Source organism: Kogia breviceps, chromosome 11 (genome assembly GCF_026419965.1).
Source record: "Kogia breviceps isolate mKogBre1 chromosome 11, mKogBre1 haplotype 1, whole genome shotgun sequence".
Taxonomy (NCBI): domain Eukaryota; kingdom Metazoa; phylum Chordata; class Mammalia; order Artiodactyla; family Physeteridae; genus Kogia; species Kogia breviceps.
The window spans coordinates 88,502,828-88,647,006 of NC_081320.1; the positions used below are offsets into that span (position 1 = coordinate 88,502,828).

The window sequence follows — 144,179 nt, forward strand, 5'->3', positions numbered from 1 at the left end:
GCCCCGTGCCAGGGCCCAGACCAGAGAGAGAACTCCAAACCCGGTTTGGTGAGAGGAAGAGCTTCTCCCAGGCTGTCGAGGTGTCCAGGAGTACAGGACGGGGGCGGTGCAGGGTGAGTGGTGCCCCAGCCTTGGGGGCTCCTTTTGCTGGAGGTCTCACAGATGTTGTACTGTGTGTCGGCACCTCTCAGTCCTACGTGGCCCTGTGAGCTCCAAGGTCGTGGGCAGCACAGGGTCCTGGAGTCAGCGGTCACCCACCCTGTGGCCCCACTCCCCCCCGTAGGCCCCATGTCAAGAAACTAGAGTCATGAGGGGCTGCAAAGGCCAGGTCAAGGGCAAAGGCCACTAGTGCCGAGGGAGGTGCAGGGCCGAGACAACCCCTGCACCGGGTCCCCCGGGGAGCACAGGCTTCGGAAGAGGAGACAGAAGCCTGGCCCCGGGGGGGCAAACCACTGGCCACTTTGCCAGCCCCGCCCCTCACTTGGTGCTGGGCAAGTCCCTTAGCTGCGCCAAACCTCAGTTTCCCTTGTGTAAAATGGGGAGATGATACTACCCCGCCTGCCTCCTCAGGCTAGTGTAAGAACCAACTAGTTGTGAAAGGATTTCATAAACTATAAAATGCTGTGAGTTAGGGCTGTCTTAGTCGCAAGTGTGAGAAAACCAGACATAAACCAGATGAGGCAAAAGGGGAGTTTACTGGTTCAGAGTATCAACAGCAGGGCAGGGAAAGGTGGTGCTCTCCTCTTCTCTCATCCCTGCTTCTCTCTGCAAATCAGCTTCTTTCTCTGGCAGTCTGGCTTCCCCCACGAGCCTGGAGCATCTCCCAGCTTCACCTGCCACGAGGTGCTTCCCTCATCTATCTGCGCCAATAGGAAGAATGCCAAGGACGGCTCTCATCAGTCCCATCTGGGTCACGTGTCCACCCGTGGATGCAGGGTACTAGGTTTAGCACCCTCTTCTAGAACCGTATATTTGGAGATCTGGGAGCCTTGGTTCCCCAAAAGAAAAGAGAAAGGGGGAATTCCTCAGAAAGGGGGACAATAGTGCAAAGGTATCTACTATGAAGGTCATGTTTTATCAGTGGTATTATTATTATCATTGGCAGCAGCCACATAACCTGGCCACATTTTTCTAATTCCCCTTGTCCTTGGGCAAAAGAGTGGCTAAAGGCACAGGCTCTGGAATTCAGACTGCCTGGATTCCAGTTTTGGTTCTACCACTTTCTACCTGTGCAACATTAGGCAAGTTGCTAGTACCTTCATTCATAAGTTTGTGAAGATTAAATGAGTTGATACATGCAGAATGTGAAGAAAAGTGGATGGTATCTCCCAGGTGTTCAATAAACTCTACTCGTTACTATTGTCAGAAAAAAAAAAAAAAAAAGTGGCTTGCCCAGGAACCCCAGTTTGTGAGATAAGCTGGAACAAAACCATCACTGCTCACTTACTTCCCAGCTTTCTCCCAAAGAGTGCTTACAACTTCAGGAACTGCAGTTCACTAAGGACTTCCTGAGCTGTGTGGTATCCCTGAGAATTTTACAAGATGATAGACAAAGTCTCTCTCCTTCAGAAATTCACAGCCAAGTAAGGGGGCAGACCTATAAAGAGAGGGCTTTCTTGCAAGTTGGACTGTGCTCTTCAGAAGTGGATGCAAGGTTCTGTGGGAAACCACAGAGGGTGCTGGGTCCTGAGGAAGCTGCCAGGAGGAAACCACACCTGAGCTGAGACCCAGAGGATGGGCAAGAGTTTGTGAAGAAACGCAGTGAGCAGGGCACTGGGCTGGTTAGTCCTCGAGCTGTGGCGTCTCCACTCCAGGCCCACGTAGACCCTCTGCTTTGTGCCACTGGGGCTGGAGCCCTGCAAATTCCACGTCTCCCTTGTCAGTGGTCCCTGGTGCGTTCTACCAGTAGGTGGCACCAGAAGCAGACGGGCAGGCAGAAGGAGAGAAGGCACTTGCTCCTTCTGGTTTGGTCACTGTCCTGCCAGCTTCTCCCCTGCACGAGCCCACCGGCCGGAAAGCAGCAGGGGAAGCCTCCAGGTCTCGTCAGCCTCAGCGGCTGAGCAATTGACAAAGAGCAGGGGCCGAGAGGCTGTGCAGAGAGCATCCAGGTACGGCAGTGCGGAGGGAGCATCAGGAAGACGCCCAGGGGACAACAGCAAGGACAAGGTGAGGGTGGCCCTCTTACATAGCACTCGATCCCAGCAAGGGACAGCTGGGGGCAGGACCCAGCGCTGGAGCAGGTCAGAAGCAAACCCCAGGCCCTGGGAAGTGGGGGCCAGAGGCAGGGCCTGGGTCAGGGAAGCTATGGTGCCAAGGAAGCCACGCTGCCTTCCCAGCACTGGTGGTTTGTTCAGACATCCCCGAGGCCAGAGCCAGGGCCAGGACTCCGAGTGCCGCAGGTTAGGGGAGGGGACGGCTCTAAGGACAGGGGGCCATGACTGCCCGCAGACAACAAGGGAGCTGGCTATCCGCTGAGTGCCCTGTTGCCGGCATGGACAGAGCCCTGAGCCCCTCCCCCACATTAAGGGGAAAGGTCTTTAAGAGCTCCTCTCTGAGATGCACTTCAGAGAGGGGCGTGAGTGCTGTGTCCCGAATGCAGGAAACGTGCACGCGTGTATCTGTGATGAACAGTGGGGGGTACTTTTAGAACAGGCCTGGCAGATTTCTATGAGGTTGGTCATTCCCTTAAACAGCTGGTCTGTGGCATTGAAAACGTCTGTCTTCAACACTCTTATTCACTCCCGTGGCTTCCATTTCTACCTTTATTTCTAAATATGCATCTCCAACCTTGACTTGGCTTTTGAGCTCCAGATACACAAACCCCTTATCTTCACAGGAACCGCCCACAGCATTTCAAACTGAACAAAGTAAAACACCTCCTTTTCCTTCAAACCTGCCCCTCCTCCCCTCTTCCCTGTTTCCATAAACCATCACACGCTCACCGAGTCACCCAGGGGCAAAACCCGAGTCCTGGCTGACGTCCCCTCCTCCTCACCCACAAGGAAGGAGACCAGGCCAGTCCTCCTTGCCGTATGTCCCAGGTCCCCTCCACAGATGCTCTCACCCTCAATTCCTTACAGCACAAGGAGCCAGATTCATCTTCCAAAGCACCACTCTCCTTCCCAAAGCTGCAGTTTAACTCAAGCCCGGATGCCTCACTCAGGGGCCCCCATCATCTGAGCCAAACTGCCCTCACAGCCTCTCCCTCTCTTGACCCCATACGTACTCAGTATCGCCCCACCACACTCCCAGAGCAGGCTAGCCAGGGGCACGTTCCCATGCTGGAGCGGGAAGCCGGGTGACGCAGACTTTAGAACTGACTGGTTGCCCATAGAGACAGGGTGGAATCTCTCCCTGTCTGAGGCTCCCACTCAAGAGCCCCCCCGCTCTGGGCTGCGATGATTAACAGTCGTGAGCTGCGCCAGGATCAATGAATCGCAGACAGAGGTGGGATCCTGGAGCAGGGTCAGCGCACAAAGGCAGTAACTCAGGTTCCCCCAGCCTCACACAGTGTGTCCCTCACACAGTCCCCAGGCGCGTGGGAGGGCCCGGGACATGCGTGCGCCCAGTGAGAGGTGAGGATGAGGCCGGTGCTCTTCTCCGACGAGTGGCTATCTTCCTTTTTTCTCTTCTCATCACTAGACTTTTTTTTGTCTTATAGCACTGAACTATATAGAGTCAGATTCTGTGGCACTGACTAGGTGATATATTGATCTTATTATCTCTTATATGAAATCAAGCCTATACGTGCCATTTACTCTTAGATTCAGGAATTTTTATTTCTTTCTATATTTTTGAAGGTTTTCTTTAGTTTCTAACTTTGGCGGGTATATAAAAATTGTTTTAACTTTTGCTCTTTATATTGTGTTTTTGAAAGAGCAATGTATTTGCTCTTTGTAAGTCTTGAAATGGCATTTAAATAAAACTATAAAATTCTGCTTTTTAAATATTAATAATGTACATTTTTACCTTCATAAATTATAAAAGCTTTTCATTTTTATTTTTTTTTAAATTTATTTTTATTTTATTTATTTTATTTTTGGCTGCATTGGGTCTTCATTGTTGCACACGGGCTTTCTCTAGTTGCGGCGAGCGGGGGCTACTCTTCCGTTGCGGTGCGCGGGCTTCTCATTGCGGCGGCCTCTTTTGTTGCGGAGCACGGGCTCTAGGCGCATGGGCTTCCGTAGTTGTGGCACACGGGCTTGGTTGCTCCGCGTCATGTGGGATCTTCCCGGATCAGGGCTCGAACCCGTGTCCCCTGCATTGGCAGGCGGATTGCCAACCACTGCGCCACCAGGGAAGCCCCAAAGCTTTTCATTTTTAAATGAAAATAGTGTGTGTATACAAATCCAAACTTTACTTTCAAAAGAATACTTCATTTTTATGTGATTTTCAAGGAATTGTGTGCCTCTTCCATTCTTTATTTAATTCTTAATGTTGTTCCTAAATATTTTATCTTCGTTCCCAAGGATTCCATTTCCATGTTAAAATTAGGGATCCAGAGGGTCTTCCCTGGTGGCACAGTGGTTGAGAATCCTCCTGCCAATGCAGGGGACACGGGTTCGAGCCTTGGTCTGGGAAGATCCCACGTGCTGTGGAGCAACTGGGCCCATGAGCCACAATTACTGAGCCTGCGCGTCTGGAGCCTGTGCTCCGCAACAAGAGAGGCCGCGATAGTGAGAGCCCCGCGTACCGCGATGAAGAGTGGCCCCCATTTGCCACAACTGGAGAAAGCCCTCGCACAGAAACGAAGACCCAACACAGCCCCAAATAATAAATAAATTAATTAATTAAAATTAGGGCTCAGAGTGATCCGCTTAAGAAACCCAGTTATATTCTTTCGTTCTTCACCCAGAAAAGGCATCCAAATAAAGGTCCTTTAAATCAGTTAGCAACCAGACCAATATTCAGTGTGATCCCATTTGTTTTACGCACACGTTCACACACACACACATATGTTTGTGTATGTTTGGAAAATTTCAGAAAAGGTTAACTGCTGTTGCCTGTAAGAGTGAGATTGGGAAGTGAGTACACGCTTCTGTGGCTGCGGCACATGTGTTTCTGCCGGCAAGTATGGTCAGGGAGGTATTTGTTTCTTCTGTGGTTGCAAAAACAGAAACCTCCTTGGCTGGTCTAACTTTGTAGTTGCAAAGAGATAGAGTACAGGGCATCCAATTTTTGTAATGTGAATTGCAGTGGAGGTGGTATGTCCCTAAGTCAGCAGCTGGGGCAATGATTTCCTTGGCAGGCCAGTTCTGTGGCTTTGTTATAGGGGAGCCAGTCCTGGAAGCTCAGCATCCAGTTTGGCCCTCCCGCCCTTCCAATAATTTTGTAATCACCTAACTCCTTGTATTAAATCTCTTTCAACTTCAGTTGTCTGGAGTCATTTTCATTATCTGCAACCATACCCTGAACTGACACAGTGGGTAGAGAGGAGAGTTACAAATCTTAGAGGAGCTCTTCATAGGGTATTACCAATGTTCTCCTTTGTATAATTTACCTCCCAAGAATGAACAAGACACCCTGACCCAGATCCTGTCTTTGCACTGCAATACTGGTCCCTTCCTTGTCCTAGTTTCTCTGCCTCTTCAACAAGATATCTGTGTTCATGTATTAGTCAGGACTATTTGGTTGCAAGTGACAGAAACTGTTAATTCAATCTACTATAGGCAAAAATATACATATATTGTGTTAGACACAACCAAACAGCAAGAAGGGTTGGGATGGATCCATCTTTTCCTCTCTCTCCCTCAACTCTCCTTCTTTCACTCTCTGTTTTTCTGTCTCTCTGTCATGCAAACCTCTCTGTTAGCTTTTTCTCTCTTAGGCGAGCTATCCCATACAAAAGTGTCATTCCGGGCTTCCCTGGTGGCGCAGTGGTTGACAGTTCGCCTGCCGATGCAGGGGACGCGGGTTCGTGCCCCGGTCCGGGAGGATCCCACGTGCCGCAGAGCAGCTGGGCCCGTGAGCCATGGCCGCTGAGTCTGCGCGTCCGGAGCCTGTGCTCCGCAACGGGAGAGGCCACAACAGTGAGAGGCCCGCATACCGCAAAAAAAAAAAAAGTCAATTCGACTGCTGAGAGCTCTTAGCTTATATCATCATAATTTGTAAGAGAAAGGAGAGGGACTTTCCTCCCCCAACGTCAGTTTGAAAAAACCCTGGGGAATAATTCTGACTGAATTAGTCTGGTTCATGTGCTTGTCCTTTGGATAAATCACTATGTCATGAGAGTGGCTTAGCTTGGTTCAAGCAGGGTCTGTTACTGGAAAAGATGAAAGGATGCTTTAAAAGAAGTAAATGACCACTAAAATGTGAACCCTAGGCTGCTTGACACACATGCAATCCTATCTTTTATATATGCAATTCTAATAATGGTCATGCTGAGAAACTGTGAGTCTCAAATATAAAAAAGACCATATTCATTAGATTGTTTGCAGAACAGCTGCTATAATTTCTCTCCATGTGCCCATGCCCTCATATAGATCTAGTGACATACTGTTAAATTGGTTCTCTGAAAAGAGAAGAAAAAAAAAAAAAGCCCTGGTTTTTAGCAGTTGCCAATTTCTATGGTGTAAATATTTGCACCGTGGCCAATTTCAAGCTACAAGCAGTTTAACTACTAGCTTGCAAAATTTGTGCAAATTTAACAATCAGCTCTCAAGGTCTCATCATTCTGTCCCCTCCCACAGTAGCCCAGGGTTTGGTCTCATGTCACCTCAGGTGACAATAGCAAACTTGAAGCAAGCAGAGACTTAAAAAGTGCTTGCATGTTCTAGCTTACCCTCTCTTATTCCACTTGGAACCCTGACATCAATAATGTGCATGAGGTAGGTGAATTAGCTGAGTGGTGAGAGACACAAAACCAGTTGTCCTGTTCTTCAACCCAACAGCCAGAAATGTGAGGGGGTTATTGACCGAAGGCCTCCAAAACTGGAGGAAGGCCACAGAAGCTTGCATGGGCCCAGCCAAGACCCATGGAACTATCCACTGGACCCAGCCCAAATCGCTGACCTGCAGAATCATTGATTAATAAATGTTGACTATATTAAGCCACTGTATGCTAAGGTAATTTGTTACACAGCAAAAGCTAACTGATACACTTATCCTATTCCCAAAGGGAAACAACCAAGGATTATATCCAGTTATTACAGTCTGCTGTCCAGGATCTCTTAATTATCTCTGTCCTTCTCTGTAAGTTTAAGATATGATTGAGCAACCCACATATTAAGTGCAGAATTCAATTATCTCCCAAACACCTGGTAAACAATGCTGGAGAAAAACAAGATAACAAAGTCCCTTTCAGAAAACAGAAAAAGAAAGGCAAAATATCTAGTATAATGACATTTGTCATTATTTTTTTGATGCCCAGCATTTGAACTTTTTTTTTTTTACATATAAGGAGCCCCTCACCTTATGAAGCAGAATCTGTATAGATCCCATTATAGAAGCTAAAAAATATTCCTCAGACTCCCTTCCAGCTTGGGTGTGGGCACATGGCCTTGGTTCTGCCACTCAGATGCATTTACCTTTTGAATCAGAGAATTGTGATGTGAAGAGGCAGAAAACTCATTTGGTTTGTGAGTGGTGACAGTTCTAGGGACAGTGGCCAGCGGCAGCATCATTGTGTGGGCAAGGCAATCCTCAGGGTTTCACCACATAATTTGTATGTTATGATCTAGACTGTTGTCCCTGCCTTCATATCCTTCCAGCCTAACACACATAATACTCCTATCACCAGTTCTACAGAGTGTCATGGGCAGTGGAGAGGCTCTGGAGTCCAACTGCCTGAGTTTAAACCCTGGCTTTATTACCAATTGGCTGTGTGACCTTGAGAAAGTTCCTTAACTTCTCTATGCTATGTTCCCATCCAAAATGTGGGGTTAACCATAGTATCAGTGTCAGAGGGACTATTATTGTTATAAAGGTTGTGGTAAGGATTACAATGAGTTTCATACATGCAAAGACTTTCACATGATAGTTGGCAAAATGTAAGCACTTAATAAATGTTAGTATTGCTTTATTACTTAATATCATAGTAATAGATTCCTTTTTATGCATAAATCAGTCAGTGTCTGTTGCTTACAACTAAGAATGCTGCCAGATACAATTAGTCACCAATCCAGAGTTTATACCGTATCTTACTAAACAGGAGTTATAAGGTACAGCTACTTATTAAGTTTCAAATGAGCCCCTAGGTTGCTAAAGTCTCCATAGACAGGGAGGATTCACTTTGTCCAGGTCCTCCACGGCCATTGTTGGGGTCTGCTCTACGTTAACAGCTTACTCAGTAATCAGCTGGGAGTAGCTATGAGAAGCACAGGCTCTGTGGACCTGCAGAAAATGGATTTTAGAGGAAGAAAGGACTTTTCAATACATTGTACTGGTACAATTCACTAGACACAATGAGAAAAAAAGCTAGTTCCCTTATTAATGTCATTAAAAAAATCTAAATGGATTAAATAGATCATGCAAAAAAGTTATAAAAGACTGTAAAGAAAATATGGAAGAATTAAAAGACAGAAATATACTCATATGGAAAAAGAAAGTCTGAATTCTAGAAGAAAGAAGACATAGCTATGAGAGTCGAAAGTGATTCTCTCTGGGATAGAAGCAAGAGGAGTGGGAAGGAATGGAACCATGATCTGTAATATTTTGCCTTTTAAAACAATTAAATACAAATAAAGTTAAGGAAAGAGAGTAAGAGAACATTATGTACTACTTGTTTGACAAATCTGAAAGTTAGGAAAAAATAGATAACTTGTATGCTAAACCATTAAATAAATTAAATCAGAAGTTAAAAAGTTTAGAAGAAAAACAACAGCAAAAAAAAAAAAAAAAGAAAAGAAAGAGGTCTTCCCTGGTGGCGCAGTGGTTGAGAGTCCGCCTGCCGATTCAGGGGAAGCGGGTTCGTGCCCCGGTCCGGGAAGATCCCACATGCCACGGAGCGGCTGGGCCCGTGAGCGGTGGCCGCTGGGCCTGAGCATCCGGAGCCTGTGCTCCACAACCGGGGAGGCCGCAGCGGTGAGAGGCCCGCGTACCGGAAAAAAAAGGAAACAATCTGTCAAACTTCAAAGAACAGATCATTCTAATATTATGCAAATTATCAGAGAAAAGAAGAAAGTGGAAACATTGCCCAAATCATTTGATGAGGTTATAATAGTCTTACCACCACCAGACAAGAACAGGTCAAGAAAGAAAAATTAAATGTTGAGAATCCCTGACTGTCCAGTGGTTAGGGCTCCACGCTTCCACTACAGGGGTGGTGGGTTCAATCCTTGGTCAGGGAACTAAGATTCTGCCTGCCACACAGCATGGCCAAAAAAAAAGAAAGAAAGAAAGAAAAATGAAAAGGTAACCCATTTATGAATATAGATGCAGAATTTCTGAACATAATATTAGAAAATTGAATCCAACAATTTTTTTTAGTTTCTCATGATAAAATTGGTTTATCTCACCAACACAATGATGTCTAAATTTCAGAAAACCTATTAATATAACTTACTTACATATTAAAACATTAAGGGAGAAAAAGTATTATCTCAACAGCTGCAGGAAACATATTTGCTAGAGTTTTATATTATAAACTGGGCTTTCTCACAATGCCCTCCTTGAGTGTGATAATGTGCTAGAATAGCTCACAGAATGCAGGGAAACACTTATGCTTACCAGTTTATAATAAAGAACATAATAAAGGATACAGATGAACAGCCAGATGAAGAGGTACATAAGGCAAGGTCTGGAAGGGTCCCCAGTGCAGGAGTTTCTGTCTCTGTGGATCTGGGGTGCCCCACCCTGTACCAACCCAGGAGCTACCTGAAGCCCATACCTTAGGGATTTTTATGGAGGCTTCATGACATAGGCATGATGGGTAATTCACTCAATCTCTAGCTCCTATTCCCTCCCTGGAGAACAGGGTCTGGGGCTGAGAGTTACAAGCTTCTAATCATGCTTAGTTTTTCTGATGACCAGCTCCCACCCAGGAGCCCACCCAGAGTCACTGCATTAGAACAAAAATGCTCCTATCACCCAGTAAATTCCAAGGGACTTAGGAGCTCTGCTAACTCTTATCATGCCCTCATTACTCAGGAAATTGCAAGGATTTTAGGAGCTCTGTGTCGGGAATAGGGTCAGAGAACAAATATTAGTATAGAACATGCTCCTCGCACCTTTATCACTCTGGGAATTACAAGGGGTTTAGAAAGTTTGTGGAACTGGGGTCAAAGACCAAATACTAGCAGAAGCTGGGGACAGAGACCAGTGTATGTATTTCTTAGTATTTCACATATACCATTCTTCTTTTGCCCTTTCAGTGGTTTTATGGAGTTGATAATTCTCTATATTAACTTTCTACCGTTAATAAAATTGCTGTGTGGTTTCTGTCACCTGATTGGATGCTGACAGAACACCTAGGACTTGCAATTGGCATCTGAAATGAGGGACAATCTTGTGGAACTGAGCCCTTAACCTGTGGGGTCTGTGCTAACTCCAGGCAGTTAGTGTCCGAATTAAACTGTAGGACACCCAGTTGGTGTCTACTGAAAATTGGAGAATCGCTTGGTGTGGAAAATCCCTCACATTTGGTGTCAGAAGTAGTGTGAGTAGTAGCAAAGGAAACAGGAGTTTTCTTTAGCATAAATAATGGAAATAAATAAAAACTTCTTTTTCTGTCAAACTAGGAAACGGACAACCCACAACTCAAAAATGCTACCAAAAGCTGCTAAATTTACTTCATAATCTTTATGAAGTTAATATGTTGTGAAAGCCCCTTGGAGTAGAGAAGGGAAATGAAATGCAAAACAGCGCAGAAGGAACAGATCCCAGAAACCCCAGCATGAAAACTTGCTTTTGGTAAAAGGCTCAACTTGAAGTAATAAATCAGTACCCCTTGCATACAATATAAGAGCTGTGATAGTTAGGAGGACAGGATAGAGACCTCTTTGGGGGGAAGTGAAACTACCTAGTAACAACCAATATGAGAAAAACATTAGCAAAACTTTGTCCCCTGAAGCAAACCCCAACAAATAGGTCAACTAGAGAAATTCAAAGGCAGCCAGCTTTAATTCAAAGGGGGGAAAATAAAAACAGGCAGGAAATTGCTGCAAACCTTACCAGCTACAAAGAATCACCAATCAAGTTGCCATGAAATAGGTGAAAATTTTGACCAAACATTTGGCCATTACTTTCAAAGACTTAATAAAGAAATAGCCTCAATAAGGAAGAATGAATTAAAAAAAATATGTAGTCCCAGAGAAGAAATGGTGAGAAGACAAGAGAAAACTTGACCTTACACATTCGCAGAACTCAGAAAAGAGGTACAAGAAAAAAAAGAAGCATCACAGAAATCAAAACAAAAGTAGAGGAGTACGGGGGAGGGGGTACAAATACAGTGGAAAATACAGTAAAATCTTTTGAGGATAGAAATGAAATAAGCATAGAAAAGAAACCGTTTTTAAATAAATCCTAAAGACACTGATACGCAGAGAAGACAGACAGTGGAGATGCAACAGCACAGAACTGGAGTCCCCAAAGAAGGAAAACAATACCATGGAACTGGACAAGTCATGCAAGAATGTTCCTGAAATAAAAGGCAACTTGACAGACTGTGCACCGGGGGAAGTGAACACAAAGTGGTCAGTATGTGCCGAAACATATTAGATGTTAAAAATAAAGACACAATCACCCTTCCTCTTTCTCTTCCTCTTTCTTTTCCCTTTCCCTTCTAGTCAATTCGGTCCCAAAGACATTTGGTGGCACCAAGAAAAACAGGCATGCATGGAGGGAGGGGAGGAAAGCAGTGATGTTGGAGCCTCAGCAGAGTAAGGAGGACATCTGGGTAAAAGAGTGCAGTGGACTGAACGTGTCCCCCAAAATTGACATGTTGAAATCCCAACCCCCAATGTGATGGTATTAGGAGGTGGGGCCTTTGGGAGGTGATTAGATCATAAGGGTGAAGCCTTCATGAATGGGATTAGTGCCCTTGTAAACAAAAGGGGCCCCGGAGAGCTCCCTCACTCTCCTTCCACATGTGAGGACACAGCAAGAAGTCAGCAGTCTGCAAGCTGGAAGAGGGTCCTCACCAGAACCAACCCTGCTGGTACCCTGATCTCAGATGTCCAGTCTCCGGAACTGTTAGAGATACATGTCTGTTGTTTATATGCTACTTAGTCTAAGGCACTTTGTTATAGCAGCCTGAACTAAGACAAAGAGTGACCCGTCCTGTGAGGTTGGAGCCTAAGTGGGGTGCCACGTGGGGAACAGCTGGCTTGCAAAGGATGTCACAGCGTGAGTGGAGTGAGGTAAGCGTCCGTGCTGGAGCCTAAGTGGGTGAGGAGGGCTTCCGCGTGGTGGGACAGCTCAGCGCAGGGTGTTGAGCCCAAGCAGCATGATAATGGCACAGGATGGGAGGCGGGCCATCATGACACGTTGTGGCCTGACCAGGGCCTGGGGCCGTGCATATTCAGCAAAGCTCAGAGAGCTTTGGCAGGTTATCAGGGCCAATGTGTAGGTGATAAGAAAGGCAGACAAGGAGCCATGGGTAGGGGAGATGTAAATGTAGAACACCTCCCACCTCTGGACTCAGGAACCAGGGTGCCCAGTGCAGTATAGCACTGAGTGCCCAGCACGACCAGGAGACCCCAGGCTGCTCAGACCATGCAGTTGGCCCCAGGGCTGTCCCTGGGTACCAACACAACTGTGGAGACACAAAGGTGCCAGAGCTGGTCAGGGACACTGCATTGCAGATCAATTTCCTTCCCTCCCCAGTGTCCCGCCCCCAAGCTCTTGCCTGCCACCCTCTCAGCCATTTCTTCTCCCCAACTCAGGACTTCAATAGCAGCTGCCTCTAGGTGATCAGAAGCAGATGCTCTGAGCCTCCTGCAAGAGTTAATGATTACAGCAGCCCAAGGGTGTTCGAACCAAAGGACAAGCAGGTGACTCTGAAGACCTTGGTTCTTGCCCTAGGCTCTGCGTCTGGCACCTTCCCGACTCAGACTTGTGTAAATGCAGGACACATGTTCCCAGGACAACTCAGCCAAGTTCCAGGAAGGAGAGGTTTTCATGCAAGCTCCTAGGATTCACTCTCTAAAGCCGTTCTTGCTGAAGAGGATTCTGCACTTAAAATGTAAACTCCAAGCAATCGCGGATGGAAAGACAGAATTCTTTTTAAGCTTTTTTTTTTTTTTTTTTTGTGCGGTACGCGGGCCTCTCACTGTTGTGGCCTCTCCCGTGGCGGAGCACAGGCTCTGGACGCGCAGGCTCAGCGGCCATGGCTCACGGGCCCAGCCGCTCCGCGGCATGTGGGCTCTTCCCGGACCGGGACACGAACCCACGTCCCCTGCATCGGCAGGCGGACTCTCAACCACTGTGCCACCAGGGAAGCCCAAAAGACAGAATTCTTTGAAATGAGAAGATCAGCAAAGATATCAAGAGTTTCTCCTTGTGGGTCAGACAACATGGGATGACGGTCACAGGTAAGAAAGCTTCAGAATTAATGATGAGGAACATATGGACAGGACTGTTTTCATTAGTCACCCCTGGATAAGGTTTTCAGCAATTTCAGAGACTGGATGACTGTGGAACAGAGTTGTAATATATTTTCTCTGCCATGGTAGAAATGTTCTCTCTCTGCACTAATACAGCAGCACTAGCTACATGTGGCTATTGAGCACTTGAAATGTGACTAGTGCAACTGAGGATCTGCATTTTTAATTTTACTTAATTTGAATTGAAATATTTCAATAGGTCCATGTAGCTAGTGGCTAGCACAGCAGACAGCACAGCTCTACAGAATTTGTGATCTTTGTATAATTGACTGCCGGTATACTGTGTGTTATTTTGGTTGTTTTCGATTGTCTCAGATAATCCAAAAAATATTACTTGTATAAATAAAGTCTTAGTTAAAGAATCCTTCTTAATTCATGTAAGTCAAGTCTGCAGGGCTCTGGAGTCGCACGTAGGCATGGTAAGTGGACTCCGTTGCTAACTGCGGTCCAGGCGGTGGTGTCCAGAGTGGAGGAAGCATATGAGAAAGTGCTCCCCAACAGGCATTACCGGAGCACAGTGCTGACCAGTTGCTATCTCGTGTAACGAAGAAGCTTTGTGAATTGGTAAAGCGCCACGGAGACTTCTCAGTGGAGTAGAATTCCCCAGGGATCCCATTCCCACCTACACCTTCTCCACAAAGCCTATCAGACAGAGGCCAAAAGAAGAGGCGGCGTGGTTCTCTTCCCACCAGCACCCATGGGGTCTCATGCAGGGGAAGTAATAGAGAGAGGGTAGCAAAGATTGGGAAAGAAGAAAATAGACGGGAAATGAGGGGTAGAATGCTGTCAGCAGGAAAGGGAAACTATCTAGTGTCTGAGGTAAGAAGCCAGCAATGTGGGGGGACTTCCCTGGTGGTGCAGTGGTTAAGAATCTGCCTGCCAATGCAGGGGACACGGGTTCGACCCTGGTTGACCTGAACCTGTCCTCCCCAGCCGTCTCCCACCTGTCAGGCCTAAGTGTCCTGCGTCTACAGTGGGGGTCGCTTCAGGGTCCCCATGAAGCCATCGCTGGGTTGTCATGAGTCGTGCAAGGAGGCAGACCCTGCTCTCGGCAGTGGGTTCGGGGCATGAAAAGCAGCGTAAAACACAAATCCTGAGTGACTAGAGGAACATTGTAGGTACAACCCCAAAGTCCCCACATGCCGTCCACTTGTGGATGCAAATTCAATAAGTCAGATTCCTACTCTCCTTCCCACTTGCCTACTCTGGGCTCCGGAGCCCTGAAAACCTCTTAAGCATTTTGAGGAGCTCTCAGGCAGTGCCTCATGTGTGTTCACAGATCAGTCGGGCAGCTACAGTCAGCGTGGACCACCTTCCCCCTGTTCTCCCTCCTGCCGGCCCCTCCAAGTCCCCTCCCAGGATCCTGCAGGGAGGGCACTCTCCTCTGCCTCAGCGCCAGTGGCCCTTATGCAAATACCATGGTTCCCAAGAATGCTCTCTTCTCCCCTGTGTCCAAAGCTGCTGCCTGAGGTGCCAGAGGTGCTGGGCTCCAGGCAGAAATGTCCCAGATTTTGTGAAATATTTTACCTCCCCAGCCCTGGAGCAACCCCGCTCATTTCACCCAAATGATCATATCTCAGCAACCTCATATCATATCATATCGTATCTCAGCCAGATAAGGTCATTAAAAAAAATCAAACTAATTTTTAACAATCATGAGATCCTCCTCGACCTCCCACCTCCCTCCCTCTTTCTGAGGTGGAAGCCCATTTGGTAGCACCTCCCTTCAGGTATTTTGAGGCCCTCGAGAATGCTTTGCTGTCTGTTGTTTACCCTTCCTGTCACTCACTAGCTTCCCTCACCTGGAGAACTGAGGTTCAAGCACAACCCCAGTGTGCCCAGACTCTGCAAACGCCAGCCTCTGACAAGGCCACCAGCGGGTCTGGATTCTCTCAAAGAACCATGTATAAATATGCCCTGAAAAGTACAAAGTGCTGTGCTCAGAGCTCAGAGTGTTCTTATAGAGAAACCGAAAAGTCTAAACGCCCGGTAGAGGGACTTCCCTGGCGGTCCAGTGGTTAAGACTCCACACTTCCACTGCAGGGGGCACAGGTTCGATCCCTGGTCGGGGAACTAAGATCTCGCAGCTCGACCCCCCAAAATTTAAAAATAATAAATAAATAAATAAATAAATAAATAAAAATAAATAAAAGCTCAGTAGACACAGCTCTCTTCTCTTGAGTCCGGGAACAGCGGTGCTGAAAGCATCCCCAGAGGTGACCCAAAGCAATGCCACTGTTCTACTTGTGAGGACAGCCCCGGCCCCACTGGGCGGGTCATCACAGGAACTCAGGATGGGCTTCATGGGCCAGGCAGGGAGTGCCAAATTTTGGAAACCAGACCACATCAGCCACTGTGAGTTCTTAGCCTCACCTGCTGTTTCAGACTGTCCATCCAAGTGTTTACACCCCCTCCAGCTGCCAGCGAGAAGACAGTTATCACGGAAGTCCTGCCCCTCCCAAAGTCCTATAGAATCTGAGCTGGTGGCCAGGCCCCTGTGCCTGAGGGTGAATGGGTGAGGCCAGCCTGTAAGACCTCAGGGTTCTCATGCCCTGCTGGGGAGTCTGGATCTCCCATGGTCCTTCAGGCCTTGAGGCACCCAGAGGGGGAAACTTCTGCCTGAGTCAAGACTGGCTTCTGGGCGTCACTGCCTGGGCTCCATTCTAAACTCCCAACATGACTGGCTGGTTAAGTTGGCCCTCTCCTGTCTCTCCTGAAGGGGCTAGTCTGTCAGCAGGTGGAGCTCTGGGTCCAGGGCAGCAGGTGATGGAGATGACCCTCCATCCCTTAGGGAGTTAGGAGGAGGGGCCGAGGGGCCCTCATGGGGAGGAGAAGGGGTAGGAACCTTCAGAGGCTGCCCAGTGCCTCTGGGGTCGCCAGCAGTCTCGGTGACCCAGGCAGTGCTGATCTCTGCTGGAGGTGGAGAGGCAGCCCTTGATACCTCAGCTGCCTCTCTTACAGAGATAAGGGGAGACTGGAGGGGGTCTGGGACTTGAAGGGGATCTGGGCACTCTTCTGAGCCAACTTCAGTCCCTCCCTGTGGCCCCGTGGTCCACATCCCAGAATCTTCAGCCCCTAGAGCAGTCCTATAAGGCCCCAAATTGTGCTTAGCACATAGCACATACGCAGGAAATATTCACCCAATGAATGGATGACTCTAAAAGTAAAACTCTGCTTACCTGTAGCTGCTGGTTTCATGGCAAAACAGGTTGCAGCTTCTACCTCCTCTGTGTATTGAGATGATGCCCCTGTCTCAGTCCCTGGTCCCTGGCCCTTAGCAAGAACTCTGGGACTGTCACAGTGCCCTCTCTGCAAGTCTCACTTGGCACGGACAGAATCAGGACTTGGGAAGGCCCCAAGATTCTCTAGTTTGGGCAGAATTTTGACAAGTCTGGACAGAATCCCGCCCTCACTGCTGTCAGACAGGTTTAGATGGCTCCATTTCACGGGGCCTGCACTCCTAAAAAGTAGCATAAGCGTCTCACTTTTCCAGCTCTCCCACACCTCAACCTCACTTTCCTGGGACAGGTGCCAGCTGCGGTGAGGACAAAAGCAGAGTCAGACAGCGGCCTCCTTGACTGCTTCTCTTCAGAGGGTCTGGAGGATAAAAAGCTTTTTCCCCAGACATGCAAGCGTGAGTAGACACCTCCCACAAGTTCATTCATTCATTCACTCCACACATATCTCTCACATGCCTTCTCCGTGTCAAGCACTTTCCTAGGAGCTGGGGTCCAGCACTGAACACGACAAAGTCCCCGCCCTCATGGAGCTCACATCCTGGTATGGGAAGACAGATCATAAATAAACAAATAATTCTTGAGACAGTGCTACATGCCAAGAAGAAACATCCATCAGAGTAAGAGGATACAAAATGGCTGCAAAGAATGTGAGTGACTAGAGAAAGCCTGTGCGCAGCAACGAAGACCCAACGCAGCCAAAATAAATAAATAAATAAAATTTATTTTAAAAAGCACACACACACACACAAAGACCCTGAAGCAAGAGTGTCTGATGTGTCTTAAGAACAGCCCAGCATCCAGTGTGGCTTAAGTAAGGGGAAGAGGAGTAGATCTGAGAGATAGCTGCGAGCCAGATCACGAATGTCATGGTAAAGATTCTGGATTTATTCCAAGTGACACGGGCAGCTACTCAAGGGTTCTGAGCAGAGGAGAGACATGATCTGACTTGAGTTATTAAAGGGACACACTTGCTGCTGGGTGCAGAAGAGACTAGAGCTGGGCAAGGGTGGGGGTAGGGAGACAAGGCTTTGCAATAATCCACCTGGGGGATGATGGTAGCCTAGACCACAGTGGTTGGCAGTTATGATGGAAGTAGTAAGAAATGGGTGGAATCTGAGTATATTTCAAAGGCAGAGCCAACAGGATTTTCAGGTAGATTGCATGTGTGGTATTAGAGAAAGATAAAAGTCAAAGATGACTCCAGGGATGACTCAGACTGTTGATCTGAGCAAAGAGGAAGAATGGAGCTACCACGAGTAAACGCTTTCCACCCTGGGATCTTGTGTTTCTCTGAAAAGGAAACGAACATCAGGACATGCCAGGGACCTGGACTCAGCAATCTTAGCCCACTGACGATGGCGACCCTGCGAAGGTGCTCATGGGCATGTAGGTGCACAAGGGGCACAGTGAAGTCAGGACACTGATGGTGGGCACGTGGGTGCAGACGCAGGTCAGCACACGGCACACGTGGAGGGTGACACTGCAGGTGTGCATCATGAGATGCATGTGCCATCCGGTACTCTCAGACAGACGCTCGTGAAAGCAGCACTGAAAGAGCAGTTACTCATCTTGTTTTGACCAATGTATGCCCTAGACTCTTGACTTGAATAGTTAACAAGATTCTCCCAGCTCTGATATCATCTATAGCAAAATCTTGAGGTTTTATGTGGGACTCTGTGCAGACACCAAAAGGATTAGTTGAGAACGAGGCGCACATACCCTGGCATGAGAACCACAATCGCTTTACTCTAAATTCTCAAAGACAACGAATTATAAATGCTGGGGAGAAGGTTCTGATCTTGGCTCCAGTTTCTTCTCACTTGGAAACTGGTAAAAGTCTGTAACTAGGGTGGCCAAGAGAATAGTTTCTTCCCCTCGGGTTTCCTCCGTGTCCGACTTTGTGGGGTCCATGCCAAGATTGTCCCACGGGCTGTAGTTTGCTCTAGGAGGTTTACCTCTTCCTTCAACCCATTTGTTACTATTCATGGCCAAGGATTATCAGTTTTTACTTATGTCTGTATTTCAAAGGAGGGTTTGCTTCTCTCTAACATGCTTTATAAAATGCTGAATGCTGGCTCCACTTGTTAACCCGAGAAGACGGTGCCACAGGGCAGTTCTGTTTTCCCTGCCACGCTGTCTTCTCTCTGGGACCAGCCCTCTCTGTGAGCGTCAGCGATGGGAGGGCTATCTTAACGCCCCTTGGACACATGCAGCATACAGGGGACCATGAACACAGAGGGTGAGGGAATAGGAAAAACTCTTTGATTCCTCTGTTACTCTCCATACTTCACTTCTTGTCACCAATTATGTCGTGGTGGGGGAGGGCAGGTTCCCACACCAAGCAATTCTCCAGTTCTCTGTGGACATTAACTGGGTGTCCTGTAATTCAATTCAATGCTGACGCTATCTACCCAGGGCTGGAGCAGACCCCAGTCCCGGAAGACCTGCCCACCCTCCCCCACTGCAGAGCCAATTACAGGTCCGGGTTGTCCCCTGTGCTTCTGACCTCCTGGCTATAAATCAGAGGTTCCCAGGTTCCCACAATGACCTCCTTGGTCTTGATAATTTGCTAGAGAGGCTCACAGAAGTCAGGAAAATTGTTTACTTACTAGATTACCAGTTTATTATAAAGGAATACCACTCAGAACAGCCAGATGGCAGAGACGCATAGGACAAGGCACGAGGAAAGGGGCACAGAGTTTCCATGCCCTCTCCACGTGTGCCATCCTCCCATCACCCCCACATGTTCACCAACCTGGAAGCTCTCCAAACTCCAGTTGTTTAGGGTTTTTGGAGGTTTCATTTGTAGACATGATTGTTTAAATCATTGGACTTGGTGATGGAACTCAATCTCCAGCCCCTCCTTGCTCTGCTGGGGGTCAAGGGGTGGGGTGAAAGTTCCAATCTTTTAACTACCTAATTGGTTCCCCTGGCAATCGGTCCCCATCTTTAGAGGTTTTCCAAAAGTCACCTTCTTAATGTAAACCGAGGTGTGGTTGAAAGAGACTTGTTATGAATAGCAAAAGACACCTTTGTTTCTCGTTTCACATAGAAGATTCCAAGGGTTTTAGGAGCTCTGTGCCAGGAATGGGGCCTATAACCAAATACACATTTCTTATTATAAATCACAATTTCTGGGCTTCCCTGGTGGCGCAGTGGTTGGGAGTCCGCCTGCCGATGCAGGGGGCGCGGGTTCGTGCCTCGGTCCGGGGGGATCCCACGTGCCGCGGAGCGGCTGGGCCCGTGGGCCATGGCCGCTGGGCCTGCGCGTCCGGAGCCTGCGCTCCGTGATGGGAGAGGCCACGGCAGTGAGAGGCCAGCGTACCACAAAAAAAAAAAAAAAAAAATCACAATTTCTCAGTGAGCCTGCTGCACTACTAGGAAGTTTCCAATAATATTATATATATATATATATATATATTTTTTTTTTTTTTTCTCATGGGAATGCATCTCTAGTTTAATGACAAAATGAGAAAATACAATCTACTTTCAAAATCTCCATCCCTGGCATTCTATAAAGCAGAAGATACTAGTAGATTTTCCTAGACATTATGGACTGATGGTGATTTATTTTTTAATTTATGAGCATAGTTTGACTCCTTGACTCACCTCACAGCCTCAGAAAGCACCCCAATGGTATGCAAGTCAGATTCTGGGAATTATGGAAGTGCGGTGTGTCTGAGGTAGTATAAAGTCTCTTGTTCCAGTTTTGCCCTTGCCTTGGTCAGAGACATTGGACAAAGTCATAGATCTCCTGGTTTCTAGGACCTACCTTCCTTATTTCAAGCCAAGGAAGCTGTTACTCTCCACTATGCCCAAATGGCCAGGATTTTCCCTCTGAGAAACCATAAAAAGCTGGGAAAACCCACCCTATCCAGGCATGTTTATATTCAGGGAAACCCCTCTGGCTCTCCCTCTAATATTCATTTGGCCTCTCCTTCCCAAGGGGCAATGGAATATATACGATCACAGCAGCTCTGGCTTTATGCACAAACATTTAGAGAACACAAGCAAATAAACCCACAGCCACCACAGCTTACCCAAGTTGGAGCACCTTTTCCCCAAACCCAAAACATACCACAATCCAGATCCTATTGTTTAATTGCCTGTCATGGAAGAGCAATGACAGTTAAGGTTTAGCTAACAGCGGGGTTCTTTATTTTGTACAGGCTTTAGGGCAAGGGAGTGGAATTCAAGCCGTGTGTTCCTTAGAATACCACCAGAATCACAGAAGGAAACTGTAGAAACCACTTTGAGACTGGAAATAAGAGCTTTGGAGAAATGATATACTTGAGACTGGATGTTTCACTTTGAGAGCAAGGGATTATTCCATGATAAGGAAACTCACCAGACTAAGAACATCTACCAAAAATTTCTCCTCATAATTTTGAAAATGGAAAATTGTTATAAACCAAGCCTCTACAAATATACAATCCCTTAAATAATTGGGCTCTGTCCTGGAAGAGGAAGGAGGCCTATGGCAGCTATGCATGGGCTGGTCAGGACTCTTGCTTCACTTTAGCAGTGAGATAGGATGCTAACAGACCAAGCTGCTATGATGGGGCAAGCCAGGAAGCAAAGTGGATGTCACCATAGTTTGCCACCTGCAGGTGGCACAGCTTAGTTGACACAAGCTGAAGCCCAGGGGAGTGGAACAGATCTTTGACCGGGTGTCACAGACCTCGGCAAAGAACATTTAAGAGAATCTCTACTGAGTGACCAGAATCTAGGTCATCCAGCAAGAAATCAACTTAGTGCTGACTGAGCTCTTTCCCTCTCCCACCTTGGTTTCTTCAGGCTACAGAAAAGTGGCTTCAAACTATACCCAGTACTCAAACTAACACTTTGAAGGGAAGACACATTGGTCCCAGGTGAGTGAGAACGCTATCAGAGATTTCACTGGCAGTTGCTCAAAGCAAAAAGAAAGCATGCCAGGTCTGCCCAGGGTGACCTTGAGTAGCAAGAAAACAAAAGGGGCCTTTCCATTAGGCAAACGTACTACAAGGGGGGAGGGGATGGGGTGGGAGGAGAAGGAATACATCACACAAAAGACAGCAAACCCACTATGAGAGAAACCATAATCAAAGCACAAAAAGCACTCCTCACAAAAACTTGTACACAAATGTTCACAGCAGTGTATTCATAAAAGCCACAAGGTAGAAACAACCCAAATGTCTATCAATTGAATGGATAAACAAAATGTGGCATATGTGTGCAATGGAATACTATTTGGCCATAAAAAGGAATGAAGTATTGATACATGAAGTATTGATACCCCATAGATGAACCTTGAAACATTATGCTAAGTGAAAGAAGACAGTCACCAAAAACCCACATCTGATATGATTCCATTTATATAAAATGTCCAGCATAGGCAAATTATCTACACAGAAAAAAAGTGAGTTAGTTGTTACTTAGGACTAGGAGGTATCAGAGACAGTAGAGTGATAGCCTAAGGTATGTTTTCTTTTTAAAGTGATGAAAATATTCTAAAATTGACTCTGCTGATGGTTGCACATATCTGTGGATACACTAAAACACACTGAATTGTACACATTAAACAGGCAAACTGCATGGCCTGTAAATCTGTTTTAAAAATAAAAGCCAGCAAAGTTGTCTAAAAAGAGACTCATTTAAACAAAAAATAAGAAGCAGAAAAAATTCACAATGAAGGCATGGAAAAAGAATTTTAAAAGAAAGAAAGAAAGAAAAGAAACAGCCACATTTTCTGTAAATGTTTATGCTATAATATACTTTAATAACATGACTTCATAAAAATTAGTTCCAGGGACTTCTCTGGCAGTCTGGTAGCTAAGATTCCTGGCTTCTGCTGCAGGGGGTGCGGGTTCAATCCCTGGTCAGGGAACTAAGATCCCACAAGCTGCGCAGGGCAGCCAAAAAAAATTCTTTTTAATAGTATCTTTACATTAGCTTTACAATAGTAGTTGCACAAAATGTTTCAAATAAGAATAATCATTGTCCCTGAAGTAGAGAATCTATCAAAGGTCAGAAAAAAAATATTCAGAGCTAGTACAGGAATCATGAATTATAACTTATTTTGGATTTGTAACAAGAAATGAATATATAAATGCACAAACAGAAAAATTTCCCTGAAATGATAAAAAAAAAACCACTTAATTTCCAAATATCAAGGTTATATTTTAATACCAGACAAATCTGTTAGAGACTGACAGTGAGACATATTGTGGTTAAGACACTGAAATTCAAAAGTAGAGAAAAAATTCTTAAAGTAGGTTAAAATCAAATCAGCCTCGGGTTTTCCATAAGACTTTTCTCTAAAAGCAATGTTCACAAAGTCCTGAGGGGAAAAGCAGCAAGACCCAAGAATAGTTGTTGCTTGAGTTTAATTAAAACAGAAAGGCATTTTCAAGCATGAAATAACTTAGGGAATATGAAGCTATCATGAAAGATTGCAAATGGACACAAATACTTCGAAGCTTCTGTCATTAAAAGATAAAGTCTGGGGCTTCCCTGGTGGCGCAGTGGTTGAGAATCCACCTGCCGATGCAGGGGACGCGGGTTCGTGCCCCGGTCGGGGAAAATCCCACATGCCGTGGAGCGGCTGGGCCCGTGAGCCATGTCCATTGAGCCTGTGTGTCTGGAGCCTGTGCTCCGCAACGGGAGAGGCCACAACAGTGAGAGGCCCGCACAGCAAAAAAAAAAAAAAAAAAAAAAAAAGGTAAAGTCTGTGTCTTCCTCTGTCAAATCCATGCTGGCCTTATGATTTGCTTTGGCCAGTGACTTGTAATGGATGGGACACTGTATGAGGTCCGAACCTAGGCCTCAGGGGGACATTGCATCTTCCAGTCTCCCTCTCTGCCACCACATGAACAGGCCTGAGCAAGCTTCATGGAGGGGCTACAAAGGGCCTTGGATGACCACCTGACCGGAGCCAAGGCTCCCTACCAAGCCACCAGCTGACTGCAGTTGCATAGGTGAACCAAGGAGAGACCAGCTGAAACTCCCAGTTGAATGCAGCCCAGATGACTAACCCACAGAATTGGGATCTAGGAAACGACTGTTGGGGGTGGTTTGCAACCCAAGTAGTGGCTGATACATGATGAAATGCATATAACAAGATCAAAATGAAGACAGAAATGAAGAAGCAATGAACAATAAATACATTTAACTGGAGAGGGTGTGGAGAAAAGGGAACCCACCTATACTGTTGCTGGGAATGTAAACTGGGGCAGCCACTATGGAGAAGAGTATGGAGGTTCCTCAAAAAACTAAAAACAGAGTTACCATATGATCCAGCGATCCCACTCCTGGGCATATATCTGGAGAAAACTCTAATTTGAAAAGATATATGCACCACAATATTCATAGCAGCACTATTTACAATAGCCAGGACATGGAAGCAACCTAAATGTCCATCAACATAAATGGATATGGATAAAGAAGATGTGGTACATATATATAATGGAATATCACTCAACATAAAAATGAATAAAATAATGCCATTTGCAGCAATATGGATAGACCTAGAGATTATCATACTAAGTGAAGTAAGTCAGACAAAGACAAATATCATATATCACTTAGATGTGGAATCTAAAAAAAGATACAAATGAACTTATTTACAAAACAGAAATAGACTCACAGACATAGAAAACAAACTTACGGTTACCAAAGGGGAAACAAAGATGGGGGGGAGGGATAACTTAGGAGTTTGGGATTAGCAGATATGTGCTACTATATATAAAATAGATAAACAACAAGATCCTACTGTATAGCACAGGGAACTATATTCAGTATCTTGAAATATACTAAAATGGAAAAGAATCTGAAAAGAATGTACATATATATGTATAACTGTATAACTGTATATATATAATGTATACTGTATATATAGCTGTATATATATATAACTGTATATGTATGTATAACTGTATATGTATAACTGAATCTGCTGTACACCAGAAATACAATACTGTAAATTAACTATACTTCAATAAAAAAATAAATAAAAATACATTTAAATACTGAAATTAAGACAAATCAATATGGAAATGATGGATTAAAATAGAATGTAAATGTTGTAAACCCTGACAAAGTGAAAAATAATATGAGCAAAAAATTAGGAAGTACAGGAAGGAGGTAAAAGGAAGTGAAAGTGTGCAGATCTATCTATCTACCTTTCATAGCAGGGAACTCAGTACTGACCAATATTGAAGCATGTAGTTTGAAAAAAGTTACTCTGTCCTATTAGTGATTTTTATAATTGTGTTTAACCTTTTAGAAACCCTTTACAAGTCAATTTTTCTTGCAATGAAGAAACATGCATCTGAGTATTTCCTTCATTTACTTCTTTTGTTAAATTCAAGTAAGACTAAATTCAACGCTGTACTTTAAAAACAGCCTGTGCAAATTGAGCCTATTCCTGTTACACTCTATGTAGCTCTCTATCCATCCTTCTATCTTTATTTATCTATTTAATAATGGTGTTCACCAACTGTGGATATTTGTGGTAATTTTGTGATATTAAAATTGGGATGATATGAGCTTTTATTTCTTGAAGCTTTTATAAAAGGTTTAAATTATTTTCACAAAAATGACAAAGTTATAAAAGGAGTTTACAAGAAGTTTCTTGAGCAGTCCCAGTGGAAAGGGGGCATTTGCATAAGGAATACTGAAATGGCATTATGCTGTAAGATGTGATGTCTAAGCTGGGGGTTCTCAATGGCTACACAGTATAACCACTGAGGAACTTTTTAAAAACATCAGTGTCCAGACTTCCATCCACACCCATTAAATAAAAATCTCTGGGATGGGGCCTGGAAATTGATATCTTTAAAATGTTGCCCGGGTGATCCTGATATGCAACTCTGGTTGAGAACAACTTGTCTCAACAGGCTGTATAGACACATTCCTAAGATGCAATGCGTGTTGCTGGAAGGTCTAGGGCACTCATTCCATCCTATGCCTCCTCCGTCCCATGGGAATATCCACTGGACCTGTTTGTTACTCAAGAAGGAGAGAATGAACATTCTGGGTAGGCTACTTGGTCACAGTCTAGGTTCCCTTGTAGTCATAAGATGCCTGACAGCAGGAACTGAGGCAACATACTTTCTCGCTGTCTTTTTCACATCCAGAAGGAGAGAGACTGGATCCAGCTCCCCGCTCCCAGATGCTCTGAGTTGGCATCTTCATGTCTCACTGGCTCAAAATGGATAACCCACCCATTCCAGAAACAGTTCCTATTAAGTGAGATGGAATTATTGTGATTGGCTCACCAATGCTTCTTAAACTTTATCGTGTAGAGAAACTGCCTGGGAATCTTGTTAAAATGCAGATTTTGATTCATTAAGTCTGGAGTGGGGCTGAGATTCTGCATTTCTAATGAGCTCCCAGGTGATTAAAGTGGCTGTCAGGCGTCAATGTCAATGACATTTACAATGTCCACCTTAAATATCAAGCACACCTGATATTTATAGTAGCTGAGGCGCATGCTCTTTCCTTGCAGGTAAATCTACAAGAGAAGCCAATTGTAATCAGAAGGTGCTTAATGAGCAAGGCCAGATTGCAAAGCATACGTGAAGGCACAGAGGCAAGAAACTGCTCCACGGGGAATCAGGAGCTGGAGATAGGCAGTCAGATCACTAAAGGGCTGGGCTTTGATCTGTGTTCTGCAGAGCACAAAACCTCTAAGAGACTTACCATGGAAAAAAGTCTTATACAGTCAAATTTGTCTGGAAAATGTTGCATACCATGTCCCTCACTTGGATATTTGCAAAGCATATATATATATTTTTTAATGATAGAGGTTTATTTTTTTTTAATTATTTATTTATTTTTGCTGTGTTGGGTCTTTGTTTCTGTACGAGGGCTTTCTCTAGTTGTGACAAGCGGTGGCCGCTCTTCATTGCGGTGTGCGGGCCTCTCTTGTTGCGGAGCACGAGCTCCAGACGCGCAGGCTCAGTAATTGTGGCTCACGGGCCGCATGTGGGATCTTCCCAGACCAGGGCTCGAACCCTTGTCTCCTGCATTAGCAGTTAGATTCTCAACCACTGCACCACCAGGGAAGCCCGCAAAGCATATTTTGATTTTAAGGGTGCTAAGCAGTCTGGTAGTAAAGAAGCCTTTTGTTAAACAGCGACAATACCTCATTGACAGGACGGGTTATCTATAATTTGTGGAGCCCAGTACAAAATGAAAACGAGGGCCCTCTCTTTTCCAAAAACTAAGACTTTCTAGATGGCAACAACAAAGCATTAAACCAATTGCGGAACGCTTCTTTCTAAAGCTTGAGGCTTTGTGGGACTGCACAAGTCACATGCTAGTGAAGTGCCCTGCTTATGAGTATATTAAATGGGACAAGGAAAAAGCTATAGTGCTTGCATACTACAAGCACTAAATAAATAATAACTGTGGTATATGCATGGCTTTTAGTTAGAACTCTTGATTGTGAGAGAAACTCTCTTTATCTAGCTGAAGCAAAAAAGCAGATTTTATTATCTGAATCGAGGCATTTGTTTCGGAACCCAAGAGGTCACCAACAAGGTCCAGGAACAAAGGGGGAGAGAAATGTCAGAACTCTCCTCTTCTCTCTCAACTCCACTCGTCACCATGGGTTTCCTATCCACACGGTGGGACCAATCAGCCCAGAGATCCCAGGTTTAAGAGACTTCTTAGGGAGAGATCAGGGTCTCTTAGTCCCAGTTCCAAATTCTCAGGGAGGGCCTCTGATGGGTTCACCTCTTTTTACCCAGACTAAGCAACTGTACATAGACTCTTTTGCTGTTATCAGCTCAATGACGGGAAAGGAGAAAGCAGGCAAAATATTTACATCCCAGTGTCTCCCATGCTTACTTGATTATAGGACATTTTTTACAGGGACATCTATTAGCATTGAACAGAACACACTTGGGAAATGCAGTGTGGGTAAGAGAAACCAAGAAGCTGAAGGCGAAGATGAGTGTCAGGAATCAGATTTTCATGTTAGATGGCAGTGACCAGAACTCACTGGAGGTAGTGAGACTGAACACAGGAAGGGTATTAAGAGCCTGCTACAGAAATCCAGACCTGGGAAGAAGCCGCGAGCGAGAATCACTGGCGTATGAGAACCACCTGAGTTTCCTTTGTGTTTACCCGCGAGCGAGAATCACTGGCGTATGAGAACCACCTGAGTTTCCTTTGTGTTTACCGGGCCAAGCAAGAGGGGGAGGTGGGCCGGCAATCTGCTGAGCCGGCTCCACCTGCCCATGCAGCAACGACTAGGAGAATGCCAGTCCACTTAAGGGGTTCACTCTTCCACCCAAGTTGTGTCTCCACCGTCTTGCTTCGGGGAGAGGGTAAGGGTGAAACCTAAAGGCCTGGATTACTGTCCAGCTCTTGTGGGGACCAGCACCACGAAAGCGAAGTGAGAGGAGTACACCGCGGTCGGGGGCGCTGACACCCGCACAAGCAGCTGGGGGAGAACAATGACCTGCGGGGCAGGAAGACTAGGCCCCACGCGGGAAGACAGACTCAAGCTGACTTCGGAAACACCACGCCTGCGCCGCCAGAGCCCGGCGCGCGCTCCCGAACCCGGCGCGCGCTCCCGCCTGGCGCCCCAACCGAGCCCAGAACCAGTAGCTAGCCCGAAAGGTGAGGGCGGGGCAGCACACGCTGGAGGGAAGGCCAAAACGCGCGAGCGCAGAGAGCGTGCGCACGCGCAGAGCTCCCGCCGGCCGGCGCCCGGAGCGCGGGAGAAGCGTCGGAAGCCACTGAGAGGAGCGGCACCTCGGTGAGCGCTCCCCCCGCCTCCCTTATCTCCCGGAGTGCTTTGCGCGCGCCCGGCGGCCGGGGGGGAGGGGAGGGGAGGCGGCGGTGGCAGCCATGTTGTTGTGAGTCTCTGTGTCTCACCCTCGGTACTTCGGTGGTTCGGAGGAGGAGGGGGAGGAGAAGGAGAAGGAGGAGGTGGGGTGGGGGGGAGGGAGGTAGGTGGAGAAAGAAGATATTGCCACCACCGAAGGCGGAGGAGGGGAGGACGGCCGAGAGCGACGCCGCCGTGTGCCCAACGGTCGGTGTCCCCGGCTGAGGCAGCGCGGCCGCAGCAGCCCCGTAAGTCAGTCGCGCTTGCACCCTCTCCCCGTGCTCTGGCGCCGCGGGGCTGGCTCCCCGGGCTTTGTGTGGCGGCCTCGGCGAGGGCCGCCTGCCGGAGGGAGTGTGGACGGGGCCTGCGGGCTGCCCGGGACGGCTGCGGCCTTGGGCCCGCTCGCACAATGCAGGGGGAGGGGTGCCGGAAGGGGGTGTGGGCCTGGCGGGGGGTGCTTTCGGCTTTCCCGCTTCCTTTCCTCCCCACGCGTCAGCCTCGCGGCGCTGGGTGGCCCACCCGGCTCTTGCTTGGTTTCGGCGCGCTCGGGGTTAGAGACCAAGCTGTCCGCCCGCTCGCCCGCTCGCCCAGCCCTTGGGCCGGGAATGGGGGGAAAGGCCGGGTGGATCCCGAGAAGCGTGCGAGTTGGAAGTGGGCGAAGAGGAAGGCGTGGGCTTATGAAAACAAGTGTGGGAATTCTCGAGGGCCCGAGTGTGTGCAGGATAAGCTTCCGGTAGACAGGTGTGGGTTTGAAAGAAAAGGCGACTGGGGTTCGGTGTGTTAGGAATGTTGTGTTTTTGTTATCAGAACATATTTCGATACTTGGGGAAATTTGTAAATTAAAAGCAAAGGAGAGATTAGGGGCTTCAGACATTTTAGCAGTCGTTTTGTATCTGAACTGTGCCAAATTTGGGGAAGATAAATTGTTAAAAGTTGTATGCCCAAACACGCGTGTAAAAGTTAATGTTCTGAGAACATAGCTAGGGAAAACTGATTCTTCTTAGCTTTTCATTGTACCACGTATTTAAACATTTGGGTAGGATGGGAATTGCGGACGTATTAGGTGTAATAATACAATCATGTTAAAATCTGGACTTCAGTACTTTGTGAGATTTTAACTTAAGAAAACTGGTGGCAGATTTTTTTGGGTGAAGGTTTTTGAGGAAAGCTTTATTAGAAAAAGGCTTTTAAATGCTTGAGAGAAATGTAATACTTGTAAAGGTATTGTATACCAAGAATATTTTAATAAAGGGTGTTACCTAAGGATTTTAAAAGCTTGTTTACTGCTTGGATTCGTGTTTAATAGGTGACTCTTCACCATGTGACCTGGAGCATTGGAGGATGATTTAAGGATTTCTGGCTAGGAATCCGGTTAAAAACACAAAGATAAATAGTTTTAATTGGATACGTTTCTGTTCTTAGTTTTTTAATATCCTGCTATTAAAAAATGATTTGCTTTATCTGCACAGTCCTAAATAGTTGCTGGCATTTCCTTATTTCAAGAATGTCTTTAGAAGTCCAATTTTTGGTGAAATTGAGTTATTTTAGAATTGTCTTTCGGTTTCCTTGTGGGAGGTTTTTGTATGAAGTAAGACGTATTTTTAAAAAAATTAAAGTTATATTTCAGAATCCTGGTTCTTAAGCTTTTTTTTTTAACATCTATTGGAGTATAATTGCTTTACAATGGTGTGTTAGTTTCTGCTTTATAACAAAGTAAATCAGCTGTAAGTATACATATATCCCCATATCCCCTCCCTCTTTCATCTGCCTCCCACCCTCCCTATCCCACCCTCCCTATCCCACCCCTCTAAGTGGTCACAAAGCACAGAGCTGATCTCCCTGTGCTTATGCGGCAGCTTCCCACTAGCTAGCTATTTCACATTTGGTAGTGTATATATGTCCATGCCACTCTCTCACTTCTAAAGTTCAGTTTTTTGTAAAGTTCATTTTTGTTATTTGCACAGGTCTTTTATCTTCGAGTTAGATTTGCGATTAACAAGCTTAAACATCTTCAAACAATTTAAACTGTTTAATTTTAACACATGGTTTTCTTAATTTGAGTCTAAGGTTCTTTGATGTTTTGATATTAGTAAGATTTCAGCTTTTTTAATAGTAACTTAATTACTGCCGTATTAAAGTTGGTCTTACAAGGTTGTCACTTTAAATAGGCCAATTTTTCTTAGGCATTACAAGTATATAAACCAAATAATGCAGTCTTAACACAGATACATATATGAGGATTTTGTTTCTCTTAAACCTTCCATACTTGTCTCTAAACGTTTCTGGTGTTGAAACATAATTTATTTTCTTGTGCAGGTACTTATCTATTTAACAGAAGTAACTATCAGAGATTTGGGCCAGGTGTGACATCCAAAACCAATCTTCTCAGTGACCAGACGGTCCCCTTTTTATAGATACTGATAGGATCTTCATAATTTTAAGTGGAGGTTGGTTCTGTCTCCTGGACTCAAGTTCTTTGTAGTTTCTAATTTAACAACCTTTGAATTCGTTGGGTTTCTAAGATAGGAAAATATTCTGTATTTTCTCATGTTTTTAAGACTTGTGGATACATATTTTAAACATCTGAATGTTTGTACCTCATATGACTTCGTCTAGCTTGCATTCACAGTTTAAGGCCATTTTTACCGACAGGTGTGATTAAGATAATAATTGTATTTATAGTAGTGTAAATTGGTTTGTGACATATTAGATAGATTTTTTTGCTGTTCTTAAGAAAGCATAAAAATAGTCTGACTTGCTCCTATTGTCCCACCTTCTCACTCTTCCCTTTGATGAGTTTGTAAGAAGGAACTATGGCTCAGCCCCTTTCCTCTTTCTCTTTGGGAGCCTGCCCCCGGCAGAAAGCACTTTGCTTTTTCTGGAGGCCACTAGGGATAGACTCTGTCCCTTTCTGGAGGAGGACCATGGTTGTCCGGTGCTACCTATGACTGGGTTAGGATAATTATGGGGTGTGGTGTTAGGAAGCCCTGTTGGTCTAGGTTTAGATTATGCTTTCCAGTGTAGCTTTTCAGTAATAAAGGAGCTATTTGGATTACCATCAGCTTAACTCCTAATGTCTCTCACTCCTGAATTCTGATGTGGTGGGAAAAAGGTTTCTTCAAACCCTATCATTTAGAAGCTAACGTTTAAATAGTGATTTTTATGTTTAGCAATATAGATAGAAGACTTTTTTTTTAAGTTGCTTTTGCAGTGGAAAAGTGAATTTACAGAGAAATATTATTTTCATGCTTTTCCAGTGAAACATTGTATAGAATTATTACATAGGTAGGTGCGTGGCATATGCAGATTTTCATGTAGCAGTATGCTTAGAGACATAAGCTTAATAATATTTTTTCCCTAGTGACTTTTCCTTTCAGTAACTCAAAAGATCCAACTTATTTATAAATGAGAAATTAAAACTTGCCTAATTGAACACAAGTGTCAGCTTCCAAAGTGTCTTCTTTTTTTTTTTTTTTTTTGGTCATGCCGCGAGGTTTGCGGGGTGTTAGTTTGCCAACCAGGGATTGAATCCCGGCCCAGGGCAGTGAAAGTGCTCAGTCGTAAACACAGGACCGCCAGGGAATTCCCCACAGAGGATCATTTTAATTCTTATTGAAATTGTAGCGGTTTTGTTTCATTGACTTTTAAAATTTATTTTATTTTATCTTATTTATTTTTGGCTGCATTGGGTCTTCGTTGCTCCGCACAGGCTTTCTCTAGTTGCAGCGAGTGGGGGCTACTCTTCGTTGTGTGCACATGCTTCTCATTGCAGTGGCTTCTCGTTGCGGAGCACGGGCTCTAGGCACGTAGTTGTGGCACACGAGCTTTAGAGCGCAGGCTCAGTAATTGTGACGCAGGGCCTTAGTTGCTCCGCGGCATGTGGGATCTTCCCAGACCAGGGCTGGAACCCGTGTCCCCTGCATTGGCAGGCGGATTCTTAATCACTGCACCACCAGGGAAGTCCCTCATTGGTTTTTCTTAAAATGAAAAGTTGTATTTGGCCCTTGCCTGACTAATTTTTCTAAAGTGCATTAAAGAATTAAAAAGGGATAAGAACCTCCTGTATAAAAAAATAAATAAAATTCAAAAATTCAAAAAAAAAAGTTAAAAGGGATGGTTATTCAAGCATGTCGGCAAAAAGATAGTTTCTTTAGCATATACCACCTCTGCAAATAGAGCTTCTGTAATCCCATCCATTTCCAGTTTACTTATCACAAATTTTCACTTCTTATTCTCTTACTATTTTCTTGTGGAGAAAAGATTTTAGAGTACTAGAAAACATCTAGATTGTGTACACCTTATATATATATTCCAGAATTTCACTGTAGCTACCGAATACAAAAAGGGGGAAGAAGTGTGAAGGGAAAAGGGGTAGTTAGGGTGTCAGAATACTTCGCAAATGGGACAGAAAAAGAAGGCAGTCATTTTCACCTGCCTAGGGTGATATGTATATTTGGACCATAAAAATCTCCAAAAATCTCCTTCCTGGAAGGGATTTGGTGAAATTGACTGTAAAGTGACATTACAAAACCACTTATTCGATACCTGCCTAGGAAAATAAAACCTGTAGCTGACCACCAGAGTACATAAAAAATAGTATGGGGGGCTTCCCTGGTGGCGCAGTGGTTGAGAGTCCGCCTGCTGATTCAGGGGACACGGTTCGTGCCCCGGTCTGGGAAGATCCCACATGCCACGGAGCAGCTAGGCCCTTGAGCCATGGCCGCTGAGCCCGCATGTCCGGAGCCTGTGCTCCGCAATGGGAGAGGCCACAACAGTGAGAGGCCCGCATACCGCAAAGGAAAAAAAAAAAAAGTATTGGGAGGGGGGTTAACGTTTTTTTTCCTTTAGTCCCCCAGAAAAAAAGTGTGTAGAGAGACTAGTTTTAGAGACATCTTTGTGGTTTCAGTTTTACTGGACATTTTATGTCAAGAGTAGCAAGTTCTAGATCTCAAGGTGGTAATCTCTGATTTTAGGCACTGTTTCTGAAAGAGATCAGCAGGAGATAGTCTTCACTAATGTATAAGATGGTTTTATTCATTCTGACATTAAAAAGTAAATAAATGGCAGAGGCAGGCTGACTCTTAAGTACAGGTCTTTGATAAGCAGTCAAATGAGGCAAATTGTTGGTAGAGAGAAATATGGACTATGGTATGACTTTGTTACATACCAACAAAGAATTGTATACAGAAGGGAGCTACTTGTGTCTTCCATTTTGGTGACCAGGTCATTTATTTAACATCTATGTAGTATTAGCACTTTTCGCATGGTTTAATGCAAAACGTTATACTTTCTGTGGCAAAACCTGAGTCATTTGAAACCAATTTAACATAAACAGAATTAAGATTTGAAGTTTAGAGAAGGTGATAGCTCCAGGTTTTGCCTACAAATGTTTTCTTGGTCCACTTTGCAGTTGAAATATAATTGATTGCTTTTCATCCAAAGGTGCCTTCATTTAATCTCTAAATTATTTGGCTCCTACACTGGCAAAAATAGTATTTAAAGATCTTGGCAAAGATAAATTGTTGCTTATTTTTATGGTAAGTCTGGTTGAGAAGATACTCATGGAGTATTACTTGACTTTGAGTCTATTTGTTACTCTGGATATTCTAAGCTGTATCATTTCATCAATCTAGACTACCAGAAACTTGCATTCATTTTTTGAGGTTTGCAGGCCTATCATGTGCCAGATGGTCCTTAGATGTTTGTGGTACAGTGATCCCTGTTCTTATAGTTTTACTGTAACTATAAGCTTATGTTTACAGTGGAGAGGAAGATGATTAAACTCATGTTTACACAGTGCAGTACACTAAGTGCCACTGGAGGTGGTGTTGCAAAAGTGCTCTAGACTCAGCTGGACACTGCAGGGGGTCAGGAAAAGCTTTCCAGAAGAGGTAAAGTTGACTATAAAAAGACTTAGAAAAGTTAATTTAGTCAAGAGATGGGTGAAGTGGCATTTAGCCAGAGGGTTTAGTATGTGTATGTGACCCAGATAGGGGAGAATGGCAGAGCTTAAAGTGGAGGCAAGGAGGAGAATTGAAAAGATTTGATTGGAGATATAGGTAGCAGCACACTAAGGGGCCTTTTTAAAAAAAAAAAAAAAAAAAAGTATTTATTTATTTGGCTGTGTTGGGTCTTCATTGCTGTGCGCCGGCTTTCTCTAGTTGCGGCGAGCAGGGGCTACTCTTCATTGCGGTGCGTGGGCTTCTCATTGTCGTGGCTTCTCTTGTTGAGGAGCATGGGCTCTAGGCACGAAGACTTCAGTAGTTGTGGCACGTGGGCTCAGTAGTTGTGGCGCACGGGCTTAGTTGCTTCGCGGCATGTGGGATCTTCCCGGACCAGGGATCAAACCCGTGTCCCCTGCATTGGCACGCGGATTCTTAACCACTGCGCCACCAGGGAAGTCCACGGCCTTTTTAAATTTGAATAATTCTGAAGAAGACTTTGGAGATCCAAGATTATATCTTGGGAAGATTTAGACTGTATTTTCCAGGAACTCTTAACATAATTACTGTGAATCGCTTTCCCTGGATTGTGTTAGAGGAGTTAGACGCATTTTCCTTCAGGGATTGACTCTAAAAAAATGAGATTCTGAAACCTTGCATCTGTGAAGAGAGTTGTTGAGCATATTTTCTATTACAACTCTGTTCTCTATAATACCCCATATAAGAGGTTTCTTTTAAAGTTTAGTGTTAGAAATAAGGTTGTCTCCAAGGAATTGGATAATGAAAATTTTATATAATGTGCTGTGTCACCCCCCATCTTTGTGTCTTTCAGAAGTTAAAGTTCTTACTGTTTTTGTTATTTAGTATTTGCTTAGTTATTTTCCTAAGATTAGTTTTTGTTTTATTGTGTACATTTCCTATGAGTTACTTGGTGTGCCTTCTTCCAAAAATTTTTATTTAAATGAATATAAATTTCATTTAGATTATACTCAAAGACTATTTCTACCACAGACACTTTTTATGGCATATAACTTAGTACTCCTTGAAACTGACATAGATTTGGTTTCTCTTTTCAGACACTGCAGTCTAGGTGTTTGGTTTTTTGTTGTTTTGTAAGCAACAACTTAGCATTTTTTGTTTTTTTTAACTTTTGTATCTTTAGGAAATTGGTTTGGTCATATCACTTTAAGTCATTGGGAAACATCACCAATTCAAGGCTTGTTCTTAAATATTTGAGGAACTTTTAAAAAAATCACAATTCATATTCATCACCTAAAAGATATCCTCATATTTAATCCAAAGATTTGTACTGCTGATATTTTTCTTAGACTATTTATTATGCCTATCATGAACTAAACATTTTAAAACCTTTTAACCGTCATAGGTTATGACTTTTCCTAGACAAAAGTTCAGGAAAGTTGAAATAGATAGCTCACTCGTTCATTTTTTTTCTTGGAAATGACTAGAAATAGCTGCTTCTCAAAATAATCAGCTTTGTTTTAACATGCTTACAGAAAGTTACAATAATACTGGGTTAAAGTTAAGCAGATTTATTTATTTATGCATGCATGCATGCATGTTGCACTGTGCTGCTTGTAGGATCTTAGTTCCTCAACCAGGGATGGAACCCAGGCCCTCAGCAGTGTAAGCACTAAGTCATAACTACTGGACTGCCAGGAAATTCCCAGTTAAACAGTTTTAATTGTGGGACTTCTCAGAGCCTTTACTATGCTATTATCACAGAGAATGAATTCCAGAATGACCATGTACTCAGCTTGCAAAAGAACAAGTGGGTACTAGGGAGCAACATATCTTAAATGTATTGGACAAGGAACCTCTTATTTTAAAGAACACTGTACGTTGGTGATTAAGGAACACCCTTTGGAAAATTTTTGTCTGAAGAAAAAAATCTTTTAAAAACTGCACTAAAGTCTGCTGCATAAAGTGGTTTTTATTTTTTCCATTTGTCTCAGACCATGAACTGAAATGATTTCCTTTAGTTCTCTGTTACAACCTAATTAACATTTCTTAAGTTATTTCTCCTTGGTGCCATACTGATTCTATTGATACTGTGTAACAATTGAAAATTACTAGGTAGCCATTTGAGACAAGTCTTTGGTTGTTGGGCATTCAGGCATTTTAGTACTAGGCATTCAGCCTAGTACTAAAATGAACTGAAAATAGCACAAGATTGCTTGTACTCTATTGACTGTGATAAAGCTTCTAAACTGTGTTTAAACTGTATTAATATAGGACCTTGTTTAAAAAAAACTTTATTTTGCTAACGTTAACGAGCCTTACAACACAGAAATGTAAAAACATAAAGCCAACAGTACCCCCTCTCCTACCAAAGTTAGGTGTTTATTTTTTTCATACTCCACACAAACATATACATTGCCCCTCTTTTGTTAAACAAAACTGGGATCAGGTTACACACCTTTGGCAGCTTGGTGTCTTTATTTAATATCATGGATATTTTATTGTATTAGTACATATAACTTTAATAACTTGTAATACTTAGTGTATGGCTTTTTATTTTGCTAACCCATTTTTGTCGAGTTTAGGTTGTTCATTTTCTGTTTTTGAACCGCTGCAAGCAGTGCTGCAGTAAATACCATTGTTCAGTTCATTCTTTTATGTTATTGCTGTTGTTTATGTAAGTTAAATTACCAGAAGAGAAATTACTGTGTCAAAGGATTATATATTGAGTCTTAAACAGAAAAATATATGTTCACTCATTATGATGAGTTAATATTCTAGAAAGGACTTGTATTGCAATTTCACGTATTATCTAATTTAGTCTTCACAGTAACCTTATGAGGAAGCATTGTTATTCTCATTTGTAAATTGGGAAACAGAACCAGAGAGTTCAAGTCGTCTGAGTTCATTCAGCTAGTTAGAGGCAAACATGGTACCATATTCTAGATCTTTTTGTTCTGGTTTCTGTTTCTGTTACACCATGATGAATGACACAAAATTTTTAAGTTGGAAAACCATTAGGGTGCTTGTGAATATATCCCTTAGCTGTAGGTGGTATGGTGTATGTAAGGCTTTCAATCCTATCTGCACAGGGAAACATTGCCTGGAGAGCCTAAAAATACTAATAAAAATATGTGCCTTTCTCCCTGCCCAGACTAATTCAAATAAGTCTTAGGTAGGTGGGATCTGAGTGTTAGTAGTTTTAAAATTTTCTGTCTAGATTCTAATGCACTGTGAGGATTTGAGAACCAGTGACCTTAAAATTGAGGTGCTAATATCCCTGAGGAGTACATGAAGTGTTTCCAAAATGTTAGCACATTTAGTTTCCTGAGGATCAATTACCAGATCCTCACTATGTGTACTGAGAAAGGCACATCTTTGATCCATCCCAGATTTTAATGTGGTGTATTTTACCCCAGATAATTAAACCTTCAGGGCACCAGACTTGGAGTTAGCTTCCTGTAGTGATTAATCTTACGTATTCACATTGCTGTTAGTAATGAAATATAGCCTAGAACTGGAGTATTTTGGCTTCCATTGGGATTTTCTGAATTCGGGTCAGTGATAGTCTTGAGTGGTAGGGAGTAATGGTAAATTGTTTTTAAACCAGTTCACCTCTCCTTTCCTAACTTTTTTGTTAAAGAATACTTACAAAGCAAATAACAATACTATGAAATACTTTGAAAGCTAGAAATACGTAAATCATGTTTATTATAGCATACTGTCAGATATATTGTGTCTAAATGTATGATTTGGTTGGCTCCATTTTTTTTTAAACACTTTGCAGGAATATATCAAAAGAGTAGGGTAGAACTAACTTAGATTTAAAAAGCTAAGTGCTGACTGAGCACAAGTGTAATTCCTTTAAATCAGGTGATGATAGAATATTTAGATCTACAAATTGGATTTTGATTTTTTTTAACTCAAAGTCTCATGAAGGTGTGGCTAGAGTTAGTTATTATAGTAGGTATTGGGTATACATGTAAATTCCTTTATATCATCTTAAAAAATCCTTAGAAGTTTACAGATAAGGGGCGGGATTGAACCTGGGCCTATGGCAGTGAAAGCACTGAGTCCTAACCACTGGACCACCAGGGAATTCCAGAGAATATTTTTAAGTGATGCTTAATTTATTAAAAAGATGTTTTTCTGTTAGTTTGTTTATAAGTCATGATACCTCTTTTATGTGTAGGTGTATGTATATTTGAGTTCTACCGTATAAGACTATTGATTTCCAAGTTAATCTGTTTAGTGATTTTTAACATGTATATATTTTAAATATTTTAAAAATACAAGTAACAAATGGGAAATATTCAGAGTATAGAACTGTAAAATGTAAAATAAAAATCATGCATACCCTTTTCCTGATGTGAACACTGTTAGTGGTTGTGTCACTCTTTCTGATTGTTTTCTGTTTTTACAAAAGTGGAATGATAGAAACACTGTTTTCACCTTGCCTTTTCACTTAGTATCCTAGAATTTTTTCCATGTATGCATAAATACATCCATTTCATGCTTTTTAATGGGTGTATAGTTGATAATATTATCATTTTCCCTTTCTCCCTATTACAATATTTAGTATCCTTTTGGTCTCCTTCCTCATGACTGTTAACATTTCACAGAACGCTGGCATAACAAGAAAGTGCAAAATTGTGGTACATATCTAATGGATAAAATGATATTAATACATTGAAAAATATGAATTAAATGCCATGAGAATTGAGAAAAAGATGACTTGGGGAGGTTTTAATGGAGAAAGTGGCATTTGAACCAAACTTTAAGGGATTTGTAGGATTTGCACATGAAGAGATAAATGGCAAAGAGCTGTCCAGGGGACTGGAATAGTTTAGCAAAAGGAAGGTTGGGGAACAGAGTGATGGTTTATGCTTGCTTGGTATGGAAAAGAGCATGGAGCTTTTGAAGTCTTGATGGTGTTGATTCCTCTGCCATTTTAGTAGCTTTGTCTATTAGGGTAGGGAAATTGACCACAATTTCCTTATTTGTAAAGTAGGAATACAATACCTACTTTGCTGGATTGTAATGAGAATTAAATATAATGTGCCTAGTATCATCTCTGGCATAAAATCAAGTGCTCAGTACATTCTCTTGTTCTCTTTGGGGGATGGTGTCTGAAAAAAATTAGTCCAAAGAGGTTTATGCTCATTTGGAAATCAGTTTTTTTTAAAATTTCATATACTACTTGTCAAAAATATGGATGAAATCATAAGTGATGTTAGGTTTAAACAAGAGCTTGGACCCTAAGTTAACTTTCTGGAGAGTAACCACCTTTACAAGCTGCAGTTTATAAATATTTAAGAGTGTGTGTGTGGGGGGACGGACGGGGTGCTGGTGTCCAAATTGTACCTATCCTTCAGGGCCCAGCTTAAATACCACCTGCTTCACATGGCTGCTTGTCATATTGTTATTTTGTTAAACTTACTTATGGACATTTTCAAGCACAAGTAGAATAGTACAGTACACCCTTGGAGATCTATCATCCATATTCAACATTGTGTGAAATCTTTATACCCATATTTTACTTTTTTGAGTATTTCAAAGCAAATCCCAGACAGTAGCCAGTTTAAGCATAAATTCTCTTACTGATGAGAACTTATTTAAAAATGCAGTCTTCTTGCTATTCTCACAGCTAACAAAATTCCTTAATATCATCTAATACCTATTCTGTATCTAGATTTCCCTGATTTTCTCAAGTTTTTTTTATAGTTGGTTTGTTAGAATCAGGATTCAACCGAGGTTTATACAGTATATTTGACTTTTAAGTCTTTTAGTGTATATAATAGTCCTCCCTCTCCTCCTCTTTTAAAATTTCATTGATCGTGAAATGAGGTGAATTTTTTTTTTTCCGTATTCTAGATTGGGCGATTGCTTCCTTGTGTTATCTATTGACTTGGCGCTTGCTCGCGCTCTCTCTCTCTCTCTCTCTCTCTCTCTCTCTCTCTCTCTCTCTCTCTCTCTCTCGTATTTCTGATAAATCAGTGTTTAGATCTAGCAGCTTTATTATTAGATTGATGTTTACTGGGGTTTTTTTTTTTAGGCAGTAATTCTTCATTGGTGGTACTGTTTTGTATTACATTATGTCATGAGGCATGTAATGTCTGCTTGTTCCACTTTTAGGGTGATGGCATATTAAATTACATTTAAGAACATAAATTTAGAAATTCTGCTTTGGGGGGACTCACTTCATAATATATCTTGGACATTTCACATGTATCTTGGACTCATTAGAGCCACTTCGCGTTATCTATTGTCTTCATTTCCATCTAAGAGTTATTTGACCTACTTCTCTCAGGTGATATGTAAAAGCATGAAAAACTAGCATTGATTGAGGTTGTTTTAGTGTGTAGATCTTCTCTAAACAGTATTTTGTTTTTCAAAGAAAAAAAAGAATTTCCATGAGCAGTATTTTATTTCTTATACTAAACCAATTGAGAGAATGCCTTGTTAATAGAAGAGACATTGTAAGGACTCAAATATATGGTGATTCGCCTTTGAGAGAATTCTAAGGAAAAAAAAATACCTTGCCTTGATATTTGCATTATGTAAGTGTATATTTACCCTATTTAGTCTCCTTGAGAAATGTGATATCTGAGATTGATCCTCGAAGAGCTAAAGTATTCTTGCACATAAATATTTGGTAAACTTTTATTTAATGTCTTAATGCCGGTGCTGAAACAATCTTAATTTCTAATCTTAGAAGATTTGAGCTAGGGTCTCTGAAGATTTCTAGTTTCTGGGAGTCTGTATATGGATAACACATTTTTTTTGCCAAGTTTTATTCAAAATGTAAAATTTGACTTTTCCTTAATATAGTCAAGTCAGTTATACAGTACTGTTTTTAATGCTGGTAAAACAAGGATGTAGTTCCCCCATGAAGTACATGGACAAATGAGTATCAAATATCAAAAAAATATTTATGGCTCCTGGCTTAGCTACCACCTGAGTGACTGTCCAACACCACTAGAAAAGTGTGTGATTCAATTTGTACCCCCAGATAAATAACAGATTATTAGGTGTGGATGGTGGTTCCTAGAGACTTCTAATATTAAGTCTGTGAAGGCTAATGGTCTACCAGAAGTACTTAAACCTGGATTTACGTTTACCTTTGTCATATGGATAAGAAAAGGCATTGCTAAACAAGTGAATTTTGTTGGAAAATTTGTGTTAAGTGATTTACTATGCTGAAGAGACTAAGGTATACTTAAGGACTTTAGTACCTGTTTTCAATGGATACCACTAATGCTCAATGATTATGTTCACTAAAAACAGTCCAAGGAGTATGACCACTAAGAATATTTTATAAGCAGCTTAAGTTACTCTTTGTGTGTATTGACTTATGTGAATCAGTTTTCATGTAATTAAAAAAATATTTATTTATTTATTAGAGTGCACCAGGTCTTTGTTGCTGCATGTGGGATCTTTTAGTTGGGGCATGCAGGCTTCTTAGTTGCAGCATGCAGACTCTTCAGTTGTGGCACGCTTGAGGGATCTAGTTCCCTGGCCAGGGATTGAACCCGGGCCTGGAGTCTTACCCAGTGGACCACCAGGGAAGTCCCAGTTTTCATGTAATTTTGTTGTTTTTGTAATGGATGCATGAGGTAGCAATAGCCTCTAGGTATTAGAGGACCAGTTTGGAGAAGTAGTGCCAATGGGAAGTTGCACTCATTTTATGTTTGGTAAATGTTTTCATTTGTACAAAGAGTCTGAGGAAAAGTCTTGTTTATGTCTCTATTAAAATGAGCATTGTGTATTAATATATATGAAGGCATTTATAAGCAGTCACTATTCAGATATTAGATGATTTCATGATCTGAATTTACGTTTCATAAAATATAGAATGATTTTTTTAATTCAGTATATATTGAGCATTTTGGTGGCTAAGACACAGTTCCTAGCTCCTTTAACTCCAGAGTTTAATTACTACTATGGCTTTACAATAGAACTAATTATGATACTATGAAAATGTAATTGGTGCTATATGCTGGTGCTTTAATACCATTTATTGTAGCTTTAAATGGTTTTTGCCCCCCAACCTATTTTTTATGGTAGGCATATGGTAAGGAATTGGATCAGATGTTACCTGAGAAAATAATGCATATTCTTGGTTCATTACACCAACTATTTGTAAACCTTTTGGCTTATGCATTAAATATGAAAACCCACAAAACTTAACCAAGTTATTTGAAGTACTTTATCTATTTTTCTCACATAATTAGTAATAATGTTGTCTACAGAAAAATAGCTAATACTGTTAAATTTTAGAACTTAATAAGACACCCTTCTTTTGCAAGGAAACATCATAACCTCAAAAACTATTAACTTTTTAATTTAAATTTACCTCACGATTACACATGGTCTTGTCCATAGAAAAGTTTCTATTATGTATTTTCTATATTAGCAAATTCTAATTGTTTAAGGAAATAATATTGGAAAACTTCATGGCTTAATAATGCAGGACCCCCCCCCCCAAATAATGAAGACAGACTTTACACCCCCAAGCAGTGTAGTGTGTACTATAATTCTGGGATACATTTTCTTCAAGGGAACCAGTCAGTTCAGTATTATATAACTGATAGCTAGATACTGCATTGCTTGTTGAAAGAAGAGATTGTTCCCTTTCTCCCTTAGGTCTAACCACGCAGGGGAGAGTTGTTAAAGTATGTCCAGATTCTTTTCCCTTGCCATCAGGTGACACCAGCGCAGAAATTTTAAGAGTCCTTAGTGGCATATGTGTGACCCCTACCCCTGCAGTTTCATTATGGTTAATATGAAGGTCATTGCAGAAGAATCAAAAGTGTTTATTTTCTTTTTATCTCATTGTTTTGCCCACTTTCTCCTCCATTTGCGTTCTCATAGTTGAAATAAATGATAACACCTTAAACTGAAAAGCTGAGCTTGAGTCTTGCTTTGTGAGTTTTGTTTTGTCTTGTTTTTAAAGTCTTTTCCCCATAACCCACCCTGGTAATTGAAAGAAAATAATAAAATAACTTCCATTTAAATGTAATCTGAAATTCCCGTTCATTATTAAAATAAAAAATATACATGGTGAGAGTATAAATGAAAAGGTTGAAAGCAAAGCCCTGATACTTAACTTTGGGTCTGCTGAAGTTTGAGAGTGAATTATCTGCATTTGATTTTTTGTGGAACAGTCGAGAGTAAATGTACTAGAGCAGAGGTCAGCAAACTTTGGCCTACAGGCCAGATCTGGCCCACCACCTGTTTTTGTTTGAACTGCTCTCTAGAATTGACTTTTAGAATTTTTAATGGTTGGGGGGAAAAATCAAAAGAAAAATAATATTTTGTGACACATGAAAAATATGGAATTCAGACTTCATAAATAAAGTTTTATTAGGACACATTCTTGCTCATTCATATTCTTATTGTCTATGGCTGCTTTTGTGCTACAGATGCATAGTTGAGAAGTTGAGGGACCATATGGCCTGTAAAGCCTAAAATGAATGTATACTGTCCGGCTCTTTACAGAAAAAGTTTGTTGACCCCTGCACTAGGGCATGATTCACCACAAAAGTATGTGGATCCATATAGCTAAGAGACCTCTCGCATTTATCCAGAGTTTCTTTAACTTATTACCTTATCTATTTGGACCACGGCTGAAAATGTAGAAGTAAGCAAAGAAGGGGTTTTGGTAAAGCTCTGATGCTTTTAATCCTGCGAAGATTTCTTAAGTCTACTCCTTTTTTACTAATAAAAATCTCCTTTCTCTCATTCATAGATTATACAGATAAATTGTGATATTTTTAATAGCTACACGATACTTTATAGATGTGTTATATCACTTAACTATTGTGAGACAGTTATGCAGCTTATAATTTCAGGATCTGCAAGCAACACTGTTACAAACATCTTTCTGCATAAAACTTTTTTGTATTTAGGTTTTCTTTTTGGGATTGATTTTCAAAGTTGGGGAGACTGGCTCAGGATATACGAACCTGTATATATGATGCCAAATTGCTTTCCTAAGAAAGGATTGTAACTTTAGAGTGTGTTTTTATGTTTGTTGGAGGTAGTTTCCTTCTTAGAGCTTGTTTACTCTTACAAGTCTACCACACTCATCTGAGGCTACAGATTACTACAAATTAAAAGCAACCTAATTAGAAAGGTCAGAAGGGATACTGTATGTTCAAGGCAAGTGATATTTAACCTGACAACAAGGCAGGAGGCTGAAATACTAACAAGAGCATACAAGAAACACAAAATATTGAGCACCCCAAGAGTCTCAGGAAGTATCAGTTCTTTCTGGAGTAGTATGTAATGGTAGTTAATAATAACTAGTTATTTGTTGAGCACTTTTTATTAATTGCTCACAAAACACTTGGATACATTATCTAGTTTGATCTTCACGACAGAGAAGTAAGAGTTAGAGGTTAGACAACGGGCAAAAGTTAAAACGCGAACTCTTATATTCGGAATCAAAATCACATACTATTTGTACTCTACCACATTATCTTAAGTATAAAATTTGTCCATTAATCTTTCTTCAGGATTGCAGAATAATGAATCCATTTTAGAACTATTTCCATCCTAAATAATAAGAACCTTATGTTTTTGTCCCTAGTGGAATAATTATCTTAATAAGGACAGTCAGTCGTCAGAGGATACAGATAAATACAATGTCACATGGGAGATTTTTTTTTTAATGACTGTAATTGGTGTGATCTTCGTATGTTGAGCCCAGATTTCAGGGCTTAATATCATTTGGTGTGTGTTCATAAATTGAATTATGAACTCAATTATATGGCTGCATTGTCAAGTTGGTAGGATTTAACTTTGAAGCATTAAGAAATTAGAACACCTCTTTAGGTGATTGAAAATATCAATACATGATTCCTGATAACATGTCAGCAGTATCTCAAAGCTTTCAAATGATTGGCCATTAGGTTTGGGAAACAGTTGATGCTTGGAAGAAGTTGAGGCTGTAATGGGATGGGAAATCTAGAAAATACAAGGTCTATAAAATGTAAGGTTTAAAGAAAGTGAAATCACAAATGTAAATCATAGTAAGAAAAAGAATATAAAGGACATCGAGTCTAGGGCAATATGGAGACCCTAGGAAGTACTTAAATAGAAAAATAAAATGGACCCTGCCCAAATTTAGGAAATTTTAAAGAAACAAGGGAAATCAAAGATGGTTTGAGCAGACCATACTAGACATTAGAATGAATTGTGTCATGTGAGATGTAGAAGTTTGATTGCGTGACTGAGAAGTGTAGGACACATTTGGACTAAGATTCCTTTACTTATCAGATAATTGGGGGCCCCTCCAAACTATATTTGTATTTAAGGATGTACAGTTGTTCCTCGGTATCTGCAGGGCATTGGTTCCAGGTGCCTCCCCAGCCCAGTACCAAAATCTGAGGATGTTCATGTTCCTTATATAAAATGGTGTAGTATTTGCATATAACGTGTGTGCATACTAGGGATACTTTAAATCATTTCTAGATTACTTAGAATACCTAATACAATATAAATGCTTTGTAAATAGTTGTAAATACAATGTCAGTGCTATATATTGATAAATAATTGCCAGCCCTCAGGGAATTTAATTCCCTGCTTTTTGGAACTTTCTGGAATTTTTTTTTTTTAATGCTTTTGATCCCTGATTGGTGAAACCTGCAGATGTGGAACTCATGGATATAGAGGGCCAACTGTATAATGTTGTGTGATAAAAGAGTATTTTGATCTCTTTATTTTTTATTTTATTTTATTTTATTTTATTTTATTTTATTTTATTTTATTTTTTGTGGTACGCGGGCCTCGCACTGTTGTGGACTCTCCCATTGCGGAGCACAGGCTCCGGACGCGCAGGCTCAGCAGCCATGGCTCACGGGCCCAGCCGCTCCGTGGCATGTGGGATCTTCCCGGACTTGGGCACGAACCCGCGTCCCCTGCATCGGCAGGCGGACTCTCAACCACTGCGCCACCACCAGGGAAGCCCGGGTTTTGCTTTAAATCACTAGGTGTCATGATGGTATGGCTTAGAGATATTTTTTATAGTAGGTATTGGTTGTACATGTAAATTGGTTTATCTACAAATGTTATCAAACCCATAATGAAATTTTTGCTTTATATGGGCATATATGTTTTGAAGAAATTGAGAGGAAAAACTAGTCCTTCGTACTTATGCACATACTTAGCATTTCTGGTGCTCTTAATTCCTTCCTGATTTGAGTTTCCATCTGGTACCCTTTTCCTTTAGCCCAAGAATTTTTTAAAGGGATTTTCTGAGGTGGAAGTCTGTTTAACAAATTCTGTTTTCCTTTTATCTAAAAATGTCTTTTAGCCTTTATTCTTGAAGGACATTTCCATCAGATAAAACTTCTAGGTTAACATTTTTCTTCTTTCAGCCCTCTAAAGTCTGTCCTTTTTATTCTGGTCCCCATTGTTTCTAGTGCGAAGTCAGTGGTCACTCATCATTTTTCCCCTTTTTGTAATGTTTTCCTCTAGCTGCTTTCAGGATTTTCTCTTTGATTTTCAGCACTTCTATTATGATATGCGTGGATGTGGGGTCTCGTTTTTGTTTTTTTCCTATTTATCTTGCCTGGAGTTCACTGAGCATGTTGAATCCTTAAATTTTACTTTCATCAAGTTTAGGGGAATTTCTGGCCCTTGTTTTTATTAATTGATTGCGGCGTTGGGTCTTCATTGCTGCGCGCTGGCTTTCTCTAGTTGCAACAAGCGGGGGCTACTCTTTGTTGTGGTATGCAAGCTTCTCATTGCGGTGGCTTCTCATGTTGCAGAGCACGGGCTCTAAGCACGCAGGCTTCGGTAGTTGTGGCTCGCACACTCTAGAGCGCAGGCTCAGGAGCTGTGGCGCACTGGCTTAGTTGCTCCGCGGTATTTGGGATCTTCCCGGACCAGGGATCGAACTCTTTTTTTGTTTGTTTGTTTTTGTTTTTCGGTACGCGGGCCTCTCTCTCACTGTCGCAGCCTTTCCCGTTGTGGAGCACAGGCTCCGGATACGCAGGCTCAGCGGCCATGGCTCACGGGCCCAGCCGCTCTGCGGCATGTGGGATCTTCCCGGACCGGGGCACGAACCCGTGTCCCCTGCATCGGCAGGCAGACTCTCAACCACTGCGCCACCAGGGAAGCCCGGGATCGAACTCTTGTCTCCTGCATTGGCAGGCAGATTCCCAACCACTGCACCACCATGGAAGTCCTGTGTTATTTGTAGATTTTTTTGACGACAGCCATTCTGATAGTTGTGAGGTGATGTCTCTGTTGTTTTGATTTGCATTTTTCTAATAATTAGTTATGTTGAACATCTTTTCGTGTGCCTGTTAGACATCTGTATTTCTTCTCTGGAAAAATGTCGATTCCAGTCTTCTGCCCATTTTTTGATTGGGGTGTGTGGTTTTTTTTGTCTGGGGGTGTTTTTTTTTTTAATTGAGTTGTATTGGCTGTTTATTTTGGATATTAACCCCTTGTCAGTCATATCATTTGCAATTATTTTCTCCCGTTCTGTTGGTTGTCTTTTCAGTTTATTGATGATTTCTTTAGCTATGCAAGAACTTTTAAGTTTAATTAGGTCCCATTTGTTTATTTTTGCTTTTACTTTGTCTTAGGAGACAGATCCAAAAAATATTGCTGCCATTTATGTCAGAAGTGTTTTGCCCTGTGTTCTCTTCAAGAGTTTTATGATTTCAAGTCTTACATTTAGGTCTTTAATCCATTTTGAGCTTTTTTTAAAATATGGTATGAGATAATGTTCTAATCTCATTGTTTTATAATACATGTAGCTGTCCGGTTTTCCCAGTACCACTTGTTGAAGAGACTGTCTTCTTTCCATGTATACTCTTACCTCCTTTGTTATACAGATTAATTGACCATAAATGCATGTGTTTATTTCTGGGCTCTCTTCTGTTCCATTGATCAATGTGTTTTTGCCATTTCCATGCTGTTTTGATTATTTTAGGGAAAGGAATTATTCTTAAGGAAACCTCTGAATATTATAATTACTCTCACAGCAGATTATATGTTGCTTTGAGGTAGAACTGGATCACACTTTAAAAAATTTTTTTATCGTTGGTTTAAGGTCTACAGATAATGAAATTCTGAGAAATTTTGAGAAATCTTGAAGTAGTGCAAAGTAATAATTTTTTAATAGGAATTACAACATTTTTTTTTTAAAAGAAGATAACTGGGGATTTCCCTGGAGGTCCAGTGGTTAAGACTCCACACTTCCACGGCAGGGGGCAGGCATCCTATCCCTAGTCCAGGAACTAAGATCCCACATGCGGCGCAGCATGGCCAAAAAAAAAAAAAAAAAAAAGGTAACTGTATTTTAGTACGTGAGCTCACTTCTTCTGTTCTTTACTTCCCATCTTTTCTTTTGTGCAGGAAACTAGTAGGGGTTTCTTTTGGCACACAGAATAATCCAAGAACCGTTGACCCCAGGTTTCCCACAAATTTTAGTGTAGATTGCTACGGTGCTCTATTTAGGAAAACCTGTCTTTATAGAGAAATGGATTCTTGTCCATCTCAGCTCATGCTATAACATCAGTAATAACAGCAATGTAATATAAAAATAGATGATGCAGTCTGTTGTTCAAATTTTTCTTTCTACTAATGTTTCTTTTTGTTATTCAACAGGTTTGATCTGTGGATGAAATGAATCATGATTTTCAAGCTCTTGCATTAGAATCTCGGGGAATGGGAGAGGTAAATATTTATGAATACTAAGACTATACCTCACTTTGATTATTTGAGCCATTAAGACTTGTTTTTTAACCATAAATCTCCTTGAAAATAGTGGTTATATCTTCCAAATGATGTGGGCTTTTAAAATCTGTAGTTGTGGGATTTTCAGGTTTTTTTTTTTTTTTTTAACTTTTAGCAGTAATTTTAGTGAGGTTATTTGTGTCTAGTTGATTTGATTGACCTGATTAGATAATGTCTTCTATTTTGGTAATGGACCATAATTACTTTGATCACAAAAGAGCCTTCCTTGATCTTTGTCCTGCTGATTTATATATGTATGCTATGTTTGCTTTAGCCACACTTAATTGTTCACTGTTCTTTCTTACAAAAATTTCTCCTTGTTCATTGTTTGCTTAATAAACTTCTAATCCTCTGCAGGACTCTACTGAAAAAGACTCTATTGTCCCATTGATATCTGCAGTAAAATTAATTACTTCCTCATCTGACTTCTCATGGATCTTTGTACATACTTATATTACTGGTTACAGTTTGTTTTATATTAGTCTCCTATGTAGATTGTTAGCTTTGAATGACTAGGGCACAGTGGGCACTCTGAAATTTTGGCTTTTATCCGTTCTGTTAATCTACGATTTTCATTGGGCCATCCCATTTAACCTCACCATTACATAATTTAAGACATCAAAACTACTTAGTTTTCCATATGCCTTATGAATATTTAGAAAACTTTAATTGATTATGAAAACCCTTGCGGTCACATTTTTGTTTTGTCATGTTCTGTAGTACTAACATAGTGTGGACTTTGATAATAGAAAATAACCATGAACAGACCTAAGATGTGTAATTAACCGCTTGCTCCTGGAGATTATTTTACTTTGGTAGACCTTCATGAGACTCACTCCATCCAATGCTGTGCTCTTCAGATGCAGAAAAAGAGTCCAGTCACTCTTCTGGGCCACAAGAGGGCACCCTGCAGCTAGCTAACCCTCCCCTTCTTCAGAACAGCGTTTTCCAAAGAGTTTGTCATTTTCAGAGGACTGATTAAGGGTGAGTTAAGGTGCTTAAGCATAAGTATTGCCAAAGTAAACTTGTTAGTCCAGCGCTTAAGGTAAAACTCTGGGCCCTAAGAAAATTTGAGAAAGGGAATAATTTTTTAGTTAAAAAAGAACCTTGCAGCTTCACTGCGGTGCAGTGGCGCATTATTTACACTATGGGTGAATTTAAAAAAGCAGTTGAAAAGGGCTTTTTTTTTTCCTTGTTACTTGTTTTTTTTGGTCTTTAGAAAGCAGAATAACATATCTTAAAAGCAGGTTTGAACAGTGCTTCAGCCTAGTCTGTGACAAAGTTGAACTTGATTTTCTTAAAGACCAGATAAAGTCACACCCTTACCTTGATTCTGTTTAGACCCCACAGCACTTTACTTTGCAGATCTACATTGTGTATGTATTTACAAATTGGCTCTTTTTTTTCCTCCCATTTTAAGTAGTATTTGATAAACCCAAAGACATGTTGGCAGTTTTTTAAAAAAAGTCATGATCAGAAACAGTAGTTGAGAGTGTTTAGGTATTTGGAGGGTGGGGGAGGGGTATTTGAGGTTTTGGAGAAGAGAGACTGGTGTTAATAGCATGTTAAATGATCTAAGCTTAAATCTAGGCTTTTCTTAATGGAAATGTCAGATATGCAGAGTAAAAATGGCTAGGGTTAGGCTCTCTGGCTTTTTGGCAGGTAGCAGCAGGTCAGTGCTTCTGTGACCTTCATCTATTAAAAATGTGTTTTTAAATAAGCTGTTATTCACTAATTAAGCTTTTTTCTTAACAGTTTACCAACTAATTCTGTTACCTCTAAGAGATAGCTAAGAAACCTATTGAGGTTTCTGTCTCTGGGTTCTCTCTCCCACAAGCCTTTCTATCTTTCCTCATCTCACAGGCAGCAGGGAACCTTCTGGGATTTCCTTCTTTGCCTGTCTCTCTTTCACCAGTCTTCTCCTCCTTTCCTGACAGGTGAGGTTTTTTGTTTTATCCCAGAATTCATTCATTTAAATAACCTAAAAGCACCCTTGAGTTTCTGGCTCTTGAGTTTTCTAAAATTGCTTGTTTATTTATTTTTTTAATGCGACATCCTTTTCTAATATATTGCCCTATCTTGACTTTTTCTTTAAAAATAAAGCTTTACTTATTATGTCTTAAGTTGCTGTAAATCTATAATGTACAAAGCACTGCATTACATACAGGGTTATTTTCAATGTACTGGGTTATGTAGATCATGATAGTGTTTACTGACTCATCATCAGAAGGGTGGTTTCTTCTAGTTCATCCAGAATAGGAACAGATTTGTATTCATCCATTCATAAACTCATCCTTTCCAATTTTTTCCATAGCACATTTTTGTCAAAAGACCTAATAACAGTTTACATTATGTCACATGGCTTAACAAGAGCAAAGCTAACCCATAGGTGGTTGAACTCAGCTTCATTAGTATGGTGTTTTAAAACTATACTGCAGAGACACATACCTATTTATTTTTATATATAAAAATTAAACAGGAACTTTGTGTGTGTGTATGGAAAAAGAGGCTTCTGCCTGGAATTCTTTAGGGAACCCAGAATTTAACTTTAAATCACTGAGTTAATGTATTTTGGGGGAGTATTTTCATAGCTTAGTGTGATAAAGCTCCCTCCTTTCTTTTCTGGCACAGTAATATTTAAAGAAAACATTAGAGAAAATTTATGTACTCAGATCCCAGGTAGTATGGTGAAGTGGAAAATGTACTGGAGAGAAGAGTAAGGAGACTTCTGTTTTCCCTCAGATCTGTCACTAGTGCTATATATTTCTCAGATCTATCTGAGAAATATCTATCTGAGAAAGACTGACTTCTTTGAAGGTAGTAATAAGAAGAGCCTTTTGTATGAATCACATATATCTCCCAAATGCTCTAGCTCTGATCTGAGCTGTTAGGGATAACTGGAATGGAAACCAGCTGTTTTAAATAGCTGATTATCGTTAATGTCTATAAATCCCTGTCTTAGACATTCTATCATAAACTTTATCCACTCTAATGAATTCCCACATTATATAGTCTGAATATCCTGTTAACATCTTGAACTGTTTTATTTTTTTCATTATGGCTAGTCATGGCCTAATAACTGAATATTTTTAGAAATATTGATGAGTTAGACTATGATTGGAAAGAACCATCTTCTGTGGTAGTTAAGTGTAAAGAAAATGGGCTTTAGAATTAAACAGTTATGGTTTCAGCTCCTAATGCTGCCACTTACTAGCTATATGTGTAATCTTTATATATATATATATATGTAATCTTGAATAGTTTATTTAACCTCTGATTCTGTTTCCTTATGCAAAATTTGACTTTATTAGACAGCTGTTTTTTACTGATGTAAGTAGTGTAGTTTCATGATCCCCCTAGGATACTCAAACTAAAAAAGAAGGCAAACAGCTATAGATAAGATTTTTGTAATGAATACTCTTATAATCATTTAAAATAATCAGCCAGTTAAATGTTGCTGGCCAGCGTGTTACTCATGTTTTAGAATATTAAAGGATTCATACTTTTCACGGTGAAGATATGTAATATGTATGTTTGCCATGTGCTAGATGCTGTTCTAAGTAGTTTACTTATATTATTTCATTATTGTCTCATAGAAAACTCTATAACAGTGGCTTTATTATTATCCTTACTTTACAGATGAAGAAACTGAGGCTCAGAACAGTTACTTAACTGGCCCAATACCAAGTAACAGTGTTTGAACAGCAGTTTGAACTCTTGAGTGCCTTGACTGTTCACAGTACCGCTTCCCATTGGAAGTGATGACATCTAATAATATTTGCTGCTGATATTAAGGGATATTGGGAATGTAGAAGATTTGGGGAAGTAGTATGATTTGAAAACATTAAGTATTGATATCTTTCTTTAATGGAAAAGATTAAAGTCTGGAAAAGCACCATTTTGGAGTTCCCTTGTGGCTCTTGTTTTCTACACACTTGGTTATTAGCATCTATGCCTGCCTGTCTTTTATGAACTTCTGTTGTAAACAGAGTCACCTTACATCCTAATTTGCCCAGACTGTCCAGATACGTGTTTTTGTGGCATAATTGTTAATAGCACTCCCTTTCTCAAAAGTGTCCTTTTTCTCAAAAGTTTGGATGTTATATGAACACTATAATGTAGACATAGAGCCTTCAAGTTCTTTTAATTCTTAGGATTATATTAATTTGGTTGGCTTGGTGATTTTACATAACAATTTGTATTAGAAAAATCTGAAGTGTAAGTGTACCTCATAGTATAAATTCTAGCAGGAATTTTAATAATTATTTATTTTGTGGTAATATACTATGGTGTTGACTGATTACTTTGGAGATAGAAAAGGGCAAGCCATAAGTGCTTCTTGAAGGAAAGAACTAATAAAATGGTGGATAGTGGAGGGGTGAATTTGTGTGTCCACCCAATCATTTCTCAGTTGGAAGGATGGAGGAGTAGGTTGACAAGAAATACTGAGTTGCTTGACCTTGGTTTAGAGCTTTTGTGAATTAGGGAAATAATATGAAACAGTACTGGATAATACGTTTTACAGATCTTCAAGATCTCTTAGCCCTTGTTTTTGTGCTCTCCCATTTCTACTATAGTAAAAGAGTCTCCAGGGGCAAAGCACTACTTTTATTGCTATTCCAACCTTTGTACCACTTAATCTTTTCTTTTCTTTTTTTTTTTTAACTGTTCTATCCTGGATATCCTGAATTGTTGCCTCCCCCTGTATTTAGTCCACCTTAACTTAATTCTTGGTCACAAGCCAGTAGTTTCTCTAAAAATATTTGAAATCAGTGTCTATACTGTCACAGCTGTTTCTAGAATGGTGATAAGGGCCTTTGTTAGGTAAAGTGTTAATTTTATTAACTACTAAATTGTTTGCCGGTCCGTGATAACTTAAAAATGTATGCAAAATGAAGAGACATTCATAGCCCAGTGCCTGGCAGAAAGTAAGCACACTGGGTAAGTGCTTGACATAGACTCCCCCCAGCCCCCAGTTTTACAGTTTGGGTGTCAAAGCAGTGATCTATGAACTACTGCCGTACTACATGGAATCTTATCCCAAAAGACTGGAATAGGCTCCTCAAAAAGATTCTTTTATTTCTCTTACCTCAGAAAATTAGTTTGTTTCAGCCACTTCTATGTCTGTAATAAATGCTTCTACTAAGTTGTTATAACTTCATTTCTGATTTTTTTATTTGTTATCCTTATTTTGCTATTAAAACATATTTCTTTATGAAGTATGGGATAAAAGCATTATTTGCTCAGGAGCCATTTCCTTCTGCCTGTAATGGCTTATTTATACAGTACTTTAAAGGGATTAACTTGGGTTTTACTATGAATAAATGTTCAATTATTTAAATATATCAAGTGCAGTGTTTTAGTACTGTATTATCAGATTTACATTTTGTTTGAATATTTTCATGAAACTTTTATAGTGATATTTTTTAAAATTGCAGCAACAGAGGTTGTATTTTACCAGGATCTTTATTAGAGCAGATTATTGTTTTAAATGTCTATACTTTAGGGAATTCCCTGGTGGTCCAGTGGTTAAGGCTCCGCCTTCCACTGTAGGGGCACAAGTTCGATCCCTGGTCATGGAACTAGGATCCCTCAAGCCATGCAGCGTGGCCAAAATAAATAAATAAAATCTTTGAAAATAATAAAAATAAGTAAATAAAATGTCTGTACTTTATATACAAATCGTTTGCAGCTCAGGAAGATCCTAACATGCAAAAAGTTTTCTTTCTTAAAATACCAGTAAAATTAACAGAATTTAGTTTAGCAAAAGATCCTAGGGATATATGCCCAGATTGAATTTTCCCTCCTCCCTCAAAAGCTGCTTATCCTGTTTTTTTTTCTGGTTTGGTCAGTAGTATCATTTACCTCATTACCCACATTTTAAACTTTTATTCTTTTTATCAACCTCCCCTTATTTTTAAAAAATATTTATTTATTTGTTCGTTTGTTTATTTGGCTATGTCAGGTCTTAGTTGCAGCATGCAGGATCTTCATTGCCGCGTGCGGGACTTTTTAGTTGCGGCATGCAAACTCTTAGTTGCGGCATGTGGGATCTAGTTCCCTGACCAGGGATTGAACCCAGGCCCCTTGCATTGGGATCTTGGAGCTGTAGCTGCTGGACCACCAGGGGAGTCCCAGACCTCCCCTTATTTTTATTCATATCCTGTTGACTCTCCTAAATGTTTCTGAAATCCGTTTTATTTTCTCAGTTTTTTCTGCCAGTACCTTGCTTCAGTTCTTGTCATCTTGGCTCTGTTGTAATTCTCCTTAACGATTTCTTTACCTCTAGTCTAGAATATCGATTATTCTTAGAACTTACAACTTGAATTGTTTTCTGGAACACAGTGTCACTCTTGCCATCCTCTCTTGAGTCCCCGTTGCTTCAATGTAATATACTATTGATATTTCTTTAGCATGTCTTTGAGGTTCCTCATAGTCTGCCTAGATAGCTTTAACAACATCAGCTTCCACATCTGTTCCTCCATCTCACCCCCTATTCTACAAACTGTGCATCTTCTCAAGTTGTGCCTCTGTTCATAATTTCTTGTGTCCTCCCCACCTTCCATTCACAGTTTAAACCTCCAACACACATACAGTCTTATCTCTCAGACCCAATTCAGGTTTCGCTAAGTTCATTTTATTATGGTTGGTTTATATTTGTGAGCTCTCTGAAGATAAGGTCACCAGGCCCTTAAGGAGGCAAACACAGGTAATTTAGTGTGATAAGTGTAGTAGTAGAAGTATATACAGGTTTGATTATGAGGACCTAATTATGGGCTAGGAGGGATGGGTGTCTTACAGATGCTTATTTAAACGTCAAATGCATGTTTTAGAAACAGTCTGTTCTTTTCAAACAAACATATCCTCAGTTTGCCTCCTCTGAGTGTCAGGAAAGGTAGAGAGGGGAGACCTGGATGAACGTTTAAGTCTCATTAGGAATTGGCCAAATGTACATTTTGAATCATCATTGAATGGTTATATCAACACAATTTTTATATGCTTGTGTATGTTACAGTATAGGATAGGGCATAGGGCTTTGACATTGTTACCTCAAAAAGTATTTAAGGGTCTTTTCTATGTGTCTCTTCTGCCATCCCATAGCTTCCTGATTTGGGATCAATAGATTGTTAGTATTGAGGACCTAGGAAGAATTGTGAAGTTCACCTCCATTACATTGTGAAGTAAGGATGAAAATTTTCTATCATTGAAGCTGTAGGATAGGAGGTGATCCAAGGGCAATACTTGGAAGTAGAGGAAAAATTTTAATCATTTGTTTAGATATTTTTATTGTATTAAGAAATTTAGTAAGTCTTTTGAAGAAATTATTAAAAATATCACATGACAGTAAAACCATTTGAAAAATGTAGAAGAGTCTGAAGTTGACTTTTCAGGTCTGGAATTATTAGAGCCAGTATCTAAGCATAAGTGGGGAGTTATTGTTAACTGGACAGATTAAGAAATAGGTCATCTGAATTTTCATTAGCATTGAAAACTAACTTGTGCCTATTGGTGGTAAGTTTACTTTCCCCTATGTTTTAGCTCTTTGTAATTAGAATAAAATTTAAATATGGTATTTTTTTCCATTCCAAATAGCTTTTGCCTACCAAAAAATTTTGGGAACCTGATGATTCAACAAAAGATGGACAAAAAGGCATATTTCTTGGAGATGATGAATGGAGAGAGACTGCATGGGGAACTTCTCGTAAGTTATTGGTGTATGTGTGAGAGTTCTGAATTTGTTGAATACTTGAATTTTCTTTTAACCCTGCCCCTCAGACAGTATTTGGAGAAACTTTGCAATATCTGTGAGGATTTCATATATCCTTATAATGCACATTTTCTTATGTAAAGTAACTCATATCTAACGGTCCACTTACTGATTGGGAATGTTTGTCACAATAAGATTTTATTAAGAAGTTTTATTTGAAGTTAAACTCTGATTATAAAATTCTGAATTTCAATTAAAATAGAGGACACATTAACCATAGGAATTTTTAAGCTTAATTTTATTAATGGACAGTGACTGATTTATTTAATTGCAGCTCAGTCAAGTTTTATTAGACGTCAGCCACACCCACAAAGGAAGTAAACCCCCTTAGTAAGGTAGAATTCCCAGAAAGGGAGCAGACTTTGAATGTTTTTGATCTCCGTAAGTAGTGAAGAGAGACATAGGTCTAAGAAACTCTTAAGGGAAAAGGAGCTGGGGTGTAAGAAATATAACTCACAGGGGTGACAGTATTTATTGGTAAATTAAAGAGCATAGTTATATTCTTAAAATAGTACTGATTATATTTTTAAATGTTTCTGACTAGTAAAATTTGAGATATACACATGGAACTTTGAACATGTATTTTACAAATAAGTTTTCTCTTTGTAACTAAGCTTAATGCAGCTTACTAAAGCTATACAAAATGATCAAAGTAATATAAAAAACAAATTTCTGGATGATAATTATCAACTTAACCTTATATTTTGGGTGTAATTTACCAGGTACTTTTTTATTCTCCAAATTATTAAAAAGATTTTTAAGTCCTATATAGTCTTAAATTTTGTTTTTAAGGGTAAAATAATTTTTTTTAAGTTAGGAAAAGCTGGAAAATTTTAGTGATTAATACTGTTTTATAGTCAAAACTGAAAAAGATTGAAAACTTTGCTAACTACTAAATTAGACTAAAATACTGGGAATTTTCTTTGATTTCAAACAATATGTAATAGAATATTCCAGGTTTGGAGAATACAAAGATAAATGAGTACATGATCCCCATCCTCAAGGAATTTTTTTTTCTGGATTTGTATTAACCTACATAGATTGCACTCATAAGGACTAGGATACATTTTTCCCACAAAAGGCACTTTCTTTGCTAAAATAATGTGCTGGAAAACTTGGTTGATAGATGTGGGGTTTTTTTATTTTGAAAGTTGAATGGTTAATTGCTCTATTTACCAGAACCAAAATTTTTTAAAGCATTCCAAAGCAAAATATCTTGAGCACAACATAATAATGAGAGATATTTTCAAGATGGATGGTAGGGAAATATCTTTGGTATGTTATATTTGGAGGACAACTAGTACCAGCAATAAAACATTTAAGCAGCTGTTTATATATTCCTGATGTATCTTTTTAGTGTTAAGTTTATAATTTTAGTTAATTCCTTGTACCACTCCCTCTTCCAACTTAACTTTTTTAGTTGTACGGATAAAATTTTGAAGATGAGTATTAGTATTTACCAGGAGAAATGAGAAAAATAGAAATGAATGGATTATTTTGTTTACTGAACAAACATTTATTGAATGCCAAGCATGTACAAATACGAATAACACATTCCTTGTCCTAAAAGAATTGTCATTCTACGATTTTTTCCATGACTACAGGATATTTTATCATACACATATTTCCTTCTCAGCTGAACTGAGTTACTTGTGGTTGTTAATTTTGTTGTGTTCTCCTGCACTTTTAGGCCTTAGAGAAACCAGGATGTTCAAACCGATCACCCCCATTTTCACCTGTTTTTTGTTCTCTACTCTTCATAACACTTCCTTTGGGATTCACTCTAAGACTGAGAAGAATTGTTAGATGATGCCCTTTCCTTCTGTTCCCCATAGTATCCTGGATTATTTTTATGGAAGTGCTTTTACTCTATTATGATTGCCTCTTGTTACACCTATAGTCTCTTTTGAAGTCAGGGACTGTTCTTGGATTCCCCATACATAGCACAGTGCCCAGCATAGGAGAGACAGTAAATCAACATTTAAACTGAATGAATGGGTAAATGACTGAATGAAAAAATATAATGACTAATCTCTCATGGATAAAGATACTGACATGGAAGTGTTTTAATATGGTTTAACCAAAGTACCAGTCATTTTAAAATTACTGCAGTTAATAAAATGATGAGTGAGTATACCTCTATGATAGTTCAACCCTTTAAGGATGATGCCTAATATTTAGTATGATACGTGTTCACATGTGAGCCAGATATAAATAGTGGCTTATTGGTTCCTTCTTAAAATTTTTTTCTGCAAATATATGTGACTCTTCCTCAAATGTTTTATTATGTTTGTATCTTCTTTGCTTTCAGATCTTAAGTATTGCTTTTTCTTTTGTCACAAAAATATGTAGAAAATGTATTCATACCATATGGATGAATTTTTTGTTAAAAATAAATGGAAAACTTTTAGACTAGAAGGTGTTTTTAAAAAAATCTTAAGTGATACTTAATTTTTTACACCAAGAGTAGAAAATTCTGTGATATTACTGGATTTTCTAAACTTAGTCATTTGTGTTTATAGCAGTACAGCTGCGTGTTCTGAATCTGTCCAGTATGTAACTGTGAGCTTGAGAAGTGCCTCTGCCAGTTTAGAAGTTACTTTTATTTCAGGTTTTATCTCTTAAGTTTTTTGTTTTGAATTGTTTAGAACTTTTTAATAAGATGCTTACAGGCAGTGGAGATGTCAAGTTAGTTTCTGTCTCCATTGACCTTTGGGTTTGATTGTTCTTCACATAGGCTTTTACCTGCTTTTTAGCAAATGGCTTTCTTAATCTGTATTCTCAAGAAATGTGCCCAGGCCAGTGAGTCTCAACAGACTGAAGATCTTTTTATAAAGATTACAGTAATATTCAAAATAAAACAATATGCTGATTTTTCTTACTTTAGTATATTAATTCATGTAAACACATTTTGTTAGCTTAAAAGTACGAATTTATAATTGTGTTCTTTCTTCCAAACAGACCATTCAATGTCCCAGCCTATTATGGTACAGAGAAGATCTGGACAGGGTTTTCATGGAAACAGTGAAGTAAATGCAATATTGTCTCCGCGATCAGAAAGTGGAGGCCTTGGTGTGAGCATGGTAGAATATGTATTAAGTTCTTCTCCTGCTGATAAATTGGATTCTCGATTTAGGAAGGGAACTTTTGTAAGTATTTTGAGTAAAGAAAGGTTTTTAAATTGCTTGATGGTTATTTGGTTGTCTTTAAGCCAGTTTCTTTTTCTGGCCCTTCCTAGAACTAAAGGAAATTTCATAGCTTTTGATGCTCTTGTTTTCTCGTCTTGGCCACTTGAAATACATGAAATGGTAGAACCACTGGGAATATTTCTAATCTTAACCATGTTACCAAAAAAACCCATATTAATTAAAAAACAAAATTTGTAAGATTAAAATTGCATATTCATGGTAGTACTTGATATGAAAGTAAAAAACCAAAATCATCTGTGCATTAAGTAGAATTTTCATCTCATTTGTGGTGTTACTGCTTTTCCAGCACCGCTATAGTTAAGGTTGCCTTAGCCCTTCTGTTATAAATCACTGGTTTGTACTCAATTTTTTTGGCCTTTTATAAATTAGTTGACTACAAAATTAAAATAAGATTCAATGTTTTTATTGTTTACATGCACTATAGTATAGATTTAGGTCACCTCATGGTGCCTTTTTTTGTGTTCTATTAAATATTCAGAATCAAACAGATTCTTTTTCCTCAGGGCACTAGAGATGCTGAAACAGATGGACCTGAGAAAGGAGATCAAAAAGGCAAGGCTTCTCCATTTGAGGAGGACCAAAACAGAGATCTTAAACAAGGAGATGATGATGATTCTAAAATAAATGGCAGAGGTTTGCCAAATGGAATGGATGCCGATTGCAAAGATTTTAAGTAAGATTTTAACTTTCTCAAGAAGAAAAGCATATCTCTTTAGGGATTATTGCTACTAGCTGATGTGACTGATGTAGACATTTTTCCAATTTTGGTTTTTTAATTTCCCTTTGTACCTTGTATTAATCTGGAGGAAGATTTAAAATTTTTTGTAAGGAATACTAGTTAATGATTATGTGCCATTTTAAAAAAAAACAATTCTTTAAAAGTCTCTAAAACAGTGCATTCCATTGAAGGAATAATGTTAGAAGCTGCCGTTACCTTTCTGATAATATGGTAGTCTAAATTTTAACTGTTTTCTCCCTGCTAAAATTTAGTGAATTTTAGGTTTAATCTGTGATTTTTCTTGGCAAACTCTTCTTGGGCTTGCTCTTGAGCACCTTTCTGTAGAGTTTCCTCTTCCTTCTATCCCTGTATTGTATCTCCTATCTCCCCTTTTACTCTGAGTTTGTGCTAATACTTAATCTTGCTGAAATTAGGAAGGGGGGGAACATATTGGAGACTTCCAAAGTTAGTTTTAAGTTCAGAATTTAAGTTCAGTTGCAGATTTTTTATTGTCTCTTTATGACAAGTAATTGTTTCTTCTAACCTTTGGACTTGGATTAGGCAGTGCACATTTATCTAAATATTAGGGTGTTGTTTCTTCATACAGGGAGTTGTTTCTTCATACTGATTTCCTATACTTTATACTTCAATAGTCAGATGCTTTGGGGCCTATACCTGAAAATAAGCTGTTTCTTTGCGATCTTGTGAACCATGGAATATCAGTTAGTTGTAGGTACATGTTTACGTTTATTGCCTTTAATTATCAAAAGCAGACTAACAATGCTTCTTAAAAACAGTGCCATTTCTATCTGTTCTAAATGCAAAAAAGCATCCAAAACCAGTAAACCTCTTTTGACAAGAAATTAATGCTATTCAGTTTGTTTTAGGACCTAATTCTGATTTTGCGCTTCTGCTATTACTTAATCTATGTTTTAGTCAAGGGTATGCATTTAAAACTGAGTTGACTATAAACCTGCAGAGTATACATTTATAATTGAAGTGTTAATACACCATTAACTATAGCAAGAAAATAGCACCACTCATAGCATAATGACTTTTTTCTATTGTATCCTCTACTTTTTGATATTAGAGTTGTTTTGTATGAGAGGCTATACTTCTTCATATTAATATGAACTTTACATTCAGTAGCATTGTAATTTTATTCTGTTTAAGTTTGGGGTATGTATTTAAAACTGCTTATAAAATGTTTCAGATACAATATTGTCTTCAACAGTATAAAACCATTTCAAACTAATAGCTGTGGTCATATGGTCATTACGGCAACACATCATTATTATGTACATTAACTGATACATCATCAACATATATGTATTACTGGAGTAGAACTGAAACAAATGAAAGAACTATAGCAGGCTTTCTTTTTTTTAATTGGCTGATTTTAAAGAGGACCCTTTCAGTTTTATTTTTTTCTTCCCCTATATTCTGAATGAAAAACAAGCCTTGGGATTATTCATATGAAAAATTAGGTGCGGATAAAGGGGAAAGGAGTTTGAAATTTCTTCTGATATTGCAAGGACAATGGTTAATTTTGAAATAAAATGTAAGTCTGCCTAAATACCTGGAAAACAATTCTTGTAATTAAGCAGTTGCTTTGTGAAATGTTCTGTACATGTTAGCAAATTTATCCCAATGTGAAGCACCTGAAGTTGGGGTCAGTTACATAGGTGTAACAACTGACATTGAAAGCCAGGTAAAATAGTTATTGCCATTTATTTAATGTACTTATATTTGAATATACTATGAACTGGTGGTTCCAGAACAGACTTGTTTCTTGTGAGGGGAAGGATCTTATATAAAATATTTCTGTAGAAGGAAAGAGACTGTAAATGAGAATTATGTCAAGAAATAAAGTGAAAACAAAGTTTAGACTGTGAAGGATGTTGATAAAAAGAGAAGAGTCGGTGCTTAAAATTTAGTCCAGTGTTAATAAATTTCTTCAGAAAATTAAGAAGGCTAGTCAGTGGGGAAAGTTGCTTTTTGTGTGTATAGGATTATATTTTTCATTGATGTGCATACTTAATTTTTGATTAATAAGTTATACATTTCTATTCTCATGATTTAAACTGAAACAATTTGTTATGATAAAGATGGTTTTTGGAGAGCTCATAGAAGGTTTTCACAAATAGTCTTGTTATTTGGAACCACAAGGTCACCTCTTCAGTCTCAGTAAGGAAACTGAGGCCTGGGAGATGAAATGATTTGCTCAAAATAATACTTAAAGATAGAATCAGGAGTCAGCTTTCTGTCTCGGTTCACTGCCCTTTTCTGTCATATTGTATATTTTACACCCTTAAGTCATAAAGGCCATATGATTCTTTATGGCCAGTTTTTTTTTTTTTCTGAAATATTAAGCAAAATGTTAGGGAAATTATGTGCTGGTGGACAAGATGGGAGTATGGTAGGTGGGTTTTGGTTTTGAACCTTCCTATATTGTCACTTGATAGTCTGCTGTTCATACCTACCATTCATTTTGTCTGATTTGAGACAAAAGTTTTGGGTAGTCTAAGCTTAAATTGTGGTATTGGCAAACTTCCTTATCTGTAAAATTGAGTTATATCTTTATGCTATTCAAATCGGGGGCAATGGTCACTAATGATATTTTATTTATTTATTTTTGCGGTACGCGGGCCTCTCACTGTTGTGGCCTCTCCCGCTGCGGAGCACAGGCTCCAGATGCACAGGCTCAATGGACATGGCTCACGGGCCCAGCCGCTCCGCGGCATGTGGGATCTTCCCAGACCGGGGCATGAACCCGTGTCCCCTGCATCGGCAGGCGGACTCTCAACCACTGCGCCACCAGGGAAGCCCACTAATGATATTTTAGAAATGAAACCATGTCAGCTCTTAAGAGGAAGCTAGATTAAACAGAAAAAAATGTGATAAAGTAGAATGGTTAGTGACCTAGGGTGCCTAATTTGCCCTCTGTGTTTTACAACCATTTGTTTTTTTTCATGATTTTCCTACTTTCTCATTTCATCTTTTGACATACTTGTTACTTTTACTCATTTCTGTTTTGTTTACATAGTCGTACTCCTGGAAGTCGTCAAGCCTCTCCGACTGAAGTAGTTGAGCGCCTGGGCCCCAATACTAATCCCCCAGAAGGATTGGGGCCTCTTCCTAATCCTACAGCTAATAAACCACTTGTTGAAGAATTTTCAAATCCTGAAACTCAGAATCTAGATGCCATGGAACAAGTTGGTCTGGATTCCTTACAGTTTGACTATCCTGGTAATCAGGTACCAATGGACTCTTCAGGAGCTACTGTAGGCCTTTTCGACTACAACTCCCAGCAGCAGGTAAAGCATGCCACTCCTTTAAAGAAGTTCCTCTTAACTATGTACTAGTATAGCCTGAAGTGCTATGAAACAGTGACATAAATAATAGGGGTATTCTTGAACATTTAGTGTTTTATTGAATAAAATGTCCTTGTAGTTGAGAAAGTCATTCAAATATGTATTTATAATATTCTATTCTTAGCTTTCTAAACAAAAGTGAAATGCTCTGAGACTAATCTTTTTATTAAATATTTTTCTTAATAGCTCTTTCAGAGGACTAATGCACTGACAGTTCAGCAGTTAACTGCAGCTCAACAGCAGCAATATGCATTAGCCACAGCTCAGCAGCCACATATAGGTGAGTCTTTATAAGTTACCACTTTGATCACACTGTTAGAAAGTCTTGTGTTAAAGTGTTTAGAATGTTCCTTTTGTATTTACTAATGGTGTTATTTCATTATTTTTGGAACATCTCATTGAGATAAAACAGTAGTAGATTACGTGGCAAGCGTAAAGATTAGGGAAGAACAGTTTGGCTTTTATTTGTATCCTTAGTGAAATAAAAATCTATAACTTGATAAAAACTGTCAGCATATGTTTGTTTTTAAAGATTTTTTTTTTATGGGGACCATTTTTAAAGTCTTTACTGAATTAGTTACAATATTGCTTCTGTTTTGTTTTTTGTGGCCATGAAGCATGTGGGATCTTAGCTCCCCGACCAGGGATTGAACCCACACCCCCGGCACTGGAAGGCAAAGTCCTAACCACTGGACCACCTGGGAGGTCCGAGCACATAAGTTTTTTTCTCAGTGTGAAGTCGAGAGCATCAAACACTTGGAAATTCAAGTGTAGTTATGGGTGTTCATATCAAGTCAGAATGTTTATTTTTATTTTTATTTATTTATTATTTTTTTTGGTACGCGGACCTCTGACTGCTGTGGCCTCTCCCTTTGCGGAGCACAGGCTCTGGACGCGTAGGTTCAGTGCCATGGCTCACGGGCCCAACCGCTCCGCGGCATGTGGGATCTTCCTGGACTGGGGCATGGACCCGTGTCCCCTGCATCGCCAGGCGAGCTCTCAACCACTGCGCCACCAGGGAAGCCCTTTTTTTTTTTTTTTTTGCAGTACGTGGGCCTCTCACTGTTGTGGCCTCTCCCGTTGTGGAGCACAGGCTCCGGACGTGCAGACTCAGTGGTCATGGCCCACGGGCCCAGCCGCTCTGCGGCATGTGGGATCCTCCCGAACTGGGGCACGAACCCGTGTCCCCTGCATCGGCCGGCGGACTCTCAACCACTGCGCCATCAGGGAAGCCCCAGAATGTTTATTTTTAAAATGGGTTGGAAATGGGAATCCCAAGAAAATTTCTTTGAATATTTTCTTCCTTAATTCATTAAGCTATTTAGTGTTTGACCTTTATAGTCTTTACTGTAATGTGAATTATTACAATTACATATGTGTTACTGGTAGAGTTCAGGCATTAGTATGTGTTTTTGTGTCTTGGGTTTTTTTGTTGTTGTTGTTATTTTGAAATAATTACTGTTTCACATGAGGTTGCAAGGAGAGTACAAAGAGATTCCCCACCCAGTTTTCCCTAAATGACTACATCTTACATAATTATAGTACAATACCAAAACCAGGTATATGATATTGGTAAATGTGGGTATAGATTTATGTTATTTTATCATGTTCGTGGAACCGTTTTTACACCTGATTTTGGCTGACCTTGATTTATTTCCTGTTTGGAAAAGTTGTGAACACTCTCAACATCAGTATGTTTGGGGGCAGGGGTGGGGATATACTAAGTTGGTTCTGTTCCCTTAACTGTGTATTGTTCTATGTCAATCCAAGAAGCCTTTCTAGGTCCAGAATTTTATTTTTGGTTTTAATCAAAGATGACCACACATTTCTAGATGACTTCTAATAGCAGCATGCACTCTGGGCCTGTTTTTTCCAGTTTTCTTCAGCCTTCTGTATCCCTGTCCTTAAGTACTTCTTACTCGTTGTTAGAAACTACTGACTCCTGTCTACTCGTGGGCCAGTACAACACTTTTTATTTCTTGACGCTTTGTGGTATGATTTATATGTGGCAGGCTAGGATACCCATTATTGCTCTTCCTTTTGGGCGTTTTAAATTTTTGGTTCTTATTTGCTTTTTCATATGAACTTTAGAATCCTTTTATTTACTTCCAGATCAGGTTAAAAGCTTAACTTAGGAAGATCAACATCTTTATGACGTTAAGTATTCTTACCCAGGACATAGTGTATCTTTAATTTTGTTCAAGTCTGCTTCTGTGTTGTTTATGATTGCTTTAAAGTTTGCATATTTCTCAATAAGTTTGTTCTTTGGTATTTTATCTTTTGCTATCATTGTAAATGCCTTCCTGTCTTTCATTATATCTTTAAATTGGTATCTATGAAAGCTCTTGATTAGTATTTATTAATTTTATGATTGATATTTTCTAATAATTGAATCATTCCTGTGTTCTTAGAATTTGGAAGAATTGTATATAATTATTTTAATGAGCTCTTTTCATTTGCTAATGTTTTATTTAGGATTTTTTTTTAATCAACATATAATGAAGTTAGTCTTTTAAGTTTGTGTGTGTGCATTTTTGCATTTTTTGTTAGGTTTTGATATCAGTATACTTGCTTCATAAAAATAATTTAGAAATGTTCCTTTTTTTAATGCCTTGGAGTATTTACATTCGATCTTACATGATCTTTAAAGATTTGGCACAACTTAGAACAACTTTGTGAAGCCATTTGGGAAATTAAGCAAATAAATTTGAAAACCTGAATAAAATGGAAATTTTTAAGAAAGCATAACTTAGCAAAATTGATCCCATCTTTTCATCTTTGTTCCATAGTTAAATAGAAAGAGAGAGAGTGTTGATCATAGTCCTTTTATCCAGCTTTGCTCAGTCATCTCTTAACTGGCTGATAGTTCATTTAGAACAGCACTGTCCCAAGAGAAATACAATGTGTGCCACACAGAATTTAAAATTATTTAGTAGCTACATTTTAAAAAGTAAAAAGAAGTAGCTGAAATTAGTTTGAATGTTTTATTTAATCCATTATACCCAAAATATTTCAAGTATAATCAGTATAACACTTACTAATAAGAAATTTTAAATTCTCTTCTTCATACAAAGTCTTTGAAATCAGTTATGCATTTTCCCACTTTGAGCAGATCTCAGTTTAGACTAGTCACATTTTAAATGCTCAGTAGCTATATATGGTAATAACTACCATAACAGACAGTGCATATTCTAGAATGGGGTTGACAAACTTTTTCTATAAAGTCCCAGATAGTAAATATTTAAATTTTGCAAGCCATATGGTTTCAGTTACAACTACTCAACCCTGCTGTTATAGCACAAAGCAGTCATAGACAATACCTAAATGAGTACAACTGTGTTCTATAAAACTTTACTATGGGCACTGTTATATGAATTTTGTATAATTTTCATTTGTTACAAGTTATTATTTTCAACCATTTTAGAATGTTTAAATTATTCTTAGCTAATTGATACAAAAATAGGTGGCAGGCTAGAACTTGGCCCATGGACTGGACCAGAAAGAGGTATAGATACAATACATTTTATGTTTTAAAATATACAGCCACACTCAAAAGGGGGGGAGAGAGAGAGAAAAGAAAAATGTGGGCTTTTGAAATCTTTTGATGGCTGGGGAATTTCTGTAGGATAGGAAATTGAGAAGTGATCCATAGGAGTAAACTGGAAATAAGTCTATGAGGCCTGTAGCAGGCTGCAAGAGGGTTAAATAAGCAGAAGGCCTGCAGTGCCAGGATTGGGGTTGGAGGGTTAGACCCCCAAGTCACTAATAAAGACTTGGTTTGGAGACTTCACCTTATGGTGTGTAGTTGGAAATTGGGATGAGCAAGTGTAAGAGGATCTCTCATTTAAGGTAGTATCTAAAACAGAAATTACAATGCAAACAAGAAAGAGCAGTCAGAAGGCAGTCATATAACATATAGTAGAATTTACACCCAAGATGTAGAAATAAGAGAACTTTAAAGTTCTGAAAAGAACTTGTTTATTTAGAATATTAAGAGATAAAGGGCTTAAGTCATCAAGTCACCAAGAGATAAAGGTCTTGAAACAACAAAATGATGTGAAAACAGACCATTTCAGAACCTTGTAAAAAAAAAAAAAAAAAAAAAAGACATAGGTGGGTTGCATAATTAACTAGCTATCACCTAGGAGGAAATGAACCAGAAGATAAAACTTAAAAACACTGAAATATAGTACATAGTAATCAAGATGTGGGGTGGAGTAAGGAGTACCTAAATCAGTGCAAGGTGTATGTAAAGAAAACTGTAAACTTTTTCTGAAGGCTTAAATAAATGGGAACACATTCCCTTTGGGGGAAACTCATTACTGTAAAGAGGTCAGTTCTCCTTAAATTAAGTTGTGGATTTAATATATTGATTGGAATCCCAACAGAATTTTTTTTTTTAACTTGAAAGTTTGCTTTTGATGTTTATCTCAGAAAAGTGAAACCGGAAAATTAACAGAACACTAAAATGAGAGGTGGACGTACTCAACCATATTTCAAAACAGTTATTATCCACAGTGATTAAAACAGTGTGGCACTGGCCTAGAAATATACAAGTCGATCAGTAAACAAGAACACTCTGAAATGGGTGTGTGTGTGTTTTGGGGGTGCAGTGGTAGGGAAATTTTAACCTTGACATTGCAAACTAATTATAAAAGAATATCTTTGGAGAATAAGTTGGAGATAATTGGGTCATATTCCTGATGGATTAAAAATTTTAATGAGAAGAAATGTATAAAAGATTTGATATGTTTTTTCTCTTTGATAGCCAAAAAACTATAGATTAAAACCAAAAAATTTTAATGCTTTATTTTACTTCTGATATTGACAACTTTAAAAAAGTTTCATAATATCCTATTTCAGTGGGAGTGTAAGTGGTATTCTCATATACTTATGGTAGTAAGGTAAATTTCTACAACTTTCTTGGAGGGTAATCTGGAAATGTGGATCAAGAATTTATATATGTCCATTTATGTGAATTTTCATGAGGATATGATGATACTGTATTATACTTAAAGAATAATAGCATTATTTATAGCAAAAACTTGTGAAATCATCTAAATATATATCTGTAGTAGACTGGTTAAATCATGTTCCTTCTATGTAGTGGGATACAAAACTATGAAGCTATAAAAAAATGAACTAGGGAATTCCCTGGCAGTCTAGTGGTTAGGACTTGTGCTCTCACTGCCAAGGGCTGGGGTTCCATCCCTGGTTGGGGAACTAAGATCAACAAACCACGCAGCACCCCCGCCCCCCACCCCCCAAATGAATTAGATAGGTATCTGTTGACATAGAAGGGGACCTGTGGTTAATTGGCAAGTGAAAAAAGCATATTAAAGTACCAGTTATACCCTGTAATATAAAATGTATGAATGTGTGTTTGTGTATATAAGTATAAAAATTTAGAAGGGTATACATTTATACATATGTGCATATGTAAACACAGATTCAAAAACATATATATACATGCAAACATATACATATTTATATGTACACAAACATGCATATGGTTTGATGTCTAATGTGTTGCAAATATTCATGTGAGCTTAAAATAAGTTTTCATTTTTTTGGCAGAAGTTTCAATATATATCCGTTAGGTCACACTAATTCCTTGTTTTTCAAATATTTGAAACCTTTTGGCTTTTTATCTGCTTTGTGATATAAATATTGAGAGAGCTATGTTAAAATCATGTCTAAATTGAAGAAAAAAAAAAGTTTTAGAAGGCTATAAACCACTTGTCCGTAAAGGTTACATGAGGACTTTGGCTTTACACATTATATACTTCAATAGTATTTCATTTTTTAAAAGCAGTCTTTTTTTTTTTTTTTTTTGGTGGTACGCAGGCCTCTCACTGTTGTGGCCTCTCCTGTTGCGGAGCACAGGCTCCGGACGCGCAGGCTCGGCGGCCATGGCTCACAGGCCCAGCTGCTCTGTGGCATGTGGGATCTTCCCGGACCGGGGCACAAACCCGTGTCCCCTGCATTGGCAGGCGGATTCTCAACCACTGCGCCATCAGGGAAGCCCCTAAAAGCAATCTTTTTTAATCATAAAAATACAGAATATAAAATTAGGCCCTGACTTTTCGATTTATAGTTATAGGAGTAGAACATGGAGATCAGTACATCTTTATTTTTGTCATAAAGTTAATCACGGTAGAGGAACCAGAAGGAAATCTTGAAACCTTCGACCTAGGGCATAGCTAAGAATGCAGCTTTGAGCAAATGATTTTTTAAATAGTGCAAGGATTTTGTTGAACCCTCTATTTAATTCCTATTTCTTTTATTAAAAGCAGATTTTTCAAATGGCCATGCTACTGTGCCTGGGCATGAAATCAGTATTGTAGCTTGTGGCCAATATTTCTTAAAATTAAGTAATTTAGAAATCAATGAAGAGAAAAATTAAATGGAAAATAGAGTGCATTGGAACCTTATGAGGATAAATATTTTTTTGAGATTTTTGTTTGTGGCGTGTGTGTGTATATGGACACAAGGGAAATATATTTTACATTGTGGGTCACAGTCAAAAAATGTGAAAGCCACTATAATATAGTTAGAATTAGGTTTCTGAATCTTGATTTTAAGACAGATTTTAAGATAAATGTACCTTTTGAATACTTTTTTAAAAATCGTTTTATGTCTACCTGCTTTATGCCCATATCTCCCCAATATCATCTTTTAACTTGAACCTTTTTGAGCTCCTTTAACTTTAAACACATTCTTTTTAATTATTTCCCTACCTTGTACTTGTCACAGTTAGTTTCCAGAAGAGGAAACTCTTGCGGTACATTTTCAAAGTAATTTTTTAGTACCTTATGATAAAAGATCTACATACTGATTCCTGCTCAATACCAGCAGTTTTCTTCTTTCTATAATAAGTACTGCAAATGAATATTTTAAAATCTATCTTAGCCTTAACCAAATCTATATTGGCATATATTAGACTCAGAAGTGGGTTTACGCTCCTGCTTAAAACCCTTCATTGTTTTACCTTCAGGATAAAGTCCAAACTACTTAGCATGACCCAGGAAACTCTTCATGAGTCTTCATTCTGATTATAACTCCAGTTTTATCTTATACACTACAACCCCACTCCATCCTACCAAAAGCTTCTTGGATACCCCTACTTTCTGTGCTCATATAGCACTTACACTGTATTCTAATTGCCAACTTACTTGTTTGTTTTTCTCACTAGATGGAGTGATTTGTGAGGGCAGATCATATCTGTCTCTCTCAGTGTTGAATCCGTAGCTCACAGTATGGCTTAATAAAGATTGAATGAAAAACCACTATTGAACAATAGCAATTCTAGCTCTAAACATTTATTGTGTGTATATGCTAGTACTATACAGTCATATATATTTAATTCTAACAAAAACCACTGGTGATAAAGCAGTTTCATAAACAAAGAACCCCAGAGTCAGGTTGTATTACATGCCCAAGGTCACTTAGTTAATAAGAATTAGAATCATTATACACCCTCTCCTCCCTCACCAACCCTAATTTCAGAAGAAATGTTTTTTTTAACCTGATGAAGAAAATCATACATATTTTTTTATTTATTATTTCTCCCCCTTTAAAATACAGCTGGTGTATTCTCAGCAGGCCTTGCTCCAGCTGCATTTGTGCCAAATCCATATATTATTAGTGCTGCTCCTCCAGGGACTGATCCGTATACTGCAGCAGGATTGGCTGCAGCAGCAACATTAGCAGGTAACTTACTGTTCATACTTGTTGCTTGTTATGGATTTAGTTTTAATTTGGGGATAAGCTTTATTTTTGTCTATTTGGGCAATTTGAAGTTTCTAGGAAAAACTGAAACATTTATCCAGAATGAACTGAAGTTTCCAGAGAGTTAATTTATTTTTCGACTATAATGCTACAGGAGAAAACCTAAGTCTGATAACTCGTTTCCTCCTGTTCATAGTTGTTTTACATTTTAGTTTTACAGTCTCAGAAATCTTAAGTTAATAGCCACAAATCTTTATTCTTGTGTGACTGATCCCCTTACCCACAGAGACAGTGCAAATAAAGTTACTCTCAGAAAATAAACTGGGGGTAGCTGCTGTAAATACCCAGGTCAGGGATAGTACAAGGTAAAGAGGTTCAGTGAACTTAAGAGAATGAGTATCTAAAAAGGAAAGTTAAATTAGCAATGTTAAAATGTGCAGGCAAGCTGAGGGACAAAAAGGTGGGATTGAGGTGGAAAGAACTTATTAACTGTCAAAGCCTGATAACCACCACTCAAAATCTGAAGTAAAAACCAAAAGTACACAATGTCACATGTCAGTTGTATGGCAGTAAAGCTGGAAAAAAAATTTTTTTTAAACCAAGGGAGAGTTGTGTACCGGTTAGGCACAGTCTTACTGAGCAGAGTGATTTGCTGATCTATAGGGTTTTGGTGGAAAGTTGTTTTATGTTGAGTTAGTTACAGAGATAGGAATGAATTTGTCTTAAACGTGATTTATGTTGGTTACCAAGGCGGAAGAGGGAGATGTCAACCATAGAAGTGCGTTCCTTGGGTTGAGTCTGCTGGTTGGCTAACTTTTCATAACTTTAAGCTTTCACTGATAAGTTCACTGAATTAACACTGATCAATTAAGACATGGAAAAAATGTTAATTTCAAATTCTTGTTTGATATCTTAGCAGACTGAAACTAACCTGTCACATTCAGTAGTTTTTGGTATAGATCTGCATGTGATTCCATAAAGATGTGAGCTTTCCTGGTACTATTTAACTGGATGTTAGTATGTATAGTGCTAGTATATCATACATACATAGAATCATTAATATATGGAACTGAAAGCAACTTTAAGAGGTCGTTACTTTTGAGATGAGGATTCCTGGCATTCTGAACTTACTACTCTTTCTAAGATCAGCACTGTTCAGTAGAAATAGAATGTGAGCCAGATGATGTAACTTAGATTTTTCTAGTAACCACATTATAAAAGTAAACCACAGATGAAATTAATTTCAGTATGTTTGATTTAGCCCAGTATATCATGTAATCAGTATTTTAGAAATTATTAACAGATACTTTATTTATTTTTAATGCTAAGTCTTCAAAATCCTGTGTGTATTACATACTTACAGCACATCTTAATTCAGACTCTCCAGCTTTTAATTGTTTAGCCACAGATAACTTCTGGCTACTTTTGGACAGAGAAGTTCTAGATGGATGTCTGATTCTTTTGTTTTGTTTTGACATTGTATCCTTTCTTCATAAATCCTTTTCTGTATTTTAAGAGCCTTCATTTAGATTGTGCTTAAACTATCTTTAGAAATATATTTTACCTTTAAACTGTTAAAAGCTTTTCATTTTAGTGATTTCAGTCAGTTTACACTGGGCTTTATTTTCGTCCAAAACAAAGTGAAACCAAGAGTTTGACTTTCTAAAGTATACACATTAGATATACTAAAATCATATCAGTGGAATTTAGGGACATGTATCAGTCAGGAAACATGACATCGTAATCATTAGTTTAATGGCAGGGCTTATTGTGTGATACTATTTACTGTCCAGAAATCAAATTTTATCTTGAATAAAGTAGAATAGAGCAAGAATTCATTCTATTTTTCCTGGTTTTCTTTTTTATGTCTATGTCCATGATTATATTTCATCATTCTTTCTTGTCTTAACTTACTAGTTCCGTCTTCCTAACCATAAAGACACTGATGTTTTATTTGTTTTTATGTGATTTTCAATTGTTTTGTGAGAATTGTAATTAATTTTGTTTCAGATACGAAGAGTATTTTAAAATTCACAGTTACAGTTAAAATACAGTTGTAGCAAGCTTAGTACCAATGTGTTCTCTAGTTTTATGTTATAGATTACAAATTAAAAGCCAAAAATGTTTTGTTTTCGATTTTAAAAATTCCTTTTTAAAGAAAATGCTGAATTGAGTATAGGAAATCTTACAGTTTTATGGTGTTTAATGTTCCTGTTCGCCAGTATCAGATGCATAAACTAGCATTCAATAGGTGTTGAATAGATGGTTCAGTGTCCTGTCAATTCATTGGTCTTCTTGAGTTTAGTTCACATCTTTTCATTAAGATGACTGCTGTCACCTCTGAGTACTTTCTTTTTTAATAATCCATACCTCAGTGAGACTTCCTCTCTAGTAAAATTGGGAAAAATAGAAAGGGAAAGACAGTTGTATGTGGGTAGAGGATTGTAAGGACATCTGCTCTAAGTCTTATGCACTGTCCCTTTTTTATGATCTAATGGTAACTGACCTTATTTATCTATAAAATGTAGTGACTTTTTTTATTTTTTTTGGGGGGGTGGGATGTGGGGTTTAGGTCCGGCAGTGGTTCCACCTCAGTATTATGGTGTTCCGTGGGGGGTGTATCCAGCCAATTTATTTCAGCAGCAGGCTGCAGCTGCGGCAAACAACACAGCAAATCAGCAAGCAGCATCACAAGCTCAGCCTGGACAGCAACAGGTATAGGCCTGCCTTCATTAAATACTACCTGAAGAGTCTTGGAAATTTCATGAGCTCCCTGCATTCAAGATCTGTGTATTTTTTTTTTTTTTCCCCAGTATGTAGCACAGTACTTATCATATAGTTGGTATACAAATATTGATTATGTGGTTTTTTTCCTCCAGTAGTCATACATATGAACTTAAAGATTTGGTTGTATTCCACTTCAACATTTCTATTATTGAAACTGTCTTGAAATCTCTAGCAATTTTTAATTTTCTTTTCATCACCTCTTAAAGTATGCTCATAATGTTTCCGTCAAAGTAATTGTCATTTCATTTTCTTCTGGATATTTAAATTACTGTTTTAAATATTAAGTTAATATATTTCTGACCAGAAAAAGGAGATTACTGGGTACTTTGTTTTTAAGTGAGGAAAGATGAAATATTTTCACTAAAGGTTAGATTTAATTTCTTCAAACAGAAAATGTTTATTTTTAAGATTTTTTTTTTAATTTCAGCCACTTTTCTGGAACTGTTTTTATAAATAAATGTAAAAGAAAAAATCTGATAAAAATTCCAGAATTCTGGTTGTCAAATTTATCATATTTATACCAAAGAAGCAACTTAATGACAAGTATAGTGTTTGTTACTTGGCAGTTGATTTTTCTTTTAAACTATATTGATGTTCTGTTAAAGCTATCCTTTAGCTCAGTCCTTGTAAATTATACCACAGCACCATTTAATAAATTCTTTTTAAATCTGTGTCTTCTTTGGGCAGATAAAAATATTACATTGCCTAAACATTACATATACCTGTGCGTGATGCTTACTTACACGGATAGGCTTAAGATGAATCCCCCTTGTCTTGAATTGTTTAAGTATTTACCTTTGTGAAATTAATGTGTATCATGCTTGTGTATATTCACTACAACAACTGTGTATTATGAAGCAGTAAAGTTTGACCAGCCTTAAGAGTTTTCACATTTTTTGATGAAATCTTGTGTTCCTTTTTTAACCCTTAAGGTTTTACAGTAAAAAGCAGCTTTTTACTCACTTTAATTAAAGCTTCTGAAGTATGAAAACTTGGTTCAATTTGAAGTTTTCACTCTGCACCACAATCTCCTACCAGACTAATTGAATAATCATACTTAATTTATAGTTTTCAGTCCTAGAAAATAATAAAATTTAAACTTTTGTCTTCATCTAAGATTTTGCCATTCCCCCCTCTCACCGCCCAAATATCTCTCTCTCATTTTAATACTACTTTGGTAGGTTAGAGAGCACAAATACTAGAAATAATTGTTCCTGAAGACCCTCTACCATGTTGCTTAATAGATTATGTTTTTGGTGTTACGTTATTTGTATTTTTTTACGGTAAACTGACATTTCATTAAATGTAAATATGTTCAAAGAATATCCAGAGGCTATCTGTGATATATACAGAGTTGTCTGAGATAAATTTATTTGTTATTTTATAATTTCGTTTTTAAGGAGATTGTTTGTCCTTTGTAGGTTCTTCGTGCCGGAGCAGGTCAGCGCCCTCTTACTCCCAATCAGGGCCAGCAAGGGCAGCAAGCTGAATCACTCGCAGCAGCTAATCCAACTTTGGCTTTTGGTCAGGGTCTTGCTACCGGCATGCCAGGTATATAGTTGGTTAATTGTGGAAATTTGAATAGATTTAAAATGTTAAATGTAGATTCTCACACTGAGGAGTGAGAAAAATTAAGAAATGTCTTTAAATCTTGCCTACCCTGCAATGCATTATTTACAACTCAGGTGCCAATAGTTGAAATCAGTATTGTTTGTGAGACTTAATGACAGGGATGGCAAATATGTGTTAGAATTCTCAAAAACCTTTTTTTCCTAAGTCTGTTTATGGCGTAAATCATAGCATCTTTCCAGTGGAGTGTAGCCCAGAATTCTTAATGCAGTGCTTTAAGAAATGAAACCATTAGGTGGCATGTCAGACAAAACCTATGTGCCATTTCTGCCTTACAAGGATAGTTAGTCATTTAATTAGTTAATGTTGAACAGCGTACAGCTAACATTTTCCACTTAGAACATTGCTCAGTCTTGTTTAGCACATTTATAGTATTTTAACCTGTTGGTATTTATAACCTAATGGCATCAGTATTTACTAAAGTTTTCTGCCCGTTGCCACAGTACAACTTTTAGAAAAGGCCAACAAAATACTTTTTTGTGTGAAGTAAATTTGTGAAACTAAATACAAAATTAGTACTTTAATAATGGTGGAAGATGGAAGGATGGTATTTTTCTTAAGCTAATGAAGCAGCACTTGTTATGTTTGGTTCTTTTGAATTTTATTTTATTTTTATACAGCAGGTTCTTATTAGTTATCTATTAGCATTTGTTATGTTTTTAAAGGCTACATTTGAATGTCCATAGATAATGCATCACTTCCCATTCTATTCCTTCATTTCTCTTCATTCATTTCAAGCATGCCATTTTTTCACTTTTAGTATATGAGTAGTTACTCCTTAAGCTGTAGATTACAGCTCACCCTTGAACAACCATGGGTTTGAACTGCGTGGGTCCACTTATATGTGGATCTTTTTCAATAAATATGTACTATAGTGCTACACAATCTGTGGTTGGTTCAATCCTGCAGGTGCAAAATAGTGGATATGGAGGGTTAACTGTAAAGTTATTGGCAGATTTTCAGTTGCACAAAGGATTGGTGCCTCAACCCCTGCATTGTTTAAGAGTCAGCTATACTGATTATGAAATACGTGTTCCAGTTTTCATTAATTGTACTGTAGATAAATTTTCTATTCAGATCATTTAGGAGATTTGTTTAATGCATTGGAAACGATCCTGACTTACATGATTGAGGGTTTTTTTTTTACATGCTGCTAAATATTTCTGTATATTATTTTGAGGATTTCTGTATCAATTACATTCATTCTGTTCTCTCTGAAATTCTAAGGTCTGAGTTTATCATCTTGTTTAGCCTGCTGAATGAAAAAAAGGATGTTAATATTGCTGTCCCTGGAGTACAAATGATAATAGAATGGGGGCATTCTCATTATTTTCCTTTTTTACCCCAGCGGTTCATGGAAGCTGCTGTCCCAGAGCTGCTGTAGATTAGAGACCCTGGCAAAAGCAGCCCTTAGTGAAATAGACTGTGAAGCAGAAGCTGTAGGCACGTGGAGAAACATGGAACAGGGCTAAAAAGAACTGAGTTGGGAGTTTATGAAAGCTACTGCTAAGACCATTCTGGGTTCCTCTTGGGTTTTAGCTATAAATAGAAAAGGGAGAAGAGTCATGGAGTACAACAGTCCGTCTTACTAGATTCTAAGTAGGATTTTGATTTAAGAGAATGCTTCTGACCTGTGTTTATTTGATTCTCCCTTTAACTTACTGCTTATTGTTTTAGATTTTTGGTGCTGGTCCTATTATCCATTTCTTGTAAATGCCTTTGCTCCTCTTCCTCATATTCAGCTCATGTTCTTATTTACTAAAAACATCAAGGTATTTTGCTATTAATTTTATCAACTTTGGTCTTCTCAAAATTTATTTTTATGTTCACTTGTTTCCATTCTATAAGAAAGCTCTTTCTTGCTTTTTTTGTTTTGTTTTGTTCATCAGTGGACTCTATCTTGGTACTCCTAAAAGAAAACCACTTTTCACATGATATTTGTCTGAAAACAATTGACTATCTTCGGAGTGATGAGAAAATTTAAAGCAGGTAAAACTTTGAGGAAAAAAAACATTATTTTACCTAACCTTCTAAGCCACAACATTTAGTCCCTTTACAACTGTAAATGTAAAAATCATTATTACAAAAAGGGCTTTACTAGAAATAATATTTGTGTGCCTAAGTGACTCGTTGACTGTTCATATGATTCCCTCACTGTAAAACTTTTTTCTAATACCTTCTGTACTTTATTCTGCCCAGGACTATGATGAAATAATTCTCCCTTATTCAAATAGTTACATTTATAAAGTACATTTATATGTACTTTGTATGTGTACTATGTATACATTTATACATAGTATTAAAGTTTTATGTGTTATATCGTTATATGTTTTAAAGATATAAAGCTAATACAAAAACTTGCTTAGAAAATTGTTGTTTATTTCTTCAAATCTCATGCAGTCCTTAGCTTTTCCACCTTCTGTCCTTCACTTCTCATCCATCAAATCCCTGTTCCTTGTACTGTACTGTACTTGATTATAGGTTTTCAATCCTTCTGCTTGATTATATATGCCATCATTGTTTTTTAGTCTTGTATTTTCAGTCTTTCTCCCTCTGCCACTTCCTTTTCCATAACCACGATGCTAGTCTGCCTCTTCATCCTAAAAACCTTTATCTCTCTTGTGCTCCCCTCTTATACTACCTTTCAGAATTTACATTCTACCCCACACTTCTCTTAAGCCTCGCCTCCACGGTTCCTTTTCAGTAGCTCTAATGTAACTCAGTACCAGAGTGTGACTTCCACTCTTCCATCCTTACTTTTCTCAATTCTTTGTTGTATTACACAACTTTGTTGTATGTCCAACTTTCTGCAGATCCTCTCCACTACATTTGTGTGATATTTTACTCTCCTGGCTCTCCCATCTTTCTCATTGCTTTTTGTCAGTCTCCCTTTCCTCTGTATATCACTTAAATGTAAAACATTCTGGCTGAGTGACTAGATGCTTTGGAGTCAGATCTGCCGTATTGCTCTGCCACTTAATTGTGTGACCTTGGCCATGTTACTTTCCTCTTTGAACCTTAGTTTCAATATTGGAAAAATAGAGATACTTTATATTTTTTCTGTGGAAGAGTCTTAACTACTTTCATCTTTTCACCTGTCATTCGTATACCAGTAAACCATTGAGTTTATGTCTGCATCTTGGATTCTTTTCTGAACACTTAACACATTTCTACATTTGTACAAGGTATTACCATGAATAATATGTTCCTGCCACTCCTTAAACTGAAAATGTCCAAAAATGAACTCACCTCTCCCAAATTTGCTTATCTTATTGTTTACCCTATTTCACTATTAACCCCGCCATCCCCTTGAGCTAGAAATTTTTGGCTTCGTTCTTAGTTATCTTTAACTCTTGGTTTTCTTCTATGCTTCACATTCAGTGACTTGCCAATTATTGTTTATTCTCTCATGTTCACTTCTTTTCATCTTTGCTATCTATTCTTGTTCAGCTTCTCCTATATCCTCCCACTAACTCTGTCTGCCTCCAATCTCTTCTGTTTATTTCATCTTTTTATTCTCCTCTCAGTTACCTTTCAAAAATACAGGTTAGTTTATACCATTCTGGTTCTTAACATTTTCATAAATATAGCTCCAAACTATTGATACCTTTTTACCTAATCAATAGTGTCCTGGTCCTATGCTTTAACACACTATACCACATACTGTTCCACAAACATCCTTTTATGCCTTTAGCCCTAGCTAATACTTATAGTTTAGAATACACTTTTATAAATTTTAAGCAAAATTGGGATATATACTTTTACATTTTCCTTTTTAAAGCCTTACTTTATACTTTGTGATTAACTTCTCATCATTTAATATGATCCTTTCCATGAAGCCTTCCCCAGTCTTTCCCAGTGCTTGTTCATTAATACTTATTCCTCTTGGGACTTCCCTGGCAGTCCAGTGGTTAAGACACAATGCTCCCAGCGCAGGGGGTTTGGGTTTGATCCCTGGTCAGGGAACTAAGATCCTATAGGCTGCATGGCACAGCCCCAAAAAAGAAAAATAATAATAATCATTCTTTTTGCCATTCTTGTGGCACATAACTTGCTCTTTTCTTTACTGCTTCTGTCTGCCTTGCATTTCATTTAGCTATTTGTGGTTTGTTTTCTTATTTTACCATGTTTGGAGGTGTAAAGTGTCTTAAAATTAAAGTGGAAGAGTTATGTATTTCTCCCTAAGGAAAGTTATCTGATCAATGTCATGTCTGAAAATAAGCGGCATCTTAAAATTAAGAATACAGTACATTATCTTCGCTACAAACTGTATAATTCTTGAGTGTGGGGACCATGTCTCTTTAAATCTCTTGTCTCTTTTAGATAAGTAACAAAAAGATAATACAGTAGAAATTAGAAACTTTTGAACTGAAGGATTATGAAAATGCTACATATTTAGACTTGTGGACCACTTAAAAACAAAACACAGAAGAGGAGTATGTAGGCTTTTTTTTAAAAAAAAAATGGAAGTATAGTTGATTTACAATTTTATTAGTTTCAGGTGTACAACAGAGTGATTCAGCTATATTTATATATATATTACTTTTCAGGTTCTTTTTCCTTATAGGTTATAAAATATTGAGTATAGTTCCCTGTGCTATACAGTAGGTCCATGTTGGTTATCTATTTTATATATAGTAGTGTGTATATGTTAATCTGAAACTTCTCTAATACCCCCCCACCCCCGCTTCCCTTTTGGTAACCATAAGTTTGTTTTCTATGTCCGTGGGTCTATTTCTGTTTTGTGCATAAGTTCATTTGTATCTTTTTTTTTTAGATTCCACATATAAGCAATATCATATGATAGTTGTCTTTGTGTGGCTTACTTCACTTAGTATGATAATCTCTAGGTCCATCCATGTTGCTACAAATGGCAGGAGTATATAGGCTTCAATGCATACATTAGAAAATAAGTTTCTATCTGGGAACCATAAAAGGAAGAGAATAAACCTAAAGAATTGTAGAAGGAAGCCAAATAATAAAGATAGAAACTGATGTGGATGAAACAGACAACAAACATATAGTTAAAAGAGTCAGGTTATCCCAAAATTTACGTCTTTGAAAAGACTAATAAAATTGATAAACCTCTGAGAGGTTCATCAAAAACAAAGGCAGGGCTTCCCTGGTGGCGCAGTGGTTGGGAGTTCGCCTGCCCATGCAGGGGATACGGGTTCGTGACCCGGTCCAGGGGGATCCCATGTGCCACGGAGCGGCTGGGCCGGTGAGCCATGGACGCTGGGCCTGCGCGTCCGGAGCGTGTGCTCCGCTACGGGAGAGGCCGCGGCAGTGAGACGCCTGCGTACCACAAAAAAAAAAAAAGGTAAAGAGAGAAGACATAATAACCAGTATCAGGAAAATAAAATAATCATAAGAGGGTATTAGGAACCAATCTCATGTTAAGAAATTGGAAATTGTAGACAAAATGGACAAATAACTAGAAAAATGTAACCAATCACACTCAAGGATATATAGAAAATCTAAAGTTCATTACCATTAAAGCAATTGAGTAATCAAAAATATTCCAAGAAAATTCCAGGCCAACACAACTTCAGTGGTGAATGATATCAGGCATTCAAGGGAGAAATAATTCCAACAATTCCAATTTTTAAAATTCCAGAGAACAGAAAAAGAGGGTGTTCTTCCCATGCCATTTTATGGTACTAGCATAATCTTGATATTAAAACCCGTTGAACAGTGCAGAAAAGGAAAATTGTAGGCTCATCAGACTTATGAACATGGATTTAGAAATCCTCAAATATTAGGAAACCAGATATAGCAATATAAAGCAGGATAATGTATCATGAACAAGTCGGTTTTATCCCAAGAATGCAAGATGAGCATTAGTAAATCACAGTGTAATTTGCCACATTAAAAGATGATAATCATAAGAACTTCTCAAAAGATGCAGGAAAAGCATAATAAATTTATATATTGACTTAAAAAAAAATAACTCTTTAACAAATATGAACCAGAAGATAACATCTTTAATATGCTGGGGAGTCAGGAGGGAATTAAACACCCCACCCCACTTCCCAAGGATGATAGACTTTCCTATTTATAGGAAATACTTGCAAGTGTTCCATCTAAGACTGGGAATAAGACAAGGATTTCTGCTAATGATACTTCTCTTCAGAGCCTAGCCAGTATATAACATGATAGTAAAATGAAAAAGTTCTGTAAATAGAAAAACACAACTGTCATATGCAGAAAATATGATTGTATTAACTGAATCGGTAGATAAAGTATTAGAATTAATGTGTTTTTGTTAAGATTTTTGGATATAAAAATCAGGTTAAAAATCTTTTTCTGTTAACGAACAGCCTTTTCTTTTTTTCTGACATGCTGTGCTGCTTGCAGGGTCTTAGCTCCCCAACCAGGGATTGAACCCAGGCCCACGGCAGTAAAAGCGCTGAGTCCTAACCACTGGACTGCAAAGGAACTCCCAACACCATAATGTCATAATGTTTTGAAATGAAAAATTTGAAGCTTATTATTTACAGTAGTCAGAAGTACCTAGGAATAAGTCTAACAAAAAAATGTGCCCAGTTTCTATGGGAAGCAGCTTTGTTTAGACATTAAAGGAGACCTAAATAAACAAACCATTGGGCAACTCAATATTTTAAACATGCCAGTTCTCCCCATATTAACCTGTAGTTTCAGTGCATTTCCATTCAAAAATCCCAATGGGTTCTTTTTGTGGTTCTTTTTGACAGCTGATACTAAAATTTAATGAAAATGCAAAGAGTCAAGATTAGCCAAAACATTCTTAAAGAACAAAAATAAGTAGAAGGATTTGCTGTGTTCTAACTTACAGAGTAAGATTTACTCTAAAGCTGCAGTTGAATTACTGCATGGACAAACAGACCAGTGGAACAAAGTAGAGACCCCAAAAGTGAGATCCCAAAAGAAATGGCCACCTAATTAATAGCAAAGAAAGCAGCAAAAAGCAGTAGGGAGGAATGAATGACTTGTTTTATAAATAAGATGAAATAAAGAAAATTGATGATTTGGGCAACAGATTGAACCGCTGCCTTATCCTTTGTTCAGTACTCAGCTCCATTTGGATTTTAGACCTAAGTGTGGAAAAGTGAAATTTTAAAGCTATTAGAAGATAATATAGGGAATTTTTTTTATGAAAATAAAGGAAATAATAAATTTGAACCCATTACTTCAAAAGTCACCGTGAAGAGAATCACAGGTCAGGCTAAGAATGGAAGAAGATATTTGCAATACATTAAAACGGTGAAACACCTGAATCCAGCATACGTAAAGAATTATATATCAACAAGAAAAGGCAGACCAATAGGAAAATGGGTGAAACAGACTTGAACAGCTGTTTCCCCAGAGGAAATCCCAGTGTCTAATTAGCATATGAAAAGATGCTCAGCCTCCTTTATGGGGAAAGAAAATCAAAGCCACAACAGAATGCTTCTGCCTATCTTTCAGATTGGCCAATTTTTAAAAGTCTGACATTATCAAGTATTAATGAATTCATGGGGCAATGGGAACTCTAATACCAAGGTGGTAACCGAGTAAATTTGCACAACCACCTTGAAGGCAGCTTGGCATTATTTGCCAAAGTTTGAAAATACACATGCCCTTTGGCCCAGGGTGTCAACTACTAGGTATATACCTTAGATTAGAGAAATATGTACCCATAACACACCAGCATACATATACAAAAATGTTTATGGCAGTACTGTTGGCAGTGGCTCCAAACTGGGAACCGTGTAAGTGTAGAATGGATAAATTCATTGTGGTGTTTGTCCAATGAGGTTCTATACAATAATGAAAATGGAAACTAGAAGGTCTATGTATAACCACATGGATGAATCGTACCTAAAATTTTTTAAGTAATTCAAACCAAATGATTGTTTAGAGAGAAGCATTTATGGGAAGTAGAATGTGTAACTCTAAGGGAAAGAGAAGACTGGAGAGCAGGGACTTTCGAGAGGATGCTGGACAGTTTTCTGTTTCTTGGCTTGGATGGTGGTTATACTTTTTTGTGTTCTAGTCATTATAATGTACTGTTTTTTGTACTTTCTATGTGTTTTACTTTACAATAACAATAAAATTTTTAAACACCTAAGTATCATGCTCTGCTAATCAAGTATTTTCTGGTTAAGAAAAAAAATTACTCTCAGCCCCCTTTCTGTAGCTCCCCTCTGGTCCTTTTTTTTTTTTTTTTTTTACAGCAAAACTCCTCAAAAGCATTTTTGTACTTGTTTATGGTTCTTCCGTTCTTTACTGAATTCACTACAGTTTGGCTTTTATCCTTACCAGAATGACTTCCATGTTGCTAAATTCATTGGTCAGGTTCTCAACTCTTAATGGCTTTTAGCAGCATTTGACATTGTTGATCACTCAGTCTTCATTCAAATTCTTTTTTCTTTGGCCTCCAAGAGACCAAATTGTTTGAATTTTCTTTCTTCTTTACTGGCTATTTCCTCTCAGTCTCTTCCGTTGTTCCTGCTCTCTCCAACCTCTTAATGTAAAGTACCCTCAGGCCGTAAGCCCTGTCCTTTTATTTTCTTGGTTATTTTGTCCTTTTTAGCTTATACCATCCTTATGTTGACCACTCCCATATTTATAATTCCAGCCTGAACCGCTCTCCTGAACTCTAGACTTGCATATCCTATGTGACAGTTACAGTTGGATATCTAATAATCTTCTCAAATTCATCATGTTCACTCCATGAGGAGAGAGCTTGAAAGCTCTACATTCCCTTCTAGGTTTTGCCCCATGCTTCGCTTCATTTGGCTGGTCCTCCTAATTCATATCCATTGTATTAGTAAAATGGAAATTGCGAAGCAGAATTACTGTATTTAATTAAAACAGCCTTTGCATGTGAAAGTTTTGGTCTTAGTGGGGAAAGTAGTGTTTAAATTTAAAAGTATCCAAGGTTGCCAGTGCATTTTTGCAAGTGGTCCTCAGACTTTTGAGCCTGAGTCTCTGTATAAGACAGCCTTTCTCAACCTGCGTTCTGGGAGAGAATAAGCCCTATTGCCTTAAAGTATCCACTGTATGTGTGTGTGTGTGTATATATATATATATATATAGTTAACTTCTCTCCCATGCATCTTGAGTGGTACTTAACTGTGCACCATCCTTGAGAGAATTGGCAAAAGAGTCACTTTACTGTTCGAAATAGTCATTTTCTGTTGTTTGGTTCAGATGAGGAGACCGTACTGAGAAGGTCTGTGAAGAGATAAACTTCACTCACCTGTCATTCTGAATAATGCAAATTGTCACCTGCCTTGTGGTCAAGGCTGTAATAAAACTAATGCCTGTGTGATTTTTATTCAGACTCCAGCTTGAGAACCTTTACAAATTGACTGTTAAACCTTATGATTTTGAGTTATCTGTTTATATCATGATTTAATTTTTAAAGGGCAGCTTCTAAGGGAATGCTGGTAATGAGGCACTTGGTTTAGAAATTTTCTAAAATTGCATAATAAATCGTACAGTGTTCTCCCTCACTTCCCTTAGTCTTTCTATCCATCCTCCTCTCGGGATAACTGACTAAATGGTAATAACTTTCAAGCATCAGCCCTTGATTACCTATGGTTTCAATATCAAGGAATATATCTTATTATTTTGTTGTCCATAAGCGAGAGGCATCTCTGTTAAAATTTAGGAAAAAAATTTACTTGTGCTTTACTACATTTTCATATATTTAGTAGTACCTTCTCAGCTGTGTTTGCTTTTTATATGGTGACTAACAGTTTTATATTAACATTATAAATAGCTTTGTTTTCTGGTTGATAAAAACACAAATGTGGGGGAAATAAATACATGTTTTCTATAATAAATGTTTTCATTGGTAAACATTTATTTTCATATTATCTAGGCTATCAAGTACTAACTCCAACTGCCTATTATGATCAGACTGGTGCCTTAGTGGTTGGCCCTGGAGCAAGAACTGGCCTTGGAGCTCCAGTTCGATTAATGGCTCCAACACCTGTTTTAATTAGTTCAGCAGCAGCACAAGCTGGTAAGTGTAACTGACATTTGCAGGGATAATATTTTTCTGGTATTGTTTGAGATGTTTCAAAAATAGAAAATGGTTTTCTGGGTAGTTTTAAGAAGTGTCTGAAATTTAATTTACAGCAGCAGCAGCAGCAGCTGGAGGAACTGCAAATAGTCTCACAGGCAGCACAAATGGTCTCTTCCGGCCACTTGGCACTCAGCCACCACCGCAGCAGCAGCAGCAGCCGCAGCAGCCAAGCACTAATCTGCAGTCTAATTCATTTTATGGGAGCACTTCTTTGACTAATAGCTCCCAGAGCAGTTCTTTATTTTCTCATGGACCTGGCCAACCTGGAAGTACATCTCTTGGCTTTGGAAGCAGTAGCTCTTTGGGTGCTGCTATAGGCTCAGCCCTCAGTGGATTTGGTTCATCAGGTAAGTTTCTTTTTAAGATGAGTGTACTGCTAAGTGGACATGAGGTATATGTATTTGTTTTTAATATTAATATAAACAGTAATAGCTTGTGTAGAAAGGACAGGAATAAGATGCTGGTATATTGGTTTAGTTTTGTAGCTGAAAAACCGCCTCCTGCAACATTTAGGAATGCTTAACTCATTTCAAGCAGCCCATGCTTTACTCAAATATAATACATTTTCCCCTGGCTTTAAGAATTATATTACTGTAATTTTTGTTTTAGTAAGGTTTGTTTGGGATAATATATATTATGCTAATTACTAGCTCTTCCCTTTGCTCTATAATATTAATGTTCGAGGAAGTAAATATTTTTGCCATCTTAAGTTTCTGGTGTTTTAAAATAATCTTTGTGTGCTCATCAGATGATTTATTCTTATTAAATGCTAATGGTTGTTAATGGTCTTTATTTGGTATAATATATAAAAATAAAATATGTTGTAATGTTCTAAACAGAAGCCCCTAATATAAATATGCCTATCTTTATATTAAACAACTTAGCCTTTATCACTAAAAGTTCATTTAAAAGGACTTTTTTTCCTATCTCCTAGTTTTATATATAATCCTTAAGAAATCCAACTTTTAAATAGCTTCACAAAATAAATAATTTACCCACACAAACTGATTTTGTAACTGAGGAAGAGCCGAAATCAGAAGAGGCCCACACTGACACCCTGTTGGCACACATTGTATTATCAGTCTCTGATGTTTCCAGAGTATTCAGGAAACAGGGAAAAAACAGCTTACTCTCATTCTCTTGGTACAATTGACAGCCTTTTCTTTATGAGGGGCAGGGCCATTTATTCACACCTCAGGAGGTTTTTTATTCCTCTCATGTCCTTGAGTCTTAAAATAAAATCTGGTTCTCATCTGTTTTCCCACCACATTAAATTATATTCTTTTCTGGTGTGAAAAATGGCAAAACTAACACATGCCAGTCATTACTAAACTGTGCTTGCCAATTTTCTAAGACAGTATCTTCTGAACTTCTTGAACATTCATATTTATAAATATGATGGTCTAGAACAACTATAAACTTTTAGGTGCAGAATGCTTTTTTGTTACAATGAAATACAAAAGGGAAATATATTTGCCTAATACAAAATTACCTAAAGAAATGGGCATGGGAACTTCCAAGGAAAAGTCTAGTGAACCTGTGTAGAGACTGTTTAGTCTTAATTTTCCTGTTTGATTTTTTTTCATTCCTTTTGGAGCTTAGTCTTTTTATCTCTAGCCCAAGTACTCCCATAGACTCATTTTTTTTGTTTCTAACACAATTGACAAGCATTTTCCCCAAATAATCCTAGATTGCTGGAGAAAATCAAAAGAACATATAACTTTATAAAAAAAATTTTTTTGTGGAAATAACTAGTTTCTATAGATTGTAGACCCTAAGTAATCCAGGAAAAATAGAGAAAAGACTTGATAAATCTCATGTTCCCTTTTCTAATAAAATGTCACTTATGGTCTGGTATAGATTTGTAGGAACCCCAAATTCCCATTTATCTCTTAGTTGTTAGGAGCCTTCCCCCTGCATTCAGGAACTGGTGAGCCATAAACATTTTGTTCTCTACCGATGTCCCCTGCAGCTGCCTCTTTCCCCAAAACTGATCATCTTCATTCCTCCCTTATTTATGAGCATTGCTTACTCCATTCTGATTTCCGGTTTGGGGTACCTCTGTTTTACCTTGCTTCAGAGGACATTAACAATTGCCACCCCTAAATACCAGTAAATAACCTGTCATCTCCCTCCTCTTGGACATTTCATGAGCGTTCAGTCAAATGCTGCACTTAGGTACTCTTCAAAGTCTACCCATTACCTTTTACATTATGGTAATTCCATACCTATATGAAATCTAAAATATAATGTGTTTATGTGCTCATGTACACACACAGTAACATATACACAGTCATTTACCCATATGATGAAATTATGATGCTTAGTAGTGTTAAATACCCCAGTTTATAACTCAGCTCACCAGGAAGCTTAGCCATTGTAATAAAATCACCATTTCTGTGACCCATTAGAATGTTCTTTTACAATTGAAAGTTTGTAATTTAACATTTTATCCACAGTTGATAAATGATTAGTGACTCCACTGTCTAGCCGCTTAGATATTTTAGGTATACTTCGTTTTATATTTTGTAGTCATACTGTTGCAGATAATTTAGGCATATAGTAAAATTTAAGGAGCCAGCTTGTTAGGTTTAAAGTAAAGCTATTTCTGAATTACTTTTAAATGTTCGGCTTGGCTTTTCCTTTTTAGAGGAAAATAATATCGCATGTGTCAAAACTATGGTTTCTTTGATTATTTGCCAGGGGAATGATAGTGCTGCTGCTCTCATTGGAGAGCTGTCGTCTTTTTCCTCGTCATATAAATTGTTTTCTGAAATAAATAGGAATTTTAAATGTAGCCATGTTTTAGAAAAATCACTTTGACAGTGTCCTTTTAAATTAGCATAGTTAATATAGCATACATTGACAATTTTGCCAAAACCATTCTTACAATAGTGTTTATTTTTTGCTATTAAAAATGCATATAGTTACTAGTATTTCCCTGTAATATATCTTAAAAAGTGAGAATTTCAATAAAACATGATCAGTCTTCCAGAAACTGCACTCACTGGTTTAAAAGGTTGAATACTGTTTATATATTTTGCTTAATACAGTAGTGTGAGCCTGGTATTTTTCCTTTATAGAATTTTAAATTTGGTAAAACCAATGTAATTAAGTTTCCTATCTGTGTTAATAAGCTTAACTTGGTCTACCATCATGTGCTCTGCTTAATTTTTCTCTTTAATCTATACCCTTATGATCTATTTATAATTGACTTGCTATTAGAAAACCACAACCTAATAGAAACTTTAAAATTTTCTTGAAAAGAATTACCATATTGGTCCGAATATAGAGCTTGTCCTTAAAAAACTTGATAGGTTAAGAAATGTATTATGAAATTATTTTGGATGTAAAAGGCTTCAGTTTAAAAAGGCTTAGAAACAGTAAAAAACATATTTGAAAATATGGGCTCTAAGTGACACTTATGAATTGGGAGTTTTGGACAACTCTTTTAAACACTTAGTAAAGAATTTGATTATCCAAATATATGTTGATTAACAGCCAGATCTTGTTGCTTTTCTGAGCATGCATAGCTACATGGTAATGTGAACCTACCATTTTTTTATGATTTTATGAAGTACAAAAGAAAAAAACTAGAAGGTTAATAGTTGAATTGGGGATTAAGTGAAAAACGAAAAAAAATTGGTATGTAGTACAATAAGGGATGTGATATAATTGTATATCATATAAGAAAACAAAGGCTGATCAGTCTTTACCTGAGTAAGGGACTCATGAGGCCAGAAGTAGAATCTTAGGAATGGAAGATCCTGAGGGGTAAGTGAACACATGTCTGGTTGATAACAGTAATGACAGCTATCAGTTTTCTAAGAGAAAGTTTGATTTTTCCATATGTATTTTGAAATTTAGTTGTTGAAGGATAGGGAGAATGTGTAGTGTGAAAAGTACTGAGGAGTTAGCTGCCATCTATACTTCACAGCTGACTAATATTCGGGCCAATATGGACTTTAAAGGACTATGGTTTGAACACAAGCTGGAAGCCAAATCAAATGTGAATGGCGAGGGAAATGTATTAATATTCTGTTTATCAGTATAATCTTTTCTTGGCATTGGGTTGAAGTCTAAGAACTTGGTTCCAGAGATTAGGATACTACCAAAATTTAACCTTATTGGAATTTAATCGCTAGCATATTCTAAAGCAGACAACTTAAAATTTCAGGGTTTATAAATCATACCAGGGTATTAAAGCACAGTAATCATATGTGTCAGTGGTAAATATGTGTGAAATAATGAACATATGAGTGACTGCTCTTAAATATTTGGTTATTTTCTTGGGGTGCATTTATACCCTTTTATGATTAATAAGTTAGTATGTATAGTTATCACAGTAATTATCTTCTCTATAATGTTTCTAAAAATAATTATTGTGATCACTTCTGTTATTTCCCAGCAAGAGTTGGGGATAGGTTTTATTCAGTTAACACTGTATGTAATTAGGGTTTTTTTTATTTCTTCTTCAGTTGGCAGTTCTGCAAGTAGTAGTGCCACAAGGAGAGAGTCTCTATCTACTAGCTCTGACTTGTACAAAAGATCTAGTAGCAGCCTAGCACCCATAGGGCAACCATTTTACAATAGTCTGGGATTTTCCTCCTCTCCAAGTCCAATAGGCATGCCTCTGCCAAGCCAAACTCCAGGACATTCACTTACGCCACCGCCATCACTTTCATCACATGGATCCTCATCCAGTTTGCATTTAGGTAAAAAAAAAAAACCAAAACCCTTTTTATTTGTATGTATACATGTGAGTGTGTTTGTGTGTGTGTTTTATAATATGTGTAAAATATTTAATGTTGGATAAAACATGCCAAATTGCTTTTGCTTCTAGATATTACCCTTTTGAAAAAGTTCTACTTTTGTGAAAATTCAAAGTGAGGGTCTAATGTACAGTAAGGTAAAGACCCCTATTGTATCTTATGTTCCTTTTATGAAATACAGTGGTGTGTTTTTTTTCTCGTCTGTGCTTTTGATTTCTGTGTGTTTTAGATCATCTGAAAAGTCAATTATTTATACGTGATAGTGAAAGAAATTTCACGATCAAAAATTTGTGCACACCATATAAAATGGATAAGTAATAAGAACCTGTTGTATTAAAAAATACAATAAAATTCAGAAAAAAAGTTTGTGCACACCAAAAGCAATCATTAGTCACATAGTTATTGAACTTTAAATAATTTAGTTTAGTATGATGGTTTTTGCTTTGGCCTTTGAATGCCTGGCCATTTTACCACAGGGTTATATCAGGGTATATGAATTGAGTATGTTTGTGAGTTAGAGAATCTTATGTATGGGTTTGGTCCATGTAGTTCTCTTACTTTTGAACACATTGTTTAAGAAAAAAATGTTCTAAGCTTGCTGTACCCTTGAAATCGGAACATTTAGAACTTTGGTTTATATCTGTATATTAAAATCGCCCCCACCCCAAGATTACTTGAATTGGTGGTTACCTTTTTCCCACTCCAAGAAATATTTAGCCATGTAGTTAACAGTATATTTGGAAGGGTTTTTGGATATCAGAGGCTGTGTATGAATCCCTCCCTGTCTCTTCAAAGAAAGTATTTTATTAAAATTAGATTTTGGATTTTTGTAATTCTAGTCATTTCAGCTAAAACTGAGAGATTCTGTTGCTGATTCTTATGTGCTTAGGAAGATTTAAATCAGCTTGTGATTTTAAAAATAATGTTGCTTTTGTAAGCAGATATATTATAAATTAGTGATTATGTTTGACCCCGCCACCCCCATCATAAGGCTATAGTTATTTTTTCCTAAAGCTCAGTAATACAGTGAGTGTCCATGTAACAAAGGAATATTTTACAGTGATCATCATTTAGATTTATGTTATTACAAAGTGGGCTAGATTTCTTTTTTAAAGACTGGTCCTCCACCCCAAATTCTGGGCCTTTGCTCTTTTGGGGGATATTGACTGTATACAACCAATTAATTTATTTGAGTGGGGTCCTAAGATCTGCTTTGCAGCACTGTTTGTGTAAACTTAGTTTTTTAGCCTACCACTTTCCTTCATAAAATCTTGTCTTAGTCATAGGAGCTACTCAGTTCCTGATTTTTTTAATTTCTATTCAGACCCACTCCTACCACTCCCATATAAAACGTGCCTTTGAGACTTTGAAATTGACACAAAAATTTGGAACAAAACAAACCTTAAAATAGACCTTTTGTAATAGTTTTGTGTTATATTTGTTAAGATTATATTTGTCACGTCCTGTCATTTTTTTCATAGATAAGTTTCAGATCAGATTTCTGTCAACTGTTACTGCTTACGTTGTGCTTTAGTGCCTGTGTAAATGGCATTAATTATTCTACATGGCTTGCTTAGAAATTGGATTATAAATGACTTTTTAGATGTCTCTAATTAAATAGCAATCTAGATACTTTTTTTTGACTATAAAGAACCCAGGCATATAGATGCTTCTAGAAGGAATTCTAGTCAGTTATGAGAAGTAATCATCGTGTGGGCCAGCAGTTCTACATTGTAGCCTGATGCTTTTGTACCCATAGTTTAAGCTAAACTCCTTAGTTTAGCTTCACCTTGAAATCTAGCATTTAAACACACATCTGATTGAAATTGTCTGTAGATTATTTTCTTTTGTGATTCCCCAGTTTCTTATAGCTTTAGTTATATTTATGACTAGCAACCTTGTTTGTTAACAAGGAATAGACCCTCCCAAGTTGAAAATAATTAAGTAGATTGCATAAATTTGCTCTTTGTATAGTGTTCATGGAAATAATCTATCTTTCGTTTTCATATCATTGAATCACGATGCAAGACTTACGTGCTCTCCAGTCTAAAAAATATATATTTTAAATTGTATATCCCTGAAGTGGATTTCTTCATGAATCAAGTTATCAAGGCTGCTGATTGATAAAATACCTATGAAAATGAATTTGCATAGCCATTTAAAAAATAATCTTACTCTGCTCACATATTAAGAATATGATATCATAAAACAGGGATAAATTCTCAGTTTCATTAGAATTGGTTGGAATTAATTAGTTCCAGCTGACTTTCTTATGCGATTTTTAAGACACGTAACCATTATAGTTATTGGTAGGTCTGGATATCTATATTCTTAAAATATTGGATGAAACAGGTAACTTTTTTTTTTTTTTTTTTAAACACCTATGCCTTTGCTCATGCTAGTTACTTGATTCACAGAAAAAGTGAATAGCAACATTGTGTGCTTCTGGCTTTCCAACAAAGATGTTTCATTTTTAAAAAATAGCTGTCATTTGATCAACATAAGTATTTTTAGCAGGATGACCGGTAGTCACTTTGTGATGGAATAACAAGTATTTCAACTGATGAATTTTGGTTGTTCATTTTTTTATAACCTAAAATATTTTTAAGATTTGCAACCTTGTTGCTTTTTAAATATATTGAAGTCAGAAACATGAAAAAGTAATTTTATCTTCCATATTCTAGTATGAAATTTCTAAGAGATAGAGATTCCTTTTTTAAAAACAATTGTAGCTACAAAATCATTATCATACCTTTTAAAATTTATAAATTCTCATTACTCTAATTTCCCTAATTGACTTAAAAGTCTTTTTACAGTTGTTGTGTTTCCATCAGGGTCCACATAAGGTCCGTCATTTGTTTGATGTCTTTTAATATGGAACCATTTCCCCATCCTCTTTTTTTTTCCCTTCACATTTATTTGTTGAAGAAGCTTTGTCCTGTTGAATATCCCACATTCTGGACCTCGATGGTTTCTTCTCCATGGTGGTATTTATTTAACATGTTCCTCTATTCTCTGAATTTTCTGTAAAATGGAATTAAATTTAGGGGTTTGATCTGGTTGTTTGTTTGCTTTGCTATTTGGTTCTGTATTTCTGCTGCGCCATATCAGGAGACACATGTCTGGATATTTCCTTTGTGAGGTTGTCTGCCAAATCCACCTAATGGCTTAGCAGCCTTTGATCATCACCTAAGGATTTCTTCAGAGGTTGCAAAATGGTGATGCTCTGTCAGTCCTTTTACATTTGTTAGCTGGAATTTTTCTATGGAAAGGAACTTTCATCAGTTGTGAGGTTACCCTAAAATATATAGTTCATATAGGAGTCAGGATAATGCTTGATTTCTTTTCCTTTATTTTCTGACCTTGGGAAATGAGAATTGAGGATGAGAATGAGTTGATGCCCTAGCAACTTCTAAAGGTGACTTGCAGGGTTTTTTTGTTTTTGTGTTTAAATCATCATTGTTTCCTGTAGTGTAAATTGATGGATTTTAGGATAGTTGTTATGTTTCAGTCCATTGCAGACTGGGAGATAACACTTTTTATACCTTGATGCTAAAATATTACTATCTTTGGCCATTTGGAGTCCCTTAAGATTGGTTCCCACGTTGGCTACAACTTGTTAAAAGCAGCGCTTAAAATACTGATCAGAGAAACAAGTGGAAAAGAACAAGGAAGGAGAACAACTTTAAGATTAGTGGTTTTTATCTTGAAATGCAAAGAGCTCTGTCAAATTCTGGGCTCCAAGTTCAGCCTTGAATATTAAGTGAATTATTTTCTCATGTTATTACTGATTTATAGAGTTGGGGGGGAAATTTTTCTACCTGTAGTTGTTTTTTTTTTTTAAAATCCTTTATGATAGAAGTCAGTCTATTATTTTGAGATACATTACTCCCAGTAAAAGAAGATTAAATATTTCAAGTATTATTTTACTCATCTACCTGGAGCTAGCTAACTAGTTCTTTCCTTCCTTGTTTCCTTTCTTTTTCTTCTTTGAGTAAACATTTAAAATATGTTAGTGATTTCGTATTTACTCTAATCTTTATGCTCATAATAGTTAGATTGATATGGAACTTCTTGGGTATAAAGTAACATTTTGTGTTTTTATTTAACTTAAGGTTTGACAAACTGATGGCTTCTTCCCTTGTACCTCTTCATTTTTGAACTGGCTTGTTTTTTCTTAAGAAAAGGGTGATAAAAAGTCTAATTCCAGCTTTGAACTCAGTGAAATTAGTTAATTCAAAGGTGGCTGTCCGTTTTGAAGATTCCTTAATGTCATGTATTCAGTAGTCACATAGTGCTTTAACTTGCAGTAGATTAAAAAACTTTATAACCTGTCTTCTCTCCTAATCACAGAAAATTTTATATGAAACGTAGACATGGTAATAATATTAACTGTGTTAGAGTCATTTTCCCTGTTCAGTAGTAGTTAATCTGTTGAAATTGCTGACCTTTGGCAGATCTGGTCATCCGCTTCTCTTAGAATGAGATGTTTGAGAATTAAAACAAGTATGGCCAAATTGGTTGTAAAGCTATGTGCAATTTTTCTGAATTTCATATATGGTCCTTAAAGCAGAAAACAATATAAATTATTTTGAAGTTTTCATTGAAAGTATTATTATTCTTTAAATAGCAAGTTCCCTGTAACTGAATAGCATTTGATAGTTTTCTAAAGCACTTTCATATTCATTATTTCATTTCATCCTAATTGTTAACATAAACTGGCTGAGTGATCTGCCCATTAAAGATGAGACAGTTGTAGGTCATATGAGCCCAAGAGACTTGCCCAAACCAGTAAATGGCAGAACTGAAGCTAGAACACTGTTCTGACTCCTGATACTATCTTTTCTTTTTTTGTTCTGCTATTCTATAATGAATTGAACAATTTTACAAAGTATATCAATAACAGTATTCTACTCAGCCTCTCGAATTTAACCTCACAATGGTGTAGGTTATGTGTTTTTAAAATGTGTATATAAGATTACTAGACTTCTAGATCCCTTTCTCAGTTATTCTTGAGATTTATAGAAAAGCTCTTATCTACTCTATGAAATAAGAATATGTGTCACTCATCAGGCAGGCCACTCAGGGACTGAATATATGTTGGACAACAGGACTGAATGGATAGGACAACATACTCAGCTCTCAACAGAATATTATTTGCAGGTTCTCATGGTGGTATAGGTGAAATCACTGCTTCAACCCATTGGTGCATCTAAAAGTCATTTATTTGTTGAAAAGTATGAAATATGTTGTGAAAAAGTTCTAAAATTATTGTGTGGAAGAATTTTTTATTTTATGTTTCATTTCTGTGTACAAATTCATTAGTCTTAGTTCTGGTTTGGGGTCACAATGATTAATTTTTGCCCTTATGTTTTATCCATTATCCTCTGATAGTGTTATCTATGACTTTGTGCTTCTAATGACTGAGAATGTTTTCACCAGCCAATTCAGTTAAATGTAATCTCAGATTTGAGACTAAAAAATACTTGATGATTCGATTCAGTGGTTTACCATACCAAAATCACTTGGAGTGCTTGTTTAAAATACCTAGAATGAGGAGGTGAACGATTTGGAAATGTGTGGCAACAGTTTTTGGTTGTCATGATTGTGGGGATGCTGTGGACATTAAATACCCAGCAGCCAGATGCTAAACTTCTCATTTAAAAAAGATTATCCCACTGAAGTTTCCAGTAGCACTCACGTGAAGAAGAGACACCTTGGAACAATTCATAGTTTATATAAGGTGTTACTCCAGTTCACACTTCTTTGTAACTCATAATTCCTGGATCTCTAGTGTGTTATATGAGCCTTTGATCTTGTCCCCCATCATCTCCCTAATGGATTTCGTTCTTCCTGCCTTGTTTCCGTCTATAGACCTGAAGTCTGCTTGCCATTGCATATTTTAATTTTTGAAAAAAAGCTTATGGGATGAGAGAAAATAGAAAAGTCTGGTCTCTTACTGAATATGTTTTTAAATATTTTTTCCCTTGATAGGTATTTTGCAGATTGGAGCCATTTCTTTAATGTTGTTGACTATAATTCTGTGTATATCATTATTTACTATCATTTGGTTGTTTTATTTTTTATTCATTGTCTCTACCTTTCCTTCATATTTGCATTACAGCTCCTCCCTCAATTGTTTCTCTACCTTTCTTTCTTACTGATATCAAATAAGTCTTCATGTGCCTTAAAAACAGTCTATCAAGAATTCACCAAGCACTTACATCATTGCACTGTTTATACACTAAATAATGTACATTAAGTAAACATAGGATCAAAAAACTCTTAAAATATAGGCAGATGTGCTTCACGAGAGATCTGCAGCTTTAGCCAAATAACCTTTAAAAATGAATGCAGGGCTTCCCTGGTGGTGCAGTGGTTGGGAGTCCGCCTGCCGATGCAGGGGACGCAGGTTCGTGCCCCGGTCCGGGAAGATCCCACATGCCACAGAGCGGCTGGGCCCGTGAGCCATGGCCGCTGAGCCTGGGCGTCCAGAGCCTGTGCTATGCAACGGGAGAGGCCACAGCAGTGAGACCTGCGTACCGCAAAAAAAAAAAAAGAATGCAGCATGGGTCTCATGGGGTAATAACTAAAAATTGACTTATGTTTAGAATATTTTTACCTGAGACTGTTTCCTTAACCAGGAATAAGTCCATTGGAGGAAGGGCAAAATCTTTACACTCTAAACCATAAAAGCACTGACTGAAGTTAAAGAAGGCAAATAAATGAAAGGACATGTCATGTTTGTGGCTTGAAAGACTCAGTATTATAAAGATACCAACTGTCTTTTAATTGATGTATAGATTTAGCACAATCTCAATAAGAATTTTTCAGGCTTTTTAAAAGAAATTGACAAGCTGATTTATTTAATATGAATGGAAAAACAGAGCCAAGAGTAGTCAAGACAGTCTTGAAGAACAAATTTAGAATTTAATCACTTGGCCAGATATTAAACTGCAGTGGTAGTTTTACTAAAATTGTGGTATTGGCACATGGATAGAGAAATAGATGGGTGGAATAGAGGATCCAGAAATAGACCTGCTCGTTTAGTTACCTGATCTGTGGCCATGGTGCCACTCTGGTGTATTTAGGAAGCATGGTCTTTTCAGTAAGTTGGACTGGAGCAATTGAATATCCAAATGGGGAGAAATTAACTTTGACTCCTCTTTCACACCACACACACACACACACACACACACACACACACACACACACACACACACACACACTCACCTTCATTCTCAAAGCAATCAAGGAACTTGCTGGTAGTCATGAAGTTAGTAAGGAACAAAAATTTTGAGTCCATGTCTGCCTGGTTCATTCCAAGGTGTCACACTGCTTCTCAAAGAATGCTTTTTTTTCTGTCTACTATCGCTCTAAATAAATAAAGGATCTTTTCCTATTCCCTAGGTTTAGAATTTCTGTGAACTTTTTTTATAAAATTGTGGTAAAATATAATTTAGCCTATTGTGAGTTGGTGGGGAAAGTGAGTTTGAATGTCAGTATATTGGCATTTTTCACTTGCCTGCAATTGACTCTTTTTTTTTTTTTTTTTTTTTTTTTTGGCTCCTTTGGGTCTTCATTGTTGCGTGCCGGCTTTCTCTAGTTGCAGGAGCGGGGGCTCCTCTTCCTTGTAGTACGCGGGCTTTTCACTGTGGTGGCTTCACTTGTTGTGGAGCACAGGCTTCAGTAGTTGTAGTACACGGGCTCAGCAGTTATGGCTCACAGTCTCTAGAGCGCAGGCCCAGTAGTTGTGGTGCACGGCCTTAGCTGCTCCGCGGCATGTGGGATCTTCCTGGACCAGGGCTTGAACCCATGTCCCCTGCATTGACAGGTGATTCTTAATCACTGCCACCAGGGAAGTTCCCCTGCAATTGACTTTTAATATAAATTAAATACTTTTTAATTCAAGGATCTCATAATATTTTATTGCTAATTTTTAAATTAAAACTGATCAGATAAGGGTCTTTACATGATATTCTAAATAGAATAGTAATAAGCTTAATTTATACTGAAACTAATCCCTGTTTTATGTTTATCTTTTATGTGTAGTTTTATTGGCCCCCATTTAAGAATTCTGGGGTCTCATGAAAGTTTTTATTTAATTAATTTAGTTTGCTTAGTTAATTCACTTAATTTATTCAACCAGTGTCATATCCCTATATGCCAGACTGTGCTTGACTTGAGAGACAATGTTAAAGAAAACACCATTCTACCCACCATCATCAGATTTTTTCGTGGTGAATACAGATGAGTAAACCAGCAATTACAGTATAATGATTGTAGTGCTATTGCCGTATTGCACTTTATTTATTAACACAGTGATTCTCTCCATTAGAATTATTGTCTTTTCTTTCTGGTTTTTTTGTACCAAATTAACCACAGACTAGATTATATTAGAGTTGTTTCTGGGTTTTTTCTCCCTACTAGATTAGAAACAAGAAAGCTGAAACCATTCTCCACAGCTTTAACAGTACAGTTGACCCTTGAACAACACAGGTTTGAACGGCCCAGGTCCACTTATACATGGATTGTTTTCCCCCCAAAAAATGGGCAAAATTGGGAGATTTTTTTGGAGATTTGCAACAACTTGAAAAAATTCACAGACTGCATAGAAATATCAAAAGAATTTAAAAGTTAGGTATTTCATGAATGCATAAAATTATATATATAGCATATAACATGTTAATAGACTGTATGTTACTGGTAAGGCTTCTGGTCAACAGTAGGCTGGCTACTAGTAGTTAAGTTTGGGGGGAGTCACAATTTATACATATACTTTGGTGCGGTGAGAGTCAATGCTCCTAACCCCCGTGTTGTTCAAGGGTCATCTGTATTCAGATCTCAACAAAATGGTTGGCGTAATTTGAGTGGCTTTGTTTCTTTCTGTTTTATCGATAAATTTATTTTTGGACACTGGCTACTTGTTTAAAAAAATTATTTTACATCTTACATAGATTTCTACATTAAAGCATTGTTTGACTGGTAGTCAGTGTGTTCTCTGATCAGTGTGTTAAGATCATACTCTGTAGAGTACTGCACTTTGAGAGGTTTTATGACGGTTGTGAGTTTTTATTTTTGCCTGTGTGTTTTGTTCTTTGGTTTGGGGTAGGGGGTAGGTTTTTAGAGTGTCCTCATGTTCAGTAATCACAGAAGTAGTTTAGTTTTCTATGAAGATGTAAAATTCAGACAGTTCTTGAAATCATACAAGCCTTTTTTGATGGAATAATGGAAATTGGCAAGGTGAGTAGAGGTAGAAGTGAGATACAATACTAGTCTGAACTACATCGTTCATATGTTAAAAACTCAGTCTGTTTAAATGCTCTTTGATGAATGAGGGAAGATTATTAAGTATTTTCTGTGAAGATGGCCTCCCTCTTAGCTTTATATTTTTAAAAAGTTGAAGCACTAGATGCTAAAAGGGAGATTAATTACTTAGTTGCTTTTAGAAAAGAATTACAAGCAATAGAAATGGAAACAACAGATTTTTATTTTGGTTTATAGTTTACACCTGATATTGTTTGCCTACATATGGTCATAAAATGTACAAATTTAAGGTAGCACACTTGACATATTTATGCTTTTTGCTTTTTATATTAGTCCGTTAAGATGATGTGGAAGATTATACTTTTAGCTAGAATTATGTAGGTTTTTTAATTCATTGAAGCCTTGGTTTTTCCCAAGTAAAAATTTTGTGTCTTTATATGGCAACTATATAGTTAAAATTTTATAGTTAAAAAATTTACATGGTTTATTCTCCCATGTAACCTCAAGCATATCCCAGATTTAAGTACGGTATATGGCATTAAATGTTCTTCATGAGGTATAGCAGAATATAACCGAAAGCTCTAAGGGAATTATTCAGATATAATAGTTTAAAAAAAAAAAAACTCAGTCTAGTTATTAGCTATGCATCCTTGAATAAGGATTTATTAAGGATTTAGCTTCTCTAAGCCTATTGTGTCACAAGTAAAATGGAGATAATATCCTTGTCTCAGAGTGTTGTTAAGATAGCATTATATACTAGTGTTCTAAGGCTGCTGTTACAAATTACAACTAAGTGGCTTAAAACAGATTTATTGTCTCACAGTTCTGAAGGTTAGAAGTCAAATTAAGGTGTCAACAGGGCCATACTCCCCTTGAAGGCTGTGAGCACAAGCCTTCCTTGCCTCTTTCTGGCTTCTGATGGTTGCTGATAACACTTAACATTCTTTGGCTTGTAGACGCAGCACGCCAGTCTCCGCCTCCATCATTACCTGGCATTCTCCCTGTGTGTCTCTCCTAATTTTCCTTCTCTTATAAGGACACCAGTCATTGGATAAGAGCCCAACCTACTCCAGCATGACACCTCATTTTAACTTGATTACATTTGCAAAGATCCTATTTCCAAATAAAGTCAAATCCACAAGTACTAGGAGTTAAGACTTGAACATATCTTTTGGGGAAGCCCAGTTCAGCCCAGTACAGTCTGAACTCTGGTCCCCCAAAATTCATGTTCAGCCCACATGCAAAATACATTCACCCCATTCCAGTATCCGCAAGAGTCTTGAACCATTCCAAAAATCCCAAATCTTATTTTCTAAATCAGGTGAGATTCTGAATGTGGTCCATCCTGCGGCAAAATTCCTCTCCATCTTTGGGTCTGTGAAACCTAGGAAACAAGTTATCTGCCTCCAAAATACAGTCATGGGACAGGCATAGGTTAGACAGTCCCATATGCAAAAGGCAGAAATTGGAAGGAAGAAAGGAGTTACATGGCTGTTACAGTCTACTCTGAATGTTCCATATATTTCTTTTGAAAAGTAATCAGAAAAAAAATAATGAACTGAAAGTACTAAGTGTATGGGCTCTGGGTTAGAAGTAACTGAAGGTAATACCTTAAAGTGAAATAGGTCATCCTCATTTTAGACTTTTTCCAACTATGCATTCTTTATCATTTATTCTTTGCCCACTCCAACTAACTAGTCATCTTTCATTATCATCTTATCATTCTTGAACTTTCCAGAGCCTCGCCTTCTGAAAGGGACTATGCCTAGTAGCCTATATGTAGTTGTACCCTTTTGGGGACCCTAAATCTACTTGGATTACCATTTTTATTTGAAATTAGTAGTTGACAACCTGCTCTAAAATGAAACCTTAATTTATCTTGATTCTAATTTATTAGCCTCCAAACCTTTATCAGAATAATCTTCAGGTAGACTTTTTTTTTTAATAAAAACTATCCACTGGGAAAGATTTGAGAATCTTTATTTTTTAAAAAACAGAAAAATAAATAAAAGAATAGGCTCAGGAGTTGTTATTCCAGATCCCGGGGAGGTGGAAAATAATGAAGAGAAAAAACTTGTGAGATTTATTTTGTGGTGGTTTCAGTTGTTTTATATTTTTCTCCCCTGTGTTTTTCACAGTATTGAGATCTTTTTGATTTCTGGTATTAAATAGGGAAGGATTCTAAAACAATGGACTTCTCAGGGAAATTAGTGAAAACTTATAAAATCATATTTCTACTAGGATAGTTATGAGGTATTTGCCTTCATTCAGTTGTCATGAATGAACCTGATAGATACCTATGAGCTCTGGCCTAAGATTCCTGGCTGCCTAGCTGCATGTCACATCACTTTTGGACTATAGTGACTTCATCTGTGAAATTATAGTACAGATCTCCATGTCCCATACACTCTTACTAAGCTAGTGATTAAGAAGTGATAAATGATAGGGTTGAGGTCAGTGATAAATTGAAGGGACTGTTACCGTTTAACACATTTGGTGCAGAACACATCTTTTAGATGACCAGTAGCAATGGTATGAATATAGATGACCAATTTGTATGTTTGTTTTTAACTAATTTTGAAATAATTTCAGACTTAAGAGGAAATGATCAACAATTTTTTAAAAATCTAGCTTATCCCCAGATTCTCCAAATGTTATTTAACTGAATTTGCTTTATTATTGTTTCCCTCTCCTCGCTTCCCGTCTCTGCATTTGCCTCTCCCTTCACACCCATATTTTTCCTTGATACTTTTGAAAGGAAGTTGCAGACACAGTGTCCCTTACTCATGAACATATCAGTGTGTGTATGTGTCCTGAAAGTAAGGACATTCTTTTGTCAAAGTCAGGAACTTAACAATACTACTATCAAATCAGCCGACTTTATTCAGACTTTGCCAGTTGTCTCATTGATACCCTTTATAAGAAAGGCGGGAGGGGAGGCATTGGGTGGAGAGGGCGATTGATTGATTTGGGGGCTCACACATGACATTTATTTGTCATGACTCTTAATTAATCTTGAACTATTTCTCAGACTTTTATGACCTCAACATTTTTGAAAGGTATAGGCCAATTTTGTAAAATATTCCTCAATCCCAGAATAGTTTTGGATGACATGCTTTCAATGTTTAAAAACCAGTTTTTTTTTTTTTCCCTGCGAGGCTTGTGGGATCTTAGTTTCCTGACCTGGGATTGAACTCAGGCCCTCAGCAGTGAAAGTGAGGAGTCCTAACCACTGGACTGCCAGGGAATTCCCTTAAAAAACAAATTTTAAATGTTTAATGTATATTTTAAATTGAGTTGGAATGCTTATTTAATTAATTTCTAAGGAAACGGAGGTATGGCCCTTTGTGAAATTAATTTTTCAACTTTATAAATGAAAATGCTAATTATAATTAGTCTTCTAGAACTGAAATTCCAAGATTTTTTAAAACTCAAGGCAGTTTGGCATCATTAGACATTTTAAGTTGTCAAACTGCATCAGGAGTTTGGTGTATTAGGAGCTGATAGAATATAATCAAGAAATATCTAGACACAGGAAGAATTCCTGTTGGATATTGATAGGACTACTTGGAAGGTACCAAATAAAATTGTCGTTTTCTGGGGTAAGTATGTATTTTGAATTTGGTGTTGAAATCTTTAGTGCATTAAGAATAAAGAGGTAGGATTAAGACTTGTTTCAGGTAGTGATAAGCAGTGGTACAGAGATAGTAATGAATAAGAAGGAGAGAAGTGAACAATTGGGGTACTATTAGGAAATTCATGTGAAAAGTAGGTTTGGAGTAATGACTTGAAAAGTAAGCTGAAGATAGAGAAGGTACTCTAGCAGGATGCTGTAGGTTTTTAGTATAAAATGACATCACCAAAGTGGCCTTTGAATGGGAAGATATAATTGTTGTTTATGAAAACAGATTGGAATGATAAGCAGAGCACCCCTACCCTACAAAAAGGTTAAAGAATTGTTGTCGAGACTCGAATGGGCTAATGATCAGTTATTGTTGTGAACGGTTGGTGGTACTATAAACAGAAATAAAAATAGGGGACTAGAAGGATTAATAGTGAAGAGATCGAGACAGTATTAAAAAACTGAATTCTTTTACTTTTTAGACTTTTCATACGTGAGCACGAGTTTATGTAGAACTGGAATGAACATGAGAATTTGATGTTAATGACTTTGGTGTATAAAACAGCTTGTTAAGGTTACACACTTTTAAGAAAGATATTACAGAACTAGACCTTAGGCAGTTGCTATTACATTAAATATGTATAAATATTTGTGTACTCACTGTCTATGAGACATTGTTTTAGGTACCACGTAGGCAAATGTAATTCTTTGGCACTTACATTGGAAATGGGGCTGAGGATTCAAATAAAAAATATATATAATATGCTGGATGATGGGAAATTTAATTAAGAAAAATAAAGCTAGGGCAGTGGGGACTGAAAGTAAAAGAGGGATATTCTAACCTGCTTCACTGTCCAGGATTATAACTCTTTTACTTCTCCTTGTCCCTGTAACTCTTTTTGGCCTTTAATGCCTATCTATAACTTTGCACTGACAGTGTGTCCTTGGCACCATCTATACTTTGTGGCCTGGATTGTACATATAGCACTACTCTAAATAGAAGTGATACACAATAGTGTAAAGCTGACGGTGGGTTTTGTTCATCTGAACTACTAAATCTGCATTTTACAATTTTCTGTACATTTTTCTTTTTTAAAAGGACACTGTCAAGTACTTTTAAATGGTTATTTGCAATGAGAACAATTACCTGCTTCTATTTATTTTTGTTTTTATCAACTGCCCTTTAGTAGTATTCTTTGGAATGGGATATAAGTTTAAAAGGCTTTTTATTCATTTGTTCTAAATGGTCAACATTAAAGCTCTAGGAATAATAAATATGTTTACTGCTACTATTTCTTGTCTGTAAAACCGTAGTATTTTATGGGGAGTATTTTTTAAATAAAAAATTTAGTGTGTAATTTGGCTTTATCATCTGATATTGTGGGGTTTTTAAGTTTGAAATTTAATCGGGTTAACTAAGAAATCAGTTTTCTTTACATACAAGTATATATGACTTAATGAATTTATATATTCCAAAAAAGTACAGATTTAGTTGGTGTTCTGTTAACAGTGTGAGTAAATTTCATTTAAACTTTTAGTAGCTTAATCTGAGTTTGCTAGCTGTTTGTAACTTGCTTGTTAATGTAACTGAAAATTTTGTTGGTGGTTTCACTATCCTGGTATTGATACTAGTATGTATGACATTAGTTGTTATAATTATGTTTTAAACTAAGCTTCTAAGAACAAATACAGGTTTTGTGTATGACATTAGATGTTTTTAAACTGAACTGCCAAGAACAAATACAGGTTTATTTTTCTCATGTTTTCTAGTCTCTTTTTCCCCCATATTATAGCCACACACATGAAGTAAATGTGTGAGATTTCTCCTTCAACTTTAATTTTCTGTTATACCATATAGGAATTAGTGGGGTGGATATTTCTATATTGACTGACTTTTTGGTTTAAATGACTTTTATTTGAGGAATGACTTTGTCAAAAATATTTGCTGACCACAGCTGCTTTGTTGTAGGAGGACTGACAAATGGTAGTGGTCGATATATCTCTGCAGCACCTGGAGCAGAAGCAAAATATCGAAGTGCTTCAGGCACTTCCAGTCTGTTTAGCTCCAGCAGCCAGCTCTTTCCTCCTTCTCGGCTTCGGTATAATAGGTCTGATATTATGCCTTCTGGCCGAAGTAGATTATTGGAAGATTTCAGAAACAACCGCTTCCCAAACCTTCAGCTTAGAGACTTGATTGGACACATAGTTGAGTTTTCTCAAGACCAGCATGGTTCTCGGTAGGTGATGATTATTTATGATACTTTGTATTGCATTTTTGCTTTGAAAGAGCCAAAGTTTTTCTTGACTAGAATGATTTAACCTTTATAAAAGTTGGAATTGTTTAAAAAATAAATATCCAATATGGATTTTTCTTTCCTGTTAGGTTGAACTATAAAAATACAGGTTTTTAATTTATTTTTTATGGTTCTTCAGTTTTCTATAATAAAAATATAGCAATGTCCTTTTATTAGGTTATCTTTATTACATTGACAGAATACATTTAATTTCTTTAAATTTCCTTTTGAAAATAATGCTCCAAATTACATTTATGGACTTGTGTCCCTGATATATACTTTGTCTAAAAAAATGTTTAAAACAAAGTTTACATTAAGCAGACCATGTGTACTGTAATGCTTTAGGTACATGCAAATTAGTGTTCTCAAGATAATACACAGAAAGGAAAATAGTAGTAGAATTCTAACATATTTATTAAATTTGAGGTATCATTTTATAGTTTTAAAGTAAATCTAAAATTTTTTAAAGTAATTTTTGATTATATAGTTGCAACAAATTTTATCTCCCTATGGTTGAAAGTTAAAGTTTCTTAAGAGTAGCAAATCGACCTTGTGTCACTCACAATGGCTAGCTTTTTTTTTTGGCTGTGGCATGTGGGGTCTTCCCCAACCAGGGATTGAACCCATTCCCCCTACATTGGGAGCACGGAGTCTTCACCACTGGACCACCAAGGAAGTCCACAGTGGCTAGCTTAGTTAGGAATTAAGTTGTGTCTCGTGAATTTTATTTCTAAAGGTTTCTTTTATTATGTTCTAAAAATACTTAGTAATATGAATATTAAAAATAAATAAATACCAGTAATATCTTTGTAGTTTTTCATTGATTATAATACAACCAGAACTAACTTAAGAGGCATTAAACATCTTCATGTCCAGATTTTTTGCCAGTCTAACTAGAAGTTATTTTAAATTAAGGTGTTAACAAAGAAATGCTCCATAACTTTTGTTCTTTTTATTTTAAATTGAATAAAATATATTAGTACTATTTCTGGAAATGATTTTATTTATGTGGATATGTATATATCCACATATATATATGTCCATATATGTATATGTCCATGTATATATAAATGTCCATATATATATATATATATATATCCAGTATATATTGGGGTGTATAATGAGTCAGATTCAGATATTGCCGGAGCTTATTATCAATATACTGTCATGGCATTAAAATTTTTCCCACATAGATTCATACAGCAAAAGCTAGAGAGAGCTACTCCAGCTGAGCGACAGATGGTATTTAATGAAATTCTGCAAGCAGCCTATCAATTAATGACAGATGTTTTTGGCAACTATGTTATACAGAAATTTTTTGAGGTAAGCACACATACATGTTTGTATATATGCTTAATGCTTAGAAAAGCTCTGAAAGTTGGGTGAGTTTATTTTCATATAAAAATATGTGAGCTTGGGAGAAAATATTTATAGATCATATGTCTGGTAAAGATTTTATATCCAGAATATAGGAAGAATTCCTGAAACTCAACAACAAAAAGATAGCTCAGTTAAAAAATGGACAAAAGAAAAAAAAAAAAATGGACAAAAGGCTTGAACAGACATTTCTCCATAGGAGATATTCAAATGTGCAATAAGCACATGAAAAGAAGCTCAGCACCCTTAGTCATTAGGGAAATTCAAATCAAGACCACAAGGAGAGTCTACTTTACATCTAGTGGGATGGCTGTATAATTTAAAAAACAGAAAATAACAAATGTTGGTGAAGATGTGGAGAAATGAGAACCCTTGTACATTGTTGGTGGGAATGTAAAATGGTGCAGCCACTGTGGAAAAATTTGGCAGTTCCTCAAAAAACTAAACATAAAATTACCGTATAACCCAGCAATTCCATCCTAGGTATATACCCAAAAGGATTGAAAACAAGGACTTAAACACCAGTGTTCATTTCAGCATTGTTTATAATAGCCAAAAGGTGGAAACAATCCAGCAGATGAATGTATAAACAGAATGTGGTATATACATGCAATAGAATATTGTTCAGCCATAAGAAGGAATGAAGCTTTGATACATGCTTACACATGGATGGAACTAAGTGAAATAAGCCAGGTACAAAAGAACATTACAGGGCTCCATTTATGTGAAATACCTAGAATAAGCAAATTCATAGAGACATAAAGTTGACTAGGGTTTCCTAGTCTTGCTAGTAGACCAGTTGGGGTAAGAGGGGGAATAGGGGGTTATTGCTTAATGAGTACAGTGTTTCTGTTTGGGGCAATGGAAGACATTTGGAATCGGATTGTGGTGGTGATTGCACGTGGTGAGGATATAGTCAATGCCACTGAAATAAAAATGGTTAAAATGTCATATTTTATGGTCTATATTTTTTAAGTGTATGGTCTTACATTAAATGAGAAGTTTAATACCAATCCTGATTAATATTTGAAATATATTTGAAAATATAAAGCATTAGGAGTAAGTCTTATGTGAAGCAATTATAGTAGTACAGTCTTTATGTGGATTTGTTAGGTGTCATTTATTTTGTAATTCAGCAAATTTTTTAGTTTATAACTAAACATCTATGTTGTAGCTTGACTTAACAGATTTCCTCCAGTCAGAATATAGTTGAGAATTATCTGGTCTGAATATATGCCTCAGAAATTCATTTTATTCAAAGACAGTGGAGGTGTTTGTTTGAAATGAAGAGTGAAGATGTTTACTTTAAAAGAATAACAGGTAGTTAATATGTTAGTAAAAAGGAAATAGTAGATAGAATGACTTACCCTCTAAAAGGTGATATTATTTCAAGCATCTCTGGGTCTATCTTAATTCGCTTTTACCTAAATGCCTTCTCCCTACATACTTGTCAAATGTGATATTTTTATAAATAGATTAAATAGACTGCAAACAGTGGGTTATTCAAGTTTAACAAAGTAATATTATAGTCATTTTTATTAATTTTTTTTTTCTGTCAGTTTGGGAGTTTGGATCAAAAATTAGCCCTGGCTACTCGTATTCGTGGTCATGTTCTACCCTTAGCATTGCAGATGTATGGCTGCCGTGTTATTCAGAAAGCATTAGAGTCTATTTCATCTGACCAGCAGGTAATTGTAAGTTAAGACAAAATTTTTGTATTATTTTATCCAATTTTTAAATTTTTATCTTACAATAATCTTGGAGTGAAATGTTAAATATTTCCACAGGCTAAAATATTTTAAAAATCTATCTCAAACAGTATGTAATTAATTGAAAGTTACACAACAGATCTTTGATCTGTCCTCTGTTCATTTTCTTCATCTTTTCATTTCTAAGTGAAAGTATTTGAGTACCTACTATATGTCAGGCAGAGTGCTAGATGGTGGGTGTTTCTGCTACCACTACTCATTTGATTTTCTGTAGTATCAGGAATACATTTTACTATTCCCAGTGTTTATTTGGATTGCACTTATACTTCTATCATAAGAATAAATATTTTAAAACCAATTGCATTCCTATATGCCAGTTAAAAATGTATATACAGGGAATTCCCTGGTGGTCCAGTGGTTAGGACTCTGCGCTTTCACTGCTGAGGGAGTGGTTCAGTTCCTGGTTGGGGAACTAAGATCCCACAAGCCGCGCGATGTGGCCAAAAAAAAAAAAAAAAAAAAAGTATAGACAAAGTTTTAAAAATTTCATTCAACAGGAAAAGAAGTAGCCTAAAGCATCCTCTTAACGAGATTTACAGTTTTTTAAGAGAAAAGAGAGCACATATAAATTAATTGGGAAGTATACCTTGTTCTTGGATGGAAAGGTCTAAGTATTTTAAGTAAAAAAGGGATTAGTACAGTTCCAATTATGTACTCATAGGAATTTTCTTGTAAATGATCAAAATAAATGTTTAAATTATTTTAAATAGACAAGGATATTAAGGAGAGTAGGGGATGAGGAAAATTGCTCATCCAGTAGATTTTTTAAAGAAACTGTGACTTTTAAAATGAAATTCATAACTTCCCATAGATATTGTATATAACTGGTTTATGTATTACAATGAAATATAATAAGAGTAAAGAAAATAATTATTTCTTAAAAGGTATTGGTAATTAGTAAGTTTGGAAAGAGATTGACTTTGACTCTCAACCTACATTCCTATGATAAATTCCAGAATTAAAGGCAATAATATATGTGGATGGATGGATGGATATGTATGTGTTATGTATATACATTAATCACAGCAGTGAACATCTGTGAGAAAATAGCATTGTCCCTCTTGAGGAAATCCTGAGTTTTAGAGTCATTGAAGATGAGTCACAATGGAGAGAGATTAACAGTTTGACTGTATTGGTACTTAGAACTTCTCTGCTCTTAACTCTCAGACTGGTATAGATACTTTATTTGGGAACAGTTCTCAGAGCTTTCTGAGATGCCCTTCCCAGGTTATAATCCTCAAGTTTGGCTTGAGTAAAATTTTCCAATTCTTTCTTTGAAAAAAAAAAAAAAAATGAGGGCTTCCCTGGTGGCGCAGTGGTTGAGAATCTGCCTGCCAGTCCAGGGGACACGGGTTCGAGCCCTGGTCTGGGAAGATCCCACATGCCGCGGAGCAACAGGGCCCGTGAGCCACAATTACTGAGCCTGCCCCTGGAGCCTGTGCTCCGCAACAAGAGAGGCCGCGATAGTGGGAAGCCGCACTCTGCGATGAAGAGTGACCCCTGCTCGCCGCAATGAGAGAAAAAACACGCACAGAAATGAAGACCCAACACAGCCATTAAAATAAATAAATAAATAAAATTTTTTAAAAACTATTTAATAAAAAAAATATTTTACATGTCTTTAATATTTGAAAATACAAAGCATTGGGAGTAAGCTTCAGATGATTAATGGTATTACATTTCCTATTTGGATTCTTCCCCCACCGCCTCCCCACCCCGCTCTGCATGGCTTATGGGATTTTAGTTCCTTGACAGGGGATCGAACCCAGGCCCTCGACAGTGAGGGTGCAGGGTCCTAACCTCTGGACCACCAGGGAATTCCCTCCTGTTTGGATTCTTAAGTACATTTGATTTTGTAATTTAGTCCATATTTAGTTTATAACTAACATTTGTGTGTTATCTTGACTTCAAGGATTCCTCTAGTTATGTCAGAATACAGTTGAGAGTTTTTTGGGTGAGAGTGTTTTGGGGATTTTTTTGGTTGCGTTGGGTCTTTGTTCCCGTGCGCGGGCTTTCTCTAGTTGCAGCAAGCAGGTGCTACTCTTTGTTGTGGTGCACGGCTTCTCATTGCAGTGGCTTCCTTTGTTGCAGAGCACGGGCTCTAGGCACGCGGACTTTGGTAGTTGCAGCATGTGGGCTCTAGAGCGCGTGGGCTTCAGTAGTTGTGGTGTGCGGGCTCTGTATTTGTGTCTCGTGGGCTCTAGAGTGCAGGCTCCGTAGTTGTGGCACACAGGCTTAGTTGCTCCGTGGCATGTGGGATCTTCCCGCACCAGGGATCAAAACTGTGTCCCCTGCATTGGCAGGTGGATTCTTAACCTCTGTGCCACCAGGGAAGTCCCTGGGTGAGAGAAATTTTAAATGTGAATACCAGGAATTCCCTGGTGGTCCAGTGGTTAGGGCTTTGCACTTCCACTGCAGGGGACATGGGTTCGATCCCTGGTCAGGGAACTAAAACACTGCATGCTGCACGGCACAGCCAAAAAAAAAAAAAAAAAAAATGTGAATATGTTTACACTAGGTGTACTCCATTTCTTCACAATAATATTTCTTCACAATACTATGGCAATACTATTTCCTATTGCACTAATAAGGCACGCAGGTTACTGTGTGGCTACTAATATTTTTCCCTAAGGATTAAGATGTTTATTTAATGAAGTCTTACAAACTTATGAGAAAAATATTAAGATTGTTAAAAGAAAATGCACTTAGTAAATAAACCTTACTGTAAATAAGTTTAACCTTATTAGTAATCAGATATAAATTGAAAGGTGTCATTTTTGCCCATTAAATGAGCAACAATCTAAAATCTCCGAGAATCTGTCCCTGAAGAAGGTATCAAATGATAAAGGAAAGTTATATTGAGTCAGGTTCTTATTTTATTTTGGCCGCACCAAGTGGCTTGCGGGATCTTAGTTCCCCAACCAAGGATCAAACACAGTCCCCAGCAGTGGAAGCTCGGAGTCCTTAATGACTCAACTGCCAGGGAATTCCCTGAATCAAGTTCTTTGTTACAAGATTATTAAAAAGAAGAGTAAAAGTGCTCAACAATAATTTCTTCTCATAATTGAGATATTACGTGAAAATCATATAGCCGATCTGTGCTCACTCAGCTCTTTACCTTTTTCCAGGCACTTGATAAACTCAAGGAGCCATCAGAAATAATTATTTGGGGGAATTCCCTGGCAGTCCAGTGGTTAGGACTCCTCGCTTCCACTGCAGGGGGCACAGGTTCAATCCCTGGTCGGGGAACTAAGATCCTGCATGCTGTACGGCACAGCCAAAAAATGATAATAATTATTATTATTTTTATTTGGGGGAAGGGGTATGCTAAGTAGAGAAAAAACGTAGAATTCTAAAATCACTATATTAGTTGTCAGCTGAGAAGGATAAGTGGAAGATGTACACAGTGAAGATAGTATATAGCAAATTGAGTATCACTAAGTTATATTTCAGCAGGTACCATTTACATTATAATCCTATAAAATGTCTTAGTAATTCTCACCTTCAGTGGCTTCTGTTTATTACACTTTGGGGGATGGGGTGGGAATTTTAAACTTTGATGTGTAAAAAATTGCAAACAAATTTTTGAGTATACTTTTGTTCCTATCTCAGTACTTTTATGTAAAATCCTTCTATGCTGTTTGGTGAGGTAATTTAAATGTCTTCTCTTTTGCAGAGTGAAATGGTAAAGGAGCTAGATGGTCATGTACTCAAATGTGTGAAAGATCAAAATGGAAACCATGTTGTACAAAAATGTATTGAATGTGTTCAGCCACAGTCACTACAGTTCATCATTGATGCTTTCAAAGGACAAGTAAGATTGATTTTTGGCTTCTAATTAGTTAGAATTTGAGTGTTAACTAACATATTTTTTATAAATCAAAGGTAATACCCAGTACTTTCATACAGAAATAGATAAATACTGAATGTGCATTAATTTCTGCCTCTTTCATAGAGTGAGTCAATAGATAACTTCATTTTTTGCAGCTGAAAAATGTAGAAATATGAGTTTAATTTATATTACTCTAAGAAATAAAGACATCTACTGTTAGAATTGTAAGCCCAACAGTGTTTTCCAAATTTTCTGGGAGAGGAAGAGGAGGGAAGACTTAGGACTGTATAATAAAAGGCAAAATAAATCAGTTAGTAATTAATAACATAATAATTAATAGCTTCTAATTACAACATGCACTACCCCTACTGCACAATCCATTCCTTGTCATCATTACATGCCTTCTATCTTCTGATTAGGTTCCTTTTGATCAAAATATCCGTTAGTGAACTTACGGTTACTGGCGGTGGGGGAAGGGATAGTTAGGGAGCGTGGGATTGACATGTACACACTGCTGTATATCAAATGGTTAACCAACGAGGACCTACTGTATAACACAGGGAACTCTGCTTAATGTTATGTGGCAGCGTGGATAGGAGGGGAGTTTGGGGGAGAATGGATACATGTGTATGTATGGCTGAATCGCTTTGCTGTGCACCTGAAACTATTACAACATTGTTAATCGGCTATACTCCAATATAAAACAAAGTTTTTTAAAAATCAGTATAAAAACAAACAAAAAGCATATCTGTTAGCTCCTAAATTCAGTACCCTGCTTCCCAGCCTTTGTCACATGACAGTTGGCATATTATCAATAAATGTGAATTCCCTGTTCTATTTTAAATTAATTCAGCATGTTATCAAAAACCTGTCCTTCCAAAAATGTCACAAAATGGAAATTTATTTCTTCTAATTGTTTTAAGGTGTTTGTGCTTTCAACTCATCCTTATGGCTGCAGAGTAATCCAGCGCATCCTAGAGCACTGCACTGCAGAACAGACCTTACCTATCTTAGAAGAACTTCACCAACATACAGAGCAGTTGGTACAGGTATAAACTCCCTAATATTTTGAAATGTTTATATATTTTTGAAAATATTCTGATTTTTTTTCAAAGGAAATATAATTTATTGTTAACACATTATAGAAACACTCAGTGAGACAAAAGCCTGTTGTATTCTCCTGATCTACTGGATTTTTAGAAAATTGATGAACATCTTTTTAAAGAATTACCATCATTCTTAAGGAGAGTAATTTTTAATATCTGCATTTAGGATCAGTATGGCAATTATGTTATTCAGCATGTACTGGAACATGGTCGACCTGAAGACAAGAGCAAAATTGTTTCTGAAATCAGAGGAAAGGTCTTAGCCCTGAGTCAACACAAATTTGCCAGGTATTGCGTTATTTTCTGATTCCAGGGGTCAAGTCTTTGAACTCTCTGGCTTTTATTAGTAAGCACAGCAATGCATACAGAATATAGCATTGGAATATAGTCTTTTTTAGTAGAGGCAAAAGGTACATAATAGAATGTTGCTTTTGTTCTTATAGAATCTACATGACAAATTGGTTTGCCCTCATATATTCCATTTTTGAAATCTGTGTTTGGAAAATTATTTCTCCCCAAGATGTGTAAATAAATGCAAATCTAATTTATTTAGTGCATGTTCATGAAAGCCTCAGACCTTATTAATGACCTACTCCCCCCCCCTTGAATTACAGTTTTAATTATTATTTAATTATAATTTTGAGGCGTGTAATTAAACTTGCAGATATCCAATATGGGTTCTTCTGTGATATTAATTTCTGTTTTGAAAGTAACTGTAAGAGAATTACAAGAGAATCCTATTTTGATTCTTCTGTCTTCCAGTGCATTGAGCAAGTTCTTTTCAAAAACCAAGGAAATTTTTCTATTAAAAAATAATAAAATAATTTTTTGTGTATGTACTTTAATTTTTTAGCAATGTAGTAGAAAAGTGTGTTACTCATGCCTCCCGTGCTGAGAGAGCATTACTGATTGATGAAGTTTGCTGCCAGAATGATGGTCCTCACAGTGCCTTATACACCATGATGAAGGACCAGTATGCCAACTATGTGGTTCAGAAGATGATTGATATGGCTGAACCTGCTCAGAGAAAGATAATCATGCACAAGGTAATACAGTTTGTAGCACTTACAATAGATGATTCACTTTGTGTGACTTCAGGCTACTCATTTAACTTCCCTAGGCTTTAATTTCCTCAGAATTGTTACAACTACAGAAAAAAATTTTAAATCAGTGGAAAACCGTTAGCAGATGTAGATATGATATACCCCTTTGTTAAATTCTTAAGGTAATCTACTCAGTAAAATCACATTCATTTCTCATCTATTTACCTACCATTAGCATTGTTTTTCTCTTCACCATCTTATTTAGGTGTATTTGATTTGCCATAATACATTGGCTGAACATTGATTTTAAAATCTGATTAAATTTTCTCACTAACCCAGTAAATTTTCTTAAAGAGAATTATTTACATCGGTTTTTTTTAAATCAAGCTGTTTTCTCCTGCTAGAATCAAGTGATTCTTTAAGAAATCATTAATTTCCACAGGAAAACTTACTGTTAAAAAGAACACTGGTAGTATTTTTGCCCTCTTGATTTTCTGTGTTTTTAAAAATTTAGTATTTCTGCTTAAGAATATGTAACTATAACATTTTTTTCAGTCTTATTTTTAACAACTACATTATTTAATATCATATTTAGGGCATTTTGATTATTTAATAACTGTTCTTAGCAGTGTTTATATAAACATCTTTGCATAATTAAGTGTTTTTGTAAGGTAAATCCCTAGATGTGGAATTGCTGTCACAGAGTATGTGAACATGTTACATTTTAATAGATTTCTGCCAAGTAGCTCTCTAGAAATCTTGTACAAGTTTGCACATCTATCTAGTATTTGAGAAGAGTGCCTGTTTTACTGTTATCTCATCAATACCAGTTATTTATAAAATCTTTGCCAGTCTGGATGGAAAGATGATGATATGATTCTTCTCATTTGCATTTTGAAAACAATTAAGGAGATATTGAACGTGTTAAATGTATTAGCTGTCACACGTCTGATTGCTTGCTCATGTCTTTTGCTCCATTTTGTATAGAATTTTTGTCCAGTTGCGTAGAGTTATAGAATTTTGCCCTCATAAACCTTATAAGAATATAATAGCTCATTAGTGATACTTCTCTGATATGTTTGGAGCCCCTCTACTGTTTGCATGTGTAATTATTCTTCCAAATCACCCAAATTTGGGAGCGCTTTTTTAAGGAAACAGAAACTAAAATAACTTAGATTTCCTAAGCAGATCATTTACTTTTCAGATTCGACCTCACATTACTACTTTGCGCAAATACACATACGGAAAGCATATACTGGCCAAGTTGGAAAAATATTATTTGAAAAATAGCCCAGATCTAGGGCCTATTGGAGGACCACCAAATGGAATGCTGTAAAGGAAAAAGAGAAGATAATGTAACCATGTGAGAGGAACGTTTCTTTTGTGAATTATCAAAACACAACTCAACTATGAATCTTCAAATTTTTTTTAAAGTGAAACTATTTATTGACTTTATTCATCCATTTGTAAATTTTTTAAGGTTCTTGTGTATATTTGGGGGTGGGGGGGTGAATTATAAATTATATTCAGCCCTGAGTGGAGACCTATCAGATTGGATTGCTGGCAAAGCACAGAATGCCTGTATATGATGTAACTGTATCAAAAAATGCTGTCACATATTTTGTAAATTTTTACCTTGTAAAGTCACAAAAATAGTTTTTAAAGGAAAAAGTACAGTATTCTTTTAATAAACTGGCTTGCAGTCTGGTAGGTCTACGGACCCCATAGCACAACAGGTTTATAGAAATGTATATAGAAATATAGTCCTTATGGGTTTTTTTTGTCCTTTGTGTGAAGCCTTTTATAACAGATTAACAATCAACTGCATAAATATTATTAATATTTTTAAAAGAAAGTTAAGTTGTATTTTGGTAATTCACAAACTATCATGCAAATAAAAACTCGGCAAGTAAGACAAGAATGAAATGATTTGAAATGAAAAGAACTTACATTATTTACAGTAGATGTGGTTTTAATACAAATACTGCCCCAAAATGTCTCTGGCAATGTACAGAAGTATTGTATATACTTACATATGTAATTGTTGTAAGAGGTAGAAAAAACAAAATCATGGTGACACTTCCATCCAGTTAAGTACGCTAAACGAAAAGTTAAGTTCCATTTTAACTTTTCAGTTTGGTTTGCTATGAGAAAGAGTGGAGATTTGTATATTGTTTTGCTTATAGGATTACAAGGACATGTTGAAAAAGTGTTGAGATTTATTTTGCTTTTTCATAGTAGATTCAGAAAGTAGGAACCAGATAGAGGTGAAAAGGGGCCACTGAAAAGTGAATTTGATAGCTCAACATTTAAGCATGATTACATATTCAGATAGCTTTTTTTGCTTCCTATAAATATATGCATTGTGTGTGTGTAGTAATAGATGTAAGTTTACACTTTGAAAGCAAATCTTGTTTCAATGTTTATTATAAAAAGCCTTGCTAATTTAGTAATGTTTTCTTTGGTTGTACAGGTGTACATTTGTAAACCTTAATGCTGTAAATGGAATTTGTTTTATCTCTTTGGGAAACATTTGCATTTTAGTGTACATTTATGTCCCTGCCCTCTGACCTGGCATATAGTGTTGTATAATGTAAATTTATTTCTCCAAATCAAGAGTGATTTTTTAAAAATTTTTTATCTTTATATGGTTTCAGAAGTATGAACCAGCTTTCTTTTTATTGTGAAAAACATTTTGTTTTATAACATAGTTGTTGACTCTGTTAATATGGACATGCTAGGATTTGGATCACTTTCAAGAAGTCAGGGTATTGTGCATAATAGAAAGTATTGGACTGAGATATTTGGTTACCATGGAGGCCAATGCTTTTTCCATCTTATTAAATGTGATGTGACTTTTTTTCTTTGTACAGAAGAGTACTGTATTTTTGAATAGCCTACTCCCAAGTAATAGCAAATCTGTATGATAACATTTTTTCTCTGGACATAAGACATAACAGTAACATGATGTACATTTACAAGCGGCCTTATGTACATTTCCCAACAATCTTTTTAAGGCAAAATTGTGACCATATGTGTATAATTAAAATCGTTTTTAATCCTTTGCCTATGAAAATATTTTGGAAAAAAAAACTTGCTTTGTATATTCAGTTTCTGAAAGATAAAAGAAAGTGCTTTGTATTTTGTTGAAGTCAGTATTTTGTATAAAACTTTTATGTTGACCCACTTACGTTTAGTGCTAAAAATTAATGAACCATGCTATCTCTTTCAATTGAACATGTAAGGGATTTTTTTTATTAGAAGTCTGCAGAAGAAAAGCAATCTTCTGAGCACAATATTGAAAATAAAGGTTTTTTCACATAGCTGTTCATATCATGAACCTAAGAATAACGGCATAAAGTTTGGGGTGCCAGGCATACTTTTTCATGTTTGATGTTGAGTTATTCTAGTTTTCTAACCCAACATTCCGTGTAGAGGCCATAAAATTTAACCACTTGCCACTGTCACGGTCCCTTCTCATAGTCATACTAGTTCATCAGCATGTCCCAGTCACAGTAACAGAGCTTTTTTCCCTCCATACAGAACTGCTCTCTGCCACTCTTCCCCACTTTGTTTCGCCAGCCTCAGAATGTCTTGGACCTGTGTTGAACTTTTGTTCCCAGTATCAGCTCATGGTTTCAGGATCAAAGTTGTCCTTGTTGCAGATTGGTGGTGACTTTCCTGGATTTGCACAGTTGAATTCCTGGTTTTCCTTTATCCTTATCTTCTGTTCACACAGGCAAATTATTTCTGCAAGTTTAGAAAGTCCTAGAGAATGGCACATTGGGAAACTGCACAGTTGTCTTGGGTTCCTGGTGTTCTCATGTATCCCAGTGTTGACAGCCAATCTTCCCAGTATTTTAGGGTTTATTTTCTAGAAATATTGCAGTCTGCTATTTTGGGTGCCCACCTCTCTAATTCCACCTTTTAATAAATTGGCATGGAGTTCTGGTATAATCTGAAAATGACATTTCCGAATAAACTTAATTGGGCAGAACCACTTAGGCTTTACTCTTGGGTGTCTTGATATGGATTGTTTCTGGACCAGTTTGTCTTAAGTCCTGGCTCTTATTGGTTCATATGAAATAATGTTATCTTCACTTCTTTGTATATTATGTATAAATTAGAAAATGAAAAATGTGTGAATAACATTGTATGAAATAAACCTGGTCTTGTGTTTTTCTCTAGATAAAATACCCCTCTGTACCTCAATTACAGTTCCATTGACCATTCAGGTTTACTCTGATTTAAGGAAGACAAAAATATCTTTATCACATGGATGCTAGTCTAGGGCCACTGATTACACTGATGGTATTAATTCTGTCTTTTAATATTCATGATCTAATTACATAGCGTGATTACACACCTCATATGATGAAACTTTAAGCCTGTTTCCTTACTGATAAAATGATACTGATAAAATGATGGTTTTTGAGGATCAAATTAAATCACATATCTTTACCCACACGTGTTTGTTTCCTTTCCACATGCACTTCAGGAGACTAAGTACAGTTTGGGTTCAGGCATGGATTTAAAGTTAACCTCACTATTTACAAACCTTGTGAACTTGGGTGTGTTACCTCAGCCTCAGTGCCTTCATCTTTACTATGAGATGGAACTATTTTTAAATCCATGGTTTTAAGAATTGAGAATACATATAAAAAGATACCTAGAACCTAATTCTCAACCGCTGCTAATACTGTTTCCATTTTCCTGTCCCTTCTATAGCTATTTTTTTTTAATCTATACAGATAATTCAGTAGAATCCAAAATGGTGATCTGATAAAACTAAATGGGAAAAGGAGTTTTCATCATACACATTGTTTATCCTCCATTTTAATTTTATCCTGGTTTGGTTCTATTCCAAACAAAGCCCCTCTTGGAGTTGTTTACTTGGCGCCACTTATAGTGATGAAATTAAAGATACTAAAAAGGAAGTAAATGTCATGTCCTCCCACCCTAGCTTATCAACTTCAGAAAAGTAGTTCCCTAAAGTGACCTGGGTAGTGTTCTATAATATTTGCCCTAATGACTGGTTTCTCAGAAGCGGGTGGGCGAGTAGGGGAAGGCAGAGAAAGCCCTGAGGAGCAGCATTGACTGTCTGCCTTACCCATCTAACTGGAAAGGGCTGGATTAACATATCTGATGGGATTTGGATGCTACAGACATTTAGTAAATTCATCTCTAGACAGAGGTGAGGAGGAGTAGTGCGCACTTGGAAGAGGCTGCAGTGGGCCTCTGGAAGGCCCTGCTGAGGGAGGAGGTGTGGGTCAGGCCCAGGTTGGGCCCTGAGGCGAGTGGTCTGTGTGGTAAGCCTTTAGGTCTTTAAGTTACCTATTTGTAAAGTAGGAATAATATCCTGACTTCCCACAGAACCTCAGATCGGAGAGTACTTTTGATGCTCAGAACCTTACAACTACAGGATGGATCCTGTGGGAAGCTCAAAATTAGGTTGAATATTTGTTGAACTTTATTACCTCCACGTCCTGTAGATAATTTTTTGTTTATGTTCCAGTCATACAATTTTTTTTTTCTAAATATTTACCAGGAACTTAAATAGCTCTGTATTCTATTTGATAGTTTAAGAAAGAAATTGGCTACCTTAAGATTCAAATTTTCCTGGGCATTACCACGTAATGCTTCAGTTTGGATTCTGGAACTAGACTGCCCAGGTTCCTTTAGTTTTACGGTGTTAGGCAAGCACTTTTATCTTTTAAGCCTTAATTTCCTCATGTGTAGGCAAGGGAAGAAATACCCGCCTCCTAAAATTGTGGGGATTAAATGAAAATATATGTGACATGCAGGGGCAGGGAGTACTCAGGGCCTCCTGTTACAGTTAAACTGAAAAGGGGTTTTTTTTGTTTTTAATTTGCCTGCATACAGCCTCAAAACATTTGGCTTGGAGCTTATGGTTCTGCAAATGAGCTCTCGATTCAAGCTGCAGATGAATCACTAAGTAGGAAAACTGAAGATATGAGTAAGGGACTTTACAGCATTTTAATTCTTTTTTTTGGTACAGTTGGTCTTTTTTTTCTTGGTACTAATATAGGTAAGAGTAGCTTTGCCCTGATGTGTGTGGCTGCCGGTATGGAGGCCACGCAAGGAAATCAAAGGCAATGTGGTGGGAAAATTCTCTCTCTCACGAACACACACCTAGGAAAGTATATTAGAGGCTCAGAAGCCACTGAGGTTTTTGGTCTCTGCCATTCTTCACACCCATCCCTCGCATCATTTTCAATGAGTAGTTTGGGAGCCCTTGGTTCTCGGATTATGCTTCAGTAAAAGTGGTCTGCCAATATACTGATTTTTAAAAATTTATTTATTTTACTATTTTTGGCTGTCTTGTGTCTTCGTTGCTGCATGCAGTCTTTCTCTAGTTGAGGCGGGCGGGGGCTACTCTTCATTGCCGTGCGCAGGCCTCTCACTGCGGTGGCTTCTCTTGTTGCGGAGCACGGGCTCTAGGTGCGCGGCTTCAGTAGCTGTGGCTCGAAGGCTCTAGAGCGCGGGCTCAGTAGTTGTGGTGCACGGGCTTAGTTGCTCCGCCTCATGTGGGATCTTCCTGGACCAGGACGTGAACCCATCTCCCCTGCATTGGCAGGCAGATTCTCAACCACTGTGCCACGAGGGAAGCCCTATATTGATGTTTTGCTGAGTGTAAGATTAAAGAGTCGCTTTGGGGCTTCCCTGGTGGCGCAGTGGTTGAGAATCCGCCTGCCGATGCAGGAGACACGGGTTCGTGCCCTGGTCCGGGAAGATCCCACATGCCGCGGAGCGACTAAGCCCGTGAGCCATGGCCGCTGGGCCTGCGCGTCCGGAGCCTGTGCTCCGCAACGGGAGAGGCCACAACAGTGAGAGGCCCGCATACCGCAAAAAAAAAAAAAAAAAAAAAAAAAAAAAAAAAAAAAAAAAAAAAAAAAAAAAATAAAGAGTCGCTTTGGATCATTTATGGGTATCTGCTTGCTTTCAGAGGTGAGCTCTAGTGATAGCCAAGTGAGGAAAAGCGTTCTGTATGGGTCCATCCAACTGATGTGACTTGAAGCCACAGTAACACTCCTCAGTAATTTCTGCCAATTTGGCTTATTATAGCAAGGGAAAGCATTTAATTGAGGCAAATAATGCCTGTTGGCCTTCTAAATCAATCCGTCTGGCGCCTGCACAACAATGTTAAGACAAGCTGAAGTCTCCGCAAAGTAGGTATTTAGAAATCAGAAACCCAGAGGGTCTCACCCAACTCCTGATACCAATCACAGAATTCAGCCTTCAGAGTCTGCCCGATAACTCCTCATGGACATGGCCGTCTGACTTCCTAGGCAAGTCAAGGGCTGCGTGAGAAGATTGTGATTTTCCCACCTCAGCAGACATTTTTAGGAGCAGTGCTGGTGCCCATGCAGTTGAGTAGGAGGTTACCTTCAAGTTCAGGACCAGGTCTTTACTGTGTATCCAGAACCTAGGTCACGGCCAGGCAGGGCTTACGGAAAAAATGGTAAACAGTGGAGAAGAGTACGCCACTCATCTATTCCATGATCAAGTAAAATCATGCTGAGAAAACATTATGTCCCATTCATTGTTTGGAAAGAGAGTAAGCCTGAGAAAAAATTAGTTTCTACCTCAATAGCTTTAAATCTAGACAGAAATCAAGATTTCAAAGATAAATACTGGTGAAAAGCACAGCACTGGATGCAGTGCCTTGGGCTGGGAAGGGGAAGGAGAGGTGAATAGACTTACACTAGGATGAGTCGGAGGACCTGGGAGGTTGGGGTTGAGGCTGTGGCATCAGCTACCATGTTTTCTTACAGTTTGTTTGTTTTTGTTTTTTGCGGTACGCGGGCCTCACTGTTGTGGCCTCTCCCGTCGCGGAGCACAGGCTCCGGGCGCGCAGGCTCAGCGGCCATGGCTCACGGGCCCAGCCACTCCGCGGCACGTGGGATCTTCCCAGACGGGGTCACGAACCCGCCTCCCCTGCACCGGCAGGCGGACTCTTCACTGCACCACCAGGGAAGTCCTCTTTACAGTTGTATTTGATGAGCACCTCAAAGAATGAGGTCCTCGAAGCAATGCTGTGGTTAACAGTAGGAAATCGTCATAAATTCTTGAGCAGGGAGTGACAAGTGCAGTGTTGGAAAGGACCCACCTACATGATGGGCAAAGCATCAGAAGTAGGGAGAAACTGGAGGGAGGGTGAAGTTAGTTCTGCGAGTTACAGAGCTACAGAATTCCCATTAGAACTGCCAACTCCCATCTCGCCTGTCTCACCCAGGCCTTACATGAGAAGGAGGCTTGAAAAGTCGGGGTCTCAACACCTGGTGGGCGCATCTTACACCAAAGGTTAGGAGGAAAGCACGTGGATCACCCAGAGGAGAGGAGGGATGTTTGGGAGCCCTCCCTGCCCCTATTTCTTTGAAACTCAGTTCTGAAATTATACAGGGCACATTCATTGAGTGGAATGCAGTAGGATTCACTGAATAGAATTTAAAAAGGAGGCAGAAAGTATATCTTAGAAATATATCTATTACTAGAAATGTATCTTAGGAATCTTTAAAATGCTGTTCATTCTTAATAACTCGTAGGTAAAAGACCTAATCTAATCTGGAATAAACTATTTGGGCTAACTTCAAAATTAATTACAATGAGAATGCTATACAAAACCTGGAGGATTCGAGCCAAAGCCTATTCAGAGAAAATGCTTAGCAAAAAACACCTTTAGATAATTTACTAATTTAGTAAAATAAAATAATTACCAAAAGAGAAGGACTTAATAAACCCCACATAAAAGAACAGAGTCAGTTAAAAACAATAATGAATTAGACATGCTTTCGGCAAATTTGAGTTATGAAAAAACTGGAAGATGCAAACGTTAGTAATCAGATATAATATTATTTTTTAATTATAGGAGACCACTTATATTAAAAGTCTACCTGTAAATTAAAAATCAAATGAAATGGAGAATTCTCTAGGGCAATATAAAGTTCAAGAATTGATTCAAGAGAAAGACAAATATACCACTTATATGTAGAATCTAAAAAGTAATGCAAATGAATTGAGATACAAAACAGAAACGTACTCACAGACATAGGAAACAAACTTATGGATACTAAGGGGAGCAGGGGAGGGATAAATTAGGAATATGGGATTAACAGATACAAAGTACTATGCATAAAATAGATAAGCAATAAGGATTTACTGTATAGCACAGGAAACAGTATCTTGTAATAACCTATAACGGAAAAGAATGAAATATATATATACGTATATGTGTATATGTGTGTGTGTGTATATATATATATACATACATATATATCTGAATCACTTTGCTAACTAACACAATATTGTAAATCAACTATACTTCAATTAAAATTGATTCAAGAAGAGTAGAAAACTTGAACAGACCAATAATCATAAAAGAAATTAAGAAGGTAGTCAAAACAGTTGAAGGAAGGTCTCACATGTCCTGATTTCAAAACTTTTTATAAAGTTACAGCAATCAAAAAACAGTGTTTGGATGTTAACTAGACTTATTGTGGTGATCATTTTGCAATACATACAAATACCATATTATGTTGTACACCTGAAACTAATACATTATATGTCAATTATAGCTTAAAAAATCAAAACAAGACAAAACAAACAGTGTGAGACTAGCATGAAGACAAACATATAAACCAACAGAATAGAAGAGAGAGTGCAGAAATAAACTCACATATATGGTCAAATTATCTTCAACACGAGTGCCAAGAACGTTTAATAGAGGAAAGAACAGTCTTTTCAACAAATGGTGTTGGGAAAACAGGATATCCTCATGCTACATAGTGATGTTGGACCTGACCTTACAGCATGTACAAAAATTAACCTCAGCATGGATGAAAGACCTAAATGCAAGACCTAAAACTATAAAATTCCTAGAAGAAAACATATGGGAAAAACTTCATGACATTGGATTTGGCAATGATTCCTTGCATGTAATGCAAGAAGTACATGCAACAAAAGCAAAAGTAGATAAATGGGCCTGTATCAAACTTTAAAATGCCTGCATCAAAGGGAACAATCAGCAGAGTGAAAAAGCAACCTACAGGATGGGAGAAAATATTTGCAAGCCATGTATCTGATAAGGGGTTAATATCCAAAATACGTGGGACGTCCCTGGCGGTCCAGTGGTTAAGACTTTGCCTTCCAATGCAGGGGGTGTGGGTTGCATCCCTGGTCGGGGAGCCAAGATCCCACCTGCCTCTTGGCCAAAAAACCAAAACATAAAACAGAAGCAATGTTGTAATAAATTCAATAAAGACTTTAAAAATGGTCCACATCAAAAAAAAAAATCTTAAAAAAAAAAATATATATATATATAAAGAACTACAACTCAAGAAGAAAAAACACAACCCTATTAAAAAATAGGTGAAGGACATGAAGAAACGTTTCTCCAAAGATGATATACAAATGGCCAACAAGCATATGAAAGAAATGCTCAACATCACTAACCATTAGGTAACTGCAAATCAAAACCACAATATTACCCCTTGCCCATTAGAATGGCTATTATCAAACAGAAAATAGCAAGTGTTGGTGAGGATATGGAGAAAAGGGAACCCTTGTGCACTGCTGGTGGGAATGTAAAATGGTGCAGCTGCTGTGGAAAACAGTATGGCGGTTCCTCAAAAAATTAAAAATAGAATTACCATATGATCCAACAATCCCACTTCTGGGTATATATCCAAAAGAAAGTAGGATCTCAAAGAGATATTTGCACACCCATGTTTATAGCAGCATTATTCACAATAGCGAAAAGGCAGAAACAATCCAAGTGTCCACTGATGGATGAAAGGATTAAAAAAATGTGGTATATACATACAATGGAATATTATTCAGCCTTAAAAAAGGAGATTTTGACACATGCTACAACATGAATAAACCTTGAGGACATTATGCTAAGTGAAACAGCTAGTCACGAGAAGATATACTGTATGATTCCCTTAAATGAGGAATTTTAAATAGTTAAATTCATAGAAACAGAATCGTGGTTGCCAGGAACTGGGGGGGTGAGGGGGGAAATGGAGAGTCGCTGTTAAATGAATATAGAATTTTAGTTTTGCAAGATGAGAAAGTTCTAGAGATCTGTTGCACAACAATGTGAGTATACTTAACACTACTGAGCTGTACACTTAAAAATGTTTAAGAAGGGGCTTCCCTGGTGGTGCAGTGGTTGAGAATCCGCCTGCCAGTGCAGGGGACACAGGTTCGACCCCTGGCCCAGGAAGATCCCAAACGCCTGGAGCAACTAAGACCATGCGCCACAACTACTGAGCCTGCGCTCTAGAGCCCGTGAGCCACAACTACTGAGCCCGTGTGCCTAGAGCCTGTGCTCTGCAACAAGAGAAGCCACCACAATGAGAAGCCTGTGCACCGCAGTGAAGAGTAGCCCCCTCTCGCTGCAGCTAGAGAAAGAGCCCGCGTGCAGCACTGAAGGCCCAATGTAGCCAAAAATAATTAATTAATTTAAAAAATAAAATTAAATGGCTTGGTGTTTGTATTATAAATACATAAATAAAGCAAACAGCAAGCTTAATGTTGAAACATTAGAAGTAATCCCATTAAAGACAGAAGCAAATAAGGATGTCCACAGTCGCCACCTCTATTCAACATAAAGCGGGGGGCCCTAGACAATGCATTAAGAAAAAGCATTAGCGAGACTTCCCTGGTGGTCCGGTGGTTAAAACTCTGTGCTCCCAATGCAGGGGGCCTGGGTTTGATCCCGGTTCAGGGAACTAGATTCCACGTGCCGCAACTAAAGATCCTCCATGTGGCAACTAAGACCCGGCACAGCCAAATAAATAAATAAATATTTTTTTAAAACAAAAAGAGAAAGAAAGAAAAGTGTAAGAGGTATAAGTTTTAGAAAGGAAAAAAATGATAGAATGGTTTACCTAAAAAATCCAAGAGAATCAACTGAAAAAGTTTTAGAACTATTAAGAGTTCAAGCAGTTGGCCAGATACAAGATTAATATACAACAACTAATAGCTATAGCTTTTCTATCCACCCAAAAGAGCTAAATTTTTAAAAAATTCATGATAGTACCTAAAGCTCTGAAGTAACCATGAAAAAAAGCAAATAAGAAATTTTCAGTGTGAAGAAAATAATTTTCATTGAAAGATGGTAAAGAAAAATGGATTAAAATAGTGACAGCCTATTCCTGGATAAGAAGATTTGATGTTGCAAATTTTTATTTCTCCTCAAATTAATCTATAAATTCAATTCACCCAAAGAGTTCAGACTATGCTCTTCAAGTGCTATTTCTCATTGGCTAATAACAGGTCTAGGGTAGGAAGTGTCCAAGATGAGCCTGCAATATTCTGTCATATTCTAATGCATTTTGCTGATTTTTGCTGTGAAATAAACCACCCCCAAATCCAGCAGCTTAAAACGACAGCACTTCTCCTTCTTCTTCTTCTTCTTTTTTAAATTCATAGGTTAGTTGGGGAATTCCCTGGCAGTCCAGTGGTTAGACTCCACGCTTTCACAGCGAAGGCCCGGTTCAATCCCTGGTCAGGGAACTAAGTTCCCACAAGCTGAGCGGTGCAGCCACTCATAGATTATCAGTGTGGACCAGAATCAGCAGGGCAGCGTGTCTGCAGCATTTGGTGTCAGCTGGGGCAGCCCGAAGCCTGGGGGCTAGAATCATAAGACAGTGAATTCTCTCACATGTCTGGCAGTTGATGACAGCTGTCAGCTGTCAGCCACACACGGAGGCCTCTTCCCATAGCCTGGTTTTCTCACTTTGTGATGACTGGGTTCTAAAGGGAGCATCAAGGGGAGGGGAAGGGGGTAAGCAAAGCCCCCCACCTCCATCACCCTCACACCTGCAGTCAGGCCAGTACCCTTGACTCTCTTCCAACGGCCTGCAGGGCAAGTGTTTGTTCCACAGCTCACTGGTGTGGACTCCAGAACAAGTCACTTACATCCCAGGGACACGCTTTCCTCATTTGTAAAATAAGGTAAGCACAGGATCAGGGCTGGGGCCAAGGGGCAACCTTCGTGTTATATATAGTACTGTTCGATTTTTTATGACATTTTTATTACGTGACTGTATTTGTTATTATGAAAACAGTCTTACCACATGACCCAGCAATGGTACTCCTAAGTATTTACCCAAATGAGCTGAAAATGTATGTCCATGCAAAAAACTGCACACAGATGTTGACAGCAGCTTGTATTCATAATTGCCAAAACTTGGAAGCAACAAAGATATCCTTCAGTCGCTGAATGGATACACGAATGAATGCATCCAGACAATGGAATATTATTCAGAGATAAAGAGAAATGAGCCATCAAGTTATGAAAAGACAGGGAGGAACCTGAAATGCATGTTCCTTGGTGAAAGAAGCCAATATGAAAAGGCTACATCCTCTGCGTGCGGCACCGTGTGAGCCAGTGACACCGGACGAAGCAGAAAGGAGAAAAAACACTTTGCACTACGCATCTACCATGGTTCTGGGGAGACGGCCGTGAGCAAGGGGCGAAGCAGCGGTGCCCCGGCTCCTTCCTTGAGTGGAAAGAAGCTAGAAAACCACGAGGGTCCACACGACAAAGCCCGCATCATTCACAACCGAACCTGGCTTCTCTTTGCGGAACGTTGCAGAGCGGATGCGCTCGGCGGGCACTGGCTGCTCCCGGGGATCGGCGCGTTCGGACGCCTGGATGGCATCAGGATGTCCCTGCGAGTGCTGGGTTTTTTGTGGAGGCAGAGTTCAGCAGACCTCACTACAAACATCCCAGCGGCTCCAGGAGAGTCACCAGCTGTGACATCCAGAACTTGAGGTGGGACGCAAGGTCAGTGGTGGACGCTGAACACGCCTGCTGCCTGTTGTGGATTCTCAGCACCAGGTGTGTGCAGGCACTCAGCGGGTGGCTGCTGCGTGTGCATCCGGGCCTTCACGCGTACCCTCGTGCATTCCCTTGTTTGCTGCATTTGGCCCGCTTACCTGCCACGAGCCCTGGCCTCGCCCCCTTCCAGCACTGTGAGCGAGTTAGTCCCAAAGTGCTGTGAGCTCAGCGCCCTCATTGGTAAAACACAGGCCGTAACTGTCCCTTTTGTGCAAGATGATTGTGGGTTAAACAAATTAAGGCAATAAAACCGCAAGAACAGAGCAAGGCCTATAGGAGACCCTTAGCAAATGCAAAGACACGTGTCTCTGCAGGTGTACGAGCATCAGTTCACTTACAAAGGAGGCCGATGGTATCTCCAGGAGACGTGTGAGTTTTCAGATGAGACCCAGTTGGGTTGGGACAGAAATGAGAGAAGGAATTTTTCCACCCTTATCTTTATGTTCACTTTATTTTCTAAAAAAAGTGTGCTGTCTAATGAGAAAAGCGGAATGGGTTGACTTGGTGTTAATTTTGGAGATTTCTCTTATTCGTTAATCTTTCACTAACAAGTGTAGCCCAGGGCAAATCCCTAACAATTCTGGGATTTGGGAAGAAAAGACAGAACCGTTTGTGGGCAATTCTGGTTCTCTTCTGCAAAAATTCTCAAGCCAGAGCAGCAGGGCAGGGTGGTGGGGGGAGAATCCTGCTTTTGGAAGAATATATGGAAACCCAGGGTCATGTGTGGAGCCAGGATGAGAATATTTGATGCTGGTAAGTGCACAGGTTGTCCTAGAGTGGGCTTGGGGGCGGGTTCTGGTCTTTTCCAACAAGGAAGAGAATATTTGCCTTCATTTGGGTGTGGTTGAGTGGCTAAAGGGGCTAGGCCTGGAGTTACCCGCCAAAGAACAATCTCGATGTGCACATTTCTCCAAGCATTGGCCAAATCCATCACGATGGACATCATTCATTCATCCACCCCTTTGTTCATTTATGACATTTATTATAGAATAAGTGGGACGATCAGATAAGGTGTCTGATCACCGTATTTCACAAAGAAATTCCTTGTGGTTCTACCACAGATTTAAAAAAATTTTTTTAATTTTATTTTTATTTTTTTGCAATATGCAGGCCTCTCACTGCTGTGGCCTCTCCCGTTGCGGAGCACAGGCTCCGGACGCGCAGGCTCAGCGGCCATGGCTCACGGGCCCAGCTGCTCCGCGGCACGTGGGATCCTCCTGGACCGGGGCACGAACCCGCGTCCCCTGCATCGGCAGGCGGACTCTCAACCACTGCGCCACCAGGGAAGCCCTATTTTTAATTTTTTAAAAATTGAAGTGCAGTTGATTTACAACGTTTCAGGTATACAGCAAAATGACTGACTCAGTTATTCTTTTTCATATTCTTTTCCATTATAGATTATTACAAGATATTGAATATAGTTCCCTGTGCTATACATTAGGCCTTTGTTGTTTATCCATTTTACATACAGTAATGTATGTCCGTTAATCCCAAATTCCTAATTTATCCCTCTATCCCCGTTCCCCTTTGGGAACCGTAAGTCTGTTTTCTATGTCTGTGAGTCTGTTTCTGTTTTGTAAATAAGTTCATTTGTAATCTTTTTTAAGATTCCACGTATGAGCGTTATCGTGATGTTTGTCTGACTTCACTTAGTATGATAATCTCTAGGTCCATCCATGTTGATGCAAATGGCATTATTTCATGCTTTTCAACGGCTGAGTAATATTCCATTGTGTATATGTACCACATCTTCTTTGTCCATTCATCTGTCGATGGACATTTAGGTGGCTTCCATGTCTTGGCTATTGTAAATAGTGCTGCAATGAAAAGAAAAAGGCTACGTGCTGTGTGATTCCAACAATATGACCTTCTAGAAAAGGTCAATCTCTGGAGACAGTAAGAAGATCAGGGTTTACAGGGGGTTGGGGGGTGGGGAGAGATGGATAGGTGGAGCAGAGGGGATTTTTAGGGCAGTGAAACTACCCTGTGTGATATTATTATAATGGTGGGTACATGACTGTATATATTTGTCAGAACTCATAGAATGTACAACACCAAGAATGAATCCTAAGGTAAACTGTGAACTTTAGTTAATAATAATGTATCAATATTGGTTCATCAATTGGAACAGATGTAACCCCCCTGCCCAGTAATGCAGGGTGTTAGTAACGGGGAAACTATGGGGGGCTTGTCTATGGGAACTCTCTGTACTCTCCTCCATTTTTCTGTAAACCTAAAACTGCTCTTAAAAAGTCTATTAATTAGACAAAAGAAAGGAAGGAGGGCAGGAAAGCAGGAAGGGGGGAGGGGGGAACAAAAGAAAACCCCTCTTCACACAGGGCCTGCTTCACTGTGGGCTCTTAGCAGACGGGAGTTCCCTGCCCCTTTCCCTTCCCACTCTCCTGGGTCGGCCTTGACCCTGTGCTTGGGCGTGAAAGGCGTGGGTGGGGGAGAAAGGGGGATGAAGCGTCTCTGCTTATGCCCCTCTGTGACCGTCCTCGGTGACATTCACACTCCCTAGCTTGGCTCCACCTCTGCTCCTCCCCTCCTCCGTGGCCCTGAACACTAAGGGGACAGCTATACTCACCAGGGCACGGACGGCCCTGGCTCTTCCGGGCCTGGCAGGCAAGCCCTCGTCCACCTGGAACAGACCTCCCTGCTTTGCTGCTCTACCCAGCAAAACTCTACTCTTGGGAAGCCTTCCCTGTTCAGTTCTGGGCCCCTGTGGCTCCTGAATCACCCTATCGTAGGACCCTAAGACTGTATCCCTGCCAAGAGCTGTGCCAGGACCTGGGTCAGGACCGGTGTTCAATGCCATTTTAACAGCCCTGGGAAGGGATGTGGAAGCCCGGCCTGCAGGGGGACCAATTCAGCAGAGTTCTCAGAATCTCCTTCCATGGCCGCCCATCCACTGCCATCCTAGGAAGGTTTCTTCCCTGCATGAAGAAGCCCATGCGAGGATATTCGGCAGCATTTTGTGACAGCAAAGTCTAACAACACCACCCGTCAGAAGGGAGATGGTTAAAGATCAACATAGAGCCAGACCAGGGAATCGCCACAAGACTGAGTCTGGTTATAGATACTGACATTTCTAAGACATGTTAAGTCAAAAAGGCAAGTTGCACGTGTTTGTATAAGTACAAATTTAGGTGTGTAAATGCAGAGGAAAAGGTCTGAATAAACCCCACCCTTCTTGTAGCGTTTGAATTTGTTTGAATTTTTGATAGCCTGAATATATACTTGGGTTACTTGTATTTTAAAAAAATGGGCTGGATCTATATATGTTGACTTGGAAATTGGCCCAATATATATTGTTAACCTAAATATTAACACACACATGCAACTGTGTATGCGTAGGAAGAAAACTGGAAGGATCCAAAACAAACTTTTAACAGTGGTTACCTCGAGGAGCGAGCTAAAGGAACTTTTCAAGTTTTGTTGTTTGCTTTGACACTGTTTGAATTTATTATGACCAGCAAGCTTTAAAATAACAATAAAGCCCATTTTCTAAGGAAGGGTTTGATGAATGAATAACTGAACGATTGAATGGATCAACAGATGGGTAGATTAAGAGACCCTTTGGCAGGAAGTTCAGGCTCACTCCTAGCCTATCTCCTCCCCAAAGAGGGCTCGTCTAGAGGACTGGAGGGTGGCCCAGACCCTCCCCCTCAGACCAGGAGAAGTGTGGGAAAATTACCTTCTCATCAGAGGGCTCTCCACCACCTGCGGGTGTAGGACGGCCACCCAGCGTTGGCTTTCACAGCCCTCCACGACCCCAGCCCACTGCACCTTCCCAGCATAAGCCCAGTGATCTGGTTTCCAGTAGAACAAGGCACTTTCCAGCCCCTCCCACTTTGCTCACTCTGTGTCCTCTGCCTGGAGGGCCCTTCCCTTTCTGCTCTGCAGAGACAAGGCCTACTTGTCATTAGAAGCTCCCACCATCTCAGGGGCCTCCTCTGAACTCACCTGGCCTCACTGCCTGGCTCCTATTGGGCCGAGTATCCTGAATAAGGGTCTGTCTGCCTGCATGTCCATCTGTCTCAGAGAGCAAACATCATCTCCTCCTGCACTGACCCCACAGCTTAGTCCTGATATTCCCTTAAAGGAATTTCTTTTCAGCTTCACCAACATTCCATACCACAGGATTCCAAAAGGAGGATAGGGAGATAAACAAATGTGGTGCCCCATGAGAACTCACAGGGGTTCTGTGTCAACAATAAGTGTTTTTCCTGATTAGGCCTAAAACGTCTGGGCAACGTGGGGGGACAGTATTGGGTGGTCAACACGTACACATGTGGAAACATCAGGTCTGGGGAGAGAGTTCTGGTTCAAGCTATCCAAATTAAGCAAGTATCCTCCTAGTCTTCATAGAGATCAGCTTTGATCCCCAAATCATGGGCTGGTACCAGAAGCAATAATAACAGCAATAGGTGGAAAGTATAGCATGCTTCCTGAGGGCCAGGTGCTAAGGGCTTTCCATATAATATCTCATTTCACCCTCATCACAATGCATGATGAAGGTACAATTACTATACCCATTCTACAGATGAAGAAACTGAGGCTTAGAGAGGTTGTATGATTTGTCCAAGGAGGCAGGGCCAGAGTTCAAATCCAATCTGATGCCAGAGTCTGGAACTCAGACCCCCGCAAGGCCCAGGAGCTGGTGGATGAGCTGGAAATGCACACACTTCATGACTCGAGGCTTCAGCTGGTCCTCGCCGGGTCCGTTGTTACTAGCTCCTCTCATCCTTCTAGGAAAGCAGAAATCTGGATTCTTATGTGTAATCACTTATGGAAATCTCTTTTAAAATACTGTGAGGGCGGGAATTCCCTGGCGGTCCAGTGGTTAGGACTCGGCGCTTTCACTGCAGGGGCCCGGGTTCAATCCCTGATCAGGGAACTAAGATCCTGAAAGCCGTGTGACGTGCCACCTCTCCCCCGCCAAAAAGTAAAACACTGTGAGGGCAAAACACTTTTACAGGCCAAACGCAGCCCTAGAAGCTTTCAGTTTGCAACCTCCGCCTAATACGGTCTCTGTAAAGTGTGGACAAAGAAGGTCACCTGCCATTTCAGTAAACAAAGGATGTTAGGCCACCAAGCTATCGGCCATGGGAGCCATTCCCCCACCCTCCCCATGGTGTACCCTGAAGGGAATTCAGAAAAACCCTAGGTAGTTAAGATGCATATCAAAGGAACAATTTCAATGAGCCCAGACTCTTGCATCTTCTCATACATGGAAAAGCACTAAAAGCATTAACTTGAGATGTCTGGTTTTTTATGACTGGCAGTAATCGTTTGAAGTCCGACAACATGTTTGTTTGCTTGTTTGTTTTCTTCAGTAGAAACTCTAATATATCCTGGCTCCTCCCTTACCCCCTTGGAACTGTCTCTCAGAGCCACCTGAGAGGTGTATCCTGGGCTTAAGTCCTCAGTAAGCCTGCCGAATGAAACATAACTCACAACTCTTAGGTTGTGCATTTGTTTTCAGTCGACAGACGGAATCCGAAATCACTGTCTGTGGAGTGAATCTGTGTATGTATCCTGGGGCTGGACGTGAGGCTCCCGTGTGTGTGCAGATGTGCACACGTGTGTACACACACAGGTACCTGCACCCACATAACAACACCATGTCTTCTACAGCCCAACTGCTGGGAGTTCAGGAATCTCTTCAGAGCCCACGCTGGGGTATCCCCCGGGGGGCTTTAGAATGCTTAACTTCTCTAAAAATTATTTCTATTTACCTGGCCTGGAACCGCGTAAGGTGCGAACGGTCATATGTGCATTTTCTCATTCAACTTCACAACAGGTGCAGTTCAGAATACTTAAGGAACTTGCCCCAGGTCACACAGGGCTCCGGCTGTAAAGCTGAAGTTCAAACTCCGGTCTGTTTCTCCCAGTCCCACTGTCACATCTTCAGCATCACCAACATGCGGGGAGCACTTGTGTGTGTGCCAGACACCCTGCCCACCCCCTCACAGTGCTCACCTCATTCATCCTCACAGCTCTCCAAGGTGGACACTAGCATCTCCCCAATGCACAGAGCAGCAAATTGAAGCACAGAGAGGTTGAATTACTTGCTCAAGGTCACATAGCTAAAGGAGTGCTAAGAATCTGTCAGAGGAAATTGTTAGCTGGGAGGGAGGGGGAGGGTGGGATGGACTTGGCCTTCAGCTCCCCTGCTCCCTGGCCCTCCACGGGGCAGTATCAGCGCCCCTTCCCAACCCAGGGCTGAGTCAGAGAGCCAGGCGGCTTTGCGGACACCAGGTCACTGGTGATGGCCGGGTGGGGATGGGCTGGCATGGGCCAGGAGTAAGAGGCCCCCCCAGGAATGGCTCAGGATGAATCTGCCTGGCTGCACCTGGGCAGGCATGGCTGGTTGGCACAGCTGCCTGCGGGAGAGCGTCCTGTCCCAGAAAAGGGGGCTCCCGAGGTAGCCCAGACCTGAGTCACGAGCCACAGGGGGCTTCGCTGCCTGACTTCAGGGCTGGCACTGCCCCAGCCCTGGCGGCCACTTCACACGCTGACGGGCGCTATTTACACAAACCAGGTGGAAAGACGCCACCGCTGATTTTTCAGAATCCCACACTTCCTCGCCCCCAACCATCCAAGCTTCATCACATTCTACCTCCTCCGTAGTTTTCCATCCTGCACTCTCCTCCATCTTCAGTGCCACCCTCTCTGGGCAGGCGTGTCCCCTCTCCCTCTGCTGCCTTTCCCTGTGTCCCGACCAGAAGTCTCCCCTGCAGCCAGTCCTCCATGCAGTGGCCAGAGGATCTTCTAACACACGACCCTGACTCAGTCCCTCCTCTGTTCAGGGGCTCCTCTGGCCTGGGTGCGGCCCAGGTAATAGAAACTGTCTCCCTCTGACCTCTGACCCAGCTCTGGTGCGGGGGTGGGGGGGGGTGCTGTGCTTTGGCCAGTCCAGACTCCTTCCAGTTCCAGAACACTCTGAAGCTCTTTCTGGCTTCCCTGGCTGTTCTTTGCTGGGTTCCCCACCTGGAACCAGGTCGGGAAAGTCCTCTCTCTGTAGTTGGCTGAATAATGGCCCGCAAATAGCCATGTCCTAATCCCCGGAACCTGTGAACATTACTTTACATAACCGAAAAAAAAAAAATCCGAGAGAAGGGTCTTTTGCAGATTTGCAGATGTGCTTCAGTTAAGCATTTTGAGATGGGGAGCTTATCCTAGATTATCCAGGTGGGCCCTAAAGGCAATCAACCTCCTGTATCCTTAAAAGAGGGAAGCAGAGGGAGATTTTACTACACACAGATGAGAAGGCGATATTAAGACAGAGCAGAGAGAGCCTTGCAGGTTGCAGTGAGGTGGACACAAGCCAAGCAATGCTGGCAACCACCAGCTAGAAGAGGTAAGGAACACATTCACCCCTAGAGCCTCCAGAGGGAGCGCAGCCCTGCGGATACCTTTATTTCAGCCCAGTGAGACTGATCTTGGGCTTCTGGCTTCCAGAACTGTAAGAGAATAAATATGTGTTATTTTTAAGCAGCCAGATTTGTAGTAATTTGTTACACCAGCCACAGGAAACGAATGCACTGCAAAACCCTCTTTTCATCTAAGGACATGTACTAATGGCTTCCCCAACCCCCATCCGTGAAACTTTCAGGAAACCTTTTCCTGCCTTCTGAATCAATTGTTCCCTCCAGCTATCAATAAACAGGCTGATAGGACACATTGTTCTTCTTTGTTTCATAATGATTGTCTATATCTGTTTCTTCCCCAAAACTATGACTTCCTCAAACTTGAGAAACTTATTTGGGGGCTGATTCCAGCAGGCAGCTGTCGCAGTGCTGCACTGCCCAATTCTAGGGCCACCATTCGGGGCAGGTGCTATGGGATGTGAATCCCTAGGGCACAATCCCAAGGGACACTGTTTACCTGGAAGGCACCGGGGATGGCATTTCCGGGGAGTTGGGCAGCACTGTTACTTTGGACACATTTATCAAGTGCATGAACTACTACACTCCACTCTCCTCAAAAAGAAAAAAAAAAAAGTCATTCTCCTAGACAAAGAGTCCTACTCCTCCCTGGGGTGATGGGATGGGTAGCAACTGCATCAGGTGATAAGGACGGTCTCCGGAGGGGACCACTTTGGGAAAGTAATACTCAGATTTGGACGGGTAAATTCCAATGATATTTACATAGGATGTACTTATTCTCTCCCCTGCTGATATTCTATCAAATATTACAGGCTCCTTAGAAGGCGAGGGATTCCCCATCAAGAGATATACATCATATCTTTGAGCTGTTTTGCAGATACTGAAACCACCACCAGGTGGGAGAAGTTAACTGTATGCTGCCCCCAAGCACGTAGACCCCAGACCGGTTGGAACCAGAAGGCTTGATGATGTTGACTCCCACTTCCCTCACCACGGAAGGTAACCAATCAGAAGAATGTCCACAAGCTGATCACCCCTTCCTTGAACCATTACTATAAAATTCCTCACTACCCCCTCCAGGTCAGGACACACAGTTTTGAGGGCATTAGGCTGCTGTGGGAAAGCCATAAAGCTATTATCTCCTACTTCATCCCCCCACCAAAAAAAAAAAGAATGCGAGGGAAACTGTTTCTACATCAGAAGTGGACAGGTAGCATGGGGGGTGAAGCAGGGTGTGAGGATGGTACCAGAGAAGCAGGATGTCCAGTCCAGTACACTGGTAATAACCCAATCACCCGCCGGTCCGTTTCAGTAAAAACAGAACGCATGCAGTTACAGCTTTCTCGCTTTCTACGAGAACAAGCACATGAGTTGCTTAGAAGAAGCAAAAATGTCCCACGGCTTTTCTTCTTCCTGTCTCCCAGTGGATTCAAGCCCAGCCCCGCAGCAGGCTTGGGTGGGGGGCTGCACGCTGAGCCTCCGTGCAGGTCGGGGGGCCGTGGCTGCCTGCCACCCTGTGAGAGCAGAGGAGCAAAGGGTCTGCACACCCTTCAGACTCTGAAAGAACCCCCTCACTCCAACAAGATATTTCTCGTCTATACTTCTTTTGGGGACGGACGTTGTTTAGGTGACTCAAGTCAAATCCAGAATTTAACTCACAGTCCAGGACCGGGAAACGGGCTGGGTTTCCTCCTACAGGGGTGTATTGGTGGCATCCTCGGAGCCACTCCTCTCTCCGTCCTCCTCAGGGACAACTGTCCTCCCACACTCCCTTCGGTCCTGTGTAGAAGACTGGATTGATCATTATATGGTTAGATTGGATTAGCTGGTGAGGGATAGAAAATACAGGATAACAGTGTCTGAAGCAAAGCAGAAGTCTATTTCTCCATCATGAGTACGTTTGGGTGGGCAGTCCAGGGTTGGCGTGGGGCTTCATGGGTCAGGGACCCGTGATCCTTCTAACCTGTTCTTCTGCCATGCATTCTTTGGTTCCCAAGTTCACTTCGTGGTCCGAGATAGCTGCTCCAGCTGCAGCCATCATATCTGCGTGCCAGCCAAAAGGAAAGGGAAAAGGGAAGGAGAAGAGCACACCTTCTCCCTTTGACACTGCCCTGAAGGGGCGCCGCTTCTGTTCACGGCTAATCAACGAAACACTAATCACGTGGCTACACCTAGTTGTAAGAGATGCTGGGAAAGGTAGTTTTTATCACAAGGGGCCACGCGAGCCCAGCTGAGATTTAGGGGTTCTTTTACTGAAAAAGCGGGGTAAAGCAGATGTGGGAAGCAACCAGTAGCATCTGTCCAGTCAGCAACAAAAGGCCTCAGCAAAATGTTTCATAACAAGAGAGCCATTCAAAATCAAAATGGCGAGATATCATTTTACATGCATCAGATTGGCACAGTACAAAAGGTCCAATAAGTGTCAAGTCATGTAGAATGCAGAAAAACGGGAACTCTCATAACTGCTGCTGGGAGTGTAAATTGCTGTAAGTCCTTTGGAGAGCTTTAGAGATTTGTTTAGAGAAATTGCTTAGAGCAATTCCTAAGAAAACCAAAGATATTTATGCCTATAGCCCAGGAGCTCTACCTACTTCTAGAGAAAACCTCATATGCACTCAAGGAGAAAGGTACAAGAATTGACTGCAGACAGGAATAAAGATGCAGACATAGAGAATGGACATGAGGACACGGGGAGGGGGAAGGGTAAGCTGGGATGAAGTGAGAGAGTGGCATGGACATGTATACACTACCAAATGTAAAATAGCTAGCTAGTGGGAAGCAGCCACATAGCACAGGGGGGTCAGCTCGGTGCTTTGTGACCACCTAGAGGGGTGGGATAGGGAGGGTGGGAGGGAGGGAGATGCAAGAGGGAAGAGATATGGGGACATATGTATACGTATAGCTGATTCACTTTGTTATACAGCAGAAACTAACACACCACTGTAAAGCAGTTATACTCCAATAAAGATGTAAAAAAAAAAAGAATTGACTGCAGCACTGTGTGTAATTTTGAAAAACTGGAAACAGCCACACATGTCCGTGGATGAATAAATTGTGGCATATGCATGCAAAGAATTATAATACAGCAATTAAGATAAATGACCCAGCACCACACGTATCAACATGGATACATTTCAAAATATAAATTGAGAAGACTCAGTCGAATCTATGATGTTTCGTTTCATAAAAAAAGAAAAAGAAGACATCATGGGAAGATTTGACAAACTGGGGGTTCACCATCATATTATGATTGTACAGGTGTTCATTATAGTATTCTTTTTTCAGGATTGCAACGGAAGGTTCTTTTTTGTATTCTTTTTTACTGTAAAATATACATAACAAAATTTACCTTTAAAAAAAATTATTTATTTATATTTATTTTTGGCCGTGTTGGGTCTTCATTTCTGTGCGTGGGCCACTCCTCATCGCGGTGCGCGGGCCTCTCACTGTGGCGGCCTCTCCTGTTGCGGAGCACAGGCTCCAGACGCGCAGTCTCAGTAGTTGTGGCACACGGGCCTAGTTGCTCCGCGGCACGTGGGATCCTCCCAGACCAGGGCTCGAACCCGTGTCCCACGCATTGGCAGGCAGACTCTCAACCACTGCGCCACCAGGGAAGCCCCCAAATTTACCATTTTAACTTTTTCTTTTTTCTTTTTTCTTTTTTTTTTTTTTTTTGGCATCACGGGATTTCAGTTCCCTACAAGGGATGAAACCCCGTGCCCCCTGCAGTGGAAGCATGGAGTCTTTTTTTTTTTTTTTTTTTTTTAACATCTTTATTGGAGTATAATTGCTTTACAATGGTGTGTTAATTTCTGCTGTATAACAAAGTGAATCAGCTGTACATATACATATATCCCAATATCCCCTCCCTCTTGCGTCTCCCTCCCACCCTCCCTATCCCACCCCTCTGGGTGGACACAAAGCACCGAGCTGATCTCCCTGTGCTATGCGGCTGCTTCCCACTAGCTATCCGTTTTACATTTGGTGGTGTATATATGTCCATGCCACTCTCTCATCTCATCCCAGGGAAGCTCAGAGTCTTAACCACTGGACCGCCAGGGCAGTCCAAGGCATTACTGGTTAATAGATATGGAGTTTCACTTTGGGAAGGTGAAAGAAGATCTATACTGTAGATAGATGGTGATGGTTGCACAACAATGTGAATGTGCTAAATGCCACTGAACTGTACACTTAAAATGGTTAAAATGGGGACTTCCCTGGCGCTCCAGTGGTTAAGACTCCGTGCTTCCACCGCCGGGGGCATGGGTTTGATCCCTGTTCAGGGAACTAAGATCCCACATGCCGCACGGTACAGCCAAGAAAAAAAGCCAAAATACAACAACAATAATGCCTCATTCTCCCCTCTCTCCAACCCCTGGCAACCACTACTCTACCTTCTGTCCCTATGAGTCTGACTGCCCTACGAAACTCATGTAAGTGGCATCATACAGTATTTGTCCTTTTGTGACTGGCTTATTTAACTGAGCAGAAAATTCCAGCTCCATCAGTGTTATGGCATGTACCAGATTTTCCTTCCCTTTTAGGGCTGACTAATATCCCATTGTACTTATATACCCCCTTTTATTTATCCATACATCTATCAGTGGGCTCTTGGATCACTTCCCCCTTTTGGCTATCGGGAATAATGCAGCTATGAACATGGGTGTACAAATATCTGTTCTAGTCCCTGCTTTTAATTCTTTTGGGTATATATCCGGAAGTGGAATGTCTAGATCATATGATAATTCTATTTTTAATTTTCTGAGGAACACTGTTATTTTTCTTTTTAAAAAATTTGTATTGCAGTATAGTTGATTTCCAATGTGTTAGTTTCTGCTGTACAGCAAAGTGAATCAGTTGTACATATACATGTATCCACTCTTTTTTAGATACTTTTCCCATATAGGTCATTACAGAGTATTGAGTAGAGTTCCCTGGGTTATACAGTAGGTCCTTATTAGTTATCTATTCCATATATAGTAGTGTGTATATGTCAGTCGCAATCTCCCAGTTTATCCCTCCTCACCCCTCTCCCCCTTTGGCAACCATACGTTTGTTTTCTGCATCTGTGGCTCTATTTCTGTTCTGTAAATAAGTTCATTTGTGCCATTTTTTTAGATTCCACATATAAGGGAAACTTCTTTTTTATTATATGTCTGAAATGGTTCACAGTAAAACGATTAATGGTATTTTAAAAAGCTTCATAATGGGAAGAAGTTACTCTGAAAACGCATCGTCTGGAAGAATGCCCTTACATGAGTCTGATACTCTTTAAGAACTCGAAATATTTAGTGCATGTGGCATTGGCTCCCCCAAATCAAAGCCCCTAGAATGTTAAGCTACACCCACACTGGTATTCAAGCTCTCCTTGCTAGTGCTGGCTTTATGAAGGCATGGGACACACTTCAGGTCAGTGAGATGGGGAAAGAAGTGTGTGTGTGGTGGGGAGTGAACTTCAGGAACTATTTCCTTACTCCTAAGAAAGACACTAGGAGAAGGTGGCCTCGGTTCTGGGCGTGGCTGTAACGCTGCCATTCTACCACCGTCTTGAAGGTGGAGCCACAGAGGAGAAGGCAGAGCCGAAGGGTAGGAGAGGCTTAAGTTCCAGTGTTGTGGAGTTTTGGGCTGTTGAGTGGGTAATACAGGTATAGGTACATGCAATAAATGTTATTCAAACGACTTGAGTGGAAGCTATTAGCTGAGGTTGAAAGCATCTTCACTGATGGAGTAAATAACTTCTAATTTAAAAATTAGATAAGTAATATATATATTCTAATTATAAACACTTAATAATACTGAGAAAAATTTAAAGTTCTCCTTCACTTCCCCCATCCCATTTTCCTTCCCTGGACCTTTTTTACTATATACATATGCAGTCTAATGTTTACACACGTTTTTGTTTTAAGAAAAATGTTGGCTATACTACATATAGATCATTCTTTACACCGCTTTTTTTTTACCTAAAAATAGGTTTTGAAAAATGTTCCATACCATTTTCTTAATTGTAAAAAGTGTTGTATAGTATTCCACGGTGTGGGGATACCCACATTTATTTCACTGTTCCTTTATCAGTGAACATTTAGACATGCCTCTTCGGGCACTGGTGAAAATACTTATGAAGAGTGAATTCACTGAAGCAGAATTCCTGAGTTAATGGATAAGTGCACTTTAAGTTTCGATAGATGTCAACTTGCCCAGAGAATGCTTGTGCCAATGTAGGTGCCTAATGCATCAAAGGGGGCAGCCCCCGTGCCCAAGGTTCACCCTCCCCCCGCCCCCACACACAGCTGCCGGCCTCTTCCTTCCTCCAGCTGCCACCCCAGTGGCAACAGCAAGCCCTTCTCCCAGAAGGAAGCCCTGTGTGTACGTGGGAAGAACAACAGAAATGGAGGGGAGGAGACACTGGCCCTGCCTTCCAGGAACTTCTTTTCTCTCATGGGAGAAGGAAGCAACACTGAAGGCAGTTAGTGACTCAACAGGAATGATATTAAAAATATTTAATACTCCGTATTAGGAACACAGATCAGAAGGAGGCCTTCCCTTAGTGCCTCCAGATGGGAGGCTAGAGGCCCTCTGCTCAGCCAGACATTAACCCTTTGGTTGTCAGATCTATGAAGGTCTGGGGGAATCCCAAGGAAGGGGCTGATGAGAGTGCAGACAGGGTGGCCACAGCAGTGCATATGGGCTGACGTCCCTGTGGCATCCCAAGGGGTCGTAGGGGACCCGAGGAGGCACATGTTGTGTACTATGGGACTCTGAGAGAGCGTCTGGGAGGAAGATTTTCTTGCAGAATTTGGGTTGGGAGGAGAAGCAAGCAGGCCAGGAATCAGCTGGGTCAACGCAGCCCTGACCCTCTACTTCCTTTCTCTGTTTCAGTGTCCCCCTTGAGTCCCCTCCTCTTCCTAATCTGCCCAAAGAAATATACATTGATCTGGGGCAAATTTACTCAGTTTGAAAGAAACAGTGAACTGGTCATTTTTATAATATAAAAAGACTCCATCAAATGCTCCCTGACCTCAGTTTTCTTTATCTTGTGCATTAGAGAAAGGTAAGATTTCAAACGTACCTACTTTTCCTCCATATTGGGTTGAAGGGGCTAGAGAGCTGACTTCAGACCATGAGCCACCCCCTGGCAGACACACTCATGGTCTTCTTTTTTTTTTTTCATGGTCTTCTACCAAAAGGGCATTTTACCCCACCAGGACCCCCTGAGCTCCTTGGAGGAGCCCTGCCTGGTGCCATGCTGTTGGACGATCCTTGAAACCAAGGCACTAAGAGACC

General features: G+C 39.0%; 1 protein-coding gene across 10 annotated transcripts; it reads left to right on the forward strand.

Moving 5' to 3' along the window:
• The first annotated feature begins 28,583 nt into the window (after nt 1-28,583).
• Nucleotides 28,584-119,825, forward strand: PUM2 (pumilio RNA binding family member 2). Of its 10 annotated transcripts, none has more exons than XM_067008051.1 (22): nt 28,600-28,846; nt 49,148-49,216; nt 50,137-50,260; nt 51,140-51,213; nt 56,870-56,978; nt 60,006-60,193; nt 60,757-60,926; nt 64,018-64,288; nt 64,532-64,625; nt 71,933-72,058; nt 74,649-74,791; nt 76,285-76,414; nt 86,343-86,486; nt 86,603-86,896; nt 106,180-106,447; nt 107,698-107,827; nt 109,441-109,569; nt 113,327-113,464; nt 114,406-114,531; nt 114,755-114,876; nt 115,442-115,634; nt 116,836-119,825. In XM_067008051.1, the coding sequence occupies exons 6-22, from the start codon at nt 60,014-60,016 to the stop codon at nt 116,965-116,967; spliced, it is 2,790 nt and encodes a 929-aa protein (XP_066864152.1). In that variant the 5' UTR covers nt 28,600-28,846; nt 49,148-49,216; nt 50,137-50,260; nt 51,140-51,213; nt 56,870-56,978; nt 60,006-60,013; the 3' UTR covers nt 116,968-119,825. The 10 variants fall into 10 exon arrangements, with proteins under 10 accessions (XP_058934524.1, XP_058934523.1, XP_066864149.1 ...); XM_067008049.1 differs by lacking the exon at nt 51,140-51,213 and adding an exon at nt 91,028-91,264 and having other exon boundaries at nt 28,620-28,846; XM_059078541.2 differs by lacking the exons at nt 50,137-50,260; nt 51,140-51,213 and adding an exon at nt 91,028-91,264 and having other exon boundaries at nt 28,584-28,846.
• The last annotated feature ends 24,354 nt before the right edge of the window (nt 119,826-144,179 follow it).

What these genes read in the sequence shown, in the direction of transcription:
- PUM2 (XM_059078540.2), top strand. Translation starts at nt 49,166, where the DNA reads ATGAATCATGATTTTCAAGCTCTTGCATTAGAATCTCGGGGAATGGGA. An exon ending in GACTGCATGGGGAACTTCTC is followed by an intron (nt 56,979 to 60,005) that starts GTAAGTTATTGG and finishes TCTTCCAAACAG; the next exon opens with ACCATTCAATGTCCCAGCCT. An exon ending in AGTCAACACAAATTTGCCAG is followed by an intron (nt 114,877 to 115,441) that starts GTATTGCGTTAT and finishes TTAATTTTTTAG; the next exon opens with CAATGTAGTAGAAAAGTGTG.